Source organism: Pocillopora damicornis, chromosome 1 (genome assembly GCF_964200805.1).
Source record: "Pocillopora damicornis chromosome 1, jaPocDami1.2, whole genome shotgun sequence".
Lineage (NCBI taxonomy): Eukaryota > Metazoa > Cnidaria > Anthozoa > Scleractinia > Pocilloporidae > Pocillopora > Pocillopora damicornis.
Window position 1 is genome coordinate 20,644,982 of NC_142670.1, and position 112,500 is coordinate 20,757,481.

At 38.2% G+C, this 112,500-nt stretch overlaps 10 protein-coding genes, 1 long non-coding RNA gene and 1 pseudogene across 11 annotated transcripts; 3 read left to right on the plus strand and 9 right to left on the minus strand.

Moving 5' to 3' along the window:
* Positions 1–6,160: 6,160 nt before the first annotated feature.
* LOC113666919 (uncharacterized) lies at positions 6,161–9,386 on the plus strand. Its single transcript, XM_089205224.1, has 4 exons — positions 6,161–6,695; positions 6,816–6,965; positions 8,155–8,511; positions 8,829–9,386. The coding sequence occupies exons 1-4, from the start codon at positions 6,371–6,373 to the stop codon at positions 9,143–9,145; spliced, it is 1,149 nt and encodes a 382-aa protein (XP_089061350.1). The 5' UTR covers positions 6,161–6,370; the 3' UTR covers positions 9,146–9,386.
* A 225-nt stretch (positions 9,387–9,611) lies between these two features.
* On the minus strand, positions 9,612–21,130 carry LOC113666918 (uncharacterized). The gene is made up of 17 exons (XM_027182723.2): positions 21,006–21,130; positions 20,463–20,539; positions 19,861–20,026; positions 19,335–19,551; positions 18,544–18,767; positions 18,234–18,338; positions 17,171–17,333; positions 16,189–16,382; positions 15,673–15,792; positions 14,284–14,440; positions 13,466–13,547; positions 12,887–12,939; positions 11,976–12,242; positions 11,495–11,569; positions 11,060–11,176; positions 10,353–10,706; positions 9,612–10,181 (listed from the first exon to the last, which is right to left on the minus strand). Exons 1-17 carry the CDS (start codon positions 21,060–21,062, stop codon positions 10,171–10,173), a joined length of 2,439 nt encoding a protein of 812 aa, XP_027038524.2. The 5' UTR covers positions 21,063–21,130; the 3' UTR covers positions 9,612–10,170.
* LOC113666941 (uncharacterized) lies at positions 20,982–28,832 on the minus strand. The gene is made up of 7 exons (XM_089203934.1): positions 26,512–28,832; positions 25,877–25,987; positions 25,635–25,745; positions 25,055–25,168; positions 24,273–24,383; positions 22,791–22,901; positions 20,982–22,658 (listed from the first exon to the last, which is right to left on the minus strand). The coding sequence occupies exons 1-7, from the start codon at positions 27,395–27,397 to the stop codon at positions 22,549–22,551; spliced, it is 1,554 nt and encodes a 517-aa protein (XP_089060060.1). The 5' UTR covers positions 27,398–28,832; the 3' UTR covers positions 20,982–22,548.
* A 148-nt stretch (positions 28,833–28,980) lies between these two features.
* On the minus strand, positions 28,981–35,738 carry LOC113666942 (geranylgeranyl pyrophosphate synthase). Its single transcript, XM_089204461.1, has 12 exons — positions 35,566–35,738; positions 35,188–35,256; positions 34,253–34,338; positions 33,299–33,345; positions 32,978–33,094; positions 32,485–32,586; positions 31,748–31,808; positions 31,189–31,267; positions 30,970–31,072; positions 30,159–30,223; positions 30,003–30,052; positions 28,981–29,271 (listed from the first exon to the last, which is right to left on the minus strand). The coding sequence occupies exons 1-12, from the start codon at positions 35,605–35,607 to the stop codon at positions 29,190–29,192; spliced, it is 903 nt and encodes a 300-aa protein (XP_089060587.1). The 5' UTR covers positions 35,608–35,738; the 3' UTR covers positions 28,981–29,189.
* Positions 35,739–37,692: 1,954 nt separating this feature from the next.
* On the minus strand, positions 37,693–38,762 carry LOC149052692 (uncharacterized; the record flags this gene model as incomplete). Its single annotated transcript, XM_089181473.1, has 4 exons — positions 37,693–38,000; positions 38,196–38,209; positions 38,376–38,498; positions 38,548–38,762. Coding segments are annotated over 4 exons (660 nt in total), but the record flags the coding sequence as incomplete, so codon positions are not given.
* Positions 38,763–38,817: 55 nt separating this feature from the next.
* Positions 38,818–39,492, minus strand: LOC149052693 (uncharacterized; annotated as a pseudogene).
* Positions 39,493–45,287: 5,795 nt separating this feature from the next.
* Positions 45,288–76,913, minus strand: LOC113664116 (cytochrome P450 4C1). The gene is made up of 14 exons (XM_089203782.1): positions 75,748–76,913; positions 58,286–58,398; positions 57,673–57,745; positions 57,165–57,177; positions 56,616–56,736; positions 56,316–56,385; positions 50,238–50,307; positions 49,608–49,734; positions 49,074–49,274; positions 48,038–48,140; positions 47,684–47,751; positions 47,265–47,331; positions 46,554–46,733; positions 45,288–45,968 (listed from the first exon to the last, which is right to left on the minus strand). The coding sequence occupies exons 1-14, from the start codon at positions 76,370–76,372 to the stop codon at positions 45,811–45,813; spliced, it is 1,989 nt and encodes a 662-aa protein (XP_089059908.1). The 5' UTR covers positions 76,373–76,913; the 3' UTR covers positions 45,288–45,810.
* Positions 61,639–63,636, plus strand: LOC149052694 (uncharacterized). Its single transcript, XM_089203866.1, has one exon. It carries the CDS (start codon positions 61,783–61,785, stop codon positions 63,424–63,426), a length of 1,644 nt encoding a protein of 547 aa, XP_089059992.1. The 5' UTR covers positions 61,639–61,782; the 3' UTR covers positions 63,427–63,636.
* LOC149052695 (uncharacterized) lies at positions 64,609–66,048 on the minus strand. Its single transcript, XM_089204450.1, has one exon. It carries the CDS (start codon positions 65,963–65,965, stop codon positions 65,057–65,059), a length of 909 nt encoding a protein of 302 aa, XP_089060576.1. The 5' UTR covers positions 65,966–66,048; the 3' UTR covers positions 64,609–65,056.
* Positions 76,914–77,102: 189 nt separating the features above from the next.
* On the plus strand, positions 77,103–79,804 carry LOC149052696 (uncharacterized). The gene is made up of 3 exons (XR_016186335.1): positions 77,103–77,314; positions 77,675–77,755; positions 79,205–79,804. It is a non-coding gene; the product is annotated as an uncharacterized LOC149052696 (long non-coding RNA).
* Positions 79,805–79,948: 144 nt separating this feature from the next.
* On the minus strand, positions 79,949–88,675 carry LOC149052697 (geranylgeranyl pyrophosphate synthase-like). Its single transcript, XM_089205278.1, has 10 exons — positions 88,499–88,675; positions 88,121–88,189; positions 87,214–87,299; positions 86,269–86,315; positions 85,943–86,059; positions 84,600–84,701; positions 83,859–83,919; positions 83,302–83,380; positions 83,083–83,185; positions 79,949–79,989 (listed from the first exon to the last, which is right to left on the minus strand). Exons 1-10 carry the CDS (start codon positions 88,538–88,540, stop codon positions 79,964–79,966), a joined length of 732 nt encoding a protein of 243 aa, XP_089061404.1. The 5' UTR covers positions 88,541–88,675; the 3' UTR covers positions 79,949–79,963.
* Positions 88,676–94,325: 5,650 nt separating this feature from the next.
* On the minus strand, positions 94,326–107,294 carry LOC113664119 (cytochrome P450 4V2). Its single transcript, XM_089203965.1, has 14 exons — positions 106,701–107,294; positions 104,856–104,968; positions 103,929–104,001; positions 103,326–103,338; positions 101,570–101,690; positions 101,269–101,338; positions 100,123–100,192; positions 99,399–99,525; positions 98,866–99,066; positions 97,298–97,400; positions 96,755–96,822; positions 96,350–96,416; positions 95,636–95,815; positions 94,326–95,100 (listed from the first exon to the last, which is right to left on the minus strand). The coding sequence occupies exons 1-14, from the start codon at positions 106,861–106,863 to the stop codon at positions 94,943–94,945; spliced, it is 1,527 nt and encodes a 508-aa protein (XP_089060091.1). The 5' UTR covers positions 106,864–107,294; the 3' UTR covers positions 94,326–94,942.
* Between the last annotated feature and the right edge of the window lie 5,206 nt (positions 107,295–112,500).

Genomic DNA, 112,500 nt, shown 5'->3' on the forward strand with positions numbered 1-112,500 from the left:
TTGCTCTTCCATCAAATGTTAAAGTTTCAATTTCAGAGACATAATCGCCATTACGGGGTTTAACTCATTTCCTGGTGCTTTTTTCAAGTTTAACACCTGCTAATCTGCACATTTCTAAACAATATTAGAATTGATCTGTAGACATGTATAAAAAAGATTGAAAGGCTCTTAGAGAGTATGCAAAGCCGCTTTGAAAAAGGTTTAAAAATCTCTTCTCATCGAACACCGAATTAAATGTTATAGTGTATTTGAATTAAAAAAATCGACGTCAATCAAAACAATAACAACCTGTGGTAATATGATGATCATTCTAGGACATAACAGATATATAAATTACAGTGAAAAAAGAACCTCAGGAGGTACGTCCTAAGGATAAGCTAATAGACGTCCTTGGGTGGATATAAACCTCAAATGACAAACTTCATCTGTTGGTGCGTCTCCCTCTACGAATTTTCAACCTTATTGGCGCAGTCTGAGACTGCCGAGAAATTTTAAAAAGAAAACTAAAGCAAAAGCATTCCCGTTCATTTTAGAGATGTAAGCATTTCAGGGAGGGAAAAAATTTTCCAAAGGTAAGACAGCATTTGTTCTCTCGCATATTGAAGGTGATGGTGTACATTTAATTTCATGCGAGCTGCCTTACACTTAAGTAAGATGATGAAGGTATTGGAAAAGATGAGCATGCCACGCCGAGTGGAAGCTTCAAGATAATTTTTCTACCTCATTAAATCCTCTCTCCTTTAAGGAACTTTGGTTTGAACCTTCCGATCGACCGTTATTCCAACTGTTGCCGGTATTTGTTGTTATTCACAAAATAGTCCTGCTGAAGACGTTCTTAAAGGGGCGAAAGGGCGATGAAAACAGGTTTACATGATTCGCCCAATCAAAAAGTAAAACGCCAAAAATAGCGTCATGTAACCGAGACATACTTCAAAACCGTTGTCAAAAAGCGAATTAGTTTGGAGCTGAATGGCTATCCAAAATATTCGGCAAAATGTTCTTTCGAAATATGGGAATAACGAAAGATGAAAAGACACTAATCGATTAATGTAATTCCAAGCCGAAGTCATTTACAAAGGCTATGCATGTAATACAAAAAATTACACCAACAGTTAAATTAAAAGAGTAAAAATTAGGAAACTTCGTCTATCGGCTAAAACTCGAACAACCTCTGATTTTAATATTGAATCATACCCACATACATAAAAAAACTATACCCCGAGAGGGATCATAAATAACTAAATTCTTCAAAACACCGGAAAAAGAATATACTTTATTTAGTGATAGGGAGCTCTATCATTCCTTGTATTCTGGCGTACAGTTAATTTTAAGGTTGTTATGCACACTAAATTCTCACGGAAAATCGAGTGAATGATGCAGACACTTATCAGGAAAGCACGTCTTTACAAGTGCGCAGAAACACCCATAATTACAGAAGGATGAGATAAATGTTGTACCTTTCGAGCTCGTATGTTCTGTAGCTGGTAAGCCAGCTGCAGTTTCTGACAAATAATCAAGTCAACTTGCACGTTGTTTAAGTTCCTGAAAAAACTGCCGTGGGTGGTTATTGGTACTAAATTCGCGACCACGAATTCGTTTGAGAGAGCTGCCATTCAGTTAGTAAAGAATTAAACTCGTCTTTTCTTTTCTGCATATGCATTGTTTCAATCATTTTTGTTACAATTGTAGTGGGAAATATGGATCAGCAACACAACGTCAAAAGCATTTTATCTGTCACCATTGTGTGTTTGATTTTGTACAAGACAACCGCTCAGCAGTGTGACAGCGACATCTCAATATTTATACGGATACACGGATGCCTACCACATGCCCACCTACGAACAGATGCAACGCATGCTCTACTGGTTGGCTAAACGGAGTCCACCCTACTACAGCTGACGGAAAAGTTACACGACAGGTGTGCTTCAACTGGAGTTCAAACTGTTGTCTCTGGAACATCAACATTGAAGTGAGAAACTGTGGCTCTTATTTTGTTTGTAATCTTCCACTAACACCAGTGTGCACTCTGCGATATTGCAGCACTGATTAGCTGACTGCATCAATTCAGTTACACGACAACGTTAAGAGTACGAATAACCGAACAGCGAACAAAGAAAATGCTACAACAATTGTAACAAGTAAAAAACCAAAACAACGTTTATGAGATAATAATGTTTCTTCATGGTCGTATGCACTAGTTGATGTGCCAGTGCTCTTATTTCAACATAAGTTTCACGTTTACGACAAACTAAAACGTCCGAAGTTTTGCCAAATTTTCAAATACCAGGTTTAGCAGAGGTGCTCCTTCTAGCTTTCACGGAAGACTGTATTAAAATACCCCTTGTTAACAAGGGATAAAATGCCATGCTGATTACGGGACGTTGATCATTTTGTGTAGTCAATATTATGAAACTCTCAGCTTCAATTATTGCATTTCACTCAATTCCAGTTTAAAGGCCATACAACGAATCACCGCTTATTTAGAAAATAATCTAGTCAAGTGTTATTATTAAAGATGAATTTCTTTTGGACTGAAAGTGAACGCCTCTCCTGTGTAAACAGAATCTAATCTCAAAACTTGGGAGGTTGGTAGAATATCGACTCTTGTGTGCTTTTAGATTCTAATGTCAAGGTTTCGTTCATTTTGTAACGCTTCTTTCAATTACAGCACCTGTTCATCTGCACCTTTCTAAACAATAAAAGTATTTATCTGTCGAAAAGGAGACTTAAACTGTTCTAGGTATCCAGAATCCCAATTTAAAGACTACCCTGTAAATTTAAGGACGATGCGTTGGCTTGGAGCATCATGGTAAATGTTGCATTATATTTAAATGAGAGGAACCGGCTTAAATCAAGACAATAGCAACCTTTGACTACATGAAGATAAATTTAGCACGTGGAAAACTTTTATATTAAAAACAGAACCCCAGTAAGTGAAGGTAATAAGCGTCCTGAGGTGGATACAACCATCATTTAACAAATTTCATCTTTTGACACGTCTCTTTCTACGAGTTAAGAACGCCTTTTGGCGCAGTAAAAGTCTGCTGAACGTTTTTCTTTTACATAAAAAAACTAAAGCCTTTTTCTTTTTCGAGATTGAAGGATTTTAGTGAAAAGAAAACGTTATTCCCCTGCAGTCTCATCCAATTCCGTGAATACGCCGAGTCACCTTATAGAGAAAGCAATCAACTCAAGTGGCTCTAAGCTGAATTTCATTTTGGCTAAACGCAAATGCACCCCTGCAGTAATGAAAATGAAGTGGAACAACTGCTAGTCAATGCCATCTCGGATACAATAACAAAGTCACAAATTAAAATAGCCAATAGTCCTTCGAGTCGGACTCTGACCATTTTAAAAATTAAGGAAAAAATGCTTCTAACTTTAAAAAAATACATATTTAAAAAAACGGCTAGGTACCTTCAAAATTTCAGGATTACGTGCGAATCCTCCTTTGAACCTTTGTGGCCGCGCGTGACCTTGCTAAGCATAAGCTCGTTTATGAGATCCCTCCGAGCAGCAATTATATCGGTTTCCCACGTTGGTTATCACACAAAGAAAAAAAACATGTGCAATATTTTTAAAACTACTGGATAGGCTTAAAGGTTTAAAAAAATTGAAACCAGAACTTGTCTCTGTAAGTTAATAACACATAACTCTTGTGCTCGGTGCTGGGAATTGAGTTCAGGATATTAAAAAAAAAGCTGTACTCGATCAATTCCTTCGCTCGGTTCCCCAAAACAAAACACCTATATAATCTGTTCACACCCTTTACACTTGTGGATGAGCTGGAGCTCATACACACTTAAAAGCTTACCCTGGAAGTATTGTGCCCATGCCCCTAAAATTTCATTTTATTTGAAATTACGGTATTTCGTTTAAGGTGATTACTCAGTGTTGCACTGCATTATGTGCAGTACAGGATACACATAAAAATAACGTAATCGGACGAATAAGCGCGAGTGCATTATTTCAGTGCATTCCGAGAACGCGGTGTTGCTTTTCAATCAATGGACCAGGTAAAGAGGTGTGATGGTCTTTCACTCTGAAACGAGCACGATGACCATTATTTTTATTGCATAATTTTGGTTAACAAATTATTGCCATTAAATTGGAGAAATTTAGAAAACATTCAACCACTTATCCAGAGAAAAACTAGGCAATTTCCAAAACGGATCTTTATATACCCGGATGTAAGAAGGCGTTTGTTGTTTAGGGCATGACGCCGTGTTGTTGTGAATCCAACATGGCGTTCGTGTGCTGATATGTAGCAGTGTTCATCAATTATGAAAATACTTTTTTTCAATTAAGAGTTTGGCTTAGAATGCTTTGTCATGTTGTACCACAATTATTTCAGTGAATCTTATTACGAGTAGTTAAGATGATGGTGGGCCTCTAACTTTTATAAGTCTATAGTAAATCTATCTTACATGTTGAATTCTCCAAAATCACTCTGAGATTGTCCACTAATAAATCAGTTAGCGAGAAAAAAATAATTATATCGCTGATAGCCTGACGCAGTGATAAATCGAGGATTCCTTTTGAAATTTAGCCAATTTGTGATTTAGACGTTTAAAACGTGATGTTGTATTACAAAGGTATGCAGTCCATCTTTTCATCCTTCTTACACTGCAATGAAGTATTTTTCTTTTTGGTTTGTTTTCCTCATTTTTATACTTGTTATTCTTTTTTTCAATCAACCCGTTTAGTTGACTTATTTTACCTGGTGTTCGTTTTAGTCAATAAGGAACACGAGAAATGATGTAGTGTCTGTTTTATATCTACCTTATTCCTGAGTTAATCGCTCCTAAGGTATAGCTATCTATAAACTCAGGAACGATTATGTCATTGTTTACAATATCTTCAAAACACCCATAGTCCATGATTGCGTAATGGCGTTAATGAGAAGCTTTTGAGCTAAGAAGGCGCGATATTTTTCCTTCCAATGCATGCATTTTGTTAGTGAATCATTAGACTGCGTCAATTTTTCACATCCACGCGCCCGCTGGAAAATTTCGATTAAATCATCTTGATGAATGATTCTTGATTCCAGGTTCTCAAACGGTACATTAACAGCAAGCAATATATCCCTATTGCGCGGCAATAACTTCGGTTATTGTTTTAATCTTAGACCATCTATCGTGGTATTGAAACGAAGACTGATGAAACCTTTCTTTCCATCTAAAGTTAATCTATTCCCGATAGAAAGCACGCATACATTTTCAAACAATATTCCTCGGTCAATTGAAAAGTTTGCGGGGAAGTTTTAAAACGTGGCATCATGCTACGACGATTTATGAAATAAAACTAAATTTTTTTTTGTCGTTTTCCCATTTTCGTTTCCTTTTCTTTTTTATACCTTTGACAACAGTTCTTATTACATTTAATTCATTTCCACGAGAAACTGTAAAACAATCATGATCGTAATAATACTTTGCAAAGACTTCTTTTGTACTCACGTTTTCACCGACACAAACTTTCTGTGAAAGCAATTTGACGAGACAAAGAATGATTTATGTAAATAAGAATGATTTATGTAAATAAATTTATGTTGTTTGGTCTTATGTCAAGGGAAGCTTAAGTCTACATTTTCGACCATTTTCGAGTAGGTTGTAACATAGCATTCCTTTGGTTTAAGAAGAGGCACTATTCGAAAAACATAGCGATAGGCCGGATAAAAAAATCAAATAAGTCAATAAATATAAATGATTATCGAGCTGGAATGGCGGCAAATTTTTCTTCTTCTTTATAGTAGGTCTGGCGTCAGTTAATTACTGCTACCAACATGTAACCAGGCCTCATGAGGAATTTATCCAAAGTCAAACAAGAGTTAAATTTAACGATTACCGCACCTCGGATTGAACACCAGAAAAACATAATCAATATTGTTGTGAAAGTTCTAGGTACTAAGGGCTTTATGTCCCTACCTTTCAAAATGAAATTATCGTCAGAATTTTTTTAACATTTCGGTTATTAAAAAGTCACCTGTTTATAATCATGCATGATGCAGCTCGTTATCTTTATATCAAGAGAGAGGAGAATCTGTATCAGGGGGTAACTGTTTTATTATTATTCCTTCAGGAGCATTTCTGACTAATTTAATGGTTTCTGGTGAAGCATTTAGTTGCTCAAAAAGTTCGAAATTATTTTCCTGTTTTTTTTATCTATAGCATGATGCATCACGCCGTTCATCGGCAGAAGCTCGCAAGCTCCTTTTTAATTTTTTCAGCAGCGAGGCTTCCCTGGGGACCAGCATATCATTACCTGTTTAAAATTTCATGCGCTGCGTGATATTTCGTGTCTCAACACTTATACCTAACATCTGGAGACTGGTCTCCGTGGCACATACTGTAGGTTGGAGGAGCGAACCGACATGAATTTCGAGAAGTTCTATCGCATCTTAATTTTTCTTGGTATGATTGAGTTCTTCCTTCAACTATCCATCGGGGAGTTGAATGAAGAGAGAGAAGCGTCCATCCTCGGGATGATGTTAGAAAAACACATCTTCAAGAAGATTACCGGAGCTGTTTTCGGTGATGTGTGTTTGCGGGATTGTTATCGCGATGTCAGATGTCAAAGCTTTAACTACGTCTTCACCCAAGATATGTGTGAATTAAGCAACCGCACAAAAGAGGCCAGACCTGAAGATTTTATACCAAACTCTGAGAGGTACTATTTCAGGCGAGACAAGAATAGAGGTGAGTAGACTAGGTGCTTTCGTCCCACTTTGGAGCTATCCATTTAGTCTCATTCTCATCATTTGATTTATTTACTTTTCCAGTGTTATTCGCTTTAAAAGTGATTTTTTTTAATACCAGTGTCTCTCGGTTCCATACCTGATCTGCCCGCAAAATCATGTCAGGAAATTAATAAGAGTGAAGAAGGAAGAGCAGTCAGCGGCAAATACTGGTTGGATTTCAGCATACTCGAGATACCTGTGTTGGCTTATTGTCACATGGAGACCGAAGGTAAGACGTGCAGGTTCTAATCCAGGGGATAAATGCTTATTGCACTGACATATTCTCTGCAAATTTCCACATCTTTCGAGAATTTTCAAAAGCCGGAAATATTCACCTCAGATTGCTTTTTCAAAATGTTTCAAAACTAAGAGCGAAAAAAAATCATTGTAAAGATATTTAAGGCTAAAAAGAACCCGGCTGCACCGTTTAAAACACATCTTCACCACATGTTGTGAACGAGCTATTTAAATGTTTTTTAATGTTCGATGTTGATTTGGTATTTTGTGATCTGAGTTTTACGTGCAGCTGATTTATCTTGGTTGAGAAATGCCTGATTTAAAAACCTCAAAAATAAACGGATGGTCTTGTGTCGACTATGGACACGAAATTTTCGCCTCCTGTAGATATCTCACGAAAATAAATTCATAAATTTCGTATTCGCAGACATGTAACATCTTTTATTCAAATGCTACCAATTAGATATAACAGTCATTATGGACCAATAACGCCACGCTGCCTTAAACATTTTAAAAAAAGCTTCAAAGATCAAGCTGAGTGCTATATATAGAGCTCTGGAAAAGTCGATGAAGAAACAAAAACCGCGTACATACCTCCTTATCAGCGGAAAATGTTTGAACTCAGCTCTAGTCCCGATTCGGCAATTCCATGTACACGACTTCTTATCAAGAACATGAGGATAAAAGGTCTCAGACAATGTTTTCAATCGACATTCATCAGGTCAATTTGAGGTGAAATATTAACCTGTTGGACCGAAATTGTTGAACAACAAAGAGAGTCAGGATCATTATAACAAACTAAAAGTGCGCTCCTATAGACTTACTTAAACTACTCGATAATTCTTTTGTTTGGTTGATTCCAAATTAAATAGTCGTTCTTTTGAACAAGTTTTCCATGGAAATTATTTTGAATGAACAAGGTAGCGACGATACACAATTTTTGATAGAAACCTGACCTTGGCCTGGTCAGAATTAGAATCCCAAATTAAAGAACTGCTGATGTTCTCGGTGCAGCAATTGCTTGATCTGGAAAATTTGGAGAGAAAGGGCGCAGAAAAATTTTGGAGTGGTTGAAAACTCATCAGTAATTTATCAGCAAAACATTTATTTATCTCCTCTCAATAAATTTGGTTTTCTGTCTCGGCAGTCATTATCAATGCGTTATCTATATTCCCTAACAGTTCGAGTCCAGTCATTTGTGACCGTTTCAAGTTCATGCGCCAACTCTTCGACTGTTCTTTCCGGCTCGAGTGGCATACTGTATTCAAACAAAGCTCTGCGCTACTCTAACCATATGAATTGCAGCTGGAGTCTCCTTTCGGACAACAACATTATGCTTACATTCTTCAAATTCGACACTGAGTGGCAGTACGACTTCGTAAACGTGTACGATGGCAGATCTACATCATCTCCATTGATTGGGCGATATCATGGAACCTCTCTACCTCCAGTCGTTACAAGTTCATCAAAACAACTCTTCATCACTTTTACAAGTGACTTCAGCGTCAGGAAACCAGGGTTTAGGGCAAGTTACCGTGGTAAGCGTAATTTTTAACGCCAAAAAAAAAATGCCATTTTATATTTTTCCGTCGGTCGTAGTTTATGCTTTAGAATGTTTACGAAGCCTAGATATGCAATTCAGTTCAGCAGTCCAGCTAACATGACCTATCTAAATCTGCTCTCTTCGTATCAAGGACCGCTTAAATGCTAAAAGGGGACTATAGTTAAACTAGTACATATATGTTCATATATGTTCTTGGGCGTTGTCATTCAAAGAATATCCAATCGATTTGACAAGAACGATTACACCCTTCAGTTTGAAACTCTTCCTAAGTTTTTTTTCGCTGTGATTCAGTTGTAAACGAGATCCGCCTTATTGGTAACACGTCATTAACTGGGAGTGTGGAAGTTTTCGCTGACGGCCAATGGGGAACAATCTGTGAAGACGGCTGGGACATTAACGACGCTCACGTGATCTGCAGACAGCTTGGTTTCCCTTCAGCCATTAAAGCCTTTAGCAGCGCCACACATGGTCAAGGATCAGGTCAGATATGGATTCATAGTTTGGAATGCACAGGGAATGAATCTCATATCTACGAGTGCAGCCATAACGATTACAATTGTGATCACTCTGGGGATGCCAGCGTAGAGTGTTCCTCTATCATTCCTTGATGGCATGAGTTGCACCGACTCGTAATACTAAAGGGCTACATAATAGAAAGTCCTCAGTAGATAGGAGGTTAGCCTTTGTCTTTAGAGATTTAGCAATATCATTATGTGGAACACATTTTAAATCGGAAAAAATTGAACATTTGCAGCATGATTCCAATATGAACGAACTTTCTGGCAAAGCCCTCACGGCGGAGTATGTTTGTATAATTATTTAATAAATGTACCTATAAAATTTTTGATAGGTTTTGTCTAGTTTTGGGTTGATAACCATAACATTAATATAATGATTTCATTTTCGTCCAGTTTCTGTTACCAAGGATGGCATTAAATACTCAGACTCAAGCTTTAAATAGTGTTGTTCTTCCGAATCCATTCCACCGTAAGGAACTTTGATGGAAACAATTTAACCGGAAATGAGAACTTTACTAGTCGGGAATTTGTAAATGCAAGGAAATTCTGAACCAAGCCCAAAATAGAAAATACCTCCGCTTCTAATTGATGATTGGATTTGATTGTTAACAACAAGTGTTGTTGCTGTGGTGCATTATGAGCAAGAGGAAATTGGCTGGGGAAGAGACTGACAACCTTGCAGTCTTGAGTCTTGGATGATCTCATTTTCGGGAGATTATTCACAAGTTAAGTATATCGCACGAGGGTGATTTCCGATGATTCCGAAAGAAGCTTTTTATTGGCCTAAAAGTCCGATTTAAATTAGCATACTGACTGACAGCATGGAAACTTTGTATATAAGTATGACTTCGAACACGGAGGAAGTGGAATTTATCGAGCAAAAGTTATGCAGATGTGTGAAGAGGCAGATTTCAGATACTGTATAAAGTTAAAAAATGAATCGGGTGAAATGGACTCACGGAAAAATTCTTGATCTTTCTAATCTTTCCTTAAGGGTATTGAGGTTAGGGCAAATCAAATCTCAAGTGTCTGTTAGAGTCTCCCGGTTGAGCGATGACAGTGGCCTTCATCTTCCCCCTTCCTCGACAAGACGGCAGAGTCTTGTTAAGACTCTGTTAAATTATGCCTGTAAGATAAGAATGATATTATGTCACAAATTTGAACAAAACCGAAAAAAGGAAAGACGAGAAGTGAGCCACACAAACAGACAATTTGAAAGACTTCGAGGAAATTGAGATGTTTACTAATAAAAAGTACACCTATAATAGTAACAGTATCAATGATGTAAATGAGTTACCTTCATAAGCTATAAAGAATCCTTTTTTGTTGATTACTGAATCGGAGGTGAACTTTAGATAAAGGTAATTTCCAGAACTTTTGATGACTTTGTTAGTATGACCTCCAGTAAGCTTGCCAATCCGTTTGGAGCTGGCGGATTTTCCCTCGTAGACATGGAAATAATCCCAACCATTCTCCACGAAAAAGTAATTAAAAACCAGTTTAATCCGATGTGATGAGGTAATAAGCCATTCACAACGACTATTACTGCCATAGTCCTTGGGATATTTTGGAGTGTTGATTGTTCCCGTTTCCACTTTGTTCGTGGTTGAATTGCAGGTGGACTTCGTCACCTCAACTTGAGGGACAACAACTACACAGAAGAAAAAATGCATGGGATAACGTTTAATTAAACTTTTAACAATTCAAGAAGTGGAAAAAGTTTAAAATTGTGTTTGAAATATACGCCACCGTTTGGCGTGTGTGAGAGTGATTCGAGTTAATTAGGAAAAGAACAAAATATAATCAACCAAACGTGCAAGCAAGAAAATAAGAAAGGTATCAAGACAGGATATTTAATGAACGAAGGAACAAACAGAAGAAAGCTCAGCCACTCGAATGTATGGATGGATGGATGCCTCTAATCAATCAATATCGTATAAGTGAGATGCAATTTAAATCATTCTCATTATTGATCACGATAACAATGTTCAAGAGGGCACTCACACTTGGTTTCACAGTTCTTTCCTGCCCAATCGCTGAGGCAGATGCAAGTGTATTCATTTTTATTCCCAACACAAGAACCGCCATTATCACAAGGTCCACTGTAACATTTGTTTAGATCTGACAAGAAAAGCAGTGAATCAATCAGTTGTTTCTAATCTTTTTAGTTTTTTTAATTCTTTGCAAGGCAGTCACTGTTGTTAACAATGTAGTTGAATCTACAAAAAGAAAAAAAACAAAAACTAGATAGTAGTTAAGTGGTCAAACGCATCTCTCAATATTTTGTCTTCTCCGCGCATTTGTCCTTCGTTTCCGTCATTTCTTTTCATCGTTAAACCAACCCTAAATTTGTTTGTTTCCATTGTTGATTTATCGATTTAAAACAGGACAAATCATGTTATAAAAATGAAAAGAAATAGAATTTAAAAAACCTCTTACCCCTAGCCCGCCAATGGGCCATCAATTTCCATGTTTGCTCTTCCCCTTTGAAGAAATGAATACCCACTGCTGAAGCTATAAGTTAAAAAAATTAGAATGAAAAGGAAAATCGATAATTAGAATAAAGCTGGACCATCGTCAGTTTAAGGAAGATTGATAGATTCTAACTGAAAAAATGCCAACCGGAAGAGACAAATTAGAAGTCTTTTAATTGTCACCTGACTCCTCCTATTGAGATCTGAAGAGACGAAGAGCGGCACAAAATGAACCACCAATCTGATGGTGAAAATGGAGACCTCCCTACCCGCCACACCTTTTCCCCCCCCCCCTCCAACTTTTTCATATGTCCTGAATGGTAGATAGAAAAACCTTGTAGCATAGAGTGTTTCTCATTATTTGCAACTTAGATGAACTATATATTTTTTAAAGAGATATTAGACATTAAAACGCTCCAAAGATAATGATTATGAGCTTCAAACACCTCCCCATTTATTGCCGTCGTTATCAACCAGTTTGTATTCAGAAATTTGAGTATCAGTAAAATCATGGCCTGTCTCCGGAACAAAAGCAATCTCTGTGGATAAGATTGTGGTTGACAAATCCCTCAACTTTAACCAGACTTCACGCGGAATAGCAGCACACTTGGTAACGTTACATCGTAAGTACGATCTTCTGTTTCTGGCCACGCCATAGATAACGTCTTCATTCTGATCATAACCAAGAATGCTGACAATGCGTCTGTCCAAACCTGAAAAAAAAATTCACCTCGAACTGAGGGCGAGCTGGTAAGGGCGAGAGCAACTAATTTCAATAGTGGTGATCTAGTAAGGGAGCAGGCTCGCAATTAGGACGGAGTCTCTATAAACAGTTAAAATAGACTCATTCTTCCGATCTCGTGCCTTTTCTTGAATATTGTATTTTTGACAAAGAAGAAGACTACGGTTTTTCCCTGGAGTGAATTGACTTAATATCATTATCAATGAAGACACTGGGAGTAGAGACACAGAGGGGTTTCCTGGCTCAAAACAAAAAGAAAAGAAATAAAATATGTCCGCCTTAGATGATACCACGCCATAGTGTAACCAAACAGGCCTCTCTCGTGTGTCGAAAGGGAATGGAAAGGTAAAAAAATTAAAAAAAAGGCAAACAAACAAGCAAATAAGCCAAACGAACAAACAACTGATCACTAAGTAGGGGAGGTCAGCGGAACATAAATGGAAGTCGAAGCCCAGGATCAAGAAAGGAAGGGGAGGACGGTGGATGTCTCCCGCCTGGCACGGGAGCGATGAGGTTAGGAAAAAGAAAGAAGACATAAAGAGGGACTAAAAAGAGGGAGAGAAGATGCCTGTACCACTGCAAAGGATAGAATAAGAATTAGTAACGTCAGCTTACCTATCCAACTTTCGTCCTTTAAATATCTCCTGATGAAGCATACCGCCTTGATCCTGTGTGGGCACAAGGGGCGATTTAATCACGTTAATTCAGGAAAAAGGAAATTTTGATTCCGATCAAAAGATGCATTTGTTGCCGTCTTGGCTCAGTTTACTCTCACTTTTCGAAAAGGCGTCTAAAACTCATTGAGTATCAACAGTTATATTAGGTTATACATGCACAATAACGTTAACCATATTTGGTTTCATTGGAGCTATACGGGATTTCCTACCAAAATGACCATAACATGATTTATTTATAGATTTTTATGCTGGGATGGTACCTTCTGTAAGACAAGTAAAAGATCAAAATAATAAAAATAAGATCTTCTGAAATTATTTCTCTGGTTCATTATCACCTGGGGCTGCTTCTCATTCTCCGGCATCAAGTGACAAAATGTCACATATTTCAAGAGTCTGTCCGATACGGCAAATACTGTGGGAGTCTGGATGATTCTCGAAAGGGACATGAAATCGATTTAATCATGCTAATACTTACTTGCGACCCTAAGTAAGAAAATTCCGTCTGTTACCTACGTACCTTAAAAATTCTTTGTTACATAAGAAAAGCATTTTCTTTTTATCATCTAGAAGAATACTTCGTTGATAGACTGGAGGCTTCCCTTCAAAAAGATATAGAACATGTTTATATCATAAAAATGGATCTTTCGATCTATTTTTCTATATGTATACTTCACTTTTTTGGAGGCGTGGGAAAGTTGTAATGTCATTCCTAAAGGTATGTAATTGGAATTGATGGAATAGATGGAATTGATTCGCAACTAAATTAGCCTTCAAAGGGGCTAGAACCTAGGCCTCCAAAATGTTAATTGGGTGCTACCGTGCTAACTGAGCTACCAAGCCACATCTTGAGGGGCGAGGCAAACTGGAGTAGCTTCTAAGTAAAAATAAAGGCTTTTTGTACCAATGATATAAACAAGTCAGTATAAATCATGTGGGAAATATTATTCCTAACACCTTAGTCGTTGTTGTCTCTTCCTAGAACATACTACATTTAAAAAATCCTGCAAACTTAAGGAAATAGATTGGTAACCCGGGAGGCAACTTGAAAGCATTGACAAAGTCTGTTGTGGAATTGAAAATATCGATAGTATAAGGTAAATCAGAGACAAATCAAGGGACAGCTTGTTTACGAGAAGAGAAGCAAATGATATTGGACGAGCAGAAGTTGGTAGAAGGAACTAAGCTCAATCTAGGTTTGCAAACTCTAGAAACAAAAAAGCAACGAAAACGTAACTGAGGGCCAAAAATATCATTAAGAATATTAAGTAGCATTCTTTTCCTTTGCCTTTCAGAAAAATAGATTTCATAACATTCACTTTTTTGAAGATCATTTACCTGTACTTTCCGTGGAAGATTTTTCTCCATATAGTTCAACTCGCATACATGTAGAAGATATCATTCCAAGAGGTAGAAATCGAATCAGTCGCGCCTTCACCGGAATTGGCAGGTGAGTTTTAGTAGCGATACCTTCAACTAAGTTTCCAAGGAACTTCTGAAGATCAACAACAACAACGAAACTGTTAGGTGAGAACCAGAAGGTGAGTATCGTAAATAACGTCGTTCATACATTTAAATGAGGAGGGTGAATGTCACGCATCAGGGATATAGTAACGCACTATGGCCAGCAGGACACCGTGACATGTTGCCAGTGGGACATGCGCTGTGTTCACGCTCTTATCCGTGACACTGTATCGCTCTGGTTGCGATTGGATCAATTGGAAAGCTATGGTCTTTGGCGCTGTTATTGTCCAGTTTTCCCGGTAGTTTTTCGCAGAGTATATTTGGTATGTGATCTGAAAGATGACCTCTGACTTGGACGCATTTTAAGTACATTTCTAAAGCACTTTTTGTCGACCTTTGAACGAACCGCGTGGTACATGCCGACCATGCTGGTATATTGACATCGATTTCACTTAGTTCTCTGTTCGTGTTCAGTAGGTATTAATGGAATTGACGACAATAGAATGCGTTGCATTCTTTTTACAATGAAGGGGCCAAAGGCTATGATTACATTAAAAAAAAAAAATTCGCTGCCAAGTGGATTCCGACACTTAGAAAAGTGTGACCAAGCTTCTAGCATTGTAAAAACGTGTGGTAAGTTTTTAATTTATGAAAACTTTTAAAAGGCAAAGCAGTAATTTTGTGGCTAATAGAAATTAATTGAAAGGTCTCTAAAGCCTATTGGTACTTAAATTGCCTTATAAAATGTCGCTTTCTAATTTTATTTAGTGAGTTTGCTGCATTGGACTCCACGGCAAAAGAGCTTGGTTTGGGTGAAAATATTGCCATCAAGCTCAACAGGGGTTCTCGTGTATCTGGACGTCAAGAAAGATACACCACTGACACTGACAAGCAGTTGGAACTTGAAATGCCATCAATATTAAACGAAACCGATAAGCTGTTAAGTAGAATCAATATACCTACAATAATGGACAGATTTAAGCGGAGTGCGCAATTAGCAAACGGATTCGGATTTAACGATTTTTTTAACGGATTGACGGATTTGGTTATCAAATTGTAGCTTTGCTTTAGGATTTGCATACCCCTATTCACCCCCTCTTAAATTAACGCCTTCCTCGGTTTTTATAAGTTGGAGCCTAAGGATTATTGCTACTCCTTTTGGTTGGAATGCTATATTAGTGCATCTCTGGAAATTTTCCCACCTGCAGGTTGGTGACATTTATAACTTTGTCCTGAAATTTATAAAATGAAGAAAAAAACTACCTTGTCCTTCCCATTATGTTGATATATTCTCCAATTGGCTCCATCCTCTGAGTAATTCAAGTTGTATTTTGTCACGCTTTGAACATTACCGATATTTGAATGCCGTGGCTGGGTAGCGACCTACAATTTGAAGAAATGAAACAATGCATTAAGACTTTTCCTCCTGTTTTGCTTTGGTTGCCGTTACTCAAAGCTGTTTGAGAAGATGTTAAATTCCATAAAATACGACGAGATATTCGGATACAAAGAAGGAAGTAATGAAAGGAACATTTCGTTCAGGAATGGCAACGTACAGGACGCTTATAACACATAAACCATGTATTGATTTGCCTAACCATCGATTTTGTGAAACTCAGTGGTGGAGCACGAGGGTGTAGATCAGCAGCTCTGAATTTCGATTGCATTGTATTTTCGTGGCAAAAGTGAATAACATCGTAAGGAACTGTGTCGCTCTCAAAGAACGATCAGTAACTCACGGTAACCTTGAGACTGCAAATCATTCACTTTCATACTTACCGCTGTAATTATGTGGATTTCATGAAGATCAATTTGTAAAAAGAGCGGTAGCTCATTGGAGTTTGCTGAGCACCAAGCGCTGTTGAAGTTCAATCGGCCACTAGAAGCATTCAACTTTGGCAGATCAGCGTTGGAGGAAGCAGTCATCTGAGTATCTGTTATTAGCTGCTTCTCCACTCCAAGTGCAGGGAACTCTGAAACAAGTAACATTTCAACGGCAGAACTTAGAACTTTAGTTTTTTCTTCAATCTGTCTGCATACAAGATGCTTTTAGAATTTGAGCATCATTGACTATTCTCCCGCCGGTAGGACAGCCTCGGAGCATGCGCAGCACGGATTGTGTTCCTAAAATAAAGGATTCAAATTTTTTTAAAAGATGTTATCTCACTTTCACAAAGTTAGCGTGTTGCTAATTGACATACTTTATGTTAAAAGTGGCATTGGACATTTAAGCTATCAGATGAAACGATTTGAATAATTATACAATTCAAGAGTGGAATTAAAGGCTGTTGGTTCCAAACTTTAGTGGTCTTGACTAACAACCCAACTATAACTATAGTTACACGTAAAATGATAGTCCAATTGTGATAATTCACTGTTAGGTAGCTGCACGTGCTCTGATGCGCCGGCCAAGAGAGTTACTAAAGATAAGAGAGAGCGAACGTGACGTGAAATTGTTTAAAGACATGCGTGATATTTCTTAAATGGATATTTCTTAACTGAACAGGTATATCGTCTTCTAATGTTAGGCAATTGTTCAAAGACTAAACTGTGTTTCGAGAAAAATCTTCTGCTCTATTGCCTCAGACGGTCTGTGACGAAAGTTCTAGGCTTGACCAGTATAGGTACGTGTACGTCTCCAAACATATCTTTGTTTTAAATGTTCCATACAAAGATAAATTTTTATCCTACAATTTTTATGCACCTTTACTGCAAAATCAGAGGCTAAGCAAACAGCAGTCTAATGGATCAACAAACCTACCTTTTGTGGGTGCTGTCTCATTTATGTAACAGCCATAAACTTCAATTCGAAGAGCACTTCCTTTGTGCCAAGAAGTAGGCTGAATTCTTAGAAATCGAATAGAAGTAGGAGACCTGTAAGCCGTTGGGATTGCCGCATTTCCATTTGTTACGTTGACAAGGCCCTGGCAAAAAAATAATAACGATTAAAGATCTTTCATGATGAAAAAAAAAATGAAAAAAATAACAAAAGTTGATTTTGCTTGCTGAGGCAGGGAAAGCGCTTTTACAGACAACTGGGAATAGATTGAAACACATGCGACAAATAGAGGGGTTTCGACTGATTAGTGAACAATCGAGGGACAACAGTTTTCATAAAGTTGTGCCTGGCTGGTAGTATGATTTCTAGTGAGGCGCGCTGAAGTCTATTCCAGCTAAAACTTTGAGAAAAACAGTCGAGGAAAAAAGTCAATGTTAAATACGGGGTCTACGATTAAGAATATGTCACCCTCCGCGGGGCTTCAGAGAATAAGGTAAACGCACGCACACGGCACGTTATAACACGCTCGCACGCTAATGGTATGACACGCTTACCGTGCAGATATACGCATAAAAACAATTGATTTTGGAGAGTGTGTTCGTAGCCATTGTTCATATCTGGCTAACACGGTAGAGCTTTGTTTCTTAGCTTCTTTGATTAAGTGAGAGGGTCGTTTCTTTGCTTCTTTGATTAAGTGAGAGGGCCTGAAGGTAAAACATTCAGTGGCTCGTGGTCAAGAGGTGTGGAGCCAATATTTCCCGCCCGACCTGATGTTATCATAAATTAGCACCGCCTTTTTTTCTTTCTTCCTCTCTTCTCGCACTTTCATTCACGGAACCAGGCGCTAGGCTGTGCAGATTTATGTAAACAGATTCTCATAAATAAGCTCAGTATAAAATAGGCAGCTCATCGATTAATTCGAAAGTCAGTTATTTAGAGTGATCACCGTTCATAGATGCCTATGAAACATAAATAATCTATGAATTCCTATTAGTAAGTGCACCGATTGCAAGCTATTAGATAAAAAATGTAATAATATAGAAACCTTAGGTAGAGGTTTTTCTTTCTTCCACTCCTCCCCGTCAAGACTCGTCCAAGCATTAAAAGTTTTGACGTGTTCTTCAGAATTTGGTTTTCCTTGTAACACGATCTAGAATTTTAAGAAATAAGTGAACAAAGCCAATGCAGTCAACCAATAATGGTTTGTAGACTAAACTATGAAATAAAATCCATAAATTGATCACTTTTTTAACTCTGAGCGTAAACAACTGACTTACACTTCTTTAAAAAGTGACCGCGACACACATAAATCTTTGTTTAAGTAGTTTTGCACAACAAAAGGTGCTCAAACAAACCATTTTCAGACGGATGAATCTCTCAAAGTTGATTAGTATAAACTGTTCTCTGTCAATTGAAGCGCTTCCATCGGCAGGGGACCAGTACCCTGAGCTGCCAAGCCTAGCCCGATGGGGACTGTGACCAAGTGAATCTTGAGATGTCTTGAAGAATGACGATGATAAAAGTTGGCTCTCCTTGATGTACCCACTTCTCATGCCCAGCGGTTGAACACAGGGGGAGTCTAATAAGAAAAATTCTAGGCTGTGCATATCACGATATCTTTGGCACATTTTCGCGATCGGTTTGTCAGAGATATTGGCTGTGAGAGGTTTCATTTCTATAGTTACAATTTCGCTGTGAGGCGGCTTGTTTCAAAAGTAGTGCGTGCTATGTTACCTTTTGTCTTGTTAATGGTCATCTTCGACCTATGTGAAGATTTGCATAGAAAAGAAGATGCTTCTTTAAAAAAAATTTACCCAATGTTTCAACATGCAGATTGATGGATAATAACAGCTTCCATCATGTAGGCTCCGAAACAATTTCTACTCTTTTCACAACCTTCGTTCATCATTAGAAATTTTCTTGGTTTCAATAAAGAGATGAAGTAATGAGACGTTGAAAATACACTCCTTCGAGGTCATGAAGTACGGATCAAGCACAGCGAGGTCCGTACGTCATGGCCGAGAAAGAATGAAACTTGATGGCTCTTGAGTTCTTTCATTACGACCACATTTGATGCCTTTTTTTCATATTTGTGTACTTAGCAGAGACAAGTTAAAGGCGTCTAGTCTAGCACTCCGTAACAAACCTGGTACGTAGAAGTAGAACGAAGTGTGAAAATTGTCAGAAGTTTTAGTCAGCCTTGTTCCGTTATTTGGATCTGTAAAATTATCGTATTCACCGCTATATGTTATGGTGCTGATCACATAAGCTACGTGAAGGCGACCGGGCTCAGTGAGTCCTTGAGGATCAATGGAAATGACTACTTCAAACGAGAATTGTTGGCCCAGCTCGAGCCTGTTGAGCTGAAAAAAGCCAAAGAACGGTATTATGAACTACAACTAACTGAATCAATTCAACTTTTTGACTACATTAGTTAATTCAAGATTTCTCCTGCTTTTTAATTGTTTTGTAAAACTGTGATCGAACTTAACACTATGCACAAAGAGATAAGACATGGATGGGAACTTACAAGACACACGCGGTTCAATTTTGGGAACGTCCACTGACGGCTTTCCGTTATATTTGTTTGTGTGATTATACCTTTTTTCCCAGTATTTCCTTGAAATGAGATGATTTACTGAATAGAAATGTGAACAAGAGAGGAATCGTACCTCGACTCTGTTATTTTGTAGCACATCTGGAATCTCTGAGAACGAAGTTAAGTTTACTGAACTGAATTCTGCTTTAAATGAAGCCTGTAGAATGATAGATACATGGCTAACCGCAGACGTTGAGTTGTTATTATGGGTTACATTTACGTTGACTTTAGTTTTGTTTCTGTGAAAAAAATCAAGAATGAAAAATTTCAAAATATTTTATTATTTTATTTTTTCATTTTTTTGGTTGACTATTAAATTATGTATTATGACAAGCTAGGGCAGACTATAGCGGGGAAACAGTCTCGCCACTTAGATATAACATAGATGAGCAAAAAATCTTGTTTCGGGGCAAATAAATAAAAGATTTTGCTTTTTAAATGGTGAAACTGAAAAAATGTCCTTCCATAGGCTTTTCCAATAATCGCCCTTGGAATTCACATTTTCAATATCCCACTGACACTTTAATCATGTATCTATTTGTTGTTTTCGACAATTAAATAATTAATTATGACAAGCAAGAGCTGAATATGCTAGAGAGCAGTCACGCTAGTGCTAAACAAAGTAAATAAAAAAAATCTTGTAAATGTTTTAAAACTAGCTTTTGCTCATCTTACCCTTGAAACAAGGGCTCGCTGTCATCTACTGCAACCTGTACATTTAATATTGGTGTAGTTCGAGCTATGGAAATCCCCTGCACATCGAGAAAAAAAGGAATCATTTAACTTTACAAGGAGGAAAAGCCTTGCCGCCGTAGAGTTAAGAGGTTACGCAACTGCCGGCATATGACATATGACAACACTTTGGGGAATGAGGCCCAGGATTAGATTCTTTCTTCAGATCTAGAAATTAATACATTTAAGGGACCAGATATAGCTTTGCTGAAAAGGACTCGAAAATGATAGAGAATAATTACGAGATTTTAAATTTGTTTTCCTGACATTAACAATAATTTCTATGTCTTCGTAAACTAGATATGACGAGCTGTTTGCATTGATTTGATTAACCCTTTCATCTCCAAAGTTTTTAGGTCTGTCCACAACAACAAATCATGGCTCGGTAAAAAAACTCACTTTGTAAATGAAGAAACGTAGGCCTTAATTAACTTCACGCCTTAATTCCAAACAACGCTGGCGTAAATAAAAACCTTTTTTACTTACCTTAAGGTATATTATACACCACATTAAAAGGTGGATTACAACAAAACGAATCTCCATTTTGCAACCACGCAACCGAAGACAAATGTATTGAAGTTGATGTAAAATTAACTCTTAAAGATTTAAAAGCTTACATGCTTAAATCAGACTAACTGAAAGTCTTAAATAATGAAGTACCTTTCATAGTGTTTCTTACGTATTAAGTTACGATCTTATTGGTCGAAGCTTTGTGGAGTTAAAGCATCACCTTAAAACTGTTAAATGAACGTGCTTATCGGTAGGAGGCTGAGAAGTCCATTTTCTTAGACTAAAACACTATTAACTTGACACAAACAATCGCAGATGGAAAGATCTTGACCACTGAGAAACATCTGCCAAGCTTACTAACCCTGCTGTTTGAGTTTAATCTTGTTGGATCGTGACACAATTCAGTGCAACTGCCCTTTGTAATAAAGCGCGATATTTTAATAACTATCTTTTCATGTTGAGAAGATAGATATATTTAAAGTAATTTCATTTCAAAGTTTTGGTGTACGGTAATCTACCGACAGTTCACGACGTCAAAGCCAGAGTAAAACATGGCTCCCCACCTATGCGCTCTACTACCAAGGTATGATTGGTGAAACAAATCACTGGTTAAATACTCAGGACAAACCTTTTAAGGTTGTTACACGGTTTTTTTTTATCTGTCTTTTGCTTTTGTTTTTTTTTTCGCTTTTGGTAAAAAATGGAATACCTTCATAGTGACATAGGGATTGAAAAAAGTATTTGGGGGGATTAACCTCCTAAAAGCTCTCTTCATCTTCCTTCCCATCCCTCCCTCTATCGAAGTTCCAGAAAGCTTCCTAAAGCCCCATCTGAGGAGGATTAAAGAAAAATGGATCAAGACGGACAATAACCAGCTAACGAAACTGTGGTTCCATTTGACTTTCATCTCTATTTATCTTAATAATTTTCTTCTACATTGGCCATTTATTTTTTTCCCTAGGAAGACATTTATCATAACATTATCTACATTTCTCTTTTTAAGCGACCTTTAAAATTGACATTTGCTAAAAATAGGCTCCAAGCTGACACATATTTTCATTGGAAATGAAGTGCTCTCGTTAATCATTAAGAACGAAAGAATAATAAAATAGGAACCGATAAATCGATGTTAGACAGCTTTCCTTTATGAGCGGAAAACTAACTACAATGCGCACGTGACAGTGGGAATATCCTTTATCAAGGATGTATATACGGTCCTATTAATTCCTACCTAGGCCACTTCGTAAGAAATACTTCATCTACGTACGAGATTTGTAAGTCTAATTTATCTTTATAACCATTAGACGTATACTGAATAGCTTTGTTGACTGTAAATCGATGAGTCAAACGGCCTCGAGTCAAACAAAAAAATTGTCAAGAGACTACTGCAATTCATTTCTCGAGAAGTTGAATATTTTGTGTTATAATGACGTTAAAATGGTTTGTAAAGGTTGGCGTTTCGAGAAGAGCTCCCCACTGATCTTCCAACATTGCCTGAGTGAAGTAGCAATATATATGCTCAGCATTTTTTACAACTCTTAGCACAGTTTTCGTTCATAAAATCAGGGTTTTTTGTGCATTCTTGGGCTTTGGCCCACTCTGAACAGTGTTTGTTTTTATCCTTGCAACCTGTGGGGAAAAATTCGAATGCCATTTGAGTATCAAGATCGAAATCAAGAGCGGATCAAGAAGAATCTTCTCATCACCCTCGAAAGGTTATTTTTATTATTGATACACAAGCAATGAAACAAAAGCACTTACAGTTTGAGCAACTTTTCCAACAATTGTCTTCCATAAATTTCCTATTTTTCTTGCACTCTCCATCCTTAGCCCAGAGTGGACAATTGGTAGGATGCTTATCGATACAAGGAGCTGTAAGGGAACAACATTAATAATGGACTAATAAATTATTAAAATAATGATGGTGATGATGATGATCATGACGATAATGATGAAAATGAAGATCATCATTATTATCAACTTCATCACCGTCATCTTCAACATTATGGAATGTAGCGAACGGAATAACGTAGCGCTGCAGAACGCGCGTTTATCTGTCCGCAGGATGATTTGAGACGAGTCGGGGAGAGGTTTGTTGGGGGTCTATATTAGTGATAGACCCCTTGGAGATCTCTCGCCGTATCGCGTCGTTCAAAGCCTCAACCTTTCACGCGGGCGAAAAAACGCTCGTGCCGAAGCGCTATTAATGAGGGCCTACTAGAAGCCTAAAAAAAAATGAAAAAGACTCAAGCAACTTCCTCTTTGCAATTCCTGTGCTCCTAAGTTGGTTTTCCTGAGGTTTCAGCTAAACTCATACAAATGTATTGAACTATTTTAAGTACTCACGATGGTTTTTAATTATTAGATTATTAAAATGCATCATAACAATCATCAAAATGATTTAAGTTTCCTTAATAATGACAGCAATACTAATAATAATGACGATTAGTATAAAAATTATGAAACATTAATATTGTAAGAAATATTAGTATATAACAAAATATACTGGTGCTGGTTGGACGAAACGCCAAAGATATACTAGTATCGAGATTCTTCGGGAGACACTCTAACACTCTGCTACCAATACATCTTCCGATCGGGAAAAGTTTGGCTTACAAAATAAGACTAATTAACAAAGGTAACAAATCTGCAAAGACGCGAAAACTAAACTAAGCAAACCCCGAACAAAGACAATTACGTAATAATTTGCAATCCTGGCGCCTAAAAAAGTTATTGTTAGCGCCGCATGACGTGTGCGACCTGGTGTCACTCTTTTTCGATAACTTAAAACGAAACGGGTAATTTTTTTTTCGTAATTAATAGTCTTTGAGCTAGTATTTCTAAGGCACTACAGTCTTCTACTTATTCTTCTCAACAAGTACTGTGATAGTTTTAGTACTGTTTACAATCTTTCGTACACGCTGGAAGCTGTTATCAATGTAATGTAACGAATTTTCCCTTGAAAGACATTGTCGTCCATTTTGATGACAGTTACTGCAGTCTTTAACTCGCAGTATCATAGTGACAGTTTTATCAACACTATCAACGGTTTCCGCATAATTTCAACACCAGCTTCAGCTTTCATTCTGACTTTACTCCATCAATGGATATTTCTCTTAGGAGTAGAGTTACAACAAGAGAGGAGATTAAATTCGGGGCATCCTTTTGAGAAAGGAGCTTTAATGTTGAGTGAATCGCTATAATAGTAATGATTATCATCAAAACCTATAAAATGTAACTCACCACAAAACGAACAGCTTTTCCAGCAGTTTTCTAACATAAAAGGAGCAGTCTTAGTGCATTGCCCATCCGCAGCCCAATCCACACATCCATCTCGCTTGTTCTCGCATTTAACTGAATTGTGAAAACAATTGAAATGTGAAGAAAGGTAGGAAACCTATTCGACTAACTAGTAGAAATGATCCATTGAAGGGTTAGCGCCCAGCTCTTAGTAAGGTACTCTAGGTTTTCCTGACAGTTTGCCGACACAATTTTCAGTCCTGAGTGAAGAGGGGAGTTTTGAGTGTCCTAATCAAGAGCACAGGGATTTCGAGGGCTTTGTACCCGAACCGTTTGGTCCCGAGTTCAGCGAGTTAACGCTATAATGCTGCGTCTCATCTCTTTTATCTCTTTTATGTCAGGTAACCTCCGGCAGTTTGCCATGTTCCTTGAAATTTTCGGAACCTAACTTATCTGTCACGATGGAGCAAGGTTGCTGTGAGATTAAACATCCTGCTCTGGAATACAGCATAATAACGGCTAAGGCCTTAACCCAATCCCTATGATCTGTAATAAAGCGTATCAACCACCCAGGAACTGCAATTCTAGCAAAGAAAAAGAGTGATCTACTTTGTCACAACATGGCATTTCAAGAAACTTAGTGTATCAAGCAAACATTTTGCTGGGGTGTCCGTTTTGCCGATCAGTCAAAGGGTCAGGCGAGCGATCAGTCGCTTCTCATTTTCTATTCCAATTATTGATTGGATGCAGTAGACAGTCATTCAAGCAATCCAGTTTCCTCTTACCACAATTTGAGCAGCTTCTCCAGCACATCATTTCCATAAAGTTTCTATTTGATGAACATTTGCCTTCTTTAGCCCATGTGATGCATTTGTGGGGAAATTTGTTTACGCAAGGAGCTTTTGAATAAAATGAAGTCAATGTTAGTTACATTGTAATTGAACTGCTAAAAGACGGGGAAATCACGATAGCCTTGAAAATTATTTTTGGATAAGAAGGCTCCTAAAGCTCACGCCCCATTTGAAATTGAAGCATGCCAGGTTAAATAAATATACAAACTGTCCTTTTTTGCAAAAATGGGTCATATGCCCCCTGGGTCTCTTCCCTAACACTCGTTGCAAGTCTGCTATACAATATGGCGACGTTATTTGGCTGAATTTTTCCAACCTTGAATTATCAAACTTTACTGAGCTATGTCATTTCTTGAATTTCGTGGCAACGCTAGCGTTTCTCTATCTGTCTGTGACAAAAAAAAAAACTTGAAACTGACTATGGGAGTCGACTAGAAAACATTAAGCATGGGATAAGAACCGGAACAAGAACAGATTTTTCTTTCCTCAGTTGAGGTTTTTTTTTCTTACTGACCGCATTTCGAGCAACTTCGCCAGCATTTTTGCTCCATATATGGCCTGTTCTTGCTGCATTCTCCATGTTTTGACCAATCAATGCACTGCCGTTGGCTGTTTTCGCACTTTGCTGCATGAGAAAAACAACAACTAAAACGTCAGAGATGACATGGAAAATACATTTTCATTCAGTCTGCAACATTTTTCGCGAAAATCAATTTACACAATAAAAACCTCACACATTATTGGTTATTTTCTCACCACAGTTGGTGCAGCTACGTCGACAGTTTACCATCATAAACGGTGAGTTCTTAGTGCACTCTCCTTTAGCAGCCCAATCCTGACAACTCTTGAAGTTATTGACACATGGACCTGTAAAAAAGACAACTTTGCAAATTAGTTTTTAATTGTTGGTGTTTTCAAGATTATTTAAATGCAATCTGTGTCTGTGTTGCTTCTCATTCTTGCCTTCCTCGTACCTTTGGCTTCTTCAGGTTTTAAGACTATATTTGTCTTTACATTTTTAACTCATATTATGGTATTTTGGCTTTACTGTATTACATCAGAATTGACACCTCTTAATCGTTGTGATGTCAGTACCCATCATCCCACTCGGAAAAGTTTTGAGTCTTTTATTAACCCTCGCTGCACTGTTACCTAAAGCTGGCAGTCCTTGAAAATTTCAAACAATAGGGTCATATTTGTTAAGCAGCAGATTTTTCTCAGACATCTAACTTCAAACTGAATAATTTTTCTTCCCCTTAGTTCGAATAAAGGAGCCGCTTTCCTTCACTTGGCTTGATTCAAGTGACAAACCCCAACTGAGCTCTGTTTCACCTCTCAACCACGCCTAGTTTAAGGATTAAATAAGACGATCTTCTGACAATTTTACTTACTTTGTTGAGCAATGGAGGACGTTTGGGGAGCTCCTGGTCTAGCCACTGCGGTAACACCTCCTGTAGATCCTACTGACCCGGTTGCTGGGGCCGTTCCGGTTGCTCCGGCTGCACCGGTTGCTGCGGCTAACCCGGCTAATAAAGCGGGAAAGGTCCCGGGATAAGGTTTACTTCCTGGAGTTTGACCAGCCCCCGGCAACAGCGGAAGGTGTGGAGTTAAGATAATTTCACCATTTGGAGTTAAAACGACCCCAGGAGCAATAGTGATGTTATTTTTACCGGGTATCACCACAGGCACACCACCGGCACAAGCCCCTAAAGCTCCACTACACGAGGCGTTGCCCGTAGGTTTCACGGCCGGGGTCGTAGGGGTAGGGCTTGGAGAGCTTGTAACGGTGGGTGCCGCAGTCGTAGTGGCCTCACTTCCGACCGGGGACGAGGTTGTACTTCCGGAAGTGGAACTTGAGCTTAGCGTAGTTGGAACAGTTGGGGGAGTGCTGGTGCCGGGGGCTGCGGTTGTTTTGGAGACGTTGACGGGGTTCGTTACCGGTTTTACGGTAGAAGAAGCGTTTCTTTGAGGTACACTATTCAAGTCTGTGATTGCAGTTTTGGCCTTGTCCACCTTAGCTAAGAGGTTTTTAAGCACATCTGTGAAAGTGTCGTCCCTCTTTGAAGATATTTCTTCCTTGACATAGTTTTTGGTTTGATTAACTTGACTTCTTTTCCTCTCAAAATTCGAGTTTGCCCCAAAGTTGTTCAAATTTTCCTTCGAATCTGTTTTATCAGTGGAACAATGACCATAGACACCGCAGTTGTTGGGTTTGTTTCCGGCCACCAGAAGGAACGATGTCACCAAAACAAAAACTATCGCGAACCATCCACTCATCTCACAAGATACTGTCCTTTCCCTACCTGTGATTGGAACCTCGACAGTGACTGATCTTTTTCTTCCGACAGTATCGACCTTTTAGATTATAAAGGTTGCTAAACACAATTGAGCGAGGCCTCGACTTACACTATTACTAATTGATACCCTATGTAAAGTTTACCAATAAATATCTTCACTGCCAATTATGTCTGTTGTTTGACAAAGAACTTGCTGGAAGAAATTGAATTAAACTGTAAGTATTCTCTGTTCACATTGGCGTAGAATCCCTCAACAATAAAAAGCCCGCAGACCAAACCACCACGGACGATATTTCGCCTTTAATTTGGTGACACAGGTCGTTCTTTGTCAAAACAGTGCGATATCATGGCATGTGAAAGAGGCCACCCGCTTCGGAGGTTTGCCGGAAGTCAATGTTTAATTTCATGCAGTTCTTCTTAAAGACGCCTCCAGGTACATGAATCTTACAAATCGGAGTCGCTATTGCCTTTTGTGAAATAAAGTCTTAGATGGTAGTTATGAAAGCTTATTCCCATCACACCAAGGCATGGGTTATTTTCATCCTAACGAAGGAAAAAGCGTTTCTCACCGAGGTGGCCGTTAGCTGGTGAAACCGAACACTCGAGAGAAACAGGTTACAAATCAATGGAAACAACTGAAATCAAGATTATCAACTCATTTCTTGCATTTGGTTCTATTCGAACAAAGTTATCAAAAAAAGAAAAAAGATTACAAGAGAAAAAAATGCAAAAGTACAGACAGCTAGAGATTAAGAAAGAGCAGAGTCTTGTAGACAATAAAATGCTGGTCCCCTCTAAATTAGCGACAATTGTTGTAACGAGCATGGATAGAGAGAAGAGCTGTTAAAGCAAACCACGCTAAATACTTTAACCTAAACAGTCAATCTTCAAGAACGAAAGCCAGGTGGGAGTTCGAATGAAGGTCAGTATAAAAATTTTCCAGCAATGGAAGATTCTGTTTAACCACTAAACCCTATTGACGGCATAGGACGAATCACTTACAAGAAGAAGCCATACGTACTGGCTTGCAGGCTCCAGAGTCACAGGACTCACATAGGGATTACAAAACAATCATATAAATCGATTCTCAGTCAAACAGACACTCGTTACAAGGGCTATGCTTTGAATAACCGTGGACTCAAAATTCAAATAATGGCTAAAAAAGAGACGAAAACCAAACACTTCGTACCCCGAGACGATTCAACAAGAGTATTAGATTGGATTCGTTTGTTGGGTCTGATGTAAGAGCATCTGCATTACGTCGATTTCCCTAGTTTAAAAGGAACTATTGAAATTAAAGCGGTACGTTTGATTAGTTGAAGGAGTAGCGTGGCTTTGAAATCCAATTGTAGACCGCAGTGAAGCAGAACCAACGCAAACACAGATCCCTATTGATAGCCAATGGAATGCGACAGAAAGTAATTGTCGAAAATGTATCAAGCGATACAATGATTAAATGCAAACCACAACAAACCAAGATCGCTGGGGTATGTTGGGGATTGTGCATCTGTCTTCTTTCAAGTGGTGCAGCACTGTTCGCAAGCGAGGACAATCCGGGTGATAGTGTGAAAATCAGTGAACATTTTAATATGGGAAAAAAGGATGATGATACACACTCGTACAAATTCATTCTGACTTCATTACCTTTCCTTCTTCTCATTATATGAAGCTGTTATGTCGTTCAATTAAAATCATTTGTCTATGATGTAATGTCTTTCTCTGATTATTCACTTATAATTTTTTTATTTAAAGTTTATTTCTAAAAAAAGTTCCTAGGAATAAAGTTTTGCCAATTGTTTGACTATAGCTGAAAGTTGAGGATTTCCGCCCAAATCTGCGATCAGTGCTTGAGATCTGAAAAGTCAAACGAATTAAAACGATTTTCATACGTCACGATAAATTGGTAAGTCATATTTACTTATTTCATACATTCGTTGGCAGAAAAAATAAACAAAACGAAACAAAAAAAACACAAAAAAAAACCAAGAAAAGCAAAGAAACCTTGTATCAAATGCAAGTCGTCGCATAACTACCCGATACAAATTACATTGGGACAATTTAAAAAACATTGCTCCAAAGGTGCTACCTGGCTCAGTCAAGTACAGATTTTTTTTTAAATAGCGACACCTTCAGTAGTTTGTAAATAGATTAAGAGAAATGGTAAGTTTTTAAGCTCGGTAAAGAAATAAAGAAAGATGTTTTCTCGTCTCGTCACGAGCGTGTGACAAAGAAAAACTTCTGAGTCCCTACCAGGAATCGAACCTCAGACCCTGAGATTCTGCGCTACGATGTTCTTCCATTGAGCCACAGAGACTCTAAGGTGAGCGACGTCTATTACGAAGTTCTGCATACTGCTAGGATCAGCAATGTTGATAACGTCATGTTTGTAAGTAGAATAAGAGAGATGGTAAGTTTTTGGGCTCGGTAAAGAAATAGAGAAAGATGTGTTATCGTCTTGTTACGAGCGTGGGACAAAGAAAAACGTCTGGGTCCCCATGAGGAATCGAGCCTCAGACCTTTCTGTAATTGTATCACACGTTTGAGAATTTTCGACATTGACCGAATTATCATGGGCTTCTACTTACTTGTCCTCCATTTGCTTGAGTATTACTTTAGTGTAGGCAAATGAGCCAATCTGCCAGAAAATAAGCAAGCAAACAAACACATTATTACATTGATAACACAGTACGTGCTCAATGTCAGTACTGACCACGAGTTTGGTCAAAGCATGTCTCACTCACCTGTTCTAAACAATCTACAAAATACTTCTTAATGTCTACGTCAGTTGTCCTCTGTCTCAAAATATCTAAGCAATGGGGAATTAAGGTTTTGAATTTTAAAAATTTTGATGAGATCTGTTAATCATTAATTAGGCTACTGTAGTTTAAAAAAAGGGTCGCATATAATCGGCCTTGGTCTCAAGGAAAACAGCGCTATTGTCGCCGGCAAGCCACAGTCTGCAGTCTCGGGCTCAATGTTTTTTTCGTTTTCAAGGCAAGCAAAGGCAAACGCAAGGCAAGCACAAAAAGTGAGTCATGTGCCAATGCATGTGGTCCATAAAATGCTCCTCCTCTCGCGCCTGACTCGCACATGGCGCTCGCCTCGCGCATGCCTCCTCTAGCCCGAAAAACAAAAAAACGAATTATCAAACAAAAACAAGCAAAACAAACAAACAAAATAACTCATATTCTTAAGGCTACTTAGCCGTGACCAATTAGTAACAAAGATAACACAGCAAAACCTTTCTACGAATCCCTAAATCTTCTCTTACTTCGCTTCGTTTGTGACTTCCCACATAGCAGAACGCCGTAGTCGATGATGCGTCGTCTATGTGAGGATTTTTCTGACTCGAGTGCAATACACGACCACAATGTGCAAGGCATTCCAGAAAATAACCCTCTTCCTTTGCATGAAGCCTCCTCTTCCCCCCCCCCTCCCCCCAACCCTTCCCCTCTGCTCTTAAAATCATACTCACCTCCCCAGAGACCCGACCCAGAGAACTTTAAAGAACTTAGGAGGGGCTACTGGAGGACAAACTCTCAAAAAGGATACTCAAAATTCTGGTGCTTTCAGAGTCACTGCGGATGGCATGAATGATCGGAAATGAAAACTTTCCTTCCGTTAGGTCTTCACAAAAACTTTTGTTTTCCTTGTACTGTTGTGAAAAGAGTAAAAGTGAAAACCGGGTTAAATTTCATTCACTTACATATTTGACATACGCAAAGAAATGTAACCAAAAGATTGTTTACGATTAATCAATTCACTTCCCACCTCTTCCGAGAGTAAGTTGGCATAGTCATCTCTGATTTGGAAAAACAAGGCGAGTATATCCAGTAATGGAACGAAGTTACTGAAATTATACAAGAAAATACTTGGATAAATGTGATTAAGACGAGTAAAGAGAAGAGTGAGTGAAGATTTATTTGAAATTATGTGGATTTGTAACATAAAAAGGTAACAATCAGCTGTCTCCAATGTTTTTGTTGCCATGTTTGGAAAATAGTTGGACAACATCCTGTAACAAACCATCAAACAAACAAAAAGGAACCAAACATTTCAAAACAAAAAACTAGAAAAAAGTGAACTTTAGAAATTTTAAATAAATTAAATTTTTTTTTCGACCAAAAATTTGAAACAGACGGCATTGGCTGCCTGAATTGAATAAGGAAGCAATTGCAATCAATAGATGTCGTGATTTTATATTCTCTAGCTGACATGGGAAATTTTACACACACTGCTTTCTTATCTCCTCTGTACTGTACTCCGAAAAATGTTTCAAGAGAGCTCCCAGTATCTTATTAAGAGGTTACGTCTAAGAATTAAATATCACCTTCTATTTTCACTGAAAGATTGCATCAGCCTCACAGCCAATCTAAAAAGGCCTCCAGTCTCTAAAATCCACAACAAAGCCATTCAACAAAATATGTAGTAGACATTTTCAACAGCAACAGCAATTTTGATTAAAGAAATTCTTAACATTTCATGCCTCCAGTGAATATGCTAAGGAAAGTGACTGCAACCAGGAGCTAAAGTATGAGTCAAGTCAAATGTAAGGAGTATCAGAGGGTAAATTTGGAGGATCAATAATATTTGTTATTGGCCTCATGGAAGTTCCACAGGTCAAAATAAGATTATGACTCGGTTGAAAGTGTACATCTCCTTGGAAAAAGAAATCTTTCCAGAAGCTGCATATAATTTATGTGTATACGAAAGCAATAAGCAGAAATAATATGCAGAAATAAACACTACTTATGTAATAAGGCCTGAAATAAAATTCAGGCCTGTACTAGATTTGAACCCATGATGTCTGTAATACCAGTGCAGTGCTCTACCAACTGAGCAAACAAGGTCATTGGGTTCAAATCCAGTACTACTTAAGTAATGTTTGTTACTGTGAAGATCTCTTTGTCTGCATTTCACATTTGTTATTCTCTGATATTCACAGTCAGATATAATTTATATGACTGTAGCTCTAATGTACACAAACACAAGCACAAAGAGAGAAAATAGGTCCTAGTAGGGCTACATAAAAGTAGGAGACAAGTTTAAGTTTGAATTGAAGCTTACTTTTCTTGACCATTTCATGATACTCATCCTCAGATGGGCAGGTGTAACTGTCTCTCCAGTATATATCCATTCCCTGGCCTCTGTGAAGCTCTAACAGTTCCTCTGAATGAAGAAATTGTAGAGATCTATGAGCACACTTCAAATACATAAAAAAACTACAAAAAATGCCAGATAGGGAATAAATATTTATACATGTTGTTCATTCCTTTGAAAATTAGTCCATTAACTCAAATTCTGACTAGCAAAACTTCCTAGACTTCTTCAATCTCATAGCCTGTTTCTCAGCCTGGTGATGTATCACAATTGTGAAGAGAACTCACACCTTAATCACTTCTACATGAGGGAGTTAGTGGGCTGAACCTGGAGCTGACAATAATTCACAGAAATAGTGGTACTGACAATACTGAGGCTACCACGTATATCAATTCCACAAGCTAAATATAATCCCCTGGTTTTGCACTATAAGAACTATAGAGGATTTATCTGTGAGTACCTGTAAATATGTTTATACAATCTGGATGGTTCAAGGACAGCACCTTCTCCAAAGCTTTGAAGTACATGTAGTTAGCACTGTTGATTGTGTGAGCCACTCCATAAATCTGGTGAGCAACTAATAAATTATCAATGAAAAGAAAAATGTGAAGATGGTTTATGCATGTATATCCATCAGACCTGCATTTCAAAGAAGCCCGTTAGGGGGGTACAAGCAAGGAAGATCCTGGTGCAACATTCTGCTGTGTGCATTTAACACTCTTTGGATCAACAGCCAGTTACATTACTATCAGTAAATGCATTGATTGTGATGAGACAATACCTGGAATTCCTCTTCGTAACTTTGAGTTATCTTCTATATCATCAATTCTGTGAAAAAAGAACATTACAATCATGCTAGTGTTACAAAGGTACTTTGGTCCTGAGAATTACTCCAGGGCATTGGATTATTTGGCAAATTATCTGTGGTTATTCGAAAACTGAACATAGGATATTGATTGGAAACATAATGATATTCAAAATAATTTTAAGCAATTATGAAGTGACTTTAGACAAGTGTTAAAATGGACATGTCATCTGATGAAATGAATCACAATAGACCATGAGATGTGTAGCTTAAAATGCACTGGCATTCAAACTATACACAAATGATTAATTTCTAGAAGTGGCCCCAGCTATTCTTCAGTCCAATAATGATTACTCTTGTTCAGCTACATTAGTGATAAGCATGGTATACTCAACCTAATTAAGTATATTCCTATATCTGAAAGCCATCCCATGCTTGAGTATTAGCTGTAAATCATTCAATGGGGGTGCCTGCTTACTGTTCTGTATTATTTATTTTAACCCTCCAAAGAATGTATGTAGCAAAATTTGAATATTCCCTGAACTCATTTGTACATTAAGTAATCAGCTTATCAGCTTTGCTTTTAACATCTGCCTTAGCCTTTAAATAGAAAACCATTCCTAGAAAGGGCAACTTAAACTTGGGAGTAAATTTGTAAAATTATGAAATTAATTAAAAGGAATAAAAAAACACCAATAAGAAAAATAGTTGAAATTTCATTTTGTATGAGAGGAAAATGATTCATCTTTCTTTAATTCTCCATGCAAAGCCAAATTTAAACAGTATTTAGGCAGTCTTTTTTCAGTCAAGTGAACCAGTTCTTAACTGTATGTTTCAATTCATTTACAAGAAATTTGTTGTCTATCAAATTACACTTCTAAATGTGCATAATGAATTGGGAAATACATTTTTATAATCCTTAACACTTACAATAAACTAGAATTGTGTAACATCTTTACCACCTCTGCTATCACACTAAGTTTATCTCCTGGGATCTTTAACCAAAAATTAAAAGCCTGTTGAATAACAAAAAAAGAGTGATAATTTTGAGATGACTATACAGTTAGAAAATTCCTTTGTAGGTTTCAAAGAAAATAAACTCCAGGGCTACTGACTTTCAGAGAGAGATTTACTGTGCAGAATAAGGAGAATAGTCAGTAAAGATTCAGAAGAATATTCTCCACAATGAAATACAAAATAGCTCAAGCCATACTGACATCAGCTTTGAAGTGAAGTAGAAAAGAACATGTCACCTGAACCACTTCCTTGACAGGATGGAGCCATCTGCTATTACTTAAGTTACAAAACAGATGAAGAGTGGAAGAGACCTGGAAAGGCCTCATATAGTAATTATAAAAAGCTGCAAGTATGGGGAGCAAGCTGGTCAGAGTTTCACCTCAGTTGACCCTTTCACCCCTAGGAGTGACAAGGATGTAATTTCACTTCACAATATCACCCCTCAATCACACATTCAGGTCATGAGAATATTAAGAAAATGATCACCAACTAAAGGTTCTCTTGAATGTCAGACAAATTCTCTTTTTCAGCACCCTTGGAAATGTATAGGGAGTAGCAAGGAGAATATGCATACTGATCTTCGGGTGTAAAGGGTTAAAGAAAAAGCCACGAGATAAGCAGCAGAAGTGGAATCTGGTCATTGGCCTTTTTGATCAAACAGCACTCAGAGGATTCAAGTCCAGATAGTCTTGCACTGAGCCAACTGATTCCAAATCACAACATAACCATTAATCAATTTTACTTCGAAGAGAAAAAATCTGTAAAATGGGAAAAAAAGCCCTACAATAACTTACGAGGAAATTCCACTGAAAAAAATCACACTCTGAGAGAACGCTCTAGATTCTCACCTGAATAAGCTTCTCCCTGACTTGTTTTCCTGGAACTTTTAGAACGTAACTGTAAGGCTCTAGAAGAATCTAAGTACACAAAGGGAAACATCTGTAAAGCTTTGTTCAAATAGCGGGCACGAAGCAATCCCCAAAATAAATTTTGTTTTCTATTTAATACGAAATTCACTATTTTAATCACGCTTAGAAGTTCTGGCAAGACTTCCGCATAACTCCTGCTAAAATTGGACCCAGCCTCGTCCTAAGTAAAGTTGATCGAATTCTCAGTATATATAGAAAACCTTCTGCAAACCTAACGAGAACATTCGATGTTAATCTCTCTATATTAATACATATGCCAGGCGATTCAAAAAGGGTAATTTGTATTTTAGTAGCTACCTTTTCCTGCACGGAGTAAGAGTCTGTTGAAGGTGAAGACATCCTTAGACACTAGAGATAACTAAAGAAAAATAAAAATATGCAACTACTTTACAATCAACCCCTATATCTAAGATACATCAGTAGCTCAAGATCTTAGTTTATCCGCCATTTTGTTCCTTGCTGGTTACCAGGTTTGCGCTTAATTGAAACCACAAGCTACAGCCCGGAGGGACCTGGGGAGTTGTCACGCGAGGCCACACGTGAATGCCTTAGTCTCAAAGTTGGCACTGAGAGATTTTTGTTACTTTAACCAACGGGAAGTAACACGGACGAAAGCAGAGTCAAAAGTATGATTTTAAGTAACATCAACGGGAAAATGGGAAAAATAAAACATCTTGAGAATCGATCAGGCAAACAAATAAGAGACTCAAAAATAACAAACAGACAGGAGTCACTGCTCTACTCCCGAGTTAAGTAGCTCATAATTGCGGGTCAAATCGTAACTATTACAACTTCCTCAAATGTCATTCGTGCACTAACTGCTCTGTTTTTCACTAATTATTTTATTAAGTTGTTATAGGACAACCGGACAGTAGGCTGTAATCAGACAGTTAAAGCAGCCAATCGTACTAAGTCCACTCAGTTAAAGCCCATCAATCACAGAATCGATCACAATAACCATAGCAACAACCACTTCCCAACAAACTTTCACAGTTTCTCTTGAGAGAAATTGGGGAATTTCCAAAATGGAGGAATTTTTACTTTCACTTTGTCTCCACTGAGATATTTGCTCTAGAGGTTTTTTTTTTTTTTGGGGGGGGGGGGAATTGTCATGGTTATGATTAATTGGTGACAGGATTTCGTGTCGTCCAATTCTGTCCGTAATTACTCTCGGGATTACCAATTTAGAGTCCCGATTCGCGGTCGTCCGATCACTTGCACGATTACAGACCGAATTGGACTCCACTCAGTCCTATTACCATTAACAATCAAAACTATAACAATATTCTCGAACGTGATTGGCTATCACCAGCCCGATTTGAACACTAATAGGACAGTGTAAGCGTCATGCTTGTAATTGGACAGTTGATGGGGCAGTTAACACCTCATTCCCGTGTAAGTGGACAGTACGCATCATGTGAGCGCTGTTGTCTCGCATTTCGCTGAGTTACCTGTCGTTGTTTTTTATGTAAACGTATTACCGATGTCTATTTTCTTTCTCAGCATTCAGGTGTTAATCACTCGTATAATTACAGACCGACCTGGAGTCCACTTGGTCTCATTACCATTTCAGCGTATAGTTTCATAGCTCATTCCAAGAGTTGTCTTCTTTCTCATTTAGTGGCATCTACCCTTCTTTACTATTCTTAACGACAAGTGAAGGTTAAGGTATTAAAAACGCTGTTTAGGCAAATGGCTGACACTTGCCTGAAGCTGTTTAGAATCTGCTTGTCAGCCATCCAGCAATTGTGGATATAAATGTTTCCTGGTAGCATGTCCCCCTTCCCACAAACCTACCTTCCCCAATCCCACCTAAGATCCATGTACATTCCTAAAACCTATTTCTGTTAATCTTGAAAGACATTATACTAATGTTTAGAGGACAAGCGACCGCGCCGTAATAACTTGTTAAAATGTCAGTGCTGTAAATCCTCTACACCCAAAAATCAGTATGCATATTCTCCATACTGTTTTCAATGTATTTCCTAAGATGCGGACAACGAGACTACGTATGACAATCAAGAACTTCTTTAGATGGTGATCATTTCCTTTATTCCCGTGACTTGACTGTGTGATTCAGGGGTGTTACTGAAATTAGATGCGAGTCACTTTGAGGGGTCAATGGGTTAACGCCTTCAATGCCATTTTCGCTTTAAAAAATTTTATCACCTTCGAGGGAAGCCGAAACTATCAAATTTGTTTACATTAAAATTAAATTAAACTTCATTTTTTTGCTCTCTCTATTTATGGAAGAAAGCACTTCATACATTGGGTGGGGGAAATAAATCGAAACTGAGAGTCGCGGCCTGCCTTGCTAGCGGTCTGCGGTTTTGGGGCGGAGAGAAAAAGGAAAAACATTTTCCCCTCCGCCCCCAAAACCGCAGACGCCAGCAACGCAGGCTAAACTGAGAGCACTAGGAGAGATTATGTAAAATCGCGCCTTAAAATATCAAAGTGAAATGATTTAGTATTTCCTTTGGTGTCTAAGGTAATTCCCTTGAAATTGTTTAGTGTGTAACCAAAGCATTGCTGGAAATATTGTATAACCATATCTGTCAGGCTTTTGTTTTGGGTCTTGATGCTGTATAGTGAGCTACCAAAGGATCTTTTAGCATAGACTACGTCTGACCATTTTTCAACCTCGTGCTCAACATTTTTCCTCACTTTGCATATGGTGGATGAATCCTCATCCCCAACAAGAACAGATACAACTGCATTTTTTTTCTCCACAACTGTTAAGCAGAGTAAAACCACAAAAATAAAATTTTGTGCCATAAAAAGTGAGGGCATTCAAATTACACCTAGGCATTATCTTAAGTATTTTCTTTTCTGCATTTTCAACATACTCATTTTCAAAAATGTAGGTGCATTTTTATGTTTGCTTTCTTGTTAAATTTTCAGTCATTATTACCAAGGGTGTAAGGTACTGTAAGACTTTCCACTGTTCATGGTTCAAGTGTCATTACTGTAACAATGATATCATAAGAACAGATTCCACAAGTCTCTCTTTGTAGCAATAAAACTGTGAATTTAACATGTTAACAACTACTATTATAATTATTGTTTTATTTTTTATTTTTGTTATTACATACCTGGTTAGTAATTACCTTTTGACTAGATCAACACAAATATCAGCTTCCATGACTTTTGACGAGCCTTCCCAATTGAGCCTGCAGTCGTGTATATGAGGCTTTTTTGACTGTCTGCTGGCAGTTTCACATGTTGCACACCTTTACAAAAGACATTTTGGGTTAAGGTCCTGGGTAACACTTTCAAGAGGAGGCAAATATGGGTACTGTCATATGTTGAATGATTCTGTACTTTTTGTGGTCAAATTGAAAAAAAGACATTGCTCTTGTTGTTTCCAACAAAGTACCAGTAGACAAAATATATGTATATACATCCTTTTTTGACCTTGAACCATAGCAAATCACCTTGCCAGTTTTTAGGCCAACCGTGGAGCCAACACCTAGTAGTGAAAATAAGGATATATTTTATTTATTTATTATTTATTTAATTAATTTTGACTATTGGCCAACACCAAAACTGTCAGTAAGCTAAAGAACAACCCAGAGAAGAAAAATAGCAGGTTTCTATGAAATGCATATCCAAATGCACCCTTTTCAATTCTTTCAGATGTAGAATTTGTAGTGTACCTGTTGGGCTGTTGTGGGCTTTTCCCCTTTTTCACCATCCCATGTCAAATGACGCTCCTATCGCCACATTTTCCTTTTCAATATTCTCTTTCCACAGGTTTCTTTCGCTTTCTAAACTTTCCAGACATGATTCCTTTGCCAACTTTTCAATTTGGGGCCCTACTTCCCTCTCGCGAGCCTTCAGCGTGGACTCTCCAAGTGATGGTACATTGATATAAATATGTCGATTCAACTTATTAAAAAATTGGCTAGATGTTAAATGGATGCGTTAATTGTGGAAAACAATATTTTTAGCTATATTAAATATAAACAAACCTGCAGCGAGCTTCGTGTTTACATCAAAGATTGGTCTCCTAGTTCCGGTGCTACGGGGGGTTCGACAGATATTTGTCTCTCCACACTCGGAATTTGAACAGCATATGTAGACTAGTGATCCTAGCCCAGACACTGTTTCTTTTATGCAGTCGGAGAGCCGTAGAAGTATCCCACAGGCTTCACAGCCCCCGTCCAAAGCCTCAGCGAGGACATTTAATTCTACAAATCGACGGCCGCGAAGTGGAAATCCAAATCAGATTTCCGGATCACGCACCTTTTTTTATTTCCTTGTTTTTCGAGAGCAGACCAGGAAGCTGTCAGCCGATTTGCAGTATTCTTATTACGAATAAAAGCTTTTGCTCTGCAAAAGCGGCCCTTGTCTGTTCTTTTCAAGCCAGCGGGAAGAACGGCCGCCATCTTGTATTTAACAAATAGAGAAGCCTTGACTGTGCTCTGTTCTGTTATAAAGCACGCAGGAAGCGGCTAGAGCACGAAAGAAGTGTAGGGAGAAACACGAGACGTAGTCGAGTGTTTCTTCCCACTTCTTGAGTGCTCTAGCCGCTTCCTAAGTGCTTTATAACAGAACAGAGCACAGTCAAGGCTTCTCTATTTGTTTTATAATAAAGAATCCGTTAAATTCCCCATGTATTACTTTCAATTTTCAAAACAAACTTTATTTCCAAAGCGAAGAACAGTGTCGTCAGCATGCTCTATACTCTCATCATAGTTAGTAGAGAAGACTCCAGAGGTCTCCTCTACTAACTATGAATAAGCCAATCAGAATCCCTGTTAGAATGGTTCAAATAATCTGATTGGCTGTATAAGACAAAACCTGTCAAAAGTGTCAAACCATCAAAGTTCAAAAACCATCAAAGTTCACACTCTGCGATAGTTTACAAACTAAAATAGTTCGGTAGGTCGAATTTAACACTTTTGCCTGAAGTTTTTAAGGTTCTAATACAGAATCTTGAAGTGAAATGTTCAGTGAACTTCAGCCGAATTATGGCTCATAAAAACACGCGAGTTTTTTCATATGACAACGTAGAAAACAAACGTTTCGCTTTCGCTTTCATGGGTTTCGCTTTCTCGTGAAATATTTTTCAACAATCGAAGAGAACTTTCGTATGGCCGTTTTTATACTAGAGGACGCATTATCCGTCCAGACGGATAATGCGTCTCTTGTGGTATGCGTCTAGTGTAAAGACGGGACGAATAACAAGACGAACTACGAAAGACGAACGAGATATTCCGCGCGGCGAAAAAAAAAAAAGAATGGGCACTAGTGTGCCTTGTTTGGCGGTAAAATTTAAAGATGGCGGCCGCGCTTGAACTTCTCAAATTTTTTTCCCGTAAGAGAAAGGCAGAACAAGAGTTTTTAGGTCACCAATATAGGTTAAAGGAAGAAATGGCAAAGAAACGTTTTCGTAGGGAGATGGAGTTCGAAACTGAAGCTTCACAGCCCGCTGTTATGTCAGCAATCGTGATTACAAAAAGCGACAGAAACGAGCGTGGTCCTGATGAGTTGAGGAACGGAAATTGGTGGACAGACGGATATCAAAACTGGGATGAAGAATCTTTCAAGAAAAGGTTAAGGGTGTCTCGAGACACTTTTGAATTTATTCTAAGCGAAATTAAAGACCTTATCGTGAAGGAGCCCACTCGCATGAAGCCTCACCCTACTCCGCCTGCTACCCAGTTGGCTTTATGTCTCTACAGACTAGCACACGGGTGCACGTTTTTGACCGTTAGAGATCTCTTTGGGGTTGCAGAATCAACTGCTCACATCATTTTCCAAGACGTTTATAAGGCCATTGTGGGATGTTTGTATGACAGATTCGTTTACCTGCCAAGAAATCTACAAGAGTGGAGTCAAGAACTGGAAAATTTTCTGGGAAATTGGGAGTTTCCTTGTGTTGGGGCGTGGGATGGGTTTCATGTTTACGTAAGCACTAAACTTAAGAACTTTTACAGTTACAAAAAGAGGTATTCAGTTACAAATATGGGATTCATTGGTTATAACAAGCGTTTTATGTGGGCTGCAGTGGGCGCCCCAGGATCCACACATGACTCTAGGCTTTTAAGAAGTTGTGGTATTTATTCTGACATCGAATCTGGTCACGTGCTTCCTAACAGGTCTTTGAATCTTGACCCTCATGGGGAGATTCCGTTTACCACTGTGGGTGATTCAGCCTTTCCCAACCATTCCTGGCTTCTAAAACCATACAAAGATGGGACAAGGGTACCTAAACAAAGGTATTTTAACAGGAGACTTTGCTCTGCAAGGGTAGTTTCTGAACATGCTTATTGAATGTTAAAGGGGCGGTGGAGAATTCTCTACAAAAAGACAGAATGTCATTTAGACAACATTTCCCTCATCATCATGACCTGCATTGCTCTCCATAATCTTTGCATCCACCGAAGTGATCCCTGTAACCCCAGGTGGAGACTTCAGGTCAATTAACTCAATCTGATTCGAAATGGAGATGCCCAAGCTGATGATGGAAATACAACAAGAGAAGCCGTTGCCAATTTGTTGTGGGATATCAGAGAGGAAAGAAATGTAGCCCCTTGATTCTGTATTCAAATTAATAACAAAGGCAAAAACTGAGAAACTGAACTTTACTTGATCCTTAGCAGATTTGATGGAAAACAGGTTTTGTTACATGTAAATAGATTCAAATTTGATATTCAAAATATTTTTCAAACATTTTCCCTTCACAATAGATATAGGAAATAATATTTGTTGATACATTAAGTATGAACCAGAAGTTTTGCTTTCCTTTCATCCATTAGTGTAAAAATTACTGCTATTTCAAGTTATTTTAAGTAATCTGGAAGTAAAATACTCTATGCTAAAGCAACCAAACAACTAGATAAACTGGTAAAAAGGGGGGAGTAGGACAAAATCATAGGGAGGGGGGTCAGGTTTATTTTTTTATATGAAAGGGGATGGATTATTCTTGAAGGCAGTATAAAATGACATGTATTAAGGCAAAAATAGGAGGACAAACAACAACAACAAAAATGAACATGAAGTTCTTATATCAACTAAACAAAAACAGCACAAAAGAAATACTTAATTGTCATTCCCAAAAACCGAGGTTGGTTAAAAGCTTGAGACTGCTTAACAGTCTGATATGAATTATTGGCTTGAAATATTATGATGAAAGACTTGAACTGGTATTTTTACCTACTTGACATAAGTTTTTACATCATTTCAAGTCTTTCAATGGTATTTCCAACCAATTCATGACAGTCCAAAGCAAAACAGCCTTGGTTTCAAAGAATAACAAGTATTTTTGCTGCTGTTTTCTTGTTTATTTTTTGTTGGAACTTCTTGTTAACCTCATCCTCATAGAGGGCATACTGGGGCGGGGGGGGGGAGTCATAGCCTAAAAAATAACATTTATTTGAGGGGTGAGTCAAAAAGTAAATGAAAAATTTTCAGGGGTGGGTCAAGAATAAAACTTATTGCTTAAAAAAAATTCCCTCACCCACCCTTTACATAAATAGTGACCAGTCCCTAACCAATACATCCAATTCTATAGAAGTGTTATAAAGTTGTAGTTCCGTTAAACTTTGTAACAATGGTTTGTTTCAATTACAGAACAGTAATGATGTTAGTGTCTGGATCACTGGTTACATTTTGGTACCTTTATCACAACTGACATTAAATGGATTACAAGTAAACACAACTGCCTGTAATAACATGTCTGAGGTTTCAAAACGCAAGAGGGAAGCTCATGCCCCCTTAAATTCACAGTATTGCTCAATAAAGATAAGTGTGATAGATGACCCTGTCTATAGAAAAGAAGAGTCCACCACCAACTCCTCCATAAACATGAGTCCCCCACCAACTCCTCCATAAACATGAGTCCACCACCAACTCCTCCATAAACATGAGTCCCCCACCAACTCCTCCATAAACATGAGTCCCCCACCCTTAATGGAACTCTTGCTAATACCAACGCATGGATCTTTGATCATTCTGGCTATCCATGTCTAAAATGTGGCTATCTTGGCTACCACTTGCCACTTGATTGGTTGGAGGGGTATGGCTATATGGCATTGGATTGTAATAAGGTACAAGAGGCTGCACAGGCATTGTTTGTTGTTGGAGATGCTGCTGTGCTCCTTGGGGTGGAGGATTTGAATATTTCATGATGATTTGAAGCATCTTTAGCTCATGCTGCCTATTCAATTCGGCTTGCTCTTTCTGAAAAGCAAGAAATTCAGCATGCCTTTCTTTGTCTGCTTCCATCATCTTTTCACAACGCTTTTGCTGTGATTCTCCAAGTGCGTGAAAACTCTTTGCGATCTCATTTATGGCCTGGGACTGACTTCTTACTCGTTTGTTACGACCTAATGGTTTTACGTCCAATGAATTTTTTAAAACTTTCCTTTTAACACCTTCGGTTCCACTCTCACTTGCGGAGGTTAACTCTTCCTCACCATCATCTTCCTGATAACTGCTATGACTTGTTTCTGTCTGCTCTTCGTCACTGTCTGTGTCTGAATTCTCATGAGACAAAACATCTCTTGCTTTGGAAGCAATTTCCAGGTTACCGTGGGTGTCCGAAAAAATTGGATTTATGATTTTGTACCAGTCAGGCTCTTCAATTGGTGACTTACCACTACCTTTCTTGATGCGATCCGTGTATTTACGCCATTGTTTTTTTATCCAATTAAATTTCACTCGAAGCTTTTCAACATCAATTCTCAGATGAATTAAAGCCTTTTTCGATTTAGACTGACGATGTTCTCTGTCATTTTCTTCTTTAAATTCTTCGGAGGATATGTGCTCCTCAAAGGCTTTCTTTATATCCTCGAAGACAGGTTTGTTTGCAGTCTTCTTCAACGCAAGCGTGTCCAGTTTGTAAGCAAACTCGTTTGTTTCGTCTGCCAGAACAAGGGCGAAGTACTTGAGCTCTGTTTCTGTCCATGGTCGACTTCGCTCTTTTGCACTTGACTCCGCCATGTTGCTTTCTTGGGCGGATAACCGCTGGCTTTTTTCCGACACGGTCTCATTTCTTAACGTTATTCGTCCGTTGCCCGTCTTTACACACAAAGACGCATTATGCGTCCAGACGAACTACCTTTCGAAGTGCGTCGTTCAAGACGCATTTCAAATGAAATTTCGTCTAGACGTATAATGCGTCTTGTGCCCGTCTTTACACGAGAGACGCATAACCGGACGAACTACAAATGTTTGCCCAAGTTCGTCCAGACGGATAATGCGTCTCTAGTATAAAAACTGCCTATCTCTGCGCGGCCATGTGATATCCTCCATTTTTTTTTTGTTTTAGAGGGCACGGTAACGAATCCTGCAATCTGATTGGTTCTTTACTCGGTCAGTATTTTCCTGAGTCTGCCCACGGGCCACGGTAACGCTTTCGTGAGTCGCCGAGTACATCCCAACTTTCGTTATCATTTTTCATAAATATATCTCGTTTTTCCGGCTGGGCAGTGTTTTTAAGCAAACACGTCGGTCACTACCTCAAGCCGATAAATGACTTATAAATCCTCTCCTTTCTCCCTCTCAAATCACTTTGGTTGACAGAAAAACATTTGTTTCAGAATGAATTTGTATATATAAGCAATAGTGTCATTATGTTGATTGAGAAACGGCCTAAAAACCGTCTGCAGTTAATTTCAATCGTTCACAGAAAGCACCTAGAAAGTTAAAACGTGAGATATTTGGTTTCAGTTAAACTGAACGATGGAACTTTCATTCGTTTAATATCTGAACTATTTCAAACAATTTGTTTGTACTAAACGAGCGAAGTTTTAATTTCAGTTCTACAACAAATATACGCTCTCAGTGAGTCTTTCCAAGTCCGTTCAATTTGGAGATTTGTACCGTAAATTGCACAACAGAAACTGAAGGAATTTATCGAGAAAAGGCCGCATTTCATCCTCGTGTCTCGTTGGTGTGCCATTCGAATTTAGTTTTTGTGGAGGAAAGACCAGGTTTACACACGCCATTGCAGCAAACAAACGAGCAAACTGCCGCAACTTCAAAATAAAAAAAAATGAATTTACTCACAATTACTTTCCCTGCCGTTTATTTAATGAACAGAGGTAAATCTTCGTACATGAATGGATCGTCGATGAGAGTGAATAATACTTTCCGTTAGATCATTGACTGTTTTTGAAGTAAACATTGTCGTGACAGTCCTTGCCAAACTAGTTCCGTTGTTTTTCAAGTCTTCTTACGCTGTTTTTCTTCTTACGCGCTCTCTAATTGACAGGTGTCAGATTGTGACAGATACTTGTAAAAATAATGTTTCAAAGTTTGTTTGGAAGCCTTTTAAATCACCTCTCTTTAATTTGCATCACCTCTATTTTAACTACCATTTACTCGCTCAAAAATTGTTCAGTTTATGGAAGATCTTGCCGTATTTACAGCCCTAAATCATTCGGGTTCTTTCGGAAAGAATTTCGTCAAGTTTGAAAAAAAAAATATGTTATTTACCGGCTAAGGGTCGATCCGTGTGGTGAAAAACTGTGACCTCGGTCACAGTTTTTCACTATACGGACCTTCCAGCCGGCAATTAACATATATATCTTATCATCGTTTGGCTAAAGAGACGAATATTCCATTCTTTGGTCTGGTTATAATTTCTCCGCATGTCTGGAGTTCATCAAAGGTCTGAGTGGAGTCGAGGGTAAAACTACGCAACACGTGAGCCAAGACAAGTTTCTCCTCTTGAAGAGCAAACCGCTGACCTATAAGGTAAGGACAAAAGACAGGTTAACAGATAAAATAAGATAGGGCAGTGGAAAAAAGAAAAAGAAAACAAAACAAAACAAAAAAATGACTGAACGAGCAATATCTCTTTTTTTGAGCTTCTGCTGGGTCAATTCAAGTATCATAAAAGGGTCCTACAAACAACTTTTCACATCTTCAGATTCTAAACGATTCCAAGCAATACCAAGAAACTAGTAATCTAAAAAGTCACTTTAGAAGCAAAAAACACCCTGACGTTTCAAGGAATAAGTGGATGATCATTTTTCCCTCTTCTCAGAACATGAGCTGGGAATACCTGTGTTACAACACGCTGCTTCAACAATAAAAACAACAAACAAAAAGTCAAGGAGACAAATTGCGGAGTCAGCTCGCTGCAAGGAATCACAGAACATTTTTGTGATAATCTTTGTCTTTGCGACAGAATTTTGTCATTGTCATTAGTCGCGCTTTTTTCAGCTTCCATGGTGTAACAAACGCTTTCACTATTTCGTTTCTGCCTGCCTCGCTACCTAAATTTAGGCCCAGGTTTAAGCTTTCCATGCATAAAACCTAACAAAACCTACCGATACAGTTCCGTGGCCCAGCAGAGAAAGGAACAAATGCATATGGATGGCGTCCTTGGCTGTTCTCAGGAAGAAAACGATCCGGGTTAAACTCGAGCGGCGCTTCCCACACCTTTGGGTTTCTGTGGAGTCCGATTGTACAAACTCCAATAGCAGTACCTTTTGGAGCCAGGTAACCATCTGCAAGGCAAGTGGGCGTGTTTTACTCTACGTTTTTCGAACAGATTTAAGTCTCCCCGAGAACTTTACAAAATAAGGTTAGCACAAACACCATTGTCACGTCATCATTAAGAACACATCTATGATAACGGTATTCGTCGCTGTTTTCCAACAACAACATAAATAAATAAATAAAGCCAAATGATCTTGTTACACTCCCCCACCGACGCAGTACCAGTTTCTTTAGAAACTTACCCACGTTATTCTCCAAATATAACAACCGACCATCAAATAAACAAACAAACAAAACAATAGCAACACAAATTACCACGTATCGAAACACTGAAAAAAACAAAGCTACACAAATAAAACAAACGAACAAAAAACAGAAAAAAAGAAACATACCAAAACAAAACGAAAACAAGACAGGGCACAAAAACGGGAAACAAAGGCAAACGAACAAGAAACCGAATAAATATACGTTGACAACTTATTATCTCAGGACTGTGCTGCTAACTCCTAACCAACCCTCCCATGGACGTAGATACATACCCAGGTGACAGTCTTCAGTCGTCCTCCTTGCAATGAAGGGCACAGATGGGAACATGCGCAGGGCCTCCTAAGCCAAAGAGTGTAGTATTTAGATGCACTCAGTTTGTAAATTACCACATTGAGAAGAGTAGATCAACATGTAGCAGTTAGGTAGCGAACACCATCTACTTACAAAGTTAAATTATAGAATGAAAAGTGCTCATAGATGGCGGGTGTAGTTGTAGTTGTAGTAGTAGTTGTAGTTCTATCACATTCATGTAAAAAAAAGTCTTTATAGCCTTGAAAACTTGTTTAACCCAAACTGAGCCGAACCTCAAATAACCACTTTACCACTTTCCTAATATACGTTCTCCGTCCCTACCCCTATATGTATGGTGTTAAAATGTGAGCCACAAAAATATAACGTTGTAGTATCATACCTTAACAACACATTCCAAGTAACGCAAATCCTTCAGATCCTCTCCCGTGAGGGTTTCTGGCCGCTGTTCTAAAATGTTTGAATATCATAGTTATTGTAGTCATTATCTAATCGTGGAGTTTGAATCACTCACGAATAAGTAAACAAAACAGCGTTCATTCGGACGCCAGTATTAACAAAGTCGCGTACAGTGCATTGGGAAGAAAAATCAAGATGGAGCATGAAAAAATCTTCTCCATTGCATGGATATCATAACTTAGTTTGTACTTTGTTGTTCTTGTAAACAACACGAAAACAAATCGGCAGAAAGGAGTCTGTGCAAAATGCCCTTGAACACCGTGGGCGAGACACTCACCGAAAAATTTATCTACTTCTTCGTGGACTTGCTGCTGTATATGAGGATGGCGAGCGAGCAGGTAGAGAGCCCACGTTAGTCCAGCGGCTGTGGTGTCGTGGCCCTACAAATAACAAAGATAATTTCATATAGCTCCAGGATTGGGTTACCAGAGTATCACACTAACCTGCTCCCCAGAAACGCCCGGATTGTTATCAAATTCCCTCACTTGGAGTTTGCCAGTAATAATTTTTTCAGGCTAAAACACATTGTAACCACAAAAAATAGCTCTTGTTACAAAATAAGACTTAGACTGGGAACTTGAGATTTGAATTACCACCAGCTGACTGATATACAACCGCGTTGGTCAACTTGAAAAACCAAAAGCACGCTGTATTTAAGTCTCAGAACGATCTAAGTTGGAGACAGGACAAGGGATGGATAATGAACTTAAACTACACCATCACTGACATTAACCCTCATTCGATGAGAGTTTAAATAGGTACAGGAAAAATTTCAAGACAAGCTGACAAACTGCCTGGGGCAGCAGATGGGTTCATTGTAAGTTAATTCATTGGTTCAGCAAATGTGGAATTTGATGATTCCTAAATACTGCACTGCGCATCCTTTACTGCGCAAAACATCACGTAATTAGGCGTAATTGACAACATTGACATGGCGTCTTTTCTTGCTGGCAAGCTCACTGGACATAAAAAGGCGCGTAGGTCGATCATCCACGTCGAAACTAGATGTTCACAAAACACTTTAGAGAAGTTGTGGATAAATCATAACTCTTTAGAACATAAATCCAATCAATGTACGAAGAATAAGCAAAATGACCTATCTTTGTTACTGTAGTTCTCGAAACAGACATAAGTAGGGAACATTCAAAGAGAGTTTCAAAAACATCGTTCCAAAACCTTTACTTCTGAGGAATCACCTTAGGAGGGGTGTTTAGCCACAACTGGGTGGACGTACAGCGGACAAGGATTATTCAAGTATGGACTACGACAAGGTACCAACTTCCTCCGGAAACTGGTTTTAAAGCGACACTAACCTCAAACATGAACGTATCCACTTCTTCTCTGATGCCCTCTCGTAATATCTCTCCTTTGTCATAGGCCTCCAGTAACAAATCAAGGAAAGCTAAACGCCTCTTCCTTTTAAATTTACCTTGTTCTCTCTGCTCAGTGTCATTTTCTTCGGATTGTGGGTCATTTTTTTTGGCTGCTCTGTCGGCGATTCGCTCATCGATGATCTGGTGGTTTTGCGTCGTAACCACAGAGACACCACCGTTAAATCAGTAGAATTGAAGACGCTTTAAAAAGCTTCACTAACTGTTTTTTTGTTACGAAAACTTTCATGGCCTGATTGTGAAATTTCTCTATTTTCTTTCAGTTGTTGTTTGACTTTGTTTTCAACTTCTCAGTTACTGTTTTCGTTGTTTATGTTTTGTTTTGTTTGGTTTTCCCTTACGAATCAGACAAGTAGCAGGTAGAGGACTATGTCCATCTTGAAAAACAAAACTACCTTAACATAATTAACTAAATCTTTAAGCATAGGAGAATATTTTACGCATTGGAACTCGCACCTCGTTGGTAAAACCATGAAGAATTTTAAGACAATGATTGTGTTCCCTCCCTGATGGCGTCAAAAAGTAAACAATGTCAGGCCAGAGCCATGGAGACCTCTGTCGCTTCTGAATCAACTCAGTTATCCTAGAATTAATTCATCGGTTTAATATCAAACATCAACGTTAGCCTTCTGTTTATCTACAGTGGAGGCTAAGAAGTTAGATCTCCCATACTTTACCCTAACATTATGGAAAAAAAATAGCGATTTAAGATTAAAAGGAAAGGCAACATGAAACAATGTTTACAGTGCAAAGAAATTCTCTACAAGTTTGACTATAACAGAGCATCTACGCAAAAAGAAATTGAACATCCTTTTTTGGACTGCCAGGGTTTGAACATAAAATCTAAGGAAATAAATATTTCTCAAAAGCGAAATTTGGCAATGTGGATAATTTGAGGAGGAAATTCCTCGGGACACCAGTATTTCATGCGGTGATACTTTTGTGGGAAAAGTTTTCACTGAAAATTATGGTTGACAAGTTTTCTTTGCTAAGGTATTACAGTATAACAATTTTCCATAACAAATGCCCTTGACAATTAAAACTCAATGGACTAAATTCGTCTTCATTTGAGTTAGAAACAGTTACCTTCCAACTGCCTCGACATATGGAGAACTAGCATCTCCCTGTGCATTTGGTGAGGAGTCCATGGAGGTAACTGTTAAAAGCGAAGTAAGACAGGATTTCAAATCATCATGTGAGTGCTTGAAAACAAATCTTGCCAGAGTCAGGTTGAAAGCAATGGACAAATTACAGGTCCACAGAGATACATACATGTACATGTACTATGTATATATCATATGTATTGAGGCGATTGATGTTTCGACGATAAATGCAACAACTATTACAAAATTCGAAAACGAAAACGCAGCGACTAAACATACTGTTTTTTTGTCCGAACTCTACGACTACTGAACGACAACTAACTGACTAACACGACCGACTCGAATATTAATTTTAAGTTAAGACTTAAATTCTAGCATGCAGTGTTTTGTTCGGCCGTCCCAACGGACGGTGTTAATGTTAATGACCAAGCGTTCGCCGGAACAATTGACTTTTGACTTATTGCGACTTGTAACTTATTGTGAGATGTGGTTCATTGTGGCTTGTGTCATATGTAAATTGTGACACCCTAACTTTGCTACAAGATAGCCCATGTCCAGATTCTCTCACCCTTTAACCCTTAAAATTGAAAAGAATCTTGTTTCTTGTAACAATATCACTGCTGACTCAAACATCAAAGCCATGGAAATATAGTTATGAATGCGATCAGAGTAAGTTCTGATTGTCAACCAAATTCTCCTTGTCAGTGACATGGGAGCTGTTAAGAGAACAGTATGGAGAATATGCATACTGATGCTAAAGTGTAAAGGGTGAAGTTTATTAATAGGACTTGAAACTGGTGCAATTCACATTGAATTTGTACCAAAACTGATTTAGTAGATACATTTTTTGAACATTTTTCAATTGAGTCTTAAAAATATCTTGGATTGCATTGGTTTCGCTTTTCTTCACTATGTTATTGGTCCAGGGAACTTGCCCCATCCTGTCTCTCCACAAATCAGATGCAAACTTAAACCAGCCACAATTTGGTCACTCACGTTTTCCAGTGCTTAGGGCAACTGGCTTTTCATCCTTTGAATTTTTATTGGCTCTATGGAGTGTTTTAGTTTCTTCTGATTAGCTGCTGTGATCACATTATGTTGGTTTTGCTTTATTATGATACTTAATCAAAAAGAGCTCTATTAAGATTGAAGTTCCATGTTATATATTTGTACAGATGTAAAATAATAGCAACAAGCATCTCTGAGCAATACTGAGTACAGACAGGGCTAGGGGTTTAACCCTTGCAAAATAGATTTTGGAATTCCTAGGAATAAATGGTGTGAATTTTCACGGTAAATTCGGACTGGGAATTCCCAGCCATAACAACTCTGGTTCTAAAAACCTAGAAATTCCTAGAAATTCCCAGAAATTTCAAGTTTATAGCCAACAGGACTTAGAATTCCGAGGAATTCCAACTCAGAGCACCAATAACTTTCCCTGAAAAGCTGTAAATCTTAAAAGTTCCTAGGAATTTCTAGGAATGTTTAAGAATTACTGGGAATTTTAAGCAATAATTTGAGGCTACTTATATAAAATAAATACTAACATTAAAAAATCCCAGCTAAAATTCAAGTATTCAATGAAATTTATTTACAAGCTTAATTAAGGTTTACGTGTAAAATATCTTTGATAAATTATTAACATCAACATGTCGTAATAATAGGATAAAATTTGATTTTTCTTTTCTTGAAAACTTCATCAATTAATTAATCCTCAATTACCGCTATTCATATAAAATAGTCCTAATCAATCATTAAATTTGGTTTGACACAAATTGTGAATAAAATCTGTTGATTCTTTTCCATAAAATACAACATGTTAAATTATATTTGAAAACCAAGCACTCTTGGGAGTGAAGGGTTTAATTATAGTTCAATAGAAATGATTTTTTAATTAAAATCTTGTTGTAACTGTAACAATAAATTAGAATGAAGTTATCCTAAATTGCAAACTAAGCTGCTGTTTTGCCTTTTTTTCCCTGGGCTCACAATGAGTTGGCCTTGAACGAGGTTGTCTACAAGAAGCTTGACCATTTTGTATCTGTGTATCTGGATTCCATGACATCCAGGCGGTGTGCGCACTCTGATTGCGTTGCATTGTGGTAGCCTCATTTTCAATATGGCGGTGAAAGCAGCAGAATTCAGCAGATTTTGACTGAACATTCCGTAAAAGTTAGGCCGTTTCTTTTTCCTTTCACCATGGGTAAATGTAATTTGACTTATTCTGAATGTGTAAAAGTATTTTTTGTTAGTATTTGTCGCGTATTCTATGGTTCTCAAGGACAAACGCGATCACTGTTTTTTTGTATGTAATTTGAGACCGGATTTCAAGAAGGTAAAATTTGATGTACGTCGTAGTTTGGAGCCTTTCAAAGATTTGGATGGCTGCTTTGATCCTTCTTTAACAGCTTTGATCGAACGCTCTCCAACGGTACACGTGTTTCTCGCATTTTAAGTGCGGGTGTTTGAGACCGATTATGGCCGAGAAAAGGCTTATTGTTGCGTTACACAGCGTTACTATTATATACTCAATTGAGTTGTAAATCTACTTTCCAAAGTAAAAGGAAATTAACTTATCGCGAGTGTTGTATGGTAAATCTACTATCTTGATCATTGAATGAAGGGCAGTTGAATTTGAGCCATGAACGGAATCACTTGACCAATGAATAACTCCACAATGCGCTCGGCGACACACCGGGTAAGCCGGAAAGCAAGAGGTAGGTGATTGTGTTGATTGCTTGTGCGACTCCTGCCATTCGCTTACGCTTTTAAATCTTCTAACCTGAGAGCTTAGCTGCTACTAGGATATCCTTTTATGACTTCCGTTTACGATGTGATATTAAGGGTTAGTTTTAGGGTGTCATTTCCCCTTCTGTATGTTCTTGAGGTTTGGCAAAGCTGGATGAGATTGTGTTACAAAAGGTAATATTTTCATGTCTGCGCGCTATCCTTTTTTTTTTAAGTATCAGTCTCTCCGCAGAATATAACTCCAGAGATACGTTTTTCAAAACCTTATTCTAGGTATTCTCTATTCTTTAAGCATATTTGAAACTCTGTACGTTTTTATTAAACGTTGAGCGTGACGAATTTGGTCTTAGGAGGTGTAAGGCTTCTCCTTTCGCGAATCCCGTATAGTTCGTGTATTAGAGGGTCGCTGCCTCTTTGGAATGCGTTTGCATGTCAATTCGACGATTCCCCGTTAAATAACTCGCGAATCTGATATTATTTAAACAGCCATCGGCTGTGTGTGAAACTGCTGCCAAATGAATTGTGGACCGTTGGATAATTGACACAAAACGCCGGGAAACCATCAATCGTATGATCAACAATTTTATTTGAAGGAATTATTCGATTTGAAACATACAATTAAGCAATGTAATTATGAAACATTCGGGTATTTACGACACCGATTATAAAAGTGGATAATAAACCGACAGTACAACCTAAACTAATTGAAACTTATTTCTGTCGCCGGTTTCCCGTTAACTTGATCATTCGGTGTAACTTCTATAAAACTGGTTAGCAAACACGTGTATGAACTTAACTGAACTGAAACCTAATTAACTTGATATATGAAACGATTAAAAGTGTCAATTACATTGTTTGTGATCATTGTCAATCATTAATAATATTTTGTCACCGTAACAAATAGATTCTCGGGCAAGACTGCAGTTTCGATTCTTTCTGAATCTGAATTGCCTCCTAACAACGAATTTGTCACAGAGGAATAACAGGAGTCGCACAGGCCCGCAAACACTTTTAACTTTCGAAGGAACGGCAACAGACAGTGAATTTCCATTAAATTCCACGTTTATTCACGCTACCAGAGATGTTCACTTGACCACGACAGGATGCAAATGACTTATTTTTCGTTTTACGACCATGATGCAACGCAATCAGGGTGCATGACATCTGAATTTGAAAATAAAAATATATATAAATATATATATTAAAAGCTCAGACCAGGCCTTAGATAGCTATAAGGAAAAGGGCATTCATTGGATTCTCAAATTGGGAAATCTCTGTTATACTGAATGACTTTTATATTGGAGTTATTACATCTCTCCCATAGATTTTACTAAAAAAGGGCTGAATATATTATTTTGTTTTTAACAAGGAGGGCTTTTTTTACGTAATAAGATTTGTTTAATAACAGTTTGTATTATGAATCTTGAATGTTCCCAAACGTGACTAAAGTAATCTTGAAACCTTACTGATAGATTTATTTTATTGTAAAGCATAAGCCTAAGAAACTGCGGATGCAAGTGACCGATTCGATTCTCAGAATTATTCTAGTTTCAGTTGTGCCGAGCGTTATGTAAGCTTAATTCAAGCCGTTACATCTATTCTTGATAAGATTTTGATCACGTAACGAATATCGCAATTTTTACTCACCACAAACTTTCAAAATCGTAGCTTTATAAATAGCCACTCGACCCTTGTTTGTACCAGTCGATATGTCAACTGTTGTCCCTTCTTTTAACTCCACGGCGACTTTCTTTTCTTTTACAACACTCACGCTGTCCTCGTTTTCCCATTGAACCACAATAAAACCTATCTTTAGAAATGTTATACTAAGCAAAACAGTTGAGAAACGAAATAACTTAACACACGAGCGATCAAGCGATAAAAAGTACTTTCAAAGATGAGCACCAATTGGAGTCTTCTTTGTTTCCGATCACTTTTAGGACTTGTCATTGGCTAGCAAAGTGAATCGGCTGGCTTGCCGATTGCAATGTAAAGAGAAGCGCACAACTTTATTCTGACTTCTCCGACTGGTTCTCTGCTCCTGGACGAAGGATACTTTGGACCCATGTTCTGACGGTGATATAAATAATGATGTGAGCTCACTCTATGTAGAAATAATCGACAAGAGTCGATCGTAATACAAATGCACGATTTGTGGCCGAAAGTTGTCGAGGAAACAAAGACTCAAAACCCACTTGAGTTGTGTTCATGGCAAAGGTGAGAAATGACACAAGCCAATCATAATTTTAAAAGCGATTACAAATCATCTTTTACTCTCATTTTTATAAAAGAAGGATACCACAGTAGGAAGTATAAGAGATACATAAATGATCACAGTGTACCAGTACCTAGATCAACAACGCCTGACCGTAGCAAGCGTTCAACAACACGTTCCAACACCGCCATATTGATTCCTCAGTCAGTCGTTTCCACTGAACTTAAAGCAGTGGTGACAACAGTGTAGAGTGTACAAGAGACAGAAGTAACTATATGCGATTACAGAGGTGCGTTGGAACTCTGGTCCACAAATGGTTATGCACTGTCCGAAGTATAAAACAATTTTGTTGATAGCTGACAGACAGAGAAGAACAACAAGTAAACTTTAGAGCTGTTATTATTGAAGTGTGACTTGCACTTTTCATTTGTATATAAAGACGGACTTTTATTTCGCACTAAAAATAAAAAGAAGTAATATTTGTTGGGAGATCCAGTGATTAGGACATTTAAGAAATTAAGTTATGAAAGTAAACTCGGTTTGTACTTCTCTGACTACTAACAAGTCTTGTTTTAAAAATATTTTCAGATCAGAGATTCAAATAAAGTAAATTAAAGAAGTCATTTAAAAGGTGTTTTTCTCAAAGGGAACATTGACTACCTCTGTCTTATCTGCATGCCAAATGTTTGCAATTCCCAGAAATTCCCAAGAATCTCACCCTTCTTAAATTACAGGTAGTTTGTATAGCTGAGAATTCCTAGGAATTCCAAGTCCTTATAAAACTGGAGTCTTCCTTTCCCAGAAATTCTCAGTAATTCCAAGCTTTTCAAATCAGAACATATTTGCATAGTTGAGAATTTTTAAGAATGCCTAGGAATTCCCAGAAAACTGGGAATTCAGTTTGCAAGGGTTATTTGCATAGTTGAGAATTTTTGAGAATTCATGGGAATTCCCAGAAACTGGGAATTCAGTTCACAAGGGTATGCTAACATAGACATACATCTACTGTAGGAGAAAAGAAGGAATATAATCAAATGCAAGAACAAACACGAACATCATCAAATTTTAGTCTGTGACTGAATAGTGCAAAGTACTTACTACATATAATATCCAGAGTACACCGAGTAATGTATGGCATTATGTTGAAAGTTCCTGTCTTGACCTTTTTCTACACAGTTTTATGAGAAAGAAACAAAAAATCTAATTCAGTCATTTTGTCTTTTTTACTTCTCTTGCATCTTCCGAGAGGATACTTTTGTCTCTTAACATGAAGCACTATGATTATTATGTTTTATTTCCATTTAATTAGCATAAACTGCATTGTGCACGCTTGCATGTTTGAAAACCTGTCAACTATCTATGGTATGCAGTGTAATGTAGATTTTTTTAAACTGTTACCTCAAGGTTTGAAACCAGAATTTTCGATTGTTCTTCAAAAACTTGTAGGAAGGTATTCAAAATGCTGAAGTGAAATGTTGGAGTGATCAACCTTCGTCTTGTCTTCCATTTTAATCCATCACTAAAATATAATAACAGGTTCAAGCACATGCAGAATATTTCATTTATTAAATGAAAGGAATTAATGACAATGTTTTCCCTTTCTTCTTTTATCAGTGAAGTGACAAGAGGGGGACTTGTCCATTCAATTTTCAAAAGGTAGCAAGCCATTACACATGGTTTAATTAAAACTTTTTGTTGTTTTTGTTTTTTTTTTAAAGCAGAAAACATGTTTTAGGATTTACAGAAAATTTATGGAACAGAGGAAACTGTCTTTCAAGCTCAAAATCATATTAAACCATGGAACATGCAATACATGTACATTTACATATGTGTTTTAATGAACATCACGAAGCTTAGTAAAACAACCCAGCCCAGGCTTCTGCGTATGGCTATCATCTAAACTCTTCTACCATTTCATGGTAAGTTGGTATGTAAAATGTACCCCACCTGGTCAGCAGGCCTTGGTTAATACAACATCAATGATCCATAGTAAATCACAACATTTATGTAATAGAAAAGAAAATAAAATGAGATGACACTGATAAACATCTGCTAGACAAGGACAAAGACAAAGATCGCAGCACTTCCTGTTTATCTTATGTCTAGACTTTCAGATTATAAAATGCAAGAACTAGAAAGTGGCTCTGGACTGTGACATGACCATGGTGAAGTAGATGTGTATCTGAGAGTGCTGCAGCACTTATAATCATCATCTTGGTATAGTCATCAGAAAATTTTCACACTAAAAAAAAGTATTTCCACATGCTTCTAAATTAGTTCATGAAACCAACATGCAAATTGAGAACAAGCCTTTGAGGCAATTTGAGACCAAACTGACCAAGACAAGGTTTAAAGTGAGGCCAGCTTGGACAGAGTACCCAACTGAGAATTATACAATGTTCAACCAAATCAGTGATGTAAAATGTAATCTGAAATTTAAATTGTTTAAACTGACCGGTTCCTAACCAAGGATGTAAAAAATCATAATCTGCAGACTTGCTGACATGTTTGGAGCTATGCAAAACAACCTAAAAATTAAGGCAGTACTTTAGATGTAAAAACAAAACCAAATAAATTTAAAATGCAATTAACATCAAGTAAGATCAGAATGAAAGAGATTTTGCAGAACATTAATCAATCACACACAAACATGGCCTATTTGTCTGTCAGATCAATGACATTAAGGCTGCAACCTCCTTGGTTGCATGGCAGAAATCACTAAGAAAACTATGTTTTTGGTGGTCATACAGCTACACCCGTCCTGTAATTCTGCATTTTATCTTAAAGACAGTATTCCTGTTATGGTCTTTGGTGAGAGTGAGAAAAAGGTGTGCATTGCGTCAATCACTTACACTCTTGTTTCCTTCTCATAAAATTTGCCTCTTTCTATTTAGTTTTTTTTTTCATAAAAAGTCTTGTAACCCTTCCAAAAAAAATTGCCATAATACTACATTTACATGATACTGCATAAACATTGTTTTCTGCATTTTTATTTTGTGTGGTTTAAATAATTTCCCTTCAGTTACATGAGTATGTGACAAGAAATAAAATATATCAAACTCACTAACCTCCACCAGTTCAGGTTTGTACAAGAAGATAAAAGGGTATGTTGGCCCAAGCCACACACAAAACATTCCATTGGGATACTCGCACACCCACTGGAACATCTGCGTCACAAGATCTATCAATTAAAACAAAAACTGAAAAATTAAGGAGTTACAGTAAGAAAACACATCTACGGTCAAATCACACTTTCTGCATGTGATGTGCACTCTTCATTTGCTTGTGCATAAATATGAAAAGCTTTCCAAAATTTTTTCTCATAGATATTATTCAATGAGGTAATAATGACATTATTCATGAAATTAAGAATTAATATGCACTTACAATTTGATAATATAAATTTTGTTCTGTAGTCTTATAACAAAGTCACTAGATGTAGATCCTGACGTTTCGACTGCTTACTGCAAGTCTTCTTCAGGCGATGGGGTCGACTGGTTCCAGCACAGCATTATGCATCATGGTGGTCCGCTGTTATTGGTGCATTTTGATCCGGCTATTGTCTCTGTGTAACATGGTTTCCTCAGGCATTCGCTGATTTGCCGTACATCCCTGGCTTTAATGTTTTCTAACTGTCAGCATCCACGCTTCTGGTATTTCGGCTCCGTTGTCCCTGTTTATATTGTTTGGGTTGCAAGCAAGATGAAGGGTAGCCATTGGCAACAAGAACTGTGGATAAATGTTTTTTCTCCTGGGCTGTTCCTGATGTCTTAGTAATGATGCGTTCAGCCCGATCATGTAAACATTTGACAATACCGCGTTTTATTGATTTTGGATGGTGTGTATCATACATGAGGTACTGGTCAGTATGTGTGGGCTTTCTATATACACTTGTGTGTAGTTTACCATCTGGTTCCCTTGTTACGAGGGTGTCGAGAGAGGTGATCTTGTTGTCATTCTCAGTTTCCATGGTGAAGCGGATAGACAGGTGTTGTTGGTTGAGGTAGCTCAGGAAATTATCCACATTATTCTGTTTCATGATGATGAACATATCATCTACATAGCGCTTCCATATCTTCGGTGGTTCTTGGGCGGTTGCTAGGGTTTGTTATTCAAAAGCTTCCATGTACAGGTCAGCAATTACGGCGGAAACCGGGCTCCCCATTAGTGTTCTTGTTTCTTAAATATTGTACAAGTTGCATTTGCCCAAAGGGCTGGGCAATTATGTTGCTTTAAGAAAAAAATTATTCGTGTTTGTTTATTCCATATTGCAAGCAACTCAAGGGATGACCTGTACAAACAGATCACGCCTGGTGTGCATAAGTTAAATGTCTTTGCGAAGGTCCATGTCGCACTACAGCCCAACCCCAAACCAAAAATTACGCGGCCAAAAAATTTTCAAAAAGTTGAAACCAAAAGCAGAAGCGCTGAAAAATGTGACACAATTTTTGGGTTGCACTGCCGAAATACGTAGATAGGTCAAAATAAACACAGTTGATCAGATTTCATTTCTGGCATGTATTGGGCATCGATAAACATGAACCCAAATAAGGCTTTTTGCTTTGCTTTTGCCATTCTATTTCTACAAATTATTAACGTGCAACAACAACAAATGTTTGTCTTTTTCACCCTGTATTAGAGATGGATAAATGAATACATGTAAATCCTGAATGTTGCTTTTCTTAGACGACGGTGGCATTTACATAGACCCGACCCATAGGCTTACTAGAACCCTCCATTCTTCTTGCTGTCATTTGTTATATTGTTTTTTTCTGCTTTTCAGCTTGGCTATCATCTTTTTCTTTCAAACCTTCAGCTGACCTGGAGTTGGTCGGGCTATTAGTGTCACAAACCACACTTGCTGAACTATTAAATATGTTCGAATAATAACTACTGAATCTATTAGACAAAATTCCCATGGGTCCCGCTTGATCAGATCTCAGCCAGTGTAGAGTGAAAAGGAGGAAAATTTTGCATTGGGAATGATCCCAGCGCATGGTAAAAAGGAAAATGGCAAATAGTAAAAAGGAAAACATCAACAATTTAACTGCAGGTCACATATGGGTCAAGTGACTGGCGTTGACAGCTCCGGAATCAGTGTCTTGTTTTTTTTCCCAAAATCTGCCTGCCCCACCATACACTTCGGTGTCTTTGAAGCTTCCTCAGAATTTCCAAAATTTTAGAAATTTGAGGAACACTGACCGCATAAGGAAACGTGTTGTGATGACAGATAATAATCCTTTTTTAACAGATAATTGACCAAAACTTCCCTGGTGCGACCCAGGCCTGAATTTAACAATTTATTGACGCATTCACTTGCAAATAATTTCAAATCTTTTATTTACAGACTCAGCATCAAGCTTTAAAAACTGTAATCAAAAGTAAGATTTATAAAAATAGTTATAAATGGGCTTTTTAAAGGAAAAAATGGTATTTTCTAGTCAACTGAGAATGCAACGGGAATATATATAATGGCGTAATATGCGACTAACACAGTCTCTATACTGTAAGATTTTACGCCACTAACCCAGTCGGTAGATTAGTCATAATAAATTAATATATAACGAAATTATATTACTGGCGTAAAATTTACATTATATATATCACCGACTGGAAGAAATTACGCCGTTAGTTACTGGCGTAAAATCTTACATATATATACATCACCGACTGGAAGAAATTACGCCGTTAGTTACTGGCGTAAAATCTTACATATATAAATCACCGACTGGAAGAAATTACGCCGTTAGTAACTAGCGTAAAATCTTCCATATAAGACAACAGACTGTAAGAAATTACGCCCTTAGTTACTGGCGTAAAATCTTCCATATAAACACAACCGACTGGAAGAAATTACGCCGTTAGTTACTGGCGTAAGATCTTACATATATATAAATCACCGACTGGAAGAAATTACGCCGTTAGTTACTGGCGTAAAATCTTACATATATAAATCACCGACTGGAAGAAATTACGCCGTTAGTTACTGGCTTAAAATCGTACATATAAGACAGCCGACTGGAAGAAATTACGCCGTCACAGAAGACTCAACCACTACAATAACAAATTACAACAACTACTTGACAAACTGAAACAGCAGTTATCGACTACCTTACTCGACACAGTCACAGCTATTGCCGACAGAAGAGCCGACAAAACGAGTTACCAAGCTCGTGACAAACATCCACAAAAACTGACGCGACTTCAACATAACAAAGACAAAAGACGACAAAGAACCGACGACAACTGGGTCAGGAACATCTCTTCCCGTCCCTTAGACAAGACTGAGACTCAAGTACTATCTTACGGACTGAAACACTCAGTGACGCCTAAACGTATACCGACCGAGTCTATTGTATCTAGTGTTGAGGCAGCTCTTTCTCGTCAACGAGGTTTATCAGAACCTGCCAAGGACAACATCAGAAGTAGAATTGCTTCCACGATACAATCAGCCTCTATAACTGACAGCAACTTAACCAAAGACGAACAACAAGCACTGAAACGACTGAAAAACGACAAGAACATTGTTATACTACAAGCCGACAAAGGACGTGTTACTGTTGTTATGGACAAGACTGACTACTATGACAAAATGGACGCACTTGTTAACGACAAACAAACTTACGAATTACTTAAACGTGACCCGACGCCAGCACTACAACGCAAACTCAACAACAAACTACTTACGCTCAAAAAGACTGAAGTCTTTGACACTCAACGCTACTACCGGCTGAGGTGCTCTGTACCACAACCACCTAAACTTTACGGACTACCGAATCTACACAAACCTGGGATACCTATGCGACCTATAGTCTCATTCTGTGGGTCCCCGACGTACCAACTGTCGAAATACCTTACGACGATACTGCAACCACTGACTGACAAATCGAGACGTAAACTACAATCAACTGAGAACTTTATTGACGCTATCAAAGACGTACAGATACCTGACGACTACAAACTTGTGTCTTTTGATGTGAAATCACTGTTCACCAGTATTCCACTTCAATTGGCTCTACAGTGTACTGAAACCGCCATCCAACAGTCTACTGATGCACTACCATTACCGACAGAAGACATTATGGACCTACTAAACCTCTGCCTTACATCGACTTACTTTCAGTACAACGGGAAACACTACAAGCAGTTGCACGGAACAGCTATGGGGTCGCCGGTCTCCGTTGTTGTCGCAGAAATTGTGATGCAAAACATCGAGGAACGCGCCCTTGCAACTTGCCGACAAACCATACCGCTTTGGTTACGCTACGTTGACGACACATTTACCGCCGTACACAAAGACGAAATTGACGCTTTTCACAATCACCTTAACGAACAAAACACCGACATTCAGTTTACCAGTGAGATCGAAGAAGACGGCAAGCTTCCTTTTCTCGACTGTTTGGTAGGCCGAAACAACAACGAACTACGAACAACAATATACAGAAAACCGACGCATACCGACAGACTTCTTGACGAATCATCCTACAACCCGACTTCCCACAAAGCTACGACTATCAAGAAATTGACAAGACGAGCGCAACTTGTTTGCAACACACCGGACAGTTTATCTGACGAAAACAAGTACCTTGACCGTGTTTTTGACAAAAACAACTACAACACTGACTTCATTAGACGAAACACTCACAGGGTGACCGACACTACGGAAACTAACAGGGACTCTACATCTATCACGACTACAGCTGCTATACCCTACATCAAAGGCACTTCTGAGGCTATCGCGCGGATCCTACAACCTTACAACATTCGCGTAGCTCACAGGCCTATTACTACTTTACGACATTTGCTGACCAACGTTAAAGACAAAGACGAACCCAACAACAGACAGGGAGCGATTTATAAGATCGAATGCTCCGACTGCCAGGCCTCCTACATTGGTGAGACTGGTAGAAACCTTAATACGCGACTAACTGAACACAAACGAGCAACTAGAAATGGCGATGTAAACAATCACATTTCTGAACATCACCGACAAACTAATCACAGAATCGACTGGGACTCTGCTAAATGTTTAACCTACAGTACAAACTATTTTCAACGACTGACTCTGGAAAGCTGGTTCACTAACTTAGAACAGACGCCTCTCAACACATGTCAACAATTACCAGCACCTTACAAACGACTCATTAACGACGTGAACAAACCGACAAACAGACCGACAAACAACAGACGGATCGAAACCGACCAATGACTGTTAACAAACTCTACACGAGTCTTCCAGCCAATCACATCACGGCTAAACAGACCAATCACGTTCAACAGACCAGACTTTATAACATCATCGACTGACAACTACTCCTCACTTGACTCTGAAGATGACTATCGCACAGATAGTCGAAACGTCAGTCACCAACAACAGTTCTTTTCAGAACTACACTCACCCGGACGATCACACTACACGAACTATATATATACATCACCGACTGGAGGAAATTACGCCGTTAGTTACCGGCGTAAAATCTTACATATATATATCACCGACTGGAAGAAATTACGCCGTTAGTCACTGGCGTAAAATCTTACATATATAAATCACCGACTGGAAGAAATTACGCCGTTAGTTACTGGCGTAAGATCGTACATATAAGAAAACCGACTTGAAGAAATTACGCCGTTAGTTACGGGCGTAAAATCTTCCATATAAGACAACCGACTGGAAGAAAATACGCCGTTAGTTACAGGCGTAAAATCTTCCATATAAACACAACCGACTGGAAGAAATTACGCCGTTAGTTACTGGCTTAAAATCGTACATATAAACACAACCGACTGGAAGAAATTACGCCGTTAGTTACCGGCGTAAAATCTTCTATATAAGACAACCGACTGGAAGAAATTACACCGTTAGTTACCGGCTTAAAATCGTACATATAAACACAACTGACTGGAAGAAATTACGCCGTTAGTTACTGGCGTAAAATTTTCCCTATAAGACAACGGGGCGACCCTAAAACAGGATCGTAACGAGGTATATTTTTTCGTCGCTGATCCCGTATTTTTACGCAAATTTTTAATCCCTGATCCCAAAAGTGATGAAAATTTTGATCCCTGATCCCACAAAATTTTGTTGATCCCAGTGTATTTTCTATCCATAACTTTGTCTGGTAATCATTTTTTACCAATTCGCCAATGCGACATTAGACTAAAATAAAAATGAGCTACTTCACATTTCTTTCACTATATTATGATGGTCCAAAGTATTAGAGTCCTACCTGAATTATCTCGGTTCCCACTTCTTTTGTTCGTTTTTATCATTGTAGAATATTACCTTTGGCAATCATCGTTGAAGGATCCGTCACTTCGTTGTCACGTGTTAACAATCTTGATTTTTCTCAAATTTAACTATCAGTTGAATTTCACTTAATTCAAAACACACTAACTAGTGCAATACTATACAAATTCTAAACGTTTTATACGGGAAACACGAGGAAACAAATTTTTCCTAAAAATCTGATAACTTTCGAATCTATCCTCTTGAAAAAGCGGATTGCTTGAAATTGACGTTGATATTAGCCTCATAAACTTTAATAAACTTTCTGTAATTAAAATTAGAATAAAACGTATTTATCGCAGCGACCTTCCTCGACATTCGTTTGAAAAAGAAAAACCGTTTGGTGATGCTATAAACTTTAAAATTTCATGAGCATGCGACCTAGTTTATGATACAAGTTTTTGTTATCATCTATTTGCAGTATCTGTGCTATTTGTTAATCCGTTTTCTAGACATCTGAAAAAAATCTATTGAAAAATATCTATCGAGAAAATGTACAACGTGTGTGAAAATTTGACTCCGGAAAGGCCCTGAAATTGTTCTGAGCTTGTTAAAGCACAAATCGTGTCACCCTCCTGCCAGATCTACTGCGTCCAGCTTCGAAACGAGTCGGTTGGTCTTCATCGTCTTCACTTTTGTCGCCATCACTGTCGTCCTCACTACTGCTATCATAATCAGCCTCGTCAGAGCCGTTAGCCAAGTTTTTTAGGCGTTGCTCCTCGTTTCGGCATAGAATGAATTTCTCACCATCCTGAACCACCGTTACAATATCTAAAATACACTGAGGTGGGTTGTTGTTGTCTTCATTGCCTACAGTGTACAATAGTGCATCTTCCTCTGACGACTCAAGCCAGTTAATACGCATGGTACTCTCAAGGATGCCACCATTACTGCAATGAAGGTCCTCTTGAAGAATAGCAAGGAAAAAGGGCTCCAAATAACGTTTCCAGTTGTGTTTTAGGGCGACTACATCTCCCTTTGAAAAACGAACTCGACGAGTTTCAATCTGTGCTGTTTCAGGTTGTCCTGCGTCTAAGGCTTGAAGCTCTTCAAGCATGTCAACAACATTTTGAGTTTGGTTTGTTTGAACTCTTCGGATCATGCTTAGAGATAGAGGGAGAGTTCCAGCCTTTTCTTTCGTTTTGTCTCTTACTCTTTGCTGCCGTACGCCTTGCCCAAATTCTTTAGCAAACAGCCTAAGTTCCCTTGATTCTTCACGCAAAACATCCTTCTCCTTAACACTATCTTCTTGCCTAAAATGTTCTTCGCTAAGCTTTGCAGGATCATAAAGCCACTCAGGCTCCCTCTTGTTTATTGTTCGCCTGGTGTAGTGGCTTTGGGGTCCCGTATACACTGAAAAGGAAGAGTGATACACCTTCTGTACGGATTCAACAATACAGCTTGGTCTGCGGCTGCCGTAGTCATGCATGTCTGGCGTTGGACGACTTGGGGTTCTCATTCCCGCAAAGAAATGTTCCACATGTAGTGTCGTGAAACTTGGAAAGCATATATCCTTTGCAATATGCTGCAAATCGTTTTCAGAGAAGAACGTATTCGTTTCCTCAAATGACGAATGAAGCATTTTAAAAGCGTCCCTCGCAGGTTTTGACGATGCTAGATCAGGACCCTGGGGACATCTTCGACCTGTTCGAAAATACGCCTGCCTCTCTACGTCTTTCATGAAATCCGCCGCTTCTTTGAGAATAATCAACCCGTCTTCCAAACTTGGTTGGAAACTTGGCTTCCTTGATAGTTCTTCTTCAAGTTGGAAGAGTTCAATAAATAGCCCCAATTTCTCTCCGAGATGTTTATAGCTTTTTAAGCTTGAAATTAGTCTGACAGCTTGATTGCTGGTGTCACAGACAAATATAGATTCTCCATATGACACAAGCGCTGATGGCGAGTGAAACCTAACTGTAAAGCCGTCTTGCATCCCCGGCTGGCTTCCTCCCAGTGAATGAATTACCTTGCCATCAATACAAAAGTTCACTGAATGGTCATGAGAATCAGAGAAGACGAGCTTTTGTGCTGTTTTAGTAATGCCAAGGATAACTGACGGGTCCTTTTTAACAACACTGGTTAGTTCGACAGAGGCCTCTTCACGAGAAAGACATTCAATTCCTTGGTTGTGCATCGAGATCAGGAGCCCTTCCGGAGCGTCATAAATGCAAAGCGGTTGACCCTGGTTTACCACAAAATAAATCTCCAGTTGGGCTTTGTAACGCTTCTGCTAAATGTCAAAGTCAAACTGCGATATTTTGAAAATGGTCTTCTTGTCAAAGCTGAGGGCGAGGACGGACGTGTCGACCCCAAGCGGCTCGTTCTCAGATGTAGGGGCCGTAGTAAGAGAAACTAAACACCCGACTTCGGTCAATTCTTCTGTCGACCAAAGACATACATCGTAAACCTTCACTTTACCAGATGGACTGGTTCGACTTGAAGCTTCACCTTTATCAGGCTGGACATCTGCTTCATCAGCTTCGAGTTGAAGAAGGGCACGACTCTTGTTCAGCAATTGTTTAATATCGATAACCTTTAAATCAGAGTTGTTTCCTCCTAGACGAACTATCAGATGATCCTCTTTTATTACGATGCCTTGAGGATTACAAATTCCTGCTTTGGGGCCAGCAATTGGAATGGTGCAGACGGGATTATGCAAATTTGCCATGAAAATTGTTGACTTCTTTCTGTCACAAATAAACAGAAGACTGTTTTTAGAGGAAAATGCCACAGCAGTCGGAAACTTCAGGACACTTTCAGCAGGATTTTGACGCCAGTACCTATCTTGCTCAGGTATCAGCGTTGCAACAATTGCATCATCAGGCAACGTGTCTATCAACTGCTTGCGAAAAAGGGCAACTGCTGTTGTCATGTTCATTTGATCCTTGTTACGCAAATTAAACAGCTACGGGGAAGTTCTTTGGCTATTGGCTTGGAGATGTTTTCATCTGTTTCTCCTCTTGCACTGCTCAACAACTTCAGGCTAATCAGATAATCGCCAACAAATGTCCAGTAATTGAACAACGAACTTCTTACAAGTTTTAAAACGTGTGGAGGATCTGGAATAGGTACTTTCTGGTGTTGCTCCTGTAGAACAGTCATGTAGGCTCTCTGGGCAGCTTCTGAGTCAGATATCCATGAAATTTCGTGCATCCGCGTACAGGGAAGGCCATCCAGTTGACAAAGTTTGCACTTTCGGTTGAGTGTATTCGTTGAGGCGCAACCAAGAGTTTCGCAGTCGTCACAAATAATACCTTCTTCATCACATGTGCTACATTCAATAGTACACTTGGATGAGCTCAAAATGCAGTTTTTGCACGATTGTATCAGCTCTTCTGTCTGGCGATCGTACATCTTAACCTTGTTGGAACCCCCCTTGCAGGATCGATAGAAGCAGCCGACTGGAAAGGAAACAAGTCCGTCAAGACTCGCAATTCTAAATTCTTGTGCTTCACTGACGAAGTCGACGGATTTAAGATATGTACCAAGGTCCTCGTTGGACATGTTACATAAATCCTTTACTCGGTCAAATGTTAGAAATGGAGGGTCTTCTAGCCCAACAATTTGATGAAGCTGGGAAGCGTATCTCAAGGCAGGTTTAAGTTGCATCCCATCCGTTGACTTGTTTACCAGGAAGACTTGCAAGTCGGCTTTTTGTGGCTCGACAGGTTTTACTTCAAAGTCCAGCAGCAGATCGATGGCTGTCAAAATTTCTTCCTTATGAGCTCCGCAGTGAAAGTTTGGAGGGGGGTTTCTCTTGGAGATGGTGTTTGGATGCACAAACGAGAAGTTACGATTCTCCACGTACTCTTTCAAAGAAAGACAACTTTGTTTTCCTTTTGTAGCACCACCTTTTCCCCTCAAGAGGTAACTGCAAGACTTGCCAAATTTAAACTGTAATCTCTCTTGAAATTTTGTCAAAGTCTTGTATTTCTCACAGAAATTTGTCAATCTTCCCTTATTTAAGGACTCCCAAAGGAATGAGTGAGTCTCTTGGTAGAACACGTGATCTTTGCTGAGGGCTTCTGATACTGTGGTAAAGAACAGAAGTGCGGATGCTTCATCTATGCCTTCCATTGAAATGTTGACTTCAACCCGTTTCTTGTTGTCAGCAGAAATCTTCAATTCTTGATAGGAATTCCAAGGTTTAATGAATCTCTTAACATCATCCAGTAATTCTAGAAACATTTTATCTTCTGTAGTTGTATTCTCCGAAAAAAATGTTTCTATGCTTTCAAGCTTGGACAAAATGTCCTGAGGCATACTATTAAGTACAAAAACGCCCTTTCGGATATCCTCATTCTCCCTGTTAGATATTCTTTCCGACAAGAGACGAAGTTTCTCTTTCAGCTTTGCAACGTGAGCTCCCATTGCCCACAAATACATACCGAACAAATCTTTTTCCTTGGAGCATTGTTTCCTCTTAACATGTTCATCAACGTTCGCTATTTGTAGTTGCTTGTTCAACTTCACTGATTTGTTGCATGTACAACAAAACACCACATCCTTGTTCACAACAATAAACCGATTTCCGTACTTGCTGTGAACTCTAAGTGCAAAGCGTAAGATGCTTTCTTCTAAAGGGCACATGGTTTGAAAGATAATTGCAGTAGAATAGCTCTCCATTATGCGGTAGACAAGCTCAGAGAAGCTCATTGATATTTTCACTTCATTATCAATCTGGCTTGGTGATGACCCTCTTAAATTTGCATCAGGATGTTGTTCATGGAGCACATAAATCTTACAGAATCCTATCCAGTCTCGATACGATAAAGAACAGCGTTTAAAGTAGCTGAGACAGACATGCAGATCTTCATCCGATTTCAAGCACATTACGTCAAATCCGTCATAATAGTACATAGCTGTAACCTTTCTCTCTGGAGAAGAGCTGTTTGAGGTGGACGATGAAGAGGTCCTAAATCAAAGAGAAAAGATCTTATGTTCGTCTCGTTCGGACATAAACTTCGTTTGTGATGGTAATTACCATGAACAAAATGGTGTGTGGAGTGTAATAATTTTTAATTTTACTAATATGTGAGTTTCTTTTTTCTCCCACGTGGCAATGACACCTCAGGGTTTTATTAGAAATTTAACGAGTAATGACTCAATAATGATCAGTCTTGACGTTTTACCATTGTACCACTTTCATTATAACTTTTCAGGGTCTTGTTTCGGAAGGTGTTCTCGATAACTTAGAACTGTTTTAATATATAACAGAGGCATTGCTCCTGTTTTTACTGTAGACAGGTAAGAAAAGAAAAAATTTATGATATGCAATCAGCTCAACACCAGGATTACAATTTTTTTTGCCACTTACACAGTTCTAAGTGTAGTTCGTGGAATTAGGAGACAAGAAATTTTGCATTTGTATTTTATTTTGAATCTTGGAGATTGAAACAGAGCCCAATTTCTAAAGTGGTATTTGTTTCAAAAATCATAGGAGACAAGTGGAAATCAGACAATGTTAAGGCTATACCTTCTTCTCCCATGCGATCGGTGGATGCGGCGTTGGTGATGCTCTGAGGACTGATGTTTTGGCGATCGCGATCGCGATCGCGACCTGGACCGCCGAGATCTGTGCAATGGTGAAATATTGATAATGAGCCCGGCGAACACAAAAATATACTGGAACACTGCAATCTTAAAGTTACCATCCAGCCCTTAAGGACGTTCGCGCGAAAATCTTTCCACGGTCAGATTTTAAATAACTTTTACAGTAGTTAAGTAACGGCCACCTCAGGTCAGAGGCAAAAAATTGGGTGTCACCAAGCTTGTTTTAGAGATAACCGGTATAGAAGTTTTGACAGTTAATTCGATTTGGCTTCAAAAAAAAAAACTGTTGCAGGCAAGCATTTTTTATTTGGAGTGACTCAAACAAGCCTATTGAGTAAATATTTGTTGCTGGTTTCATCCCATTTATTAAAAACTAAATTCTGGAAGGAAAATTGCTTGTCATGCCCAGTCGAGAAAGGCGTAAATTTGCCTTCTTTGAGTCGAAAAACTAAATAATATATACTCCGCTTCTCACGGTCAGATTTTTTCCTTTTTTTTCTTAAAAATCGAGGGAAAAGGAAAGGAACCGATTTTTGTGAAGAAAAAAAGGGGGTCACCAGCCATCTGTGAGAGTGAAGTCAATTCCAAGATAACAAAACGGCTACCAGCCCTTTACTATGGGAAACGCAAACGCGGCTTTTAGTGGTTTGGTATACTTTGAGTTCCAATCCCCTAGAACAAATGAAATCAGCGAAATACATAGCGCCGGCGCGCTACAAAGTATTAACTTGATACACAGTGATACACCCCTTAGTGTGCGTGCCAACTACAGTCAACTCTAGTTACAGCGGACACCTTCGGGACGTCGTTTTGTGTCCGGAATAGCGAGAGTCCGTAATACCGGGAGTCATTTTCAGTCAAACCTCTATAGATGGAGGGTATAACATAGGGTTCGCAAATCCCGCTTCCCGCCACCATTTTTAGCTCCATCCCGCCATCCCGCTTACTCTTGACGTGTCATCCCGATCCCGCCACGTTCCAAATTGTTTTTCACTTTTAACTGCCACAAGACACTGTTACAACACACTTTTCACAGTTGCCTATGCCAGTCTTTAAGCCATACAGCTTGTTTCTGAAAAAGGATGTTGCATAACATACAAATTGTCGCTGTCGTTTTTCGCAGTGTACGTAACTATCGCTGTGGCTTTTTTTTTTCTACAAGACCCTGTTTTCTCACTGGGTTGTAACCGGACCTCAATGAAGCTCAGCGGGAGAAAAAAATTGATGAAGATGAATGTGAATGGAGTTAAGGGGATCAGGGGTCATGCTCCCCTGGAAAATTTTGAAAGTCCGAGCTCTCAAAAAAATTCCATTTCCTGCATTCTGAGTTAGCCTCCTCTGCAGGCATCTCACAAACAACATCAAAAACACAGAGGCCGCTTTCGGTGGACTAGGAACGAGTTCAGCAAGGCCAATATCCCATCCCCGGGCCGACCTTCGGTAAAGCCCCACCGTGGGGAAGGGGACGTGAAAAAATGTCCAACAAATACCCGGGGGGATGCGCAGGCTTGGAGTTGGAAGGCCTTGTTGTTATGTGAATTGCTTCTTGAACCCTGTGTGCGTACCAGTTCTAGTCTTGATTAACTCGTTTCCTAATACCGAGTTAGCTCGTCTGAGCAGTGTAGATAACAAAATCGTACTTCGTACACTAAATTTTAATTGAACACCAATGAACTCAAAAGACTTGGTCAGGGTGTGGTGTTGCTGATTGTTTATATCGGGAGAAAACGTGACTAACCTTTTAAAATCTCTATTGTTTTACAAACCCGGCGCACGTTTTTAGAGGGATGTCGGCCCGCAAATTGACTTGCAGATAAAGACCAGAAATTTATAGATCTTTTTATAAATTTCTCATCCTCAATCCCGTTTCCCGCCGGAAATAACAAAAAATTCCCGCGTCCCGCCAGAAAAATAAGCAACTTCCCGCTTCCACGCCATCCCGCATCCTGCCTTAAAATTTCCTTTCATCCCGCATCCCGGCAACTAAAAACGCCTCATCCCGTATCCCGCCAAACCTATGTTAGACCCTCTAGATGGGGATCTGAATTTTGGCCGCGGGGTGTCCGCAAGGCAAGAGTTACTGTAATAACATTTACCAGTAAACCTAAAACTGATGACATTAATTTTATAAAAAAAATCCTTCAAATTAATCCATGTATTATTTTCCTTGATCAAAAGAAAACTTTTCTTTCATCTAAATTGCCTTTAGAATAAATACTACTCGGGTCCACGCTAAATCCCACAACACGACGAAATCTCATGGTCCATTTGCGCTATCAGTTTTCAATGCGTTATCAGTTGTTACATCACGGTTTTTGTGTCTGGTCTTTTCGCCGTTTTAGAAGCAATTCTATGTATACTCTAGTCCTTATAATTGGTAACAATACACAAACACTCATTATTCTAAGTTACCTGCTTGTTGAACGTCGCCTTGAGCTTCGCTCATGCCGTTGATCGCCTTTTCTGCTGAGCGACCAGGAACGTGACCTAGAATGTCGAGTTTATGAAATTAAATTTTGCCAAAAGATTGCAGATTTGAACCAGAAAGAAAACCGTTAATCAACATTTACTCCAATTTACCTTCTACGTGTGTGATTATCTTTTCTCTTCTTTTGCTTCCCCATGGAAAAAAACTTTCTGAAATGTTGACTTTTTTAAAAAACGATCCAGTAATCTCCAAGTATACTCAGTGCCCGTGCTCAGTCGAAAGCAATCCAACGTGCTCAAATGACCTATTCCTGGCATATTGTATGACATGATTGAACGTCATGCAGCGCGAGTAAGACAATAAAATCCTGGCAAGTTATTAACAGATTAACGACCCAATGCCTAACCAGTCAAGTTTAAGTCAACTAGTACTCTTTGATTCTGGTCTCCGATGAACTATCAATCAATAAGTCCAAATACCAAGGAATACTGTATAAAATGGATCATAAAATTTCAAAAAGCTTTAAAAATCCATGTTTAAGCGCGCATCGTAAATTATTGTTGTTATCTAGACACCTGATCCTTGAGCCCATGGAAAACACGCTGATCCCGATCCTGAGGGCTTTGATCCCGGATCCGAGGCTGTGATCCCTGATCCCACCATTTTTTAGGCCTTTGATCCCTGATCCCATATACCTCGTTACGACCCTGCTAAAAGCCGGAACGGTGGAATGGCGGAATGGCGGTGTGGCGGAAAATGACCCCAAATCCTAAAACATGGAACGGCGGAAAATGACCCTAGATCCTAAAACACGGAACGGCGGAAAATGACCCAAATCCTAAAACACGGAATGGATGTCAGGGCATGTTGCACAAATTTTGCACAAATTTTGTACAAAAACACTCGAGCGCGTGGCTCATTCATCCCCACGAGTTTTAGTCGCGGCATAAAAAGTCGCACAAACCAAACCATGGGATCCTCGACCGATAGCCTCTTTTTTATCTCGCAACTGCTTCCATGCGAATAATGTTAAACGCCATGAGAAATTCCCACGCACGTGACACCCTGCAAACCTCTCTTCACCTAGTGTTACTCAAGTCCCGAAACTTATTCGTGGATGAAAAAACGCTCGTATTGAAGGGCTCGTAAAGAGGGCTTGCTCTCACGCTAGTCTAAGTTTGGAGCTGAGGCTGAACGTTGTCATATTTTGAGAAGCCTGAAAACGTTACTGTGATGCTCTCACATTTACAAGCATATGAGATATTACTGTTTCAATAAATCAATGTAGACTTGACCAGGAAACGTATCAAAGTTACAATTATTTATTGTAATGTGGTATGTCAAGTTGGTTTTCACATGCTGTGCGACTTTTTATGCCGCGACTAAAACTCATGGAAAATTTAGCATAACAAAAGGTAACTAAACAGGTTTCCAACGCGAAAACGCAGCTATCTTTCATGCATAATGGTTCATTATTATTTATACCATACAGTAAAAGAAAAAAAATTAATAACGCTTAATTTTAGTCACGCGCGTTATCGTCGTGGGATAAATGAGCCAAGCACTTGATGTCTTTGTACAAAACTTGTGCAACATGGCCTGACATCCGTTCCGTGTTTTAGGATTTGGGGTCATTTTCCGCCGCTCCGTGTTTTAGGATTTGGTGTCTTTTTCCGCCACTCCGCCATTCCGCCATTCCGCCATTCCGCCATTCCGCCATTCCACCGTTCTGGCCTTTAGGGTCACCCGGTTGTCTCATAGGTAAGATTTTACTCTAGTAACTAACGGCGTAATTTCTTCCAGTCAGTTGTGTTTATATGTACGATTTTAAGCCAGTAACTAACGGCGTAATTTCTTCCAGTCAGTTGTCTTATATGGAAGATTTTACGCCAGTAACTAACGGCGTAATTTCTTCTAGTCGGTTGTCTTATATGGAAGATTTTACACCCGTAACTAACGGCGTAATTTCTTCCAGTCGGTTGTCTTATATGTAAGATTTTACGCCAGTGACTAACGGCGTAATTTCTTCCAGTCGGTTGTCTTATATGGAAGATTTTACGCCAGTAACTATCGGCGTAATTTCTTCCAGTTGGTTGTGTTTATATGTACGATTTTACGCCAGTAACTAACGGCGTAATTTCTTCCAGTCGGTTATCTTATGTGTAAGATTTTACGCCAGTAACTAACGACGTAATTTCTTCCAGTCGGTTGTGTTTGTATGTAAGATTTTACGCCAGTAACTAACGGCGTAATTTCTTCCAGTCGGTTGTGTTTATATGTAAGATTTTACGCCAGTAACTAACGGCGTAATTTCTTCCAGTCGGTTGTGTTTATATGTAAGATTTTGCGCCAGTAACTAACGGCGTAATTTCTTCCAGTCGGTTGTCTTATATGTAAGATTTTACGCCAGTAACTAACGGCGTAATTTCTTCCAGTCGGTTGTGTTTATAAGTAAGATTTTACGCCAGTAAATAAAGGCGTAATTTCTTCCAGTCGGTTGTGTTTATATGTAAGATTTTACGCCAGTAACTAACGGCGTAATTTCTTCCAGTCGGTTGTGTTTATATGTAAGATTTTACGCCAGTAACTAACGGCGTAATTTCTTCCAGTCGGTTGTCTTATATGTAAGATTTTACGCCAGTAACTAACGGCGTAATTTCTTCCAGTCGGTTGTGTTTATATGTAAGATTTTACGCCAGTAACTGACTGCGTAATTTCTTCCAGTCGGTTGTCTTATATGAAAGATTTTACGCCCGTAACTAACGGCGTAATTTCTTCCAGTTGGTTGTGTTTATATGTACGATTTTACGCCAGTAACTAACGGCGTAATTTCTTCCAGTCGGTTATCTTATATGTAAGATTTTACGCCAGTAACTAACGGCCTAATTTCTTCCGGTCGGTTGTCTTATATGTAAGATTTTACGCCAGTAACTAACGGCGTAATTTCTTCCGGTCGGTTGTGTTTATATGGAAGATTTTACGACAGTAACTAACGGCGTAATTTCTTCCAGTCTGTGATATATATATATGTAAGATTTTACGCCAGTAACTAACGGCGTAATTTCTTCCAGTTGGTTAATTATATACTGTAAGATTTTACACCGTTAGTTAACGGCTTAAAATCTTACATATATATACACCGACGCACATAGTGGCGTAAAATCTTACAGTCTATAGACTGTGTTAGTCACATACTACGCCGTTATCTAACTACCGAATAATTAGCTTTGCTCCGTGAGTCGTAAGCTTGTCTCACTCACCATTCGGTAGTCTTGGCAGCTGCAAAACATTGCCAAACAAAAGGTTTGTCTTTGGGCCAGGCATCTTCCTCACTGGATGTGCTGAATGATGTCTTCCAAGCAGTACCAAGGAGATCAACACGACAGCTGCCAGCAGCAAAGAAACTGCCACCACTAAAAACATGATCACTTGAAACCAAATAAAATTACTAACAGCGTTTGTTCTATCGATTTGTGATCTCTTTTGATCCGAAGATAAATCTGAATTCTTCCAGTATACTGTGTAGTTTTCTGATTGTAACAAGAACAACGAGTTCTGTAAATTACCGAGAAACCAAAATATTAGACCACTATTCATAGGCCCAGGAGGTAGCGTGACCTTTAATGTCCGTGGAAAGCAAACACTCAGGTTAATTATAATAAAGTTCGGATATAACGCGCGCTGTCCTTGGTTGAAAGAGCGTGCTCTATGAGAGTATAGAGCATAGAGCTGAGCTACAGCTGTCACGCCATCTGCCAATTGTACTATGTTCGACCTTCGCCGGGACTTCTTTTTAGCTTTTTTCCGATAATTGAAAGTGAAATTTCGGAACTGAAGCGAGCCGGCAAGTAGCAACAAAAGAATCAAACAAAGGTTTGTAAACATACCAGGCGCCGTAATTTACGTTATTAAAACGTGAGCAGATACAAAAATCTTCAAAGGAAAAACAAAATAAACATTCCGAGTTTTAAAGATTTTCACGCTCAGTTAGATTGCAAGCTTACGTACGGTAATAAAAATCAAACACAGCTAACGCTCGTATAATATATAAAGTTCAGTGTTCAAAAACAAAATAGAATAAAAAAGAAAGAATAAAAAATATAACCAAACTGGCATAATTGTTAAAATTTCTTACTAATCATGACGGTGTCTGAGCGAATATGATCATGCTGAAGTTCATCGCGGCTCGCTCATCATGGCGATCTCCGATCATCACAGTAAAGCAAGCCTCAGAAACTACATCGGCCGCCCTTCGAGTGAAAAAATAAGAGCTTGCTCTGATATCCTTTCCAATACGTTGAGTGGTAATTCACATCAGTCACTGCAGCCGAGTTTTGCGGCGCTGTCATCACGAGCGATCTTCATGTTCCGGTGAATTCGGCTGTCGTTCATTCAAAAAACACTCGCCTTGAACTGTTTGTTTTCTACCTTGTCATGTGGAAAAAACTCGCGTGTTTTTATGAGCCATAATTCGGCTGAAGTTCACTGAACATTTCAAGAAGTGGGAACATCGACTACGTCTCGTGTTTCTCCCTACACTTCTTTCGTGCTCTAGCCGCTTCCTGCGTGCTTTATAACAGAACAGAGCACAGTCAAGGCTTCTCTATTTGTTAATTAAGGCCTGGGTCAAAAATGATTTTCGCCTCCAGTGCCCCCCCAGCAAGGTTCGCGGAATTCGCGTGGACTGCGCGAGTAACCATAGTTACTTTGGAATCAAGATCGCGTAGTTCGTGAGCGGCATCCGCCATTTTGAAGTGTCGGCTTTGCATTGGTTTTTCCCATCTTCGTTAGTGAATCCGACAATCTAGAGGAAGACATCAAAAGAAGGTAATAACATTTTCTTTGCTAGCTTCATTTCCTCAAAAAATGGCATGATATCGCTATCTTAAAGCCAAAGAGAACCCTTTTGAACCTACGAAGACTTCTAAACACCGCTCTCAACATGTTCATTGACTTCCCTGCAAATACAATGCAACATGAATTTATGATATAGCGCTCATTTCTAGAGCTCAATAGCGTTTCACCATGTTTGTAACTTATGCATAGAAAAAAGTACTATGTTTTGTAACAAATGCATAGAAAAAAGTTTCATCGTGGATATACCATTCAATTTTGAAATTAAATTTAGCTTGATAAATCCTCTATCACATCATGATGTATAAACTTATGGTGTTTATCAAAATTTAGGCTTTTGAATGCTTTGGAAACAGTTTCTCCAAGAAGCAGATGAATTTACTGACAAAAGTAATCCCCCAAACCAGTTGTTAGGTAAGTTTAATCGCTGACATGTAAGATGCAGATCGTCTTGTCATAAATTGTCCCTTGAAAACTAAGAGAAAAAAGCTGTACTAATGTGTGTAAGTTTATTCCGAGGTCACTTACTGAATTGCTATAAATAAATAATAATAATAATTTTAATTACTCACACAGAAAACCAGCCAGCCCTTGCAGATTCCAAAGGGCATCCACTTGATTAAACCAGTTTTATTTACTGTTATCCCTATTTGTTTTCTTGAAGAGGCCCTTCCAGTTACTCCACACAACTAATTTATGACAAGAATGTTAATGGTGTTATTTATGAGGCATTTTTTTGGTTTTTAAATCATGTAATATCAGTTTTAATTATAGTCAACAGTTTGGTTTTTAAGATTTGACCAGTAATAATTGCAACAATCATTGTCAATGATGGACTTGTAATTGATATATGTGTCTATTTGAATGTAAATATTAAACCCTCTACACTAGTGGAGTATCTTTTGATTCAAATGAATCACAAAAGTTCTGATACATGCATATGATTCTGACCATAGCCTTCTCTCTTTGTTGATAAGACATGATTAATTACCAGTGCTTACTGTTGCCCCAGGTGGGGCACTGTTTTTTTTGTGACAAGAGCAAACACAAACTGGTATAAGATGTGTCATCTTCTCAGCCCAACTCATAAAAGATGTGCCATCTTAAGAGCAGGATAGGTTGCCCTTGTTACAAAGTCAGAAAGGAAAATTTTAAAATTGTATTTCTTGCTTTTTTTGTTGCTCTTCCAAGTCAATATTCCTGTTAGAAGGCTATGGTGGCCTAACTAGTTAAAACTCTGGTTTATAATTTCAAGTTTGATCTACCAGTTGCTTGTCCAAATTCAATTTCATAGATCAGTAATTGGCAGGAATTGGGAAATAAATTGGTACATGTATGTTATCTAGCAGCGATGTAAAATTATAGACATGAGTATGACCTATGAAGTAATTTGTACCTGATGGACCCTAGAGCACCTTATCAGTGCATTATTAAAAATATTCCTCTAACATTCATTCACAATTCGTAAAGCAGAAGTACAAAATTAGTTTAGACCAAGGGCACACATAAACTTGCTAAAGACATGCACATACATTGTAATTTTAACCTAGCAAAGCCCAAGAAAAAGACTCCTGCTGTGATATGGCTAGGGTTACTTTACCTGATTAGAGTGTTAATTATTACTTTCTTAAGCAGAGGTTTCATTAAGATTATTGAGGTGATGGGAAATGCACAAGGAAGCAGGCAAAATATGTTTTGATTCTGATTTATGTCAGTCACAACATGCAGGAAAAATTATGTTCCCAGCCAGTCAATATGCCCAGTGTCAGGCCCGTGAAACCCCTGCTTAAGCTTATTGTATTCAGTGAGATATTATGGAAGCCAGTGTTGCCATAATGCCTGTTGTTGTTGGTCTTCTTACAGGGCTGGCATCCAAACATTCTTGAGCCATGGAAATCAAAAGTGGAATGTTTTGCTTAACACCTACTTTGAACAGAATTTTACCAAGGGAAAAAATATCGCTGGCTTTGCTACAGGGAGAACCATTAAGAACCACAGGAGCAATATGAGGATAACAGATGCTGTACTTCTTTGCAGGAGGAAAGGAGCTGTCACATGCTTTTCCAAAATCGATGATGTAGCCATGTTTGTTACTCACAAGAACATTATTAGCCTTCAAATCACAGTGAAGAAAGCCTTTTGTGTGAACATGCGAAAGGACTTCTGTCAAATCATGTGAACTAATTAACCAGTCATTTGTTATTAGTGAGCTTTGTACATTCTGTATTGTTGCACTGTTTTTCTGACAAGACAATAGTTTGCTTTTGGTTACAGATGTATTGTCTTCCCCCTCCATTATTAAGGAAATGGGCTGCTTTTGAAGCTGCACACCTATTATGGTTGGGATATTTTTATGTGCCAGTGCCTGCATAATGTGAGCCTCCTTCATTATCTCTATTGAGTTCATCTTTCAGAAAGAGCTGCAAATTGCTTTGGATTTCTTGACGTAGGTGGAACGTTCGACCGCAAAGACTTCTTGACTGTCACCCTCGAACGCTGCAAGATAGTTGTTCCACTTTACACTAGGGTCAGTTTTAACTGAAGCACTTCCAACCTTATGAAAGCTCTCCTTTACAGCAACTCTTGCAAATCCACAATTAAAAAATGACAAACATTTTCGTTTCACACGAATACACTTAGCTCGTTATCTAGTGGTACCATTGTTAGGGAACAAAACCTTGAAGAGCTTCAAGGAATCAGTGTGCGTATCTCGCGATAACTTTCAAGTTTTGCGCCAAAATTGTAATTCAGTCTCGTTATATGATACTACTTGGGATAAAATTGCAAACATTCTTTGTTCTTACCACCCAAATTTGCAAGTTAAGAGACGAGAAGCTGGTTCAAACACAAGAAGTTCTTGTGTTTTATTATAGCTGTCAAAGGCGATCTAACTCTGGATTTACAGAGATGCAATCGACCTCAGAAAACGAGAAAAAGAAATAAAGATCCTCAAAAGTATATAGTTTTGAGTTCATCTTTCGGAAAGAGCTGTAAATTGCTTTGGATTTCTTGACGTAGGTGGAACATTCGACCGCAAAGACTTCTTGACTGTCACCCTCGAACGTTGCAAGATAGTTCTTCCACTTTTCACTAGGGTCAATTTCAACCGAAGCGCTTCCAACCTTACGAAAGCTCTCCTTTACAGCAACTCTTGCAAATCCACAAGTAAAAATGACAGACATTTTCGTTTCATACGAATACACTTAGCTCGTTATCGAGTAGTACCGTTGTCAGGGAACAAAACCTTAAAGAGTTTCAAGGAATCAGCGTGCGTATCTCGCGATAACTTTCAAGTTTTGCGCCAAAATTGTAATTCAGTCTCGTTACATGATACTACCTGGGATAAAATTACAAACGTTCTTCATTCTTACCGCCCAAATTTGCAAGTTAAGAGACGAGAAGCTGGTTTCTTGTGTTTTAGTATAACTGTCAAAGGCGATCTAACCCTGGATTTACAGAGATGCAATCGACCTCAGAATGCGAGAAAAAGAAACAAATATCATCAAAAGTATACAAAGTTTGCCTGTATCACTTCTAAGATTGCTCCAAGTAGTATTTGGTAGTGTATCAGCCGTTAAATTATTGCTTCTGAACACTCGCGTGTCAAATTGGCGGACACTAAGTTGAATACGTGACTGCGAGTTTTCAAAATTCCCACCTCTTAAACAGTTTTCATTTTTCTTTTTTCCAAATAAATAGGAACCTGTGGGATTACTTTCGTTGATAGCGGTTGGAACCGGGTAAAGGCTAAGATGTTTTCAGGCGAAAACCATGATAGAGGAAACAGCTTCGCAGAGACAAAACTTGATTTAATCTGCCTAGCACATCTCTCTTTTTTTTTTTGGCAGCCATTCCAAGTGGGAAAACAATGAAAAACGTCTCAAATATTCATAGTGATAACTGCATTTTGATTTGCCCTGTGTTTAGTGGTGGGAATTTGCTCAAGAAAGCAACCGACGAATTTGGCGCCTAAATTGACTGTTTTTGGCTGTTGAGAGTATCATATTACGCTGCCACAATTCAGTCCGAGAGAGGTGGTAGTGATACACATTTCTGTCAAGTACGAGAAAAATCCCTCGCAAAATAGCTAAGTTATTCTCAATTTTGTGAAAATATGGGTTAAAGGCAGGGTGACCCAGGCCTTAATTAACCTCAGCAGGAAAAAAATCAGTCCGCCATTTTGTTTTCATTTGTCTGCAAAGCACGCTTGGAACGACGACGTCCCAAATTTTTCTGACCTTGGATGACCAACTGATTATGTTCGTCACAAACTTAATATATAGATTTAATCAAGCCTAAAAGCGGAGCTCTTGTTTGTTTATTTTCTAACCCTTCATTATTATAAAAACTGCAATAAAACTCTTCAGCACTGGCTGTGGAAGAGTTTCTTTAGGGGTATTTAGGAATCAGTCCGGGGAGTGGAGAGGGAAGGGAAGAATTGACGAGGTCTGGAACCTAGGGACAACGTTCTCACAACTTACAAAGCGATCAACACTTATGCTAGTCAGCAGTATCTTCAAGTAGCTGAGGACCTTCGTTGTGGTTTCTTATGTTTTCAGCAAATTTTCGAAGATAGGGAATCTTTTCTTCTTCGGATGAGGTGTTCGATGTCAGCATCAGTTGAAATTATATTATCTTGAGGGTGACTGATAATTTTGGTTTAGGAAAATGCGCCAAAATTGAAGGAAACGACGGTAAAGTACTTCGCATTGAGACGTCACCGGTCGATTGAAAAGTATGCACGTGAGAACAGTGAATTAGTTAATCAAGACGCCAGAATCGTATAGGCTTATCTTATATCTTCTCTTGAAGTTGTCAGGTATGACTGCTTGCCCCACCGTTTTCCCCAAACGTTTCAACCTGCTCTGTATGGCGTCAAAAATTAAAACGAAAAAATATTTTCAACTCGTGTTTGAACCTGTAAAATTATTCGAGACTTTTCTCGTTCGGGTATTATTGTTTCATGGTTGTCCTTTGGCTGGAAACACACGGCGTCTTTTTTGAGAGTTTTTCTGTTATTTGATTGGGTAACCTCTACTGTAGTTACTTAAAATGTAGGTGTCTTTAAGCCAACTGTCCATGATCTTAGAAACTCTGGCTTATGAAAATATAAGAAATTTGTCTAACATGCTTCTCGTGCTGCGAAAGTTTGCTTTAAAGGAAGACAAACTATAACTTGAAGAGACTTAGGATTCGATCATGAAGACATTTGTAGAAAACTGGAGATAATACCTGGATTTCATTTATACATCACAACAATCAATTCCTAACATCAATCAAGTTTTCCCTTTACTTTTAAAGTTGAGTTGATGAAAACAAAAAAAAGACAAAACAAACAAACAAAAAAACCAATCAACGAAACAAACAAAATAACTCATATTCTTAAGGCTACTTAGCCGTGACTAATTAGTAACAAAGATAACACAGCAAAACCTTATTACGAATTCCTAAATCTTCTCTTACTTCGCTTCGTTTATGACTTCCCACGTAGCATAACGCCGTAGTCGTCGATGCGTCGTCTATGTGAGGATTTTCCTGACTCGGACGCAATACACGACCACAATGTGCAAGGCATTCCAGAAAATAACCCTCTTCCTTTGCATGAAGCCCCCTCTTCCCCCCCTCCCCCCAACCCTTCCCCTCTACTCTTAAAATCATACTCACCTCCCCAGAGACCCGACCCAGAGAATTTTAATGAACTTAGGAGGGGCTACTGGAGGACAAACTCTCAAAAAGGATACTCAAAATTCTGGTGCTTTCAGAGTCACTGCGGATGGCATGAATGATCGGAAATGAAAACTTTCCTTCCGTTAGGTCTTCACAAAAACTTTTGTTTTCCTTGTACTGTTGTGAAAAGAGTAAAAGTGAAAACCGGGTTAAATTTCATTCACTTACATATTTGACATACGCAAAGAAATGTAACCAAAAGATTGTTTACAATTAATCAATTCACTTCCCACCTCTTCCGAGAGTAAGTTGGCATAGTCATCTCTGATTTGGAAAAACAAGGCGAGTGTATCCAGTAATGGAACGAAGTTACTGAAATTATACAAGAAAATACTTGGATAAATGTGATTAAGACGAGTAAAGAGAAGAGTGAGTGAAGATTTATTTGAAATTATGTGGATTTGTAACATAAAAAGGTAACAATCAGCTGTCTACAATGTTTTTGTTGCCATGTTTGGAAAATAGTTGGACAACATCCTGTAACAAACCATCAAACAAACAAAAAGGAACCAAACATTTCAAAACAAAAAACTAGAAAAAAGTGAACTTTAGAAATTTTAAATAAATTAAATTTTTTTTCGACCAAAAATTTGAAACAGATGGCATTGGCTGCCTGAATTGAATAAGGAAGCAATTGCAATCAATAAATGTCGTGATTTTATATTCTCTAGCTGACATGGGAAATTTTACACACACTGCTTTCTTATCTCCTCTGTACTGTACTTCGAATAATGTTCGAAAGAGCTCCCAGTATTTTATTGAGAGGTTACGTCTAAGAATTAAATATCACCTTCTATTTTCACTGAAAGATTGCATCAGCCTCACAGCCAATCTAAAAAGGCCTCCAGTCTCTAAAATCCACAACAAAGCCATTCAACAAAATATGTAGTAGATATTTTTAACAGCAACAGCAATTTTGATTAAAGAAATTCTTAACATTTCATGCCTCCAGTGAATATGCTAAGGAAAGTGACTGCAACCGGGAGCTAAAGTATGTATCAAGTCAAATGTAAGGATTATCAGAGGGTAAATTTGGAGGATCAATAATATTTGTTATTGGCCTCATGGAAGTTCCACAGGTCAAAATAAGATTATGACTTGGTTGAAAGTGTACATCTCCTTGGAAAAAGAAATCTTTCCAGAAGCTGCATATAATTTATGTGTATACGAAAGCAATATATGCAGAAATAAACACTACTTATGTAATAAGGCCTGAAATAAAATTCAGGCCTGTACTAGATTTGAACCGATGATGTCTGTAATACCAGTGCAGTGCTCTACCAACTAAGCAAACAAGGTCATTGGGTTCAAATCCAGTACTACTTAAGTAATGTTTGTTACTGTGAAGATCTCTTTCGTATTCATTTATTAATCTGCATTTCACATTTGTTATTCTCTTATATTCACAGTCAGATATAATTTATATGACTGTAGCTCCAATGTACACAAACACAAGCACAAAGAGAGAAAATAGGTCTTATTAGGGCTACATAAAAGTAGGAGACAAGTTTAAGTTTGAATTGAAGCTTACTTTTCTTGACCATTTCATGATACTCATCCTCAGATGGGCAGGTGTAACTGTCTCTCCAGTATATATCCATTCCCTGGCCTCTGTGAAGCTCTAATAGTTCCTCTGAATGAAGAAATTGTAGAGATCTATGAGCACACTTCAAATACAAAAAAAACTACAAAAAATGCCAGATAGGGAATAAATATTTATACATGTTGTTCATTCCTTTGAAAATTAGTCCATTAACTCAAATTCTGACTAACAAAACTTCCTAGACTTCTTCAATCTCATAGCCTGTTTCTCAGCCTAGTGATATATCACAATTGTGAAGAGAACTCAAACCTTATTCACTTCTACATGTGGGAGTTAGTGGGCTGAAACTGGAGCTGACAATAATTCATAGAAATAGTGGTACTGACAATACTGAGGCTACCACGTATATCAATTCCACAAGCTAAATATAATCCCCTGGTTTTGCACTATAAGAACTATAGAGGATTTATCTGTGAGTACCTGTAAATATGTTTATACAATCTGGATGGTTCAAGGACAGCACCTTCTCCAAAGCTTTGAAGTACATGTAGTTAGCACTGTTGATTGTGTGAGCCACTCCATAAATCTGGTGAGCAACTAATAAATTATCAATGAAAAGAAAAATGTGAAGATGGTTTATGCATGTATATCCATCAGACCTGCATTTCAAAGAAGCCCCTTAGGGGGGTACAAGCAAGGAAGATCCTGGTGCAACATTCTGCTGTGTGCATTTAACACTCTTTGGATCAACAGCCAGTTACACTACTATGTAATCAGTAAATGCATTGATTGTGATGAGACAATACCTGGAATTCCTCTTCGTAACTTTGAGTTATCTTCTATATCATCAATTCTGTGAAAAAAGAATATTACAATCATGCTAGTGTTACAAAGGTACTTTGGTCCTGAGAATTATTCCAGCGCATTGGATTATTTGGCAAATTATCTGTGGTTATTCGAAAACTGAAACTTGGAAACATAATGATATTCAAAATAATTTTAAGCAATTATGAAGTGACTTTAGACAAGTGTTAAAATGGACATGCCATCTGATGAAATGAATCACAATAGACCATGGGATGTGTAGCTTAAAATGGACTGGCATTCAAAATATACACAAATGATTAATTTCTAGGAGTGGCCCCAGCTATAATCTTCAGTCTAATAATGATTACTCTTGTTCAGCTACATTAGTGATAAGCATGGTATACTCAACCTAATTAAGTATATTCCTATATCTGAAAGCCATCCCATGCTTGAGTATCAGCTGTAAATCATTCAATGGGGGTGCCTGCTTACTGTTCTGTATTATTTATTTTATCTGTGAGTACCTGTAAATATGTTTATACAATCTGGATGGTTCAAGGACAGCACCTTCTCCAAAGCTTTGAAGTACATGTAGTTAGCACTGTTGATTGTGTGAGCCACTCCATAAATCTGGTGAGCAACTAATAAATTATCAATGAAAAGAAAAATGTGAAGATGGTTTATGCATGTATATCCATCAGACCTGCATTTCAAAGAAGCCCCTTAGGGGGGTACAAGCAAGGAAGATCCTGGTGCAACATTCTGCTGTGTGCATTTAACACTCTTTGGATCAACAGCCAGTTACACTACTATGTAATCAGTAAATGCATTGATTGTGATGAGACAATACCTGGAATTCCTCTTCGTAACTTTGAGTTATCTTCTATATCATCAATTCTGTGAAAAAAGAATATTACAATCATGCTAGTGTTACAAAGGTACTTTGGTCCTGAGAATTACTCCAGCGCATTGGATTATTTGGCAAATTATCTGTGGTTATTCGAAAACTGAAACTTGGAAACATAATGATATTCAAAATAATTTTAAGCAATTATGAAGTGACTTTAGACAAGTGTTAAAATGGACATGCCATCTGATGAAATGAATCACAATAGACCATGGGATGTGTAGCTTAAAATGGACTGGCATTCAAAATATACACAAATGATTAATTTCTAGGAGTGGCCCCAGCTATAATCTTCAGTCTAATAATGATTACTCTTGTTCAGCTACATTAGTGATAAGCATGGTATACTCAACCTAATTAAGTATATTCCTATATCTGAAAGCCATCCCATGCTTGAGTATCAGCTGTAAATCATTCAATGGGGGTGCCTGCTTACTGTTCTGTATTATTTATTTTAACCCTCCAAAGAATGTATGTAGCAAAATTTGAATATTCCCTGAACTCATTTGTATATCAAGTAATCAGCTGATCAGCTTTGCTTTTAACATCTGCCTTAGGCTTTAAATAGAAAAATATTCCTAGAAAGGGCAACTTAAACTTGGGAATAAATTTGTAAAATTATGAAATTAATTAAAAGGAATAAAAAACACCAATAAGAAAAATAGTTGAAATTTCATTTTGTATGAGAGGAAAATGATTCATCTTTCTTTAATTCTCCATGCGAAAGCCAAATTTGAAAAGAATTTAGGCAGTCTTTCTTCAGTCAAGTGAACCAATTCTTAACTGTATGTTTCAATTCATTTACAAGAAATTTGTTGTCTATCAAATTACACTTCTAAATGTGCATAATGAATTGGGAAATACATTTTTATAATCCTTAACACTTACAATAAACTAGAATTGTGTAACATCTTTACCACCTCTGCTATCACACTAAGTTTATCTCCTGGGATCTTTAACCAAAAATTAAAAGCCTGTTGAATAACAAAAAAAGAATGATAATTTTGAGATGACTATACAGTTAGAAAATTCCTTTGTAGGTTTCAAATAACATAAACTCCAGGGCTTCTGACTTTCAGAAAGAGATTTACTGTGCAGAATAAGGAGAATATGCAGTAAAGATTCAAAAGAATATTCTCCACAATGAAATACAAAATAGCTCAAGCCATACAGACATCAGCTTTGAAGTGAAGGAGAAAAGAACATGTCACCTGAACCACTTCCTTGACAGGATGGAGCCATCTGCTATTACTTAAGTTACAAAACAGATGAAGAGTGGAAGAGACCTGGAAAGGCCTCATATAGTAATTATAAAAAGCTGCAAGTATGGGGAGAAAGCTGGTCAGAGTTTCACTTCAGTTGATCCTTTCACCCCTAGGAGTGACAAGCATGTAATTTCATTTCATAATATCACCCCTCAATCACACATTCAGGTCATAAGAATATTAAGAAAATGATCACCAACTAAAGGTTCTCTTGAATGTTAGACAAATTCTCTTTTTCAGCACCCCTGGAAATGTATAGAGAGTAGCAAGGAGAATATGCATACTGATCTTCGGGTGTAAAGGGTTAAAGAAAAAGCCACGAGATAAGCAGCAGAAGTGGACTCCGGTCATTGGCCTTTTTGATCAAACAGCACTCAGAGGATTAAGAAGTCCAAATAGTCCTGCAGAGCCAACTGATTCCAAATCACAATATATCCATTAATCAATTTTACTCCGAAGAAAAAATCGGTACCTACCAGGAAATTCCACTGAAAAAAATCACACTCTGAGAGAACGCTCTAGATTCTCACCTGAATAAGCTTCTCCCTGACTTGTTTTCCTGGAACTTTTAGAACGTAACTGTAAGGCTCTAGAAGAATCTAAGTACACAAAGGGAAACATCTGTAAAGCTTTGTTCAAATAGCGGGCACGAAGCAATCCCCAAAATAAATTTTGTTTTCTATTTAATACGAAATTCACTATTTTAATCACGCTTAGAAGTTCTGGCAAGACTTCCGCATAACTCCTGCTAAAATTGGACCCAGCCTCGTCCTAGGTAAAGTTGATCGAATTCTCAGTATATATAGAAAACCTTCTGCAAACCTAACGAGAACATTCGATGTTAATCTTTCTATATTAATACATATGCCAGGCGATTCAAAAAGGGTAATTTGTATTTTAGTAGCTACCTTTTCCTGCACGGAGTAAGAGTCTGTTGAAGGTGAAGACATCCTAAGACACAAGAGATAACTAAAGAAAAATAAAAATATGCAACTTCTTTACAATCAACCCCTATATCTAAGATACATCAGTAGCTCAAGATCTTAGTTTATCCGCCATATTGTTCCTTGCTGGTTACCAGGTTTGCGCTTAATTGAAACCACAAGCTGCAGCCCGGAGGGACCTGGGGAGTTGTCACGCGAGGCACGTGAATGCCTTAGTCTCAGAGTTGGCACTGAGAGATTTTTGTTACTTTAACCAACGGGAAGTAACATGGACGAAAGCAGAGTCAAAAGTATGATTTTAAGTAACATCAACGGGAAAATGGGAAAAATAAAAAAAATCTTGAGAATCGATCAGGCAAACAAATAAGAGACTCAAAAATAACAAACAGACAGGAGTCACTGCTCTACTCCCGAGTTAAGTAGCTCATCATTGCGGGTCAAATCGTAACTATTACAACTTCCTCAAATGTGATTCGTGCACTAACTGCTCTGTTTTTCACTAATTATTTTATTAAGTTGTTATAGGACAGTTTAACCGGACAGTTGGCTGTAATCAGACAGTTAACGCAGCCAATCGTACTAAGTCCACTCAGTTAAAGCCCATCAATCACAGAATCGATCACAATAACCATAGCAACAACCATTTCCCAACAAACTTTCACAGTTTCTCCTGAGAGAAGTTGGGGGAATTTTTACTTTCACTCTGTCTCCACTGAGATATTTGCTCTAGAGGTATTTTTTTTTGGGAGGGGGGGTGGCGGGGGGGATTGTTATGGTTATGATTAATTGGTAACAGGATTTCGTGTCGTCCAATTCTGTCCGTAATTACTATCGTGATTACCAATTTAGACTCCCGATTCGCGGTCGTCCGATCACTTGCACGATTACAGACCGAATTGGACTCCACTCAGTCCTATTACTATTAACAATCAAAACTATAACACTTTCCCCATTGACTGGAACATCTGATTTGAGTAATCTTACTTGAAGGATTTCGTAAAATTGCCCCAAGCGCATACGCGAGCTCTTATGATTGAAAATGGCGGAAAAAATGAAACGGATATCGCAACCTCCAAAACGGCTTTTAAACGAATATTTGGCAAGACAAGAAGAAAAAGAGGCATAAATCAGCTAAGGATAATAAACTTTATGAAATCGAAATAGTCGCGATCGATAAACAGAAGAAAAAAGTTAAAATTCACTATAAAGGTTACAGTGAAGAAGCTGATGAATGGCGTGACTGTCAGGACGAGAATATGTTTCTATTCGAACGGCTGGAGAAAACGTATATTCCTGGAGAAATATCTCTTGAGGACAGGACGAACGTCTTCATGGACATGTCTATCAAGAAATAAAGCGCAAGCTGTGGTCAGGGCGGCGTGATGATCCTGACATCAGGATCGAAGTTTATGTTGACCCCGATGTTTTTGATAGAGGACTTGGTAAGGTTGTAAAAGGAATTCAGATCAGAGGGAAGAAGGTGCATACAATCAAGGATAATGCTGAATTGGATCATATATTTAGGGTTAAGGTGGAATGAGAGGATTTTCAATGGAAATGGCGACTTTGCGTATGTTGTCAATGGAACAGTAAAATACTGGTTGTCCAAGAGAAACCCAATTATGGAGTTTAAATACATCGGAGGGAAATTTGTACGGTCAGAGATAGAAGGCTTGTATGCTTTAGTTTTAACCTTCGTTAGGGGAGACGTTAACAAGAGACAGTACATCAGCAGAGCTTTTTAGTTTTATTTTATTATCTCATGTACAAAATATATTTTGCATTGTTTATGTTTGCATAGTCTACACTGCGAATTTCAAAGGACATAATTTGTCAAAGGCTTAAATTACTCAATGAGGCAGAAGTATTGGTTCACTGTTATATATTCTAAAATGAACATGAAACAAGTGGGATATAAATTCAAATTATGTTGTTAGGACTGCTACAAAGGCTTTGCCAGTCACTTGAACCCTACATACAGTTTGGGGTCCATTTCCCATTAATTTTAACAAGATGCGAGCAGAATGTAGGATGCTGGCAATGTATACAATGTGATGTATATGTCTTAATGGTGTGCCCAATGTTTGAGCAGTTGGAACACTTGTAGCTGTTTTTGACCCTGGAATACCCAGCTGCCTCTTGGTATTGTATTCTATTTTTCTTCAGAAATAATTGTTTGAGTGCAGCAATTCCCCTGTGGTTGGTAGATCGAAAGTAATCCTTTGATGCCCTATCGTTGTACTTCTCCATACCTTGCTGAGTATAGTGGGCGATGTTTGTGTATAGATTAAGGAATTCTGGAACATGGGCATAAAGGGCATGCATGTAAGGGGTGACATCCTTAGTTTGGTATAACTCAAGAAAGTTACCTAACCAATCCCCAATTTTGCCTTTGAAATGCATAACTTCATCATTAGAATGAAAATCAAGCTTTAAATCACCAATAATATCTATGAAATCAGCCCATAGCTTTTGAATTTGGGCACTGTTTTCACAAGTAGGAAGAATCGTTGATATTTGTATATATTGAAACAATTTCAACTTCTCAGGACCAGTCAGGTCTCTGTACTCTAATTTCTTGCTTTCTTTCCCAATGTGCCACTGAAATGAAACTCCCACGTTGTTAAGGAGCATTTCATAACCTGCCATATATTTACATTTATCTCTTGGAAATCCATCTGTAAATGTTACCTTTTTCTCAATGCTATCTAGTCTTCTTAATTGTCTGATCAGAAGTTCAATTAAATTGTCAGAAATTTGTAAGAACAGATGTAAAGTATCAATGATTACATGATCAAGAGGAATAAATGGGAACAAAGGATTATTTTTGCAATTGAACTGTTTTGATTTTGCACACTGACTTATTTGTGCTAGGTTTCGTGCCCCTAGACTAAGATCAGTCATAGACCATTGCTTATTTGTATCCCACCTCTGTAGCCTGGGGCACTTACACCATATGCAAGCATAGTCTTGGTTTGCAGCCCCCAGGCCGCAAACACAAGCCAGAAACTTCCAGTCTCCACTAAGGAAATACTCGATATTATATTTACAATTATTTACAGTAATTATCTTTAGCAATTCTATCTCATTCCTGAGATCAGAGAGACTCTCTTGTAAATTTTCATAGCTTTCAGTTGTTTTAATTATTGCCAAAATGTAATTCCCTTTTTCACCCATGGCTAAATCTTTCTCATTTAATATAGTGTAAGTAAAGTTCACTATTTTCAACCTCTTTCCTATTTGTGTTCCATCCCCACTGAGCTTTACCTTAATTGTGTTCTCTTTCAAGTCTAGTCTTGTTAACTGTTTCCGAAGGCTGTCTTCAAATTTCACTTGAACACCTTCTGCTTCACCCGCAGTGCAACTCAAATTCCATGAAGTATTTAACTCGTTTATCCGTTTTGTTATCTGAGACAGTTTTGGCATATCTTTTGCCTTGACTGAAAACTCACGCCAGGCTTCATTGGAGATATTAAAGTTGTCTTTAAAATACATCCACATATTAAGGTCATCTAACTCTTTGTCTGTCATTTCCTTTTCTGTACTATCAATAAAAGGAAGTTCCCATTCTTCAAGAAGACTAAAAGTCTCTAACTTACCAGTGTCCTCATTGAAGACATCTTCCTTGGTGGCAACATAATTATATAAACCAAGGAATGACAGGGTTGTGTGACATTGTTCCTTCAACTGTTTTTTGACACGTGCCTGATGTTGTCGGGTGTACTGCCGAAAAGATTTTTTCTTTGCTGGGCCTCTTGACCTTTTTTCCAAGTACATGTCTGCAACCTTTTTCGCCAAACGTTTAAATCGTGTCTTGCTCTCTTCGTCTTTCTTCTGTGACTTTTCCAGGGCAGTTTTCAATTTCTCTTCAAGGCAAATCCGTTTAGCTGCTTGCTCAGTCACGCACTCCTCGAGTGCACTTTTCTCACCTCTCAGCCGATCGCAATCACCCTTTAATTTCAAAACGTCAACTTCGTTGTAGAACACTTTTAATTTATAATTTGGTCCAAATTTCCACCCGTTAACTAATTTCTTCAGGGCTTTTCCGCCTGATTTGCTTGCCCGCTTGAACGCTGTGTGGAGGATTGATATCTTTTTCTTAAAAACGTTCAAAATGCGTTTGTTTACTTCCACATTATGTGCTCCTGAATCTTCCAAAATTTTCTTCACGACAGATGCTATAGGAGAATCGTTACCTTCACCGTCATCACTATTTTTCTCCTTCGATATGGTGTAAATGAGGAAACTAAAGGAAAAAAATGGAACATCGGTAAATCTATTTTAAATGCCGCTAACATAAAAAACATGTAACACAATCTTACTTTAGAATTGTTGACATTACGGGAAGAGTATTTCCTACTTCTAGAGCCGGTTACGACGCTTGTATTCGATGTCATTTACTCCTTTTCCGAGCTCAACTACCTTTTCCGACGGTACCCTTTACAGTGTTAAAATTTAAAGTAATAATATTATTTTATATACTTACTTGTTTATTTCGTACGAGAACGAAGGAACAGAATCACTTGATGAACTGCTTCCCTGCTCTCCTGAATCGTTCCCAGCCGATTCACTTCTTTCAGTGGAAATGAATAGCAGCAGTAAAAACAGATATTGGTAAAACTTGAAGGCCATCGGTCCGTGCGAAAATTTTTATCAATATTTATGAATCGCACACCAAAACGCGGGGAATTTATTACAGTTTTCAAATCTGGCGGTAACACGTCTATCCCGGCATGCAGTGAGAAGCTGTTCCTCAGTCTTCATTGGCAGGTCTGATTTTCGCGCTCAGATTTCTTAAAAATTGACTCGACTTAATAAAACAAACTTCCAAGGACCATGACTTAATTTATGTTTTTCGAACTAAAAAAGTGCAATTAAGATGCAATAAATATGTAAGTTTAATAAACCGTTGGTAACCAGTTGTGAAATTTTTCATGAAAATCACAGTAAGCACAAAACTACCAAATTTTCATTTTATTGTAACAGAGCTTTTGATGGGCGTGGCCGTCGGAAATATGATAGAACCTTTTGTTAACAAGGAGTTTCATATGATTCTCGAACGTGATTGGCTATCACCAGCCCGATTTGAACACTAATAGGACAGTGTAAGCGTCATGCTTGTTATTGGACAGTTGAAGGGGCAGTTAACACCTCATGCCCGTGTAAGTGGACAGTACGCATCATGTGAGCGCTGTTGTCTCGCATTTCGCTGAGTTACCTGTCGTTGTTTTTTGTGTAAACGTATTACCGATGTCTAGTTTCTTTCTCAGCATTCAGGTGTTAATCACTCGTATGATTACAGATCGACCTGGAGTCCACTTGGTCTCATTACCATTTCAGCGTATAGTTTCATAGCTCATTCCAAGAGTTGCCTTCTTCCTCATTTAGTGGCATCTACCCTTCTTTACTATTCTTAACGAAAAGTGATGGTTAAGGTATTAAAAACGCTGTTTAGGCAAATGGCTGACACTTGCCTGAAGCTGTTTAGAATCTGCTTGTCAGCCATCCAGCAATTGTAGATATAAATGTTTCCTGCTAGCATGTCCCTCTTCCCACAAACCTACCTTCCCCAATCCCACCTAAGATCCATGTACATTCCTAAAACCTATTTCTGTTAATCTTGAAAGACATTAATGTTTAGAGGACAAGCGACCGCGCCGTAATAACTTGTTAAAATGTCAGTGCTATAAATCCTCTACACCCAAAAATCAGTATGCATATTCTCCATACTGTTTTCAATGCATTTCCTAAGATGCAGACAACGAGACTACGTATGACAATCAAGAACTTCTTTAGATGGTGATCATTTCCTTTATTCCCGTGACTTGACTGTGTGATTCAGTGGCGTTACATAATTAGATGCGAGTCACTTTTAGGAGTCAATGGGTTAACGCCTTCAATGCCTTTTCGCTTTAAAAAATTTCATCATCTTCGAGGGAAGCCGAAACCATCAAATTTGTCTTCAATAAAATTAAATTAAACTTTATTGTTTCGCTTTCTCTATATATATGAAAGAAAGCACTTCATATATTGGGTGAGGGAAATAAATCGAGACTGAGAATAGCCTGCGTTGCTGGCGGTCTGCAGTTTTCGAGGCGGAGAGAAAAATGGAAAACATTTTTCTCTACGTCCCCAAAACCGCAGACCGCCAGCAACGCAGGCTAAACTGAGAGCGTTAGGAGAAATTAAAGTATGTAAAATCGCTCCTTGAAAATATTAAAGTAAAATGATTTAGTATTTCATTTGTCTTTAAATGATAAATAGAATATTTCATGGCCGCTTGGAGATACTAAATTTCTCATCTCGTGTTAACAAAACATTTGGTTTCGCTTTCTCGTGAAATATTTTTCAACAATCGAAGAGAACTTTCGTATCTCCGCGCGGCCATGTAGCATCCTCTATATCTTATCATCGTTTGGCTAAAGAGACGAATATTCCATTCTTTGGTCTGGTTATAATTTCTCCGCATGTCTGGAGTTCATCAAAGGTCTGAGTGGAGTCGAGGGTAAAATTACGCAACACGTGAGCCAAGACAAGTTTCTCCTCTTGAAGAGCAAACCGCTGACCTATAAGGTAGGGACAAAAGACAGGTTGACGGACAAAATAAGATAGGGCAGTGAAAAAAAAGAAAAACAAAACAAAACAAAAAAAGACTGAACAAACTATATTTCTTTTTTCTTTGAGCTTCTCACATGGGTCTCACATGTTGAGATTCTCATTACCGACGGTTTCAATACCGAGAAAAGAGTAATCTAAAAAGTCACTTTAGAATCATAAAACACCGTAACGCTTTAAGGAATAAGTAGATGATCTTTTTTCCCTCTTCTCAAACATGAGCTGGGAATACCTGTGCTACAACACGCCCCTTCAACAATAAAAACAACAACAAAAAGTCAAGGAGACAAATTGCGGAGTCAGCTCGCTGCAAGAATCAGAGAACATTTTTGTCTCTGCGACAGAATTGTGTCATTGTGATTAGTCGCGCTTTTTTCAGCTTCCATGGTGTAACAAAGGCTTTCCCACTTTCGTTTCTGCCTGCGTTGCTATCTAAATTTAGGCCCAGGTTTTAGCTTTCCATGTATAAAACCTAACAAAACCTACCGATACAGTTCCGTGGCCCAGCAGAGAAAGGAACAAATGCATATGGATGGCGTCCTTGGCTGTTCTCAGGAAGAAAACGATCTGGGTTAAACTCGAGCGGCGCTTCCCACACCTTTGGGTTTCTGTGGAGTCCGATTGTACAAACTCCAAGAGCAGTACCTTTTGGAGCCAAGTAACCATCTGCAAGGCAAGTAGGCGTGTTTTACTGGACGTTTTTCAAACTGATTAAACCCTTCCCTAGAACTTTACAAAATAAGGTTAGCACAAACACCATTGTCACGTCATCATTAAGAACACATCTATGATAATGGATTCGTCGGTGTTCCCAACAATAACGTAAAAAAAAATAAAGCCAAATTATCTTGTTACACTCCCCTACCGACGCAGCACCACAGTTTCTTTTGAAACTTACCCACGTTATTCTCCAAATATAACAACCGACCATCAACAAACAAACAAATAAACAATAACAACACAAATATCTAAATATCGAAACGCTGAAGGAAAAACAAACCTACACAAATAAAACAAACGAACAAAAAAAAAACAAACAAACAAACACATACCAAAATCAAACGAAAGCAAGACACTGGGCACAAAAACAACAACAAAGTGAAACGAACAAGAAAACGAACAAATAGACGTTGACAGCTTATTATCTCAGGACTGCGCTGCAAACTCCTAACCAACCCTCCCATGAACGTAAATACATACCCAGGTGACAGTCTTCAGTCGTCGTCCTTGCAATGAAGGGCACAGATGGAAACATGCGCTGGGCCTCCTAAACCAAAGAGTGCAGTATTTAGATGCACTCAGTTTGTAAATCACCATATTGAGAAGAGTAGATCAACATGTTGCAGTTAGGCAGCGAACTCTATCTACTTACATAGTTAAAGTATAAAATGAAAACTCCTCATAGATGGGGGGTGTAGTTGCTATTCTATCACATTCATGTAAAAAAAATAGGCCTCTCTAGCCTTGAAAACTTGTTTAAACCAAACTGAGCCGAACCACAAATAACCACTTCACCACTTCACCAAGATACGTCCCCCGTCCCTACCCCTATACGTATGGTGTTAAAGTCTGAGCCACAAAAATGTAACGTTGTGGTTACCATACCTTAACAACACATTCCAAGTAACGCAAATCCTTCAGATCCTCTATCGTGAGGGTTTCTGGCCGCTGCTCTAAAATGTTTAAATATTACAGTGGTCATTATCTAATCGTGAAGTTTGAATCACTCATGAATAAGTAAACAAAACAAGACAGGAACATAATCTGGTAATGACACACAATTTAAAAGAAAAATCAATCGAGACACAATAATACGGAACGAGCAAAGGTTTACAAACACTTTTGCGAAGCTCTTCGAGACTCTACATTAACGAAGATCGTGACCGCGCGAACATATTGCCCCATGAAGGACTGGTAATGGGCTTGCTAATCCCAGCGTTCATTCGGACGCCAGTATTGACAAAGTCGCGTATGGTCACGGTGCATTTGAAAGAAAAATCAAGATGGAGCATGAACAAAATTTTGTTCATTGCATGGATATCATAAGTTAATTTGCACTTTGTTGTTCTAATGTAAACAAAACGAAAACGAATCGGCTGAAAGGACTGCGTGCAAAGTGCCCTTGAACATCGTAGACAAGACACTCACCGAAAAATTTATCTACTTCTTCGTGCACTTGCTGCTGTACATGAGGATGGCGGGCGAGCAGATAGAGAGCCCACGTTAGTCCAGCGGCTGTGGTGTCGTGGCCCTGAAAATAACAAAGATAATCTGATTTAGCTCCAGGATTGGGTTATCAGAGTATCACTCTAACCTGCTTCCCAGAATCGCCCGAATTGTTATGAAATTCCCTGACTTAGAGTTTGTCAGTAATAATTTTTCCAGGCTAACACATATAGTAACCACAAAAAATAACTCTTGTCACTAAATAATCCTGATAACACTCAGACTAGGAACATGATATTTGAATTACCACCAGCTGACTAATATACAACCGCGTTGTTCACCTTGAAAAAGCAAAAGCGCCCTGTATTCAAGTCTCAGAACGATCGCAGTTGGAGACAGGACAAGGGGTGGATAATGACCTTCAACTAAACCATCACTGACATTAACCCTCATTCGCTGAGAGTATAAATGGGTACAGGGAAAATGTCAAGAAAAACTGACAAATTGCATGGGGCAGCAGATGGGTATATAGCCTACGTACCCTCCCCCACCAAGGTGAAACGGAGGCGAGGCACCATCGGGGGATGGTATGGTTACACGTAGGCTAATGGGTACAGTGTTACTTGATGATTCCTTAACATTGCACTGCGCATTTTGGACTGCGCATAACATCACTTAATTAGGCGTGATTGGCAACATTGCCGGACATGGCGTCTTTTCTTGCCGGTGTCACAGCGGATTTGGACCCCCCTTCGCGGATTTGGACCCCCCCCCCCCCAACTAAACATTCCTTTTTCGTAACTTGTTCCAACTGCGAGCTTTTAGGCGATGTCCGTTAAAATTTTATATTTCACACTTTTTCAAGAGAACTGGCAAGCAAACAAATGATTTCAAAATTTACGTTTCATTTTCATTCCAGAGGTAAACAACAGACTTACAGCTGCAGGTTAATTAAACGAAAATCTTAAATTGAGACGCAATGCTGAGAAAAAGGTCACGTCTACGAGAATGTTTTAAAATAAAAACCTACTTTCTGAAGAAAAAACTTTCTTTGAAAGCCTACTTTCTAAATTTTTATTATTTCTATTAGGAAGTTATGTATGGTAATGTTTTTACTCAGTTTTGTTAAAGGGGTCCAAATCCGCGGAGGGGAGTCCATATCCGCTAGCGGATATGGACCCCGGGGGTCCAAATCCGCTAGCGGATATGGACCGGGGGGGGTCCATATCCGCTAGCGGATTTGGACCGGGGGGTCCAATTCTAGGGGGGTCCAAATCCGCTGGGACACCGGCAAGTTCACTGAACATAAAAAGGCGCGTAGGTCGATCACCCGCGCCGAAACTAGACGTTCACAGAACACTTGAGAGCAGTTGTGAATGAATCATAACTCTTGGCGAACATGTACCCAATCAATGTACGAAGGAAACACTTAAGCAATTGAGCAAAGTGATCTGTCTTTGTTACTGAAGTTTTCGAAACAGACATAAGTAGGGAACATTCAAAGAAAGTTTCAAAAACATCGTTCCAAAACCTTTAAAAGCGACACTAACCTCAAACATGAACGTATCCACTTCTTCTCTGATGCCCTCTCGTGATATCTCTCCTTTATCGTAGGCCTCCAGTAACAAATCAAGGAAAGCTAAACGCCTCTTCTTTTTAAATTCACCTTCCTCTCCCTGCTCGGTGTCATTTTCTTCGGTTTGAAGATCATTTTTTTTGGCTGCTCTATCAGCGATTCGCTCATCGATGACCTGGTGGTTTTGTGTCGTTACCACAGAGACAACACCGTTATAAACGGTAGAATTGAAGACGCCTTTAAGAGCTTCACTAACTTTCACTGTCTTTTTGTTGCGAAAACTTTCTTAGCCTAGTCGTGAAATTGCTTTGTTTTCTTTCAATTGTTGTTTCACTTTGTTTTCAACTTCTCATTCACTGTTGTCGTTGTTTATGTTTTGTTTTGTTTGTTGTTTCCCTTACGAATCAGATAAGTAGCAGTTAGAGGATTATGTCTATCTCGAAGAACAAAACTACGTTAACATAATTAACTAATTAGGAGAAAATTTTTACGCATTGGAATTCGCACCTTGTTGGTAAAACCATGAAGAATCTTAAGACAATGATTGTGTTCCCTCCCTGATGGCGTCAAAAAGTATAAAATGTCAGGCCAGAGCCATGGAGACCTCTGTCGCTTCTGAATCAACTCAGTTATCCTAGAATTAATTCATAGGTTTAATATCAAACATCAACGTTAACCTTCTTTTTATCTTCATTCATTTTGGAGGCTAAGAGGTTAGATCTCTCATGCTTCACTCTAACATGGGAAAAAAAGGCAAATAGCGATTCTACATCAAAAGCAAAGGCAACATGAAACAAAGTTTTCATGCTTCACTCTAACATAGTGAAAAAAAGACAGATAACGATTTAAGATCAAAAGGAAAGGCAACATGAAATAATGTTTACAGTGCAAAGAAATCCTCCAAAAGTTTGACTATAACAGAGCATCTACGAAAAAAGAAATTGAGCATCCTTTTTTGGACTGCCAGGGTTTGAACATGAAATCTAATGAAATAAATATTTCTCAAAGGCAAAATTTGGCAATGTAGATAATTTGAGGACGACATTCTTCGGGACACCAGTATTTCATGCGGGGATATTTTTGTGGGAAAAGTTTTCACTGAAAATGATGGTTGAAAAGATTGCTTTGCTAAGGCATTACAGTATAGCAATCTTCCATAACAATTCCCCATCGACAATTACTACTCACTGGACTAAATTCGTCTTCATCTGAGTTACAAACATGCAGTTACCTTCCAACTGCCTTGACATATGGAGAATTGGTATCTCCCTGTGCATTTGGTGAGGAGTCCATGGAGGTAACTGTTGAAAGCCAAGTAAGAGAGGATTTCAAATCATCATGTGAGTGCTTGAAAACAAATCTTGACCAAAGTCAGGTTGAAAGCAATGGACAAATTACAGGTCCACAGAGATACATACATGTGCATGTACTACATGTATGTATACATCATAAATTATGTATTGAGACTATTGACTTTTCACTTATTGCAACTTGTGACTTAATGAGATTTGCGATTCATTGTGGCTTGTGTCCTAATATTATGTAAATTGTGACACATTAAATTGGCTACAAGATGGCCCATGTTCAGATTCTCTCACCCTTTAACCCTTAAAAGGGTAAAGAATCTTGTTTCTTGTAACAATATCACTGCTGACTCAAACATCAAAGCCATGGAAATATAGTTATGAATGTCATCAGAGTTCACTCTGATTGTCAACCAAATTCTCCTTGTCAGTGACATGGGAGCTGTTTTAGAGAACAGTATGGAAAATATGCATACTGATGCTTATGTGTAGAGGGTTAAGTTTATCAATAGGAAATGAAACTGGTGCAATTTACAGTGAATTTGTCACAAAATTGATTTAGTAGAAAACATTTTTAGTGCATATTTCAGTTGAGTCTCAAAAAAAACGGATTGTATTGGTTTTGCTTTTCTTCAGTCTGTAATTGGTCCAGGAAACTTGCCCCATCCTGTCTCTGCACAAATCAGATGCAAAACTGTAAACCAGTCACAATTTGGTCACCCATGTTTTCCAGTGCTTAGGGCTCTTTATCTTTTGACTTTAAGTTGGCTCTATGAAGTGTTTTAGTTTCTTCAGATTAGCTGCTGTGATCACATTATGTTGGTTTTGCTTTATTATGATACTTAATCAAAAAGAGCTCTATTGAGATTGAGTTCCTTGATATACATTTGTACAGATGTAAAACAGTAGCAACAAGTATCTCTGAGCAGTATTGAGTACGAATAGGACTAGGGGTTACACTGAGATGTGCTAGCAGAGACATACATCTGCTGTTGGAGAAAAGAAGGAATATGCAAATGCAAGAAAAATCATGAACATCATCGCATTGTGACTGAATAGTGCAAAGTACTTACTGCATATAATATCCAGAGCACACAGAGTAATATATGGCATTATGTTGAAAGTTCCTGTCCTGACCTTTTTCTACACAGTTTTATAAGAAAGAACAATATATCTCAATCAATCATTTTGTCTTTTTTACTTCCCTTCCATCTTCTTAGAGGATATTTTTATGTGTCATTATATAAAGCACTATGATTATTGTGTTTTATTCTCATTTAATTAGCATTAACTGCATTGTGTATGCTTGCATGTTTGAAAACTTGTCAACTATCTACAGTATGCAGTGTAATGTGGATTTTTTCAAACTGTTACCTCAAGGTTTGAGACCAGTATTTTTGATTGTTCTTCAAAAACTTGCAAGAAGGTATTCAAAATGCTGAAGTGAAATGTTGGAGTGATCAACCTTCGTCTTGTCTTCCATTTTGATCCATCACTGAAAGATAATAACAGGTTCAAGCACATGCAGGATACTTCATTTATTAAATGAAAGGAATTAAATAAATGTAAAATATTCTTTCCCTTTCTCCTTTTCATCAATGGAATGACAAGAGGGGACTTATCCATTCAATTTTCAAAGGTAGCTGAGCAAGCCACTACGCTGGGTTTAATTGAAACTTTTTGCTGTTGTTTTGTTTTCAAGCAGAAAACATGTTTTGGGGTTTATAGAAATTTAATGGTACAGAGGAAAACTGTCTTTGAAGCTTAAAATCAAATTAAACCAAAATTCTTCATGGACCATGCATGACATGTACATTTACATAGATGTTTTAATTAACTCTTTAACTCCCAAGATATGATTAGTACCGTAATTTCCGGTCGATTACCCGCGGGTAATCTGTTGATTTTGCATTAAATCCGCGCCACTGCGGGTAATAGGGAGGTGCGGGTTATGTGACAATTTTAAATTCTTCTGGAAGTTGAATTGAAAAAATTTCTCACCTACCTGCGTTTCCACCTCTCAAATGAATTTTATTGTATCAAAAGTGCCACAAAGCGGCACGAAAACATGATGCCAACTCGAGTTTATTTCACGCATAATTAGTTGCGTGACAAACAAATTTTTATCGGCACGCGTGAAAACAAAACCTTGATGGTGACAAAAATAATCCAAGGATATCCGGCGCATCAGTAACAAATTTCCAGTTTTCACTAGCTTGAGCTAAAGAGAATTTTCCCGTTTTAAGGGACTTGTTAGGCCCAGTAGAACAGGAGATATCGATTTTTTTGAGAAATTGCCGACAGTAATTTTAAATCCCAAATGCATCACCAGAATGTTGAAAATAATAGGTGCGAAACTTAACTAATTTCGCGCTGAAAAAGTATTTTAACGACAAATGAACAATGGATATTGCTCATTACGCTCCTACATGCTATAAAAAGGTAACTGACTGAATAAGAATTATAAACCTCGATCATTCGCGATAAGTGTATCCACGAGTCACCAATTAAGTTAAAATGCCTGCTGTGAAACGCCCACGTCACAGTTTTACGTTTGATTATAAGCTTAGAGTAATAACTCTTGCCGATGAAATCGGTAATAGAGCAGCAGCAATAATCAATCAATAAAGTATAAGCTAATATTGACACAGAATTGTGCACATGTCTGAATCGAAAGACTGAAATGTATCGCCTTAATGTCACGTTTTCGCCACCGAAAAAGTTGAATAACAACGTGCGGGTTATCCACCGGTGCGGGTAATCCGTTGACTTTTTTTTTCGCCGTATGCAATAATCGGCCGGTGCGGGTAATCGGCCGTGCGGGTAATCGACCGGAAATTACGGTACTTCTCCTTACTATCTGCTGTACGATTCTGATGTCAATTTGGAGAATTTGGTATTGGATCGACTAATAATCCCCTAATTGATATTTTACTTTATTCTCATCTCTTCTATGCTTGATATTGTATTGATATTGTAAGGAGAAATTCTCTCTAAGTCATTTATGGGAGGTAAAGGGCTAACTTCATGTAGCTTAAAGTAAAACAACCCAGCCCAGGCTTCTGCATATGGCTATCATCTAAACTCTTCTACCATTTCATAGTAAGTTGGTGTGTAAAATGTACCCTACCTGGTCAGCAGGCCTTGGTAAATACAACATCAATGATCCATAATAAATCACAACATTTATGTAAAAGAAAAGAAGAGAAAATGAGATGACACTGATAAACATCTGCCAAGACAAGGATAAAGACAAAGATCGAAGCACTTCCTGTTTATTTTATGTCTAGACTTTCAGAGTATAAAATGCAAGAACTAGAAAGTGGCTCTGGACTGTAACATGACCATGGTCAAGAAGATGTGTATCTAAGAGTGCTCCTGTACTTTTAATCATCATGGTAGAATCTTGGTGTAGTCATCAGAAACTTTTCACACTTGTCTCAGTGACAAATTTCCGATATGCATGTGAAAGTCAAGTGAAAAGCTAAGTATTAGGAAAACACATGAAAAAATATACAATCCCTTTCATGAAGTATTTCCACATGCTTCTAAATTAGTTCATGAAGCCTATATGCAAAGAATGAGCCTTTGAGGCGATTTGTGACCAAACTGACCAAGACAAGAGCTTTAAAGTGAGGCCAGCTTTGACAGAGTACTCAACTGAGAATCATATTATGTTCAACCAAATCAGTGAAGTAAAATGTAATCTGAAATTTAAATTGTTTAAACTGACCTGTTCCTAACCAAGGATGTAAAAAGTCATAATCTGCAGACTTGCTGATATGTTTGGAACTATGCAAAACAACCTAGAAAGTAAGGCAGTACTGTAAATATAAAAACAAAACCAAATAAATTAAAAAAAGCAATTAAGATCAAGTAACTTGGTTTTATCAACTGAGTTGAGTTTCACAGGCTGATGTTTCGAGCGCTAGCTTATTATCAGAGCAAAAGAGATTTTGCAGAACATTAATCAATCACACAAAGTAAATCCTGGGGAGCCACCACTATTTGACCACCCTTTATTTCTGAGACAAATTTTTTCAAGCTACAGTTGGGATACCACATGTACAAGGATAATATCACCTGAATTATTAAAAACTACTCAGATCACAAAGTATGGCATGTTTCTCGTGTCTTTATGAACCCAAAACATTTTCCTCTAAGAATCAACAGATAAACAAGAAAAAAGTACCCGGTGAAAAATTTTTGGCACAAAAACATGGCCTAATTATCCTTCAGATCAATGGCGTTAAGGCTGCAACCTCCTTGGTTGCATGGCAGGAATCACTAACTAGTCAATCTGTGTTTTTGGTGATCATAGAGCTACACCTGTCCTGTAGCTCTACCATTTTATCTTAAAGGCAGTATTCCAGTTATGGGCTTTAGCGAGAGTGAGAAAAATGTGTGCATAGCATTAATCATTTACACTCTGTTGTTTCCTTCTCAAAAAAACTTGCCTCTTTCTCTTCAGTTTTTTTTTTTTGCAAAAAAAGTCACATAACCCTTCCAAAAAAAAACAAAAAAAAAACCATAATACTACATGTACATAATATTGCATAAAACATTGTTTTCTGCATTTTTGTTTTGTGTGGTTTATATTATTTCCTTTCTTTTACATGAGTATGTTAAAAGAAATAAAATATATCAAAAACTCACTAACCTCCACCAGTTCAGGTTTGTACAAGAAGATAAAAGGGTATGTTGGCCCAAGCCACAGACAAAACATCCCATTATGATACTCGTACACCCACTGTAATATCTGCGTCACAAGATCTATCAATTAAAACAAAAATTGATAAATTAAGGAGTTACAGTAAGAAAACACATCTATGGTCAAATCACACTTTCTGCACGTGATCTGCACACTTCATTTTCTTGTGCATAAATATGAAAAGCTGTCCAAATTTTTTTCTCATAGATATCATTCAATAAGGTAATCATGACTTTTATTCATGAAATTAAGAATTAATAGGCACTTGCAATTTGTTTCTTAAATAGTAATTTCCTTAGCCCAAAGGGCTTGAGTAATTATATTGCTTTAAGAAAAAGACTATTTGTGTTACTTTATTTATTCCATATTGTAAGCAACTCAAGTGATGACCTGTACTAACAGATCATGCCTGATGTGCATAAGTTGAATCTCTTTGCTAAGGCCCATGTCACACTACAGCCCAAACTAAAAATTATGCAGCCAAAAAATTTTAGAAAAGTTGAAACCAAACGCGGAAGTGTTGGAAAATGTGACACCATTTTTGGGTTGCACCGCTGAAATACATAGATAGGTCAGAATAAACACAGTTGATCAGATTTCATTTTTGGTAGGTATTGGGCATTGATAAACATGAACCCAGATCAGGCCTTTTAATTTGCTTTTGCCGTTCTGCTTCAGTCTACAAATTATCAACATGCAACAGTAACAAATGTTTGCCTTTTTCACCCTTTATTAGAGATGGGTAAATGAATACATGTAAATCCTGGATGTTGCTTTTCTTAGAAGACGGTGGCATTTACATAGAATTTGTGTGGGTCATTCCTTGCCCAGCCCAATCATTACAACAACCTGACCCATAGGCTTACTACAGCCCTTCATTCTTCTTGTGGCCATTTATTTATTGTGTTTTCTGCTTTTCAACTCAGCTATTGATCATCTTTTTCTCGCCAACCTTCAGCTGACCTAGAGTTGGTCAGGCTATTGCTATCGCAAACTACACTTGCTGAACTATTGGATCAATTAAACAAAATTCCCCTGGGTCCTGCTTGATCGGTTCAGCCAGTGTAGGGTGAAAATGAGGAAAATTTTGCATTGGGAATGATCCTGGTGCATGGTAAAGAGGAAAACGGTACATAGAAAAAGGAAAACATCAACAATTTAACTGCAGGTCATATCTAGGTCAAATGAATGGCCTTGACAGCTCCGGAAGTTGTGTCTTTCGTTTTTATTTTTATTTTTCCAAAATCTGTCTGCTCCACCATACACTTCAGTATCTCTGAAGTTTCTGCAGAACTTCCAAAATTTTAGAAATTTGTGGAACACCACTCGCATAAGGAAACGTGTTGTGATGACAGATAATGATCCTTCTTTAACAGATAATTGACAAAATCTCCCCTAGTGCGATCCGGGCCTGAGTCTAACAATTACTTGAGGCATTAATTTGCAAAAATTTCAAAAATTTTATATACAGACTCCGCATTACACTTTAAAAACTGTAATCAAGAGTAAGATTGATGAAGAAAATTATAAATGGGCTTTTCGCAAGCAAAAAAAGGTATTTTCTAGTCAACTGAGAAAGTAACTATTAGCAAATGAAAGTAACTTGACTTGTGTCGAGCGCTGCAAGGCGAGCTTGAAGTTTGTCTTTATTTACCTTCCTATTTAGTAAATTCAAACCTTACAAATAGATTCCATCTTTTCGTATGTCTGTGGCCACAAGGTCACAGAAGATGACAAAATATGGCAAGAAAATAATTGGCTTTGCTTCATGAGTCATTAGCTCGTCTCACTCACCATTCGGTAGTCTTGGCAGCTGCAAAACATTGCCAAATAAAAGGTTTGTCTTTGGGCCAGGCATCTTCCTCACTGGATCTGCAGAGTGATGTCTTCCAAGCAGTACCAAGGAGATCAACACAACAGCTGCCAGCAGCAAAGAAACTGCCACCACTAAAAACATGATCACTCGAAACCAAATAAATTACTAACAGCTTTGTTCTATCGATTTGTGATCTCTTTTGATCCGAAGATATATCTGAACTCCTCTCGTACAGTGAGTAGTTTCCTGGTTGCAACAGCAACAACGAGTTCTGTAGATTACTGTGAAAACAAAAACTTAGACCGCTATTTATAGGCCCAGGAGGTAGCGTGACCTTGATGTCCGTAGAAGGCAAACAGGAAGAAAAATTAGTCCGCCATTTTTTTTCATTTTTCTGCAAAGCACGCTGGGAACGACGCCGTCACAAATTTTACTCACCTTGGATGACCTACTGATTACGTTTGTCATGAACTTATTATAGTAACATTAGATTCACTCCCTTTTTAACTATTTTATAGGAGTTTAGCTCAAGAATGGGTTACCGTACATAATCCTTCTAAAATATCTTCAGTGTTTATGAAGTATTGGTCAGAAGCCTCCAGTTTAAAATGTATTTGATTTAATTGACCTTGAATGGCCCCTATCAATACTCAGATGGCGAAACACGCAATGTACTATTTTTATATTCTGCTCTGTCTAAGCAAACAAAACCAAAATCAAAACAAAAAACAAAACAGAAAAAACAGAGGAAGTTTGACATACATCTATTGCCTTTGGGGTGTCTAAATTTTCCCATTTAGAACCATTACGTCACGCTAGAAAAAAGACACGGCACCCCTCAATACACCGAGTTTTTTTTCAAGCCACTATTTCAATTGTCATATAAAATAAAATGTCATGACTCGTGTCCTCGGGAAAATTCCCTAGTGCATCACTGATTTCCTGTTTTTCTGAGAATGTCACGTAATGGAAAAATGCTTTGACATCCATGATACCGCTAGCCTCCTATAGTATTCCAACGGCGCTTTAATATTTTAAAATGCTTCCATCAAATAATTCCATGAAATGATTTCGTCAAATAATTTCCATAATATGGAAAGTTGTATTGAGAGTTGGTGCGAGATCACTTTTTCAAAGTGGTCTCGTACCGCCATCTCCTATACTACTGAAATCCTTTCGGATGCGTTGAGCGGAAAGCCACATCAGTGTTAGTTACTTAGTTTTACGGCGCTGTAATTTCGAGCAATCTTCATGTTCCTGTGTGCATCTCGGAGGTTGTGTGGGGAGCAGACGTAACCTTTTATTTGTGTTTTTGCACATGTTCTAGTGTTGATTTCGTTGCCTTGGTTTGTTTTTCTTTGAGTTTATTTCAGTGTTTTCTTTTTGTTTGGTTGGTTTTTCTCCTTAAAAGTCGAGGTAAATATTACATGGTGACCGTGCGGTTGGAATAAATAGAAAATTAAGCTCACCAAGCTTTGTGACAAGCGGAACATGAAAAGCACACATGAATAGCTCAGTCATACACGGACTAATTGATATGGAGTTTTGGTCTTCGTAGTTCAATAATGGACAGATCTTTATGCAAGCATTAGGTTTGCCTCTGTCCTCTACATCATTCTATTGTCTACTATTGAAATATCTGGGGGGGCGTTACAAAGGCGTAAATATTTTTCTGAGCACAGGGAGATATCAACATAATTCAAAATGGCGTCTGTCGTCGTGGGCTGCAGGCTAAAATGATGCGGCTGGTTTTTCCTTCATTTCGCTCCATCCTTGGTCAATATACATCCTTTTAGACCTTACGAACGAAGAGCAAAAACAATCACGGTGGTTATTCCTTCTTTTTGCACCATTCTTGCTCATAAAGGAACTTTTGTAGACCTCCCTAACGAGAAACAAACGTGCAGAAGAAGACCCAACTGGAATGAAACGGCTTCAAAGTCTTAAAATTGACCATGATGACAGTCTTAACGATAGACATGGATATGAATAAAATTTGCCGCGCCGCGTGAGCGATTTCAATTAATGTCTTCAAATTGATTTTCGCGTATCTAGTTGGCTGCCACATGGCCATATGTTACAAATATTTAGCCGCTAGTTTACCATGTTTTAAGGCTTTGAAGATTTCTTTTGATTTGACCTTTATGAGCAATTTCATCCTTTTTTGTAGTTGATTTCGAGCATTAATACAGGTTCGACTGTTGCTCCTAGTTTTAGTGCTCTGGCTAACGCTTTTTATAATCAACTAGTCATTTTTAGGGTACGCGCTATTGAAAGATGGCAAAAATTTAAAGTTCTCACCAATTTAATGAATAATTAAGACATAACACTTTGCGATTGCATCCTCTTGGAAACAGTTTACTCACAGTGGCCTTGAAATTAAGAAAGTCAAGAGCTTAACCTTTCTTTTCTTTAATACGCTGCTTCAACTACAATCTCAGGGGAAGATTTGGTACTATTCCTTGTTACATGTAAGACATAAGGACCAGCAGTTCCACGTTTCTGTACACATGTGCTTCTGTACCGTTCATGGATCATATCTAGAAACTGAAATATGGTATATGCTTTTACACTACATGTAGGTAGCAACATAATAGGTTTTGCTCTTGCAGCTGGAATGTTCGTCTGCGATGCAACCCATAGCTTAATTACTTCCTCCTTTTTCAATTCATTACTTGCATGTTCTGTCAACTAAAAATGGAGCAGAACGTTATTCTCATAATAATGGTAAATATTTTCATTTTAAAGGAATTAACTCTGTTGAACGTTTCCGATTGTGGTCAATTGGACAAAAATATCTTGACACGGAGTTTTGAATGACACATTTATAATGTGAGATATAATGTTTATCACAAATCAGCTGTAAATGAAGCAATGTATAAATCCTTCATACTTAAAGACCTCAGGATTTCTACGGCCAGCCTTCTCGAGCAATTAAATCCCTGTTGATTGATTTGTTGTCTCTTCAGAAATTTGAAATTGCAGACTGTCTGGGTCAGAAGAATGTAGCTATAAGAAAAAACATGATTGATGTATTTTCGGTCCACACGTGTGATCGATACCTCGTAACTCGTAACAATGTTGCGTTTTTGTGTCAACGGTAACATTAATTGTACTTTGAGGAACACAGAGAAGATATTCTTTCAAATTATAAAGCAATACCTTAACAAGACCAGACGACGGTGCCTCGGTAGAAATTAAAGTTCTCCGCAAATTAGAGTTGAGTATAGGCAATTGAAAAGGAAGATTTACTGTGTCGCAAGATTCATAGAGAAACATGAAAGGATTACATCTGTGTTTCCGTCATAGGTGTCTTCTTAGAGTACCCGTGACGTTGGTATTATGGATCTTTTGAGTGGTTTACTTGCACAGAAGCAGATATTTAAAATGTGGCCTGAGAAGGGCTTTGGATGGTGACAGACTAATTTCTGTTTTTCAAGAACAGAAGCCTTTTCTTCGCGATTTCCTTTGCATATTTAAAAAACAAAACTTCTCGATTTCTCCATTGATACCGAATACAAGATTGTAGCAAGCATGTCCGACATATGCTATTCTGATGTCGCACTCTTTTACATTGGTAGTTTAGTAGTTGGGGTATGGAGAACAGTTCTCAAAAAAACAACACGCCAACCGCCCAACGACTATTCTACTAGGAGATGTTCGATATAACCATGTCACGCTAAAGTGAAATGCGCTCATGATATGGGTATAGTATATTCCGTTCATAATTTGGTTATAATATATTGAAAGAGAAAGAATTCCGAGAAAATTAAAGACAATTAGATTCCGAGAAATGCGCTCATATTTCTGGTTTTTTATTTAATATATTGGTATACATGGATTCAGAAGAAATACTGATTATGTGAAAGTAGTTTTATAGCTGATAGTGAGCTAGAAGATGATACCTTTTGTTTTGATGACCAAGATAATATAAGGCATTTTAATAATGATAATATGGAAGAAGCAGAACAAGAACTTCAAGAAATAATAAAAGAATTTAGAAAATCTTGTACACAAAAATATATCCTGTAATAATGTAGAATGGATTGTGATTTTGAAATTCATGACGCATTCAGAAACTTGGGAAATACTGTTTGTCCTTTTTGTAGCAATTACAAGAACGAGTGGTGAAAAATGAACCATGTTGTGCGATGATGGAAGAAGGAAATGTTGATGGTGCATATGTTTGCAAGAATTGTGGTAAGGTTGATGGGTATGAAGTAGCAATTTAATTAGTTGATTATTATAATAATCGCTGGAGGATTGTACGTAAATCAGTCTACCATAGAAAGTATCATATTGAACGTGTTCTTGTAGATTTGACTAGTGAATTTAATATAAATGTATCTGTTGATGATAAGAATAAGATAATGAAAATTTTTCCTGAAATAGAGAGTATCATTCCTCAAATTCAAAAAAATCGTAAGAGAATGATTAATGAAAGAATTGTTTTGAGTAAAGTGTTGAAACTTATGGGATTGCCGTATATAAAGACATTCCAGTAAATAAATAAAAAAGAACATTTAGATTTTATAAACAATATTGGAATGAAATTAATTTACTGATAGGGGATAGAATAATGGAGATGATTCGGAGATAAATTTCTGTGAATACTCCTTATCCCATTTGTCAACTAAAGAGCATATATCGATGACGATATCATCAGGAACTCTCAACTGAGTCAAATAATTTTGATCGTCGCATGATTTGTCCCATAAAGGACGCAAATCAACCAGTATTTTTTCATATGATGTGTAAGCAAAACGACATAGCTCGATTTTTTCCCTATAATTTCATTACGAGTCTTTAATGGAACACTTGATCCAGATATAGTCCCTAATACAACTGGGTTGAGTGTAACTCCACCTGCTACTGTGCCTGATTCATCAAGACATGCTGATGTCATTGTTTGTGTCTTTCAAGTTTAAAGTAGTTGCAGAAGACTTCAACCTCCCCTGAAAGGAGTACTTCTACTTGAAAGATTAAACTACACGGTCCAATGGCAGTCTTGTGTTCAAGCTACTCATTGTTTAACACTAATCGTGAAAAGTGGATCATGTGAAATTCTTTAAAGTCCTTGTTGTACATTAATGTACATGTACCAATACATCGATTTGTGAATCTTTTCACTGTGCAGAATATCTTGCTTATAACATTCAATCTGTGCCACAGTAGCGCAAATCACAAGCAGGTGGCTTTTTTAGTTTGTACATAAAGTAAGATCCGCAGTCTTTCACATTTATGTCAATTGATTTCTTGCAACAATTTACACCTCTGGTAAAGCAGACCTCGGAGGAAACTTCGCCATCTGCCAATGTGGGGTGACCACCTTTTAGCCAGCCTGATAAGACTGCACCACATCTATTATCCGGTACGCACTGGGTTGGCATTTTTGTTCCTGCATCTCCCACGAAACGATGCCACTTCCCGAATATTATTGATGAGGATTCGTCGTCACATTTTTCTTCACCGTAGGGTGTGATGTAAGTGCTCTTTCTGTCAGCATCGCTCAAGTTTCTGTAATTATAGCACGGATCGGCTAAAAAGTCGAATTTTGGTTAATACGATGTTTTATACATTTCTTTATAAGAAGGCTTAGGGAAAAAAATTATTATATAAACGGCGGTGTTTTAAAAGGATTTTCCAACCTGAGAAAAGCCGAAACAGCACGTGTATTATATTGCGATAATTTTTTACATGTGTTTGATATCGCTAATTAGCCGTATCAGGTTAATAAACGAATGGGAGAGCGTTAACCGTTAACAATCCAGGGTCGCC

Excerpts from the sequence above, each read along its gene's own strand:
- LOC113666919 (XM_089205224.1), top strand. The coding sequence starts at position 6,371 with ATGAATTTCGAGAAGTTCTATCGCATCTTAATTTTTCTTGGTATGATT. Across the intron at positions 6,696-6,815 it reads CAGGCGAGACAAGAATAGAG|TGTCTCTCGGTTCCATACCT; the intron begins GTGAGTAGACTA and ends TTTTAATACCAG. Across the intron at positions 8,512-8,828 it reads GTTTAGGGCAAGTTACCGTG|TTGTAAACGAGATCCGCCTT; the intron begins GTAAGCGTAATT and ends GCTGTGATTCAG.
- LOC113666918 (XM_027182723.2), bottom strand. The coding sequence starts at position 21,062 with ATGGAGATTCGTTTTGTTGTAATCCACCTTTTAATGTGGTGTATAATA. Across the intron at positions 19,552-19,860 it reads TACAAAATAACAGAGTCGAG|CTCAACAGGCTCGAGCTGGG; the intron begins GTACGATTCCTC and ends GGCTTTTTTCAG. Across the intron at positions 18,768-19,334 it reads GTTCTACTTCTACGTACCAG|ACTCCCCCTGTGTTCAACCG; the intron begins GTTTGTTACGGA and ends TTTTCTTATTAG.
- LOC113666941 (XM_089203934.1), bottom strand. The coding sequence starts at position 27,397 with ATGAGTGGATGGTTCGCGATAGTTTTTGTTTTGGTGACATCGTTCCTT. Across the intron at positions 25,988-26,511 it reads GTCCTCCATTGCTCAACAAA|GTCCATGTGTCAATAACTTC; the intron begins GTAAGTAAAATT and ends TCTTTTTTACAG. Across the intron at positions 22,902-24,272 it reads GAAAAGCTGTTCGTTTTGTG|CTCCTTGTATCGATAAGCAT; the intron begins GTGAGTTACATT and ends GTTCCCTTACAG.
- LOC113666942 (XM_089204461.1), bottom strand. The coding sequence starts at position 35,607 with ATGTCTTCACCTTCAACAGACTCTTACTCCGTGCAGGAAAAG. Across the intron at positions 32,587-32,977 it reads TTGTATAAACATATTTACAG|AGGAACTGTTAGAGCTTCAC; the intron begins GTACTCACAGAT and ends TTCTTCATTCAG. Across the intron at positions 30,053-30,158 it reads TTGTAGATTGTTTAGAACAG|ATTGGCTCATTTGCCTACAC; the intron begins GTGAGTGAGACA and ends ATTTTCTGGCAG.
- LOC149052694 (XM_089203866.1), top strand. The coding sequence starts at position 61,783 with ATGGACAAGACTGACTACTATGACAAAATGGACGCACTTGTTAACGAC.
- LOC149052695 (XM_089204450.1), bottom strand. The coding sequence starts at position 65,965 with ATGAGAACCCCAAGTCGTCCAACGCCAGACATGCATGACTACGGCAGC.
- LOC113664116 (XM_089203782.1), bottom strand. The coding sequence starts at position 76,372 with ATGTTTACAAACCTTTGTTTGATTCTTTTGTTGCTACTTGCCGGCTCG. Across the intron at positions 48,141-49,073 it reads TGGATACGTTCATGTTTGAG|GGCCACGACACCACAGCCGC; the intron begins GTTAGTGTCGCT and ends TGTTATTTGTAG. Across the intron at positions 47,332-47,683 it reads ACTTGGAATGTGTTGTTAAG|GAGGCCCTGCGCATGTTCCC; the intron begins GTATGATACTAC and ends TCTTTGGCTTAG.
- LOC149052697 (XM_089205278.1), bottom strand. The coding sequence starts at position 88,540 with ATGTCTTCACCTTCAACAGACTCTTACTCCGTGCAGGAAAAG. Across the intron at positions 87,300-88,120 it reads TCAGGGAGAAGCTTATTCAG|GCTTTTAATTTTTGGTTAAA; the intron begins GTGAGAATCTAG and ends GTTATTCAACAG. Across the intron at positions 84,702-85,942 it reads TTGTATAAACATATTTACAG|AGGAACTATTAGAGCTTCAC; the intron begins GTACTCACAGAT and ends TTCTTCATTCAG.
- LOC113664119 (XM_089203965.1), bottom strand. The coding sequence starts at position 106,863 with ATGTTTTTAGTGGTGGCAGTTTCTTTGCTGCTGGCAGCTGTTGTGTTG. Across the intron at positions 100,193-101,268 it reads TGCTCTGGATATTATATGCA|TTACCTCCATGGACTCCTCA; the intron begins GTAAGTACTTTG and ends GGCTTTCAACAG. Across the intron at positions 99,067-99,398 it reads TTCATGGTTTTACCAACAAG|GTCATCGATGAGCGAATCGC; the intron begins GTGCGAATTCCA and ends CAAAACCACCAG.